General features: G+C 51.7%; 7 protein-coding genes, 2 long non-coding RNA genes and 1 pseudogene across 24 annotated transcripts; 5 read left to right on the top strand and 5 right to left on the bottom strand.

Annotated features, from left to right (window-relative positions):
- Positions 1 to 2,957: 2,957 nt before the first annotated feature.
- LOC128801755 (zinc finger protein 239-like) lies at positions 2,958 to 13,503 on the bottom strand. The gene is made up of 2 exons (XM_053967863.1): positions 13,324 to 13,503; positions 2,958 to 4,238 (listed from the first exon to the last, which is right to left on the bottom strand). Exon 2 carries the CDS (start codon positions 4,225 to 4,227, stop codon positions 3,106 to 3,108), a length of 1,122 nt encoding a protein of 373 aa, XP_053823838.1. The 5' UTR covers positions 4,228 to 4,238; positions 13,324 to 13,503; the 3' UTR covers positions 2,958 to 3,105.
- A 3,328-nt stretch (positions 13,504 to 16,831) lies between these two features.
- On the bottom strand, positions 16,832 to 25,433 carry LOC128801750 (serine/threonine-protein kinase PAK 3-like). 15 transcript variants are annotated; one of them, XM_053967848.1, is made up of 10 exons: positions 25,107 to 25,433; positions 23,426 to 23,463; positions 22,117 to 22,180; positions 21,248 to 21,296; positions 20,131 to 20,240; positions 19,265 to 19,382; positions 18,776 to 18,875; positions 18,161 to 18,357; positions 17,539 to 17,676; positions 16,832 to 17,087 (listed from the first exon to the last, which is right to left on the bottom strand). In XM_053967848.1, the coding sequence occupies exons 1-10, from the start codon at positions 25,133 to 25,135 to the stop codon at positions 16,998 to 17,000; spliced, it is 933 nt and encodes a 310-aa protein (XP_053823823.1). In that variant the 5' UTR covers positions 25,136 to 25,433; the 3' UTR covers positions 16,832 to 16,997. The 15 variants fall into 15 exon arrangements, 13 of the variants coding, with proteins under 13 accessions (XP_053823823.1, XP_053823819.1, XP_053823824.1 ...); XM_053967844.1 differs by having other exon boundaries at positions 22,407 to 23,463; positions 25,107 to 25,134; XM_053967849.1 differs by lacking the exon at positions 25,107 to 25,433 and adding an exon at positions 23,916 to 24,132.
- LOC128801757 (zinc finger protein 239-like) lies at positions 24,142 to 32,580 on the top strand. The gene is made up of 3 exons (XM_053967864.1): positions 24,142 to 24,367; positions 28,623 to 28,721; positions 31,119 to 32,580. The coding sequence occupies exons 2-3, from the start codon at positions 28,641 to 28,643 to the stop codon at positions 32,145 to 32,147; spliced, it is 1,110 nt and encodes a 369-aa protein (XP_053823839.1). The 5' UTR covers positions 24,142 to 24,367; positions 28,623 to 28,640; the 3' UTR covers positions 32,148 to 32,580.
- A 467-nt stretch (positions 32,581 to 33,047) lies between these two features.
- On the bottom strand, positions 33,048 to 49,273 carry LOC128801807 (uncharacterized). 2 transcript variants are annotated; one of them, XR_008435255.1, is made up of 5 exons: positions 49,191 to 49,273; positions 38,528 to 38,617; positions 36,772 to 36,847; positions 35,971 to 36,044; positions 33,048 to 35,215 (listed from the first exon to the last, which is right to left on the bottom strand). It is a non-coding gene; the product is annotated as an uncharacterized LOC128801807 (long non-coding RNA). The 2 variants fall into 2 exon arrangements; XR_008435254.1 differs by having other exon boundaries at positions 36,772 to 38,617.
- Positions 49,274 to 49,816: 543 nt separating this feature from the next.
- LOC128801789 (zinc finger protein 774-like) lies at positions 49,817 to 61,534 on the top strand. Its single transcript, XM_053967918.1, has 2 exons — positions 49,817 to 49,881; positions 57,600 to 61,534. The coding sequence occupies exon 2, from the start codon at positions 57,627 to 57,629 to the stop codon at positions 58,356 to 58,358; it is 732 nt and encodes a 243-aa protein (XP_053823893.1). The 5' UTR covers positions 49,817 to 49,881; positions 57,600 to 57,626; the 3' UTR covers positions 58,359 to 61,534.
- An 11,234-nt stretch (positions 61,535 to 72,768) lies between these two features.
- LOC128801809 (uncharacterized) lies at positions 72,769 to 75,930 on the bottom strand. Its single transcript, XR_008435259.1, has 4 exons — positions 75,766 to 75,930; positions 75,533 to 75,663; positions 74,745 to 74,810; positions 72,769 to 73,201 (listed from the first exon to the last, which is right to left on the bottom strand). It is a non-coding gene; the product is annotated as an uncharacterized LOC128801809 (long non-coding RNA).
- Positions 75,931 to 76,194: 264 nt separating this feature from the next.
- Positions 76,195 to 78,660, top strand: LOC128801701 (zinc finger protein 239-like). The gene is made up of 2 exons (XM_053967739.1): positions 76,195 to 76,229; positions 76,633 to 78,660. Exons 1-2 carry the CDS (start codon positions 76,195 to 76,197, stop codon positions 77,672 to 77,674), a joined length of 1,077 nt encoding a protein of 358 aa, XP_053823714.1. The 3' UTR covers positions 77,675 to 78,660.
- A 6,456-nt stretch (positions 78,661 to 85,116) lies between these two features.
- On the bottom strand, positions 85,117 to 85,963 carry LOC128801792 (gastrula zinc finger protein XlCGF49.1-like). Its single transcript, XM_053967922.1, has one exon. The coding sequence runs from the start codon at positions 85,903 to 85,905 to the stop codon at positions 85,249 to 85,251; it is 657 nt and encodes a 218-aa protein (XP_053823897.1). The 5' UTR covers positions 85,906 to 85,963; the 3' UTR covers positions 85,117 to 85,248.
- A 19,755-nt stretch (positions 85,964 to 105,718) lies between these two features.
- On the top strand, positions 105,719 to 117,714 carry LOC128801734 (zinc finger protein 271-like; annotated as a pseudogene).
- Positions 117,715 to 119,236: 1,522 nt separating this feature from the next.
- On the top strand, positions 119,237 to 121,742 carry LOC128801798 (class II histocompatibility antigen, B-L beta chain-like). The gene is made up of 4 exons (XM_053967936.1): positions 119,237 to 119,330; positions 119,638 to 119,907; positions 120,502 to 120,777; positions 121,374 to 121,742. Exons 1-4 carry the CDS (start codon positions 119,246 to 119,248, stop codon positions 121,586 to 121,588), a joined length of 846 nt encoding a protein of 281 aa, XP_053823911.1. The 5' UTR covers positions 119,237 to 119,245; the 3' UTR covers positions 121,589 to 121,742.
- Positions 121,743 to 123,323: the final 1,581 nt, after the last annotated feature.

Below are 123,323 nucleotides of genomic sequence, written 5' to 3' on the forward strand. Positions count from 1 at the left end.
GGGAATCCAGTGAAGAGGCTGAGCTGCTGTCTCAAGAAATGCTGATTTTATGCAGGTAGGAATGCTTGGCTCCTCCCTCTGGCTGGAGGATCTTACAATGGGATGATGTAACTTTCTCAGTCATGCAGTGAGCCATTCAATGGCATATTAACAGAAGAGAGCTCCCTGGAGGGAGACATTGTTCTTGGAAGAGATAAAAAAACTACGCAACAGAAGATACCTGCCCCATCTCCGACAGATGGCAAATAGAATATATGCTTATCTTACAAGCCAGGACACTTGTATATACTAGTAAAGATTGTGCATGCTTGAGAACTCCTTGTGCTATTGCAATTGTGCCTAGTAGGTCAAATGTACATAGTAAAGCATTAAGGGACACTTATTAGCATAAGGATTTGCATTAAGTAAAAGAATTTACTTCTCATCTTATGGAAAGGGGGGAATGAGACAGAGTGAAAATTTAACAGGGTAGAAATCCATTTGGATTTAGGTGAAATGTGCTACTTTAAGCTTGCTAACATAAGGAAAATATGCTGTTTAGTCTGCTAACTGCAGCACTAGCAAAACTGCCCCAGCTGAGGAGAAAGAATGTGAATTTCCAAGCTAAAGAGATAAGATATAAGAAAGACTCCTCAGACCTTGAAACAGACAGGGCAGAGTGACCCAGGAGTTCTTTCTGTACTTTCTGACAAAAAAATAGGTACAAGTGTAGTTATCTGTATGTGTAACATGAAATCAGCAGAATGAATACATGAACCTTTTGTGAAATTCTAGGAATATATAAATCAGTAAGGGGTAATGATCAAGGATTGGGAGTCCTCAGGGGCATGCATGTCCTTTGAAGTGAAACAATCCCTACGTGTGCTCAGCGCTGTAATAAACAGACCGTCCCTACAAATCTTTATTGGAATTGTGGGTTCTTGATTTTCCACTGCAATTCAGTGGGGACCTTGATCTTTCACCTCCAGGACACCCTGCGCCACTACCGTGTCCCCTCCCTGGGCCAACACCCTGACCCCTCCTTTGGCTGGACCCTGGCCAACCTCGGGGACACACCAGGGACCACCTGGGCCTGTGTGAGAGCCCTGGCCAGCGCCTGGTGGCGTGTGCTGGACAGGCTCATGGACAGCTGGGCCCGGGTGGCCAAGGAAGCCACCAAGCTCCATGATGCCTGCAGGGATGCAGCCACCAGGAGGGGACAGCTGGCGGATGGGGCCATCAGGAGGGAGCAGTGGCTGGAGCTGTACCTGGGGCTGCTGGGGGACTTGGTGGCCGTGTGTGATGAAGCCACTGCGTTCCCCCAGGAGCTGCAGCACCGCCTCGGAGACATCAAGTTAGCCCTGGAAGGGACAACGGAGGTGTCCCCTGATTTCCGTGTGGCCTTGGTGGTCACGGTGGCCGTGGCCAAGCAGCTGTGGGAGCCCAGTGCCCCCTTGGCCACACGTCACCTGCTGGGGACACTTGGGGACATCAACACCGTCTTCTTCTGTCCCTCACCTGGCCACAATGGCCACACGGTGGCCGAGCAGTGCCAAACAGCCATTGAGGACATCCAGAGGTTGCTGTGGACAGAGCAACATCACCACTGGGCTGTGATTGGGCCGGTGTCACCTCTGCAGAGACTCGGGGACATTCTGAGGACACTTTGGGAAGGCGTGTGGCAACGCTGGTGGGGGCAGGGGGGTGAACGAGCCTCCCCTCAGTGCCTTGCAGGAGACCTGGCTGTGATTTGGGGACTGGGGGGGTCCCCAGGCAGCCCCCGCTGCTGAGCACTGATCCTGCCCCAGGGTCACCCCCTTCAGTGCCCCCGACCCCACCTCGAGCACTGACCACCCTCACCGGGCACTGGGACGAGTGGAGACCCCCCCCTCTCGGTTTTCTGGTGGTCGAGATGACCCCGAGATTGTGAAAAGTCCTTTTCTCCCAGCCCATGCAGCCAAAGAAGCAGTCGAGATGCACAGCTTTGCTTCTCAAGGTCGTTTATTTTCTCTTATCAATAACATGCTTTGTCTGCTCTGCTGAGCTCTGTCCAGCAGGTCGGTCTGTGGCAGTCTCCCTGCCCTCAGGGCGGTATTTACCTTTTACACTAAAAACTACCTGTACTATGTTTACAATAACATGCCAATATCTATCATTTACGTGGGACAGTGTGACTCTACCTTCAACCAATAGAAAAGTGTCACCATCACAGCAACACATGGAGGGCAAGAAGAAGGAGAAGAAGGTCAGGACACGCCCAAATCCCTCCATCTTGTCCCCTTGAACCCCTTATTTTAAAACCCTGAAATTCTAATTTTTCACCCTGTGTTTATTCACCTACCACACTACTCAAACCCCTGTGGCTTCTAATTCCTCATACAAAGCTGGCCATTTTCTTCAGGGGCTAAAACCAAATCCACAGGTGTTCTTGACACTGTGCCAAGGTCTCCAAGCCTTCTGCCAGGGGCTGGAGCCATCCAGGGCAGCCAGAGGGATGTGCTGGATTCTGACACCCCCCAGTCACCGAGCACCAGGACCCCCACCATGCACTGCCCCCCCCTTCACCAAGCACTGGAACAGGGACTGGATGCCCCCTCGTGCACTGACCCCCCCAAGCACCAGCCTGGACCCCCCTTTGTGCCCGCCCAACCATCACGGGGGTTCCGCCCCCTCCCCTTTGAGCCCCCAGAGCTGAAGACCCCTGGGAACAGTGCTGGGACCAGGGAGGGACCGGGGGGGCCCCCAAGCGCTGGGGGGGCACAGGGGGGTCACCAGCACTGGGGTGTTCTCTTGGGGCTCCTGTCCCCCCCATGTTATCAGCCAGGACCCCACATTATCACCAGGGTCCCCCCACATTCACTGCCTCCCCCCCTGCACCAACCCCCCCAAAGCACTGGGATCTGCCTGAGCCATGAGCCCCCCCCAGTGTGCCAGGACCCCAGTCAGCGCCCCTCCCCCATCCAGGGGAACCCCCCCAAATCACAGCAGCACAAGAAGCCAACACCTTCCCCCCACCCAACGGGGATCACCAGGACAACGGATCACCAGGGCTCTGCCCAGCAGGGGTCACTGGGGATCATCCAGCCCGGAGCCTCCCATGGGGGATGGTGCGCTGGAGCTCTTCCCTCACTCCAAGCTCTTCCCTCGCTTGGGGCACTCACAGGGCTTCCCTTGGTGGTGCCTCTGTTGGTGTTGGGTCAAGTTTGAGCTCTGTGAGAAGCTCTTCCCACACTCTCCACACTCGTAGGGCCTCTCCCCACTGTGGATGCGCTGGTGGATGGTGAGGCTGGAGTTTCGCTTGAAGCCCTTCCCGCAGCTGGGGCAGCGGAAGGGCCTCTCATCTGTGTGAATCCGCTCATGTAGGAGGAGACTGGAGCTGGTCTGAAACCTCTTCCCACACTGGGGACACTCGTAGGGCCTCTCCCCAGTGTGGATGCGCTGGTGGGTTCTGAGGTCTGAGCTCCGCCCAAAGCTCTTCCCACATTCCAAGCAGGTGTAGGGCCGTTCCCCAGTGTGGATCACCTGGTGCCGGATCAGTTCAGAGCTGTTTCTGAAGCTTTTCCCACACTCCCCACACTCATAGGGCCGTTCCCCAGAGTGGATGCGCTGGTGCCGGATCAGGTGGGAGCTCCGGCTGAAACCCTGCCCACATTCCAAGCACTCGTAGGGCCGTTCCCCAGTGTGGATCCTCTGGTGCTGGATCAGGCTAGAGCGGTCTCTGAAGCTCTTCCCACACTCCTCACACTCATAGGGCCGTTCCCTAGAGTGGATCCCCTGGTGCCGGATCAGGTTGGAGAGATGGCTGAAACCCTGCCCACATTCAGAGCACTGGTATGGCCGTTCCCCAGTGTGGATCACCTGGTGCTGGATCAGGCTGGAGCTCTGGCTGAAACCCTTCCCACATTCCAAGCACTCGTAGGGCCGTTCCCCAGTGTGGATCCTCTGGTGCCGGATCAGGTTGGAGCTCTGGCTGAACCCCTTCCCACATTCCAAGCACTCGTAGGGCCGTTCCCCAGTGTGGATCCTCTGGTGCTGGATCAGGTGGGAGCTCTGGCTGAAGCCCTGCCCACATTCCAAGCACTTGTGGGGCTTCTCCCTGCCATGAGCCTTCTCCACCAGCTCTGAGCCCCGGCTGGATCTCCAGCAGCCTTCCTGGCTCAGGGGGGCTCTTTCCTCCCCACAGCTCCCTGGGCTGGGTTTGCAGCCCCTCCTCCTGCAGGATCTCCGGGGCTTTTCCTCCTCCTCCATCCAGCCACGCCCTGGAAATGAAAAATCCTGGTTTGGGGGAAAAAACAAGAGGAGAGCACCCTGGACTGGGAGCTCCTCCTTGTGCAAGCTCATCTAAGGAAGTCATTGGGAATCCTGTGTCTGTAAGAACCTCCAAAACACCAAGATTCAGCCCAAAAAACCTCCAAACTTCAAGACACAGATCAAAAACTCCCCAACCATCACAACTCAGCAAAAACCTCCTCCAAAAGATAAAGATTCATCTGCCACATAAAACCAAAGTACCAACATTTAGCCCTAGAAAGCTCAGAAACTCCAAGATTCACCCCCGTGAAAATCGTGGATCCCCCTCCAGTCACCTGCTGCATGTGGAGGGAGCAGCGCTCCTGGGGCTGGGGGGAGGCTACAGATACAGGGAGGGGTGGATCCTGGTGGTGCTTCCTGTTTCTGCTCCTCCTCCTCCTCCTGTGTCTCTACTCTTCCTCACACTCCTCTTCTTCCTGCTATTCCTCCTTCTCTTGCACAATCCCACATTCTCCTGCCACGTGCATCGTTTGACCATTTTGTTCCTCAACCCTGCTTCTCCTTCCCTTCTCCTCCTGCCCCAGGCCCAGCACCCACTGCCGGCTCCCTCTTCCCCCCAAACCCACAGCATCCCAGAGCGGGGGCAGGGATTGAGCCAGGGCAGGTCGGGCTGGGACAGTGCTGGGCTCTTGGCCGCCTCCGCCCGCACTCAGTCCCCACTGCAGCCGCTCCCACCAGGACAGCGCGGGGGGGCCCGGCCTTGGCGCTGCCCCACTCCCACCTCCCCAAATTCCTCTCGCGGGGGGCGCTGGGGCCGAGGGGGGGGCGCAGGTGGGGTCCAGGTGGGGAAGGCTGGGAGCTGCGAGTCTGCCTGGCAACTGGTGAAACATCAGCGCTGCGTGCTCTGATTGGCTGAGCTCTGCCTGAGGGCTGGGGCTGCAGCAAAGAGGGGACACCCTGCTCCAGGGGGGATCTCCCGCAAACGGGGGACCTCCATGAAAGGAACAAAAGGAAAGTGTCTTTACAAACAGATGTTGTGCATCTGCTCAGAGATAGGGCCAGGAACTTGAGACATAAGGAAGTGAAAGGAGAAGCCATCAGTTTCAGAAAATGTTATCAATTGATGACACAGACTGCTGCTCAGCCAAGGTCCTGCTCAATTCATGAACTTCAAGAGGAAGAACAACAAAGACTTAACAGAGCCATGAATAAAATCTGCTATATAAAAGTGGGGAGCATATTCAGGGGGTATGTAGTAGGTGGATTTGGATTCTATACATCTCAAATACTTCAGCCAATGGGGAACGGGAGAGGGAGATGCGGCTGGGAAATTAGGATGAAAAGGAGGCTGTGTCCTCCAACAATGGGAGAGATCCCATGGGGAATGTCCCATGGCCTCACCCATTTTTAGCAATGAAATTACTTTTACAGGACTCCTCTGTCTTCCTTGTGGACAGAAACCTCTGCTGATGTCAATTTTTCCGCACACCCTGGGGCTCATCCGGAATTCCTTCCACCGTCCGGGGCGGCGGGCAGGGAGTGCAGCTGAAGGTGCCTCACCCACTTTGGGCGATCAGCTCCCTTGGCTGGCGGCGGCACCGGGGATTGACTGGGGACCCGGCAGTGACCAGGAGACAGACGAGTGACACATCAGGGGAGTCTGTGAAGAGTCAGCAGGGAGAGAGCACTGAAAATCTCATCCGTGAGTGCACTGGGATCTTCAGGGAGTGAACATGGCAGGACACTCATGGAGGGGAGAAAAGGAAAAGCCAGAGAGGGGTCCTGGCCAAAGAATGATGATCCTAAAATATCTCTAAAGGGTCCCTGGGGAGAATGTTGAGGTCGTTTGCACATTCTCCCAGAGGTAATTGAGGACATGGACACCCGGGGGGCAATAAGGGAAGTGGAGAAGGGATTTGGACAACAGGGATGGTGTTGGTGTGCTGGGAAGGGATTGGGTGGAGTGTGCAGCAATATGGGGAAGGCAAGAAGCACCAGGAGGAATCTATGTGGTAAGAAAAGGAAGAGGAAGAGAAAAATACAGAGGATTGGGATGTCTTTCAGCAGGGTCTTATCCTCAGAATTTGCCAGCTGATACTTTGAATTCCCAGTTTCCAGGACAGGAAAAGAAGGAGGTCAGGATTTCAGGGTGTTTCTCTGTGGTGGGCAGCGGCAGCACTGGGCGCAGAGGTGCAGGACCGGAAGCACGGGCTGGGGGCCTGTGGGGAGCTGCGGGGCCGGGCCGGGGCTGTGGGGCAGCCGGGGCTCAGCGCCGGGCGCTGCCTGACCCCACCAGCCCTGGGCAGGGCCAGCACTGGCCCCCAGCCCCCAGGAGGCTGCGGGACGCCCCAGCCGCTGCCCGGCCCCGCCCGCCGGGGGGGCCGCCTTTGGACACTGCGGCAGGACAGGGACCGGCTCTGGGATACAGGCTGTGGATGGGAGGCTGAGCACAAGATGGAGAACAAGGGAATATCAGGGAAATGGGGATTATAAGGGAAGGATCGAGATGCTGATTGGGTCACTGGAAAACGAATGAATTTGCAAAAAGCTCAGCAGCTGTCAGAGGATGAGCACACACAGGCACTGAGCGGGGCTGCAGGAGTGGCAGAAGGCGGCCCTGGAGCACTTGGGCACAAAGGCACAGCAGCTGAATGCAAGAAGGGTGAGCAAAAGGCCAAGCTGAAGGCAAAGGCCATGACACAGTTCCTACAGCCCCTCAGGGATCAACCCCAGGGCCCAAGGGGGCCCCAGCACCCAGGGGACGGGGTCGGCCACAAGCACCTGGCAGAGACTTTGCCCTCCTGGGCAGGGGACAGCCCACCCAAACAGCCCCTGGCAAGGACTCAGGGCTCCAGATGCAGGGCACAGGGACACTGGAAACAGAGACAGCAGCACCCTCAGGAGGAGCAAGTTCACCCCAGGATGGACATGGATTGTCAGGGGTGTCACACGTCCCATCCCACCAGGGCACCACACTGGAGCCCTTGAGAACATTCAGGGTGGTTCTGCATCGAGAGGAGGCCTCTCCTGATGGACACAGGAGCCTCTCCATCCACTCTGAATCTTAGACATAAGGGGGGAAAATGCTAAAAATGTCTTGGATTTTTCAGGGGAGAAGGAGGAAAGAGGAGTGGCTTGATTCAACCACTCTTAGCAGATATGGGGAAGGGATTGATATGCAAGAATTTTTATTTGTTCCTAATGGTCATTATAATTTACTGGGAAGGGATTTGATCGCTAAACTGGGAATGCAAATTAATATTGTAAACAGCGATACAGAGGCTAGTTCTGTTGTATCTTTGTGTCAAATGTCTGGCAAGGCCTATGCTGAAGTGAACCCAGAAGTGTGGGTAGCCTCAGGGAAATGGGGAATATTAGATATGGAGCCTCCTCAAAGTACTTTGAAGCAACCAGGACAAGTGGTGTCTAGAAGCAACACCCTAATCCAAGGGAGGGAAGTATGAAAAATGCGTATTATATGATTGGCTCCTTGCAAATATTAAAATGAATACTATATGTGTTATGTTGGAAAGTTATGCTGTAGTAATCTCTTTTAAGTAGTGCTCTATTAATCACTTTTAAGTAGTGTGCTACATACAGTTTTTAGCCTAGAGCATAATATTAAAATAGAAACTATGTGATGTAAGATACTTTTTGTAACTAGCTCAAGGAATGGAAAAGATAATCAAGAAATTCTTCGCATTACACTCTCTGGATAGAGATCACAGCAACAGACACCAAGATCCCCAGAGAAGAATTATTGTCTCCTTTTCAGAAAAGTTCAGACTCCGAGGAACAAAGATGATTTGCAGTTCGAGGAACAAAGAAGATCTGTTTGATTTGCAATGTGGGGGGAGTCAAAATTAAGCAGAAACACCCTGGTTTGAAAGGAATGTTTGAATCATGTATGAGCTATATGAATATGCAATAAGCTATTGCTTTAAGGGGTAATCCTTTGTTAGCAAGGTGTGCTATTTGGCAGAGTGCCAGGCACCCGGACTCCATAATTGTTTACTTTTATTGTCTCTTATTCTCCTAATTGTTATGACTATTTTCATTTCTATTAAACATCTGAAATTTTAACAAAGGTGAATGGCGATTTTCACAGGAAGGAAGGGGAATTAGACCCAACGCAGGACAAACTGGTGGAGCTGTGTGTGCTTTTAAGAGCCTGGCACTGAAATGCCCTGAGCAGGAAGGCTTCAATACCTTGTGGTGACACCATGTCAGCTAAAAGGGGGGCAAAATCAATTCTGACTTCATAAGCAATCACTAGATCACTTATTAAGGTATTTCTAAAAGAAATAATTCCAATAAAAGGGATTGTGGAAGCAACAGACTCAGACAGCAGAACACATTTTACAGGAAAGATCCTCCAGGGGGTTATGGCAGCTTTAGGAATACAATGGGACCTCCATAACCCCTGGCACCCCAGAGCTCAGGTTGGGTAGAAAGAACGAATGGGGAAAGAAAGAAACACCTTTGGAAGCTGGGGAGAGAAACCAAGATGCCATGGGTACAGCTTTTGCCGTTGGCTTTGGCAAGAGTAAGAACCAGACCCAGGGCAGATATTCAATTATCTCCCTCTGGAATTCATGTCTGGAATTCCTTACCCTGGTAATTCTCCACCTAGTGCAGGCTGGACATAAGGGATGTACAGTTAAAGCAGTCTGTGGCCAGAATCCTGTCTCTTGTGAAATCTCTGCCACAGGAAGCTGGGCTGCCACAGAGCCTGCCTTGGCACTTTGTTGTTCCCAACATCCAAGCAGGACATCGGGCCCTGCCTAAGGACTGCAAAGCAGCACCACTGGTGGCCAAGTGGCGTGGCCCGTGCCAAGTGGCCCTGAGGCCAGAAACAGCCACCAGCACAGCTGAACACGGGGGACCCCTCAGCCTCGGCTCCAGGGCTCTGAAGCCCCGGAGATTTGCACTTCCCACTTGCAGCAGGAGGATGGGAGGCCCTCACTGAGCCTGCGCTGAAGGCAGCGCAGCAGCAGCCAGGGCTCCACAGCGGGGCAAGGCCCTGGGCCTGCCCACACATCCTCTGCTCAAATCCTCCACCTGGCCACCCTCCTTTGGCATCTCTAGACACCGGGGCCAACCCTTGCTGCCACTGCTGCCGCTTCAGCGCTTTCTGTGCCTGCACTGCCGCAGCTGCTGGGGAAGACAATGGCACAATTCCACTCTGGGTCTCAGTTACACACACACTGCACTGCCTGGGATTAGAGTCCACCATGAGAATGTTTTTTCTTAATAATCCTACTTTTATATTGTCAGTAAGGTTTGGGCCAGGAGTGTGAGACTCAATTTTTATTATTAGCAGAGAAGTAAGAAAATCTTTATGTCTTTGGATTCCTTACATGCACGTGTTTGTGTGGCCATTGGAGATTGCAAAATTTTGGCATGGGTTTTTTGGTGTTCACCTATAGGTTGCAATTTGAAAACCTAGAAGAGCTTTAAAGGTGACCTTTTAACTGATAAACAGTTAATAGAACACTGGTCAGAAAAACCCCAAAAAAAAAAAAAAAATCCAAACCCTGGCTTTTGCAGTGTGAGTCACCTGATGGCTGCCCTGGAAGAGAAGCTGCATTCCAGGCAGCCAGCTGAGGAGCTTTCGAAATGCAAATTAACACTGCTGGGGCAAAGTGGGGACAATGTACCTGGCTCTTCTTGCCTGGGGCAGGAATTGGGCTGATTCCCTCTGCCCCTCACCCCAAGCTCTGCCTGCTTGCACAGATGCAATTTGTACAGCTGAAGGCAGAGCCCATGGTGAGGATCTCTGACTCTGCAACAGAAACTGGTGAAGCTGCAAAGGAAAACAGCAAATGGAGAATGTTGTGAAAACTTCACTAAAATAAGGGGGGCATCATCCCTGTGCCCACCCCAACATGTGCTGTCACTCTCTATGCTATACAGGGTGTATCAGAGCACTGGGGTTTTTGCTCTAACAAGTTCAGGGAAATCAGTTGGAATTCAAGTATTTGATGATGTAATTAGAAAAAAGTGCCCAATTGATGCAGCCCCGGCTTGAGGGAGCACCCAAAAATGGGGAAAAGATGAAGGGCCACCAGAACAAATCCTACAACACCATGGACCAGCCCCTGGGAACCCAAACCAATTCATACCAGGAGACAGAGAACCCATTTATCATTTCAATGGCATCATTCGATTATAAGCTGTCCTCGAAATGAGAACCAGACAGCTCCAGCTCCTGACCACCCAGATGATGACAAAAGTGGTGAAAAAGATAACAAAGGAAATAGGAGAACAGTTTATCAATCAGTCCAAGCATCGAAAGGATGGGAATGGGACACGGTTTCATGGCTCCCCGGCAGACCATGGGTTAAACGAATGCTGTTTCTCCTCTTATGTGCTGCAGCAACTCTCATCTTTTTACCATGCTCCACACCTTGGGAGTGCAGCTCATCCAGCAGGTAAGCGAGGGGATGCAGGACGCAGCCTGGCCTCCTGATCCAGAAACGGCTACAAAAGGACAGGGAATGAGATCACTGAGAATAATCCCAAAACCAAAGAGGACCCGGGAAGAAAAAGGAGAGTCAACGAGTGAATCTGCTTGGAGATAGGGCCAGGAACTTGTAGATAAGGAAGTGTCCGAGGTTAACTGTATGATACTTTTGTCCCCAATCGTCTGTTCTGTTTATGCTAAATAATAAGTTTTGCACCTTTAAGACTTGTTCCAGGAGTGAAGGGAGGGAGAAGAAGCACGGAGTTTGTTTTCAGAAACTGCACTCACTCCTCCACATTTCTGCTCCTAGACTGTGTTCTCTGTGGACGGACAGACAGCAAGACAGAGCTCTCCTTTGCTTTTTAGTTAGTTTTAGCTAGCTGAAGCAAAGAAGTTCCCTAGACTGTAGTTTTTCCTTTTCTTTAAACCTCCTCAAACCTACTCTAAACTAAACATCAAAAAGAGCACCAGCAGCTCACACCTGTAGCCCAGTGGGCCGGGCCTAAGCCGCAGCATTTCCAGCACCAGAAATACTGATCAAAGACTGAGTGAGCCGAGCTGCAGCCCGGGCGGGGGGGGGTTTTCTGAGTTTGTCTCTCTTTTAAAGCAGCAAGAAGTTTCATTGTTCAATATTGTTTAGATTTCCTTATTTAATAAACAGTTTTTTACACTTTTCTCCAGAGCAATATTTTTCTCCGAACCGGTTGGGAGGAGGAGCCCATTAAATGTGCCTTCTAAAAGAACCCCTTTAGAAATCCTCTCCCAAATTTACCCTGAACCAGGACAAATACATTTATTGGCACCCAAGGTGGGGCTCGAAAAAGTAGAAAAAAACTTTATTGATTGAATTTTTGTTGTGTTTGCTTTGTAGTAGGTTACAGCAGTCAGTAGCCATGTTGCTTGAACTCGTAATATCTCTTGGGGTGGAAGCCTTCATGTGTCTCTGGTCTCTAAGGTTTTTAAGGTTTTAATACCTTTTTAGTCACTAAGAGTATTGTCCCTTACACGCAGTTTTTACAGTAGCAGAGCACAGATTAAAATAGCTATTGTGCTGGCCTTGGTGATAGTGGTTTATAAAGCATTTACAAAGATACTGGAGTCTGTTCAAGATATGTATAGTTTATAGTTTCTTCGTCCTACCCTGCGTACTAGTTCCAGTAGTATGGGGTTCATTAGTAATTGCACCCAGTTTGTTAGAGGAGGAGCAGGGGATGAGGTTTTCCAGCCTCTCCTTTCCTTCTTCTCCTTTGAATCTGTTATGTCACTTTTTGAGAATGTTCAGTTTTCCCTAAATGTTAAAGAGACCATCTTTCTAGTATCTTTCCCAGTAAACATCCTTTATACAGTCCACAACTTCTCTAAAGTAAAGGCTAAAATGTCCAGAAAAACTAATAAGACCCCGGACCCAGGTGTGGAAACTCCTAAGTAGTGTAAAGAATAAGAAAATATAAGCCAAATCTTAAAAGAATTTTCTGACCCTATAAAGTAAAATTCTCCACATAAACAGATTCAGAACCTAAATAAAGTAGAAAAATACCTGAAAAAGAAGTGCCATAATGACTCTAAAAAGAAAAAAAAAATCATTATAATAAGCTAAGCCCTAACCTATACTTATCACACCCTGCTAAATACTGTAAAGCAACATATAAAGACAGGGGGGCAGGGAGATAAATCAGCAGCTACCCCAGTCACCCAGGCTGCAACCAACACCCCAGCTACTGAAGTTGAAGTTCTAGCTAAACCAGACAGTAACCCTAAGCCACTGGCAGTCGCTACAACAAAAAAAGCACATAAGCAAAACAAATCAACCAGTGACCGACAATGATGATCCTAAAAAAAGAATGTGGAGAAGTGAGTGTAGTTTTTGAAAACAAATTTTGTGTAGGGTAAAGAATGAGAAAAGATAAGGCAAATCTTAAAAAGATTTTTCTGACCCTATAAAGTAAATTTTTCCACATAAACAAATTCAGAACCCAAATAAGGAAGCAACGGAGAAACCATCAGTTCCAATAAATGTTACAAATAGACCCAGACAGTTGCTCAAAGTCCCGCTAAATTCCTGAACTTCGAGAAGAACTAAGACTTAACAGAGCCATGAATATCGGATGTTATACACAAGGAGAGGTGCACGTTAACGAGGACAGGCAGCAGGCGCATCGGGAAGTCGGAACCTCCCGAGTCCCTCAGCCAGTGGGCAAAGGCAGAGGGAGATGCGGCCGGGAAAAGGAGCATAAAAAGGAGGCTGCGTACTACAACAATGGGAGAGACCGCATGGCAAATGCCCCACGGCCTCTCCCTCTGCTCAGCAATAAAGTCACTTTTACAGGACTCCTCGGTCTCCTCTGGGCACAGAAACCTCCGGCGACGTGAATTTCCCCGCACGCTCCCGGCGACGGGGCAGCCACCTCTGTCCTACCCACAGCAAGCGGGACGAGGCAGCGCTGCTCCGGCAGCGGCTCCTGCCCAGGCAGCGGCGGGAAGGAGAGCGCGGGCAGCCGCTCCCGCAGCGCCCTCGGCCCAGGGCCACCACGGGCCGGACACGGCACAAGCAAGCCGCCGCAGCCCCCTGCCGCCCCCTCCGCCCGCAGCGAGCCCCGAGCCCCCGCAGAACCCAGCGCGGCTCCCACCTGCGCCGGGGCCGCCTCCCAGCTCCGCCAATGCCGCCTCCCCGGCCTCCGGCCGCTGCCGCCGCTCCCGGGCCCGCACAGACGCTCCGCCAATGGCGCCGCTGCCCAGCCAGGGCCGCCCTCAGGCCGCCAGCGGGGCCGTGCTTCGCCCCGCTCTCACCAATCAGCGCGCCACAACCACGACTGACGGCACAGCCGGCCAATCGTAGCGAGGGGCGGGCTCTGCGCACGGCACCGCCTCGCCCCGCGCTCTCAGGGCCCCCCGGGCTGGGCGAGGGCAAAGCCGCAGCTGAGGAACAGCCCTGGAACGGGCCCGGGCCCGGGCCGGCATCCAGCGCAAACACAAACAAACTTCTCCGCACCTCCCGACACGGCTTTCCCGGCCCTGCGCCTTCGCTGCCTCCGCCTCTGCGGCAAGCCCACGAGCCCCACTTCTCCTGCCCCTAATTAGCAGCATCAGTGCAGCGCTTTGATTTGCACCCTAAAAACGGAAAACTGCCCCACACCCCTGTGGATGAGTGGGGGAGGGGAGAGATTTCTGGCAGAAAACTCCAAAACCTCCGAGCAGGATAATGAGAAGTCAAGGAAGAGCCTTGGATCCAGCTTTCCCCCAGGCCTCCCTCCTTCCAGCTGCACCTCCTCCCCCGGCAGGGCAGGAGACAGGGAATGGGGCCATGCTCAGTTCATCCCCCGTGCCTTCTCCCTCTGCTCAGGGACAGGAGTCGTTCCCCTGCTGCACCCTGTGCTCTCTCCCACCAGAGACTTCTCCAGGAACTTCTCCGAGCGGAGTCCATCCCCTGGGGCACAGCCCCCCTCCAAGTGCTGCAGCGTGGGTCACTGTGCCACGGGCTCAGTCCTTCCAGGACAGGCTGCTCCAGCGGGGGCCCCTCCGTCCACGGGGTCACAGCCTTCTCTCAGGCATCCCCGTGCTCCAGCCTGGCTCCTCCAGGGGCTGCAGGGGGATCTCTGCATCCCCATGGATCTGCAGGGGGATCTCTGCATCCCCTTGGATCTGCAGGGGGATCTCTGCATCCAGCACTGCCGTCTCTTTGGAGGCACCAGGAATAGGCTGAGCTCTGCCTGAAGCTCTTCTCACATTCCCCACACCCTTCCCAGCACAGAGGAGTGTTTTACCTCCTCACAGCTCCCCGGGCTTGGTTTGCAGCCCCTCCTCGTGTGGGATCTCTGGGGCTTTTCCTCCCCATTGGATTCCTGCGCCCTGGAGCCGTTCCAAATGGCCTCTTCCACGAAGTTCTGTGGCAGGGATTTGTTCTCCCTGGTCTCTGTCTGCAGCTCAGTGCCTGGGGGAGGAAGGACAAGAGAGGAAGAGTCAGCGAGAAGGGAAAAGGAAAAGGCAGAAGGAGAGGAAGGAACAAGGGAGGAAGGAGATGGGAAAGGAACGTGGGTGGACGAAGAACAGAATGAGGAGAGGAAGGAGGGCAGAGGACAAGATGGGATTCACCTCCATGCCAGAGGGAAGGGGAAGGAGATCCCCCCAGTCCATGCTTGTCAGGACGGTGTCAGCAGCGAGGTTGTCCTGCAGACAGGGGCGATGCTGGGCTGGGAGATGGAACAGGAGAGAGGGGGAAAGGGACAGTGACTTCCTCCTCACCTGCCTGGCTGTCCCAGTCTGTAGCGTCCTGGTGCTACCAAGGCCCTTGGAGCATCCGGCACTGATGAGCCCAAAGCTCACGGCTACTTTATAAAGCTGACAAAGTAGGCAGGATCGTATGATGTAGTCTTTGTATGATCTCCAGCAAACTGGGTTTATTGGTACAGGAACAGGGCACAGAGCTGAAAAGGGTCCAGGGACAAAGACAGGCTGCAAGCTGAGGGCACAGGGTTTTTTATATGGGGTAGTGAGAGTGGAGTGAGGGTCAGCGTCCAATGAGTATGGGGGAAAATGGTGCAAAGCACGGGTTAAGGGTCGGGTCAGCTAATAGGGAAACAGGGGCGGGTAAATGCAGTAAACTTGGGCCAATGGAGGGACAGAGAGAGGAGAACATTCTAGGGACTAACCAAAGATGGGCTATAGGGGTTGAACTAGGGAAATTAGGCCAACGGGCCAATGTGGTAAGATAACTTTACATAAATCAGCATATGCCTGCAAAGATCTGTGGGTGAAGCAAGGTTCTCACCATAACCTAGAAATCTATTCTTCTTATCTGGGACCAGTCCTCCACAGCTGGGGGATTGAGGCTCTGATGGTAGGCCCCTGGGTCTCCACACCAGTTCATCTTCCTTTTCCTTGTTTTCATTGCAGTCTCATTCTCCTCCGTCCAGATGAAGCTGTGGATTGATGATGGCTTGCAAGAAAATAAGGAATGAGCACCTTGGGTTTTGTGAGAAATAAGCCTTCCTCTTCAGAATTTTTTTAAGTTCCATAAGGGATAATTAGAGACAAATCAATAACAGCGGTGGGTGCTTGGCGATGACCAGAGGCATGCTGGTTAACCATAGCAACTCCTCTTACCTGCTTTTTCCATTGCATTGGTCAAATACATATGTATAAAGATTATACACATTCAAACATTTCTTTGAATTTGTTTACATGTTCCATGAATTCTTTAGATTGGTTCGACCCCTGACCTGCCTTTTTAGAGTACATGCAGGAATCGTGGATTGTTGTTTTGAGGGTTGTGTGTCACTTCCTCACAACAGCCCCCTGATCCCTGGTTTCAGCAGGCAACAGTTATTGACAGTCGAAGGATCACTGGCAGGGTCCTCATCACATCCGTTCCTTCAATGTTATCTGACCATGCAGACGGTTTTAGCTACTTCCACAAGTACTTTAAATCAACATTAGCTACAAATATCTCTGAGTTATTACTGTCTGTTAATTACAAAAATAAAAGCATTAGTTATTATTTCACAACTACAGCTACTTCTGCAAAAGTTAACATTATAATGCACAACACATAGCACCCACTTAAATATTTTGCAAAAGCCAAAACTATAACGTATGTTTTTCACACTGTCCACAAACTAAAATATCATCCATGAATTATGTTCTGAGGATATGAGCTACACAGGGGCCAGGGCATTGGCCACAAAAACCTGACAAATTATACTACAGCAAAAGCAGTTACAAGTGATTACAAACTGCGCTATATCAAAATCATTGTGATTAAGAATAATTTGAAGAAGTCAAGACATAATAGCAAAAGCCAACTACTACATAGTTATAACAAACTTTATTTTATTTATAACAAACCCAGGGCAGGTTTTTCCCTTGCATGGAGCACTTGGGCCTTCCCCAGTCCCCTTCTGCCCTCTGGCAGAGCCGGTGGCATTTTCCACCACACAGAGTTTGTAACCAAGAGTTGGGTGCAGCCGAGAAGGCTCCAAGCGCCTCCTTCCAGGCTGACTCTGCAGATGCCGAGGCTGCTCTGGGCTCTGCCAGGGCTCTGCTGGGGCTCAGCTCTGGGCGAGGCTGGGCCCACTCTCCCCTCACATTGCTCCGGGCAGCTGAGTCACAGAGGGAGAAGGAAGGGACACCTCAAGGGAGTTGAGTTTTAAGAGAGTTTTTATTCAAAAAAACTGCCATACCAAACAGGCTGTCATAAGAGCCATAACAAACAGGCTGTCCTAACTACCATAACCATAACTAGCACTACCATAACTAACTAGTTGTCCTAACTAATTCCTGTAACTAAAAGCTGTCCTCCACTGCTTCATCTCCTCCGCTGCTCCCTCAGTTGCTTTGCTGCGGTGATCAGAGGGGTCAGGCTGGAGAGAGGCTTGGCTGATGATAAAAATGGGTGCTGCCCAAGGGATAAAAAAGAAAGAAATGAACCGTCACTTTCCAGAGTAAATTTTCTCACAAGCTCCATGGCAACAGGACAAAGGGAAATGGTCTGAAACTCAGGAGAGGGAAGCGGGCTCAGATTAGCTCTAAGGCAGAATTTTTTAACCAGGAGAGTGGGGAAGCACTGACAGAAGGTGCCCAGAGATGTGGGAGGTGCCTCCTCCCTGGAAACATCCAAGCTCAGGTCAGGCAGGGCTCTGAGCCACCTGACCTGCTTGAAGATGGCCCTGCTTGTTGTGGGGCACCAGGTGAAGATGACCTCAAAAGGACCCTGCCAAGACAAAGCAGGCGAGGATTCTGCTTGCTTTGCGTGTGGAATGCAGCGAGACTGGAGACTCTCAGATGGGGCCCCACAAGAAGACCCCTCCCTGGTGCTGCTGCTTCCCCTGCAGCCACTTGGCATTCACCTGCAGCAGCTCCTGGGCAGACCAGCGCCGCTCCTCGTCCGGCTCCAGACTGCACTCGAGGAAGTCCCACAGCAGAGCCAACAGGCGCCTGGGCTCCTGCAGCTGCGGGGTCCCGTTCTGCTGGATCAGAGCACGGGCCTGCAGGAAAAAGCAAACTCAGCGCTCTGCCAGCTTCCTTCGCACCCACAAGCGCTAACATCGAGCCTGCAGGAAAAAGCAAACTCAGCGCTCTGCCAGCTTCCTTCGCACCCACAAGCGCTCACATCGAGCCCGGGTTCGCAGCCCCAGCTCCAGGGGCACTCTCCTCCCTGGCAGAGATGCTGCTCAGAGCTCATTTTTCTATGCCAACCAAAAAACCCAAACCCTGGTGCTGCCACAGCCATTGTAAAGAGCTGGTGCACTTGCTTCACATTTTCAGGTCATCCTCATGGCCAGAAGAGCTGCAACAACATAAATCCCAAAGCAAATTGTTGCTGGAGACTGCAGAATATTTGTTGGTGTTGAGGCTCGAGTCCTCTGGGAATTCCCTTCCCCATGGGCAGAAGCCTCCAGCTGCTGCTCCCAGTGCAGGGTCACCCTGTGCTCACAGGCCTCTGCAACCACTGCAGAATTTGCCTCTTACCATGGCCCTCGTTTCCTTGAAGTAAGGAGGTTCTCCTTCCACCATCTCGATGGTCACAATGCCAAAGGACCAGATGTCCACCTTGGGGCCATAAGGAGAACTGGTGACAACTTCTGGGGCCATCCAGTGAGCAGTGCCCACCATGGACCTGCGCTGGTCCTGCTCAGGGCTGAGCTGAGCGTAGAGGCCAAAATCAGCTGAGGACAGAAACAAACACTGTCAAAGGCAGCTGGAATGAGGAAACCGAGCACAAAGACTCCCCACTCTCAGTCTGAGAATGCAGTAGTGAAGTCAGCTGGAAAAGTCCTCAGGGCTGTAGCCAAGGACAGATGGAACTGGACCCTTAAAGAAACCCTCAGTTTTCGTGCAGCAGCTTTTACTGATTCCCTTGAAGCTTTAGATTCCAACTCCTGCCCCTCTGGAAGGGCCATACCCAGAGCAAAGGCACTCCTGACAGCCTGCTCCTCTCCTGAGCTCTCTGCAGGGGCAGCCGCTCTCAGCTGGCAGCAGGGGCCGGGCAGTGCCCCCAGCAGCCCTTGTGGGGCTCTGGCCGTCACTGGGAAGCAGCCCCACAGCCGCAGCCCGGGAGCGCCGTGCCTGGCCAGGAACACCCACCCAGCTTGACAGAGCCATCCATTCCCAGAAGGATGTTGGAGCTCTTCAGATCTCTGTGGATCACCGGGTTCCCATGGAGGAAATCCAGGCCCTGCAGACACTGAGAGAGAACAAGAAAGACGAGGGTAAAAACCAATGGCCGGAATATATCACACAAGAAAGGACAGTTTTGAATTCTGCCAGCAGCAACTTTGCTGTGACAGGCCAGGAGTGCACTGCAGACAAGCTCCAGGCAAACGGTTCAAGGCAAAGCTGAGAACAGCACATCAAATCCAAAACAGAGAGGACCACAACAGCAGGAAAGAGAACAAGAACAGAGTAGAAGTGCAGTGCTGCTGGCAGGCTGTTCACTGCAGAGGCTCTTTCTTCTCCAGCTCATAAAAACAACAGAGAAACAAAGCCCTGAGCATGGAGCCACTCCTGTTCTCACGCCCTGTTGGGAAGGACAATCGTGTCCAAGGCATGGCAGTCACAAGCAGGATCCCTCACCTCCTGATTGACAGCTACCATCTCTCCTTCAGCCATGTGTGTCTGTCTGAGAACGTCCTGCAAAGTTCCTCCATCCATGTATTCCATAACCAGCCAGAGATCTCCATCAACAAGGAAGCTGGAAGAGGAAAACAATGGCATGGAGACCAATGTGCAGTGCTCAATTCCCACATGGAAAAGCCTGGAGTTTTGTTTCCAGGTCGCTTGTCAGTGAGGACAGAATCAGATTGAAAGCCATTCCTGCCAGGCTGCACAGCCCTTGGAATCTGCACAGTCTAAAGGAGGAGACACCTGTGAGAAAGGAGAGGCCTTAGATGGCAAGCGGGTGAAAAATGCAGTTTAGCAACAGCCCAGATCAATGTGGAACCACAACACTGGCCCCCAGCTGGTTCAGCTTCTGAACTCATCAGTTCCACCATTCCCTCCAGAACAAGGCAACACAACTCCCAGGGTTATCCAGGGGAGGAGGCCGTGCAGCACTTGGGACAAAAAGGGTCAGGAAACCTTTCAGAAAGTCCCTTCAGAAACAGGCAAGGCCAGTGAAAATTGGCAAATGAGGCATTTCTGGAAACAAGAACCTGGTCTTCCTGGCATCCTGCAGCAATGGAAAAGGGCTGGGAAGAAGAAGGCAAGGGAAATCATTTCTGCTGTGGGTTATCAGCACTTGTTGTAAGACACAGAAAACAGGGTCAACTTGAAGGAAAACCAAACCAAAGCAACAAAAGCACATGGACAGAGTGAACTGCCAGGCTGTTGCTTTGGGAAGATATGGCTGGGTCAGGCATTTTCAAAACAGGCTACAGACTCCGGATGCCAGGAAAGGTTAAGGCAGGGCCCAGGCACGGGATAAGGCCTGAAGCACTCACCTGTCCAAAGAGTTGACAATGTTGGGGTTCTTCTTGTCCTTCAGGAGCAGGAGCTCATTCACAGCTCGTTCCCTGTTCTGCCCTCTGAGACTCATTTTCTTTATGGCCGCCTGAAGGGACATTGCAGACCTTTAACTGGAGGAGTCTGTGGCAGGAGGCTGCAGCAAACACGGAGCGAGTCTTTTTGGAGCGACGGAGCCGGGCTGTGCCGAACTGCCTTGGGATGGGACACCAGAGCTCAGCAAGTGCCATTCCCACAGCCCATTGCTCTGCTAGCTGGGGGCTGCTGACAGGACACATGGCCAGAGACATTTGGCCTTGCAAGCTCTGCAGAAATGGCCCCTCAGCTGTCAGCCTCCAAGCTCTAACAACATTCTCTTCACCTACAGTCTTCTCAAATGGCCTCAATACTCTTATTATTATTCAAACACATTTTGCAAGCAGGAGGTAATTCTGGTTCTGTGAAAACAGAGAAAAACAGCTGGGAACCCTTTAGCAATTCTATGAGATTTGGTCATGATTTCAGATGCAACTGCTCTGGTTGGGATTGCACAACAAAGCAAACACACACATCCATTGCTCAGGTGATCCCTGTCACAGGCTGTCACTGACCCCAGAACCAAATACAACTGCAGGGTTTAGGAGAGAGCTTTGCTCTGGACATCCATCTCCTCATTTCTCTCCCTCTCTCTCTGTGAACAGCTGCAGTGGAACTAAAACCCCAAATTGAGCCCGAGCAGAATCTCTCCCTAATTAGGCCTTGAGGTACCCTATGAGGATGAAAGGCAGGATAAAAAACCTGCTAAATAGTGTTCCTGTCTGAGGCTGGGGTGAAGATAAATTGGGCCTCAGTCTCCAGCACCTGATGCATTCACACATGAAGACCAAGCCAGCGTGTCCTGCTCTGACAGACACCGCTGCCCTCCTTGCATTCCTTTGGGCACTTCAGAAGGACCAAGTCTGTCCCAGCTGTGCTCTGCAGGCTGACACTGCTCTGCCTTCAGAGGAGCAGCCTGTGCAGAGAAGCTCTGCTGGCCCCCAAAGCTGCAGCCACAGCTCCCAGCAGAGGGGAAAGCCCTGGAGAGCTGCCAGACGTGCTGGGCGCGTTGACACCGACCTCTCCTCCTGTGGCCCTGTTGAGTCCTTTAGAAACGGTTCCGAAAGCCCTGGAGACAAAACAGCAGAGAAGAAAGAGGCAGCGCTTTAGGCCCTGGCAGTGAAAGCCAGCCCAGACAGGAGATCTCTGCTGCCTGCAGCGTTCACAAACACCTGGGTGCATCGACCCTTCCAACAACAGCGCAGCAGCCACCAGCCCTCTGCCATGCAAGGTGTGCAAGAGAAAACTGAGACCCAACACAAAGGAATTGGGCTGGAGCAAATCCCAAATGTCCACGCTGAACTGCTTTAGTTCAAAGCCTAGGGTGAGCAATGGGTGTCTAAAGAACAGGAAATGAATGCATTTCATTCTTTTCCATTTCCTGCCTAAGACCTGCAGGATCCACAGGGGCCCTGCCATCAGGCAGGTGATGCATTTTCCCCCAGAGTGCATCAGCTCTGTGTCTGTTACTGAATGTAAGTGCTCTACTATGCATGCTAGAATAGAGCACTTATTAGTTCATCTCTGGTTTCTGTTTCTAAACCATTAGGTTGTTAATCCTTACAGGAGGATATTTTTTAAAACAAAATATTTGAAAGAAATCTTCTTGAGAACGGGTATCTCACAGTCACCAGATGGTGAGTTGCTCTTTTAGGCAATCCAATACCAGGGATAGAAGATCTTCCAGGTCCTGCTCCTTGCTGCAGGCAGGGCACTTCCAGCCTTGAGGGCTTTGATGGTGCCTTCTGAGCACAGTTATCAATTCTGATCAGGACTGAGAGACAGCAGGATGGTACCCCAGTGTCTGGAGCTCTCCTGACTTCTCACTTGATCCTGCACCAGCACAACACCTGGGCCTGCCTGTGCAGAAGTAACTGCCGTGCACTTACCCTTGGCCAATCTGCTCCACTTCCAGGTATTTCTCGGCAGGCTCCGCCAGGCTCATGCTGTTCCCTGAAAGAAACCACGTGGAAGACGCTCCCTCCCAGAGTGAGACCCCGCCTTGCAGCAGAGCCAGAATGCAGCCCCCCTCCCTGGGGCCGTCAGCCCCTTGGTCTCAGCTGGGGAAGGACAATCAATGGCCCTGGGACATTCAGCTGCAGAGCAACACTGGGTGCAGCTGATGCCGAGACACACACACAGCAGCCTGCTCTGGCACACAGGAACAGAGCAGACGTACTCAGCTGCATCAGGCACCACTCCCCTCTCCCCTCTGGCTGCAGGGCTGTGCTGCTGTCAGCAAGTTCAGCCCAGGATCCCACAGCAGAGGGAGGTTCAGTGTCCTCTTCCCAAGCCCAGGGAGGTTCCTCATCCTCTTCCCAAAACACTGCAGGTTCTCCGTCCTCTTCCCAAAACGCTGCAGGTTCGCCATCATCTTTCCAAGCCAGGGGACATTCACTGTCCACTTCCCATGCTGGGAGATGTCCATCCTCCTCTTCCCAAGCCACAGGATGTCCTCTGTCCTCATCCCACACCGGGAGATGTCCATCATCCTCATCCAACATGATGGGAGCTTGGCCATCCTCGTCCCACACCAGGGGACATTAACTGTCCTCGTCCCACGCCAGGAGATGTCCACTGTCCTTGTCCCCCACCATGGGAGCCTCGCCGTTGTATTCCCACACCACGGGATGTTCGCCCTCGTCTCCCAGAACAGCGGGAAGTTCACCCTCATCTCCCGGCACTGAGGGAAGTTCACCATCGTCCCCCAGAACAGCAGGAAGCTCACTGCTGTGTTCCTCCTCTTTGGCCTCCTCTTTGGAAGCAGAAGGAGCCAGAGGAGGTGCTGGTGCTGCTTTTGTGCCCTGTGGACAGATGGCAGCGTGAGGGATGGGAAGTTCTGTCTCAGTTATCACCTTCTTTATCCTCAGCTGCACATCCTGCTGCACTAAGCAGAAATTGGGTTCAGAGCTGTTCAAATTAACAATGGGCTAAAGTCAACATTGCCACTTATTGTTGGGAATTCGATATTCCACCATGGCTAAAGCCAGCGAGCAATCCTCTGCCTGCAAAACCAGACGTGCAGCTCTTCAAAAGCTCTTCAGCAGAAAAGGAGAAAACTGCCAGGGATCCCTTTGCTGCTGCAAGGACACTGACAGGAACTTCACTTCCAACTCCCAGGCTGGCACTTGGCTGCCACATGCTGAGCTCACAACTTGCTGCACAATTCCAAACACCAAAGGTTCCTTTCCCACTCACTGAAGGAGGAGCTGCTCGGGATCCACACATGAGGTGCCCTGCAAGGGAAGAGGGAACATGAACCAGATGCTGTCAGGAAAAAAACTGCCTGTGGTGGGAAATGCCACGGAGCAAGGCAACCCCGAGAGAGCATTTTGCTTTCACAGCATCCCTCCAGGAGCTACAGTCCCTTCATACAGCAAGAGAACAGCACAAAATACTGGGCTGGGTCAGTTCTTGGCTGCACCAGCAAACAGAGGGAGTTCCAGGCTCTGCTGCCACAGACTCCCCGCTTGAGGGAACAGAACCCCCCAGGGCTCATTGCAAATGCTGTGCACGCCCCGCTGGCTGCAGACACCCGCTTTTTCAGCTGCAGCTACTGGCAGGAGCTCTCCCAAACCAATGGTGTCTTCATGGCAATTTGGTTACAAAGTCAACTCAGTTCCAGAAGAGAAACAGAAAGCACACAGCAAGCCCAAAGCCACAGCACTGAGGGAAAACCTCGACTTACATGCTAAGTGGGTTAAAAAATACCCCAAATACGCCACAGAGTACAGCGTGCAAACTGCAGCAACCACGTGCTGGATCATTTTGGCTGCGCTGCACACGTCTGCTGACTGTAGCCCTGCAAGCACAGAAGGAGACCCGTCAGAGGTGGGCTGGCTGCTGAGAATGCCTCGGGCAGGAGGATCCTCCGGCAACGAGCAGTGCCCACAGCCACTCTGGACACTGAGGCCTCCGTGTCCCACAGCAACAGGAACACCACGGGGACGTGGCAGTGTTCCTGTGACATCACAGCAGCAGCTCACGCAGAAACCGCCTGGGAGGTTCTCCTGTGTCACAAAGGAGCACAAGGAACCCTCCCTGGGCACAGCCTATGGCCCAAAGGATCCAAAAGGAACTCTGAAAATGCAGCAAACAAGGACACCCGATAGCCCAGCCTGAACACTGAGGAGGAACAAGGTCGGGACCAAAGCAAAGGAAACATGACCTTTAGGCACTGATAGTTCTGACTAAAACCAGCAAGCCGTGTTCCATCTGGGATCTTGTTCTCATTCTAAAAACAAGCAAGGTTCTCCACTCTAAATACACAGAAGGCAGGAACTGGGGAGGTGATGGGATTAGGAAGGAGGAGGAGGAGGGAGAGAGGAAAAGGAGGAGCAGGAAGAGCAGGAGCAGCAGCAGGAAAAGAAGGAGAAACAGTGACGGTGTTTGATAAGGGATCTTTCCTGGTCCTTAGCTCAATTTCTGAACCCTGGTTAAATTTTATCTGCTCTGTCCAGGCTTGGAGGGCAGTGAGAGAGCAGCTTTGGTGGGTGCCTGGCATCGGGCCAGCGTCACCCCACTACAATGGGACATGCCTCATGTGGCCTCGTGTTGCTGTTGCTTTTGCCTTTCCTAGGATTTTCTCTTTTGCATTAAATGTTTGTGAAGTGCCCCCGGTGTCCCTCGTGTTCCCTTGGCGCCGGCAGCCCCGTCCCTTCCCCTGCTCGCCCTGCCACGTTCCATCCTGGCTGGAGGAGCCTTGGAGCTGCCGTGGGGGCCGTGGGGCTGCCCCGAGGGCTGTGCCGCGAGCCGGGGCCCCTTCCCAGAGCTCCCAGTGTGCCCATGGAGCCTGGAGCAGCCAGCGAGGGCTTCAGCTGGGGCGGCAGAGAGGCGCTGCTGGGGGGTGCCACCACAGTTCGTTTTGGTTGGTTCTTACCAGCCCGGGGAAAAAAACATTTTTGTCATTTTCTGCCAGAAATCTCTCCACTCCTGCACTCAGCCGAAGGGGTTTGGGCCGTTTTTCCCTTTTTAGGGGAAATCCAAGCGATGCACTGATGCTCCTAATTAGGGGTAGGAGAAGTGAGGCTCGTGGGCTTGCCGCAGAGGCGGAGGCAGCGAAGGCGCAGGGCCGGGAAAGCCGTGTCGGGAGGTGCGGAGAAGTTTGTTTGTGTTTGCGCTGGATGCCGGCCCGGGCCCGGGCCCGTTCCAGGGCTGTTCCTCAGCTGTGGCTTTGCCCTCGCACAGCCCGGGGGGCCCTGAGAGCGCGGGGCGAGGCGGTGCCGTGCGCAGAGCCCGCCCCTCGCTGCGATTGGCCGGCTGTGCCGTCAGTCGTGGTTGTGGCGCGCTGATTGGTGAGAGCGGGGCGAAGCACGGCCCCGCTGGCGGCCTGAGGGCGGCCCTGGCTGGGCAGCGGCGCCATTGGCGGAGCGTCTGTGCGGGCCCGGGAGCGGCGGCAGCGGCCGGAGGCCGGGGAGGCGGCATTGGCGGAGCTGGGAGGCGGCCCCGGCGCAGGTGGGAGCCGCGCTGGGTTCTGCGGGGGCTCGGGGCTCGCTGCGGGCGGAGGGGGCGGCAGGGGGCTGCGGCGGCTTGCTTGTGCCGTGTCCGGCCCGTGGTGGCCCTGGGCCGAGGGCGCTGCGGGAGCGGCTGTCCGCGCTCTCCTTCCCGCCGCTGCCTGGGCAGGAGCCGCTGCCGGAGCAGCGCTGCCTCGTCCCGCTTGCTGTGGGTAGGACAGAGGTGGCTGCCCCGTCGCCGGGAGAGTGCGAGGAAATTCACGTCGCCGGAGGTTTCTGTGCCCAGAGGAGACCGAGGAGTCCTGTAAAAGTGACTTTATTGCTGAGCAGAGGGAGAGGCCGTGGGGCATTTGCCGTGCGGTCTCTCCCATTGTTGTAGTACTCAGCTTCCTTTTTATGCTCCTTTTCCCGGCCGCATCTCCCTCTGCATTTGCCCACTGGCTGAGGGACTTGGAAGCTTCAGACTTCCCGATGCGCCTGCTGCCTGTCCTCGTTAATATGCACCCCTCCTTGTGTATAACATCCATGGCTCTGTTAAGTCCTTGTTCTTCTCGAAGTTCAGGGATTTAGCGGACTTTGTCTGAGCAGCTGTCTGGGTCAATTAGTAACATTTACTGAAACTGATGGTTTTTCCCATTACTTCCTTCTCTACAAGTTCCTGGCCCTATCTCCAAGCAGATTCACTCGTTGACTCATTTTTTTCTTCCTGGGTCGTCTTTGGTTTTGGGATTATTCTCAGTGATCTCATTCCCTGTCCTTTTGCAGCCGTTTCTGGATCAGGAGGCCTGGCTGCCACCTGCATCCCCTCGCTTACCTGCTGAATGAGCTGCACTCTTGACGTGTCGAGCATGGTAAAAAGATGAGAGTTGCTGTAGCAAGTAAGAGGAGAAAACAGCATTCATTTAACCGATGGTGTGCCAGGGAACCACAAAACCCTGGGGTTTGCCCTGCTGTGGAGCCCTGGCTGCTGCTGCGCTGCCTTCAGTGCAGGCTCAGTGGGGGCCTCCCATCCTCCTGCTGCAAGTGGGAAGTGCAAATCTCCGGGGCTTCAGAGCCCTGGAGCCGAGGCTGAGGGGTCCCCCGTGTTCAGCTGTGCTGGCGGCTGTTTCTGGCCTCAGGGCCACTTGGCATGGGCCATGCCACTTGGCCACCAGTGGTGCTGCTTTGCAGTCCTTAGGCAGGGCCCGATGTCCTGCTTGGATGTTGGGAACAGCAAAGTGCCAAGGCAGGCTCTGTGCCAGCCCAGCTTCCTGTGGCAGAGATTTCACAAGAGACAGGATTCTGGCCACAGACTGCTTTAACTGTACATCCCTTATGTCCAGCCTGCACTAGGTGGAGAATTACCAGGGTAAAGAATTCCCAAGGTGAATTCTAAAGGGAGATAATTGAATATCTGCCCTGGGTCTGGTTCTTACTCTTGCCAAAGCCAACGGCAAAAGCTTGTATCCATGGCATCTTGGTTTCTCTCCCCAGCTTCCAGTGGTGTTTCTTTATTTCCCCATTCGTTCTTTCTACCAACCTGAGCTCTGGGGGTGCTGGGGTTATGTAGGTCCGTTTGTATTCCTAAAGCTGCCATAACCCCCTGGAGGATCTTTCCTGTAAAATGTGTTCTGCTGTCTGAGTCTGTTGCTTCCACAATCCCTTCTCTTGGAATTATTTCTTTTAGAAATACCTTAATGAGTGATCCAGTGGTTGCTGAGCAATCAGAATTGCTTTTGCCACCCTGTTGGGTGACATGGTGTCACCAGAAGATATTGAAGCCTTCCTGCTCAGGGCATTTCAGTGCCAGGCTCTTACAAGCACACACAGCTGCGCTGGTTGAGCTGACCATGGGGCGGTAACCTGCACTTTGTCTGATTCCCTTTCCTTGCTAATTGCATGCCCTGTAACTCTTTTCTCTTCAGCTGCCCTTGAAGAGCCATCCACAAACACATTTTCTCCCTCAGGTCAGGAAATGTCTCATGAATCTCTCCCAGTCTGGCTCTGGAGCTCTGTCACTTGAATGCAGTCCTGGATTTCTTCCCAGCCCTTCTCCCGGCTGTTCAAACAGGAGGCTGGGTTAAACCCTTCCCCTGCTCTCAGTTCAGAATCCTCCTGTGCCACTGAACAAGTTTCATAGTGTAATAACCGAGCACTGCTCATCCATTTAGAGGCTCTTTTGGTTATCAAAGCTTTAACTTGATGCCAGACTTGAACAATAAGAGATGCTCCTGCCTGTCAATTTTCAGGCCTTAGTTTCCATGAAAGCTGTGTCCGCACAATTCTGCAGACAATGAGGCCACTCTGGCCACTGGGTTAAACATTTTAGCCCAAGAATTCCTTTGGCTTCGCCCTGTTTAACATCCAACTATAATTCAAATTCTTTTTCCCCGTCTAGGAGGGCCAGGGCAGGAGCCTCAGTTTATCTGCTTTTTAACACTTGAAAATTCTGTGTTTCCTCCTTGTGTCCATCGATCCAGTTTCTTGACTGGCAGGATAGGAGTGTTGCAGGGAGACGTCCCTGGGTCCAAAAGCCCTGCCTTTAACAGGGACTCAGTAATAGGCTGTAACCCCTTCGTTCTATCCCCTGGAACAGGGTTTTGCTTTTAGACACCACTTGTCCTTGTTGCTTAAAAGTAATTTGGAGAGGCTCCATATCAAATTTTCATAATTCCCTGGGGCTGCCCACACTTCAGGGTTCACTCCAGCATAGGCCTTGCCAGACATTTGACACAGAGGTACAGCAGAAATAGCCTCTGTATCACCCTTTACAATATTAAAATCCAGCCATCAAATTCCTTCCTAAATTGTATATTAGAATCACAGTGAGAAGAAAATGAAATTAATTTATTTCAAACCTATCCTGCACAGCTCCTAATAGTGGTTGATCAAATCATACCAGCTTGGCTTTCCCATTTATTCCCTTAATAATTAAAGTATTCCTTTACTATTTTTCCTTTTAGGTCTAAGATTGAGAGTGAATGGAGAGGCCCCTGTGTCCATCAGGAGAGGCCTCCTCTCGATGCAGAACCACCCTGAATGTTCTCCAGGGCTCCAGTGTGGTGCCCTGGTGGGATGGGAGCTGTGACACCCCTGACAATCCATGTCCATCCAGGGGTGGACTTGCTCCTCCTGAGGGTGCTGCTGTCTCTGTTTCCAGTGTCCCTGTGCCCTGCAGCTGGGGCCCTGATTCCTTGCCAGGGGCTGTTTGGGTGGGTTCTCCCCTGCCCAGGAGGGCAATGCCTCTGCCAGGTGCTTGTGGCTGACCCCGTCCCCTGGGTGCTGGTGCCCCCTTGGGCCCTGGGGTTGATCCCTGAGGGGCTGTAGGAACTGTGCCATGGCCTTTGCCTTCAGCTTGGCCTTTGGCTCATCCCTTCTTGCATTCAGCTGCTGTGCCTTTGTGCCCAAGTGCTCCAGGGCCTCCTTCTGCCACTCCTGCAGCCTCGTTCACTGCCTGTGTGTGCTCATCCTCTGACAGCTGCTGAGCTTTTTGCAAAATCTCCCGTGGCCCAATCTTTGACTGGGCCACCAGTGACACAAACCAAATCCTTAAAAGAAAATCCTGATAGTTCCACCTATAATCCACATTTCCCAGATGTTCCTTTGTCCTCCTCTGCCGCGTCCCGTCCCAACTTCGCAAGAGCAGATCTCTTGCTAGCCCCGGCTAGCTCTTTCTGGGGCGAGAAGGGCAGCGAGAGGCACTCCCTTCTGAACCCAGCTGGGCTTTAGAGAGTGTATATTAGAGAGTGCCTTCGTGGGTCTGAGGACACTGCTGATCCCACCAGCAAGGAAGGAGGCAACACTCTTCTGGGGGTAGGTCCAAAATTTATTGTGACTCCGAGGAGAGCGCCAGAGCCCAACAGCACTCAAAGAGGTCCCAGAAGATAGTGAGCTCTGAGGCTCGAACAGGCCCTGATATAGGGTGGGTGGGGAAACCCGATCAACCAATGGGAGAAGACATGGGCGTGGCCCTCTGAGGGAAGGACAGCCGAGGTATCCATTTAGCAGGGAGGAGGGGAGGGACCCCAGGCCATTGTCCAGTCACCCAGCGACCCTGGCAGAAGCTTCCAGACAGAGGGGGAGGATGGACAAGTCACCTGGGCGGGGTCAGGGGCATGAGTCAGGGTTTTGGGGATTGATGGATGTAATTTTATTCATAAAAAATCTGAGTGGCCTTGGGGCATTGTCCCTGGGGTTCTCCAGTTGTTGAAAGAGAGAGCCTCCTTATTATCCTGATTTTCACAGCCACATCTCCCTTTCCCCATTGGCTGAAGTACTTGAGTGGTAAAGTCTTCCCAATCCTCCTACTACACACCCCCTTAATATGCTCCTCACTATATAGCAGATTTTATTCATGGCTCTGTTAAGTCTTTGTTGTTCTTCTCAAAGTTCATGAATTGCGCAGGACCTTGGCTGAGCAGCAGTCTGTGTCATCAATTAATAACATTTTCCGAAACTGATGGCTTCTCCTGACATTTCCTTATGTACAGGTCCCTGGCCCTATCTCCAGTCAGATTCACAACATCTGTTTGTAAAGACACTTTCCTCTTGTTCCTTTCATGGGGGTCCCCCGTTTGCGGGAGATCCCCCCTGGAGCAGGGTGTCCCCTCTTTGCTGCAGCCCCAGCCCTCAGGCAGAGCTCAGCCAATCAGAGCACATGGCGCTGATGACTCACCAGTTGCCAGGCAGAGTCGCAGGTCCCAGTGTTCCCCCCTGCGACCCCCCTCAGTTCCATTGTCCCCTGCTAGGGGAATCTGGGGAGGTGGGAGTGGGGCAGCACCAAGGCCGGGCCCCCCCGCGCTGTCCTAGCGGGAGCAGCTGCAGTGGGGACCAAGTGTGGGCGGAAGTGGCCCAGCTCTGTCCCAGCCTGACCTGCCCCAGCCCCATCCCTGCCCCTGCGCTGGGTGCTGAGCTTGGGGGCAGGACAAGAAGGGAAGGAGAAGCAGGCTTGAAGAACAAAATGGTCAAACGATGGACATTGGAAGAGAAGGAGGAATAGCAGGAGGAAGAGGAGTGTGAGGAAGAGCAGAGACACAGGAGGAGGAGGAGGAGCAGAAACAGGAAGCAGCACATGGTTCCACCCCTCCCTGTATCTGCAGCCTCCCCCCAGCCATAGGAGCGCTGCTCCCCCCACGTGCAGCAGGTGACTGTGGAGGCGGATCCACGATTTTCACGGGGGTGAATCTTGGTGTTTCTGAGCTTTCTTGGGCTAAATGTTGGCGTTTTGTTTTTTTTAATGGGATTTGAATCTTTACCTTTTGGAGGGGGTTTTTGCTGAGTTGTGATGTTTGGGGAGTTTTTGATCTGTGTCTTGAAGTTTGGAGGATTTTTTGGGCTGAATCTTGGTGTTTTGGAGGTTCTTACAGACACAGGATTCCCAATGACTTCCTTAGATGAACTTGGGCAAGGAGGAAGTCCCAGTCCAACACGCTCTCCTCTTGTTTTTTCCCCCAAACCAGGATTTTTCATTTCCAGGGTGTGGCCAGATGGAGGAGGATGAGGAGGAGGAAAAGCCCCGGAGATCGTGCACAGAGAGTGGCTGCAAACCCAGCCCAGGGAGTTGCAGGGAGGAAAGAGGCCCCCTGAGCCAGGAAGGTGGCCAGAGATCCAGCCAGAGCTCAGAGCTGGTGGAGAAGCCTCATGGCGGGGAGAAGCCCCACAAGTGCTTGGAATGTGGGCAGGGTTTCAGCCGGAGCTCCCACCTGATCCAGCACCAGGTGATCCACACTGGAGAACGGCCCTATGAGTGTGGGGAATGTGGGAAGCGTTTCAGCTGGAGCTCCAGCCTGATCCGGCACCAGAGGATCCACACTGGGAAACGGCCCTACGAGTGTGGAGAGTGTGGGAAGAGCTTCAGAGACAGCTCTGACCTGAACCGGCACCAGAGGATCCACACTGGGGAAAAGCTCTATGGGTGTGTGGAGTGTGGGAAGAGCTTCACAGTCAGCTCTGGACTGATCCAGCACCAAAGGATCCACACTGGGGAACGGCCCTATGAGTGTGGGGAGTGTGGGCAGGGTTTCAGCCGGAACTCCCACCTGATCCAGCACCAGAGGATCCACACTGGGGAACGGCCCTACGAGTGTGGGAAATGTGGGAAAAGCTTCAGGCAGTACTCTAGCCTGATCCAGCACCAGGTGATCCACACTGGGGAACGGCCCTACACCTGCTTTGAATGTGGGAAGAGCTTTGGTTGGAGCTCTGAACTGAGAACCCACCAGCGCATCCACACTGGGGAGAGGCCCTATGAGTGTCCCCAGTGTGGGAAAAGGTTTCAAAGGAGCTCCGATCTCCTCCTACATGAACGGATTCACACAGAGGAGAGGCCCTTCCGCTGCCCTGACTGTGGGAAGGGCTTCAAGCACAACTCTAGCCTCACCATCCACCAGCGCATCCACAGTGGGGAGAGGCCCTACGAGTGTGGGGAGTGTGGGAAGAGCTTCTCCATGAGCTCAACCTTAACCCAACACCAACGGAGGCACCACTAAGGGAAGCCCTGTGAGTGCCCCAAGTGCGGGAAGAGCTTTGTACGCTCCTCCCAACTCCATCTTTAATGGGAGGATCTGTGTTGGATGATCCCTAGTGACCACCATTGGGCAGAGCCCTGTTGCCCCCTCATTGGGAATAAAACAGAGAGTAAAACAATGGAGCTGGTAAAGGGACCTGATATCTGAGGCCTGACTGAGCAGAAACTATGGGAGACACAGACACAGTTTAAATCTCCCTGGGCAAGAAGTGACCAGTCAACCTGTTGTGAGACTTTGTGATAAGATAATGTTCCCAGGTGATGTGATGTCATGAAGAATGTGTAACCAATGGGAAATTGTTACCAAAACTAGAGCCCTATATAAGCACCATACAAGTAAAACCCTATATAAACACCTGGTACACTCAATAAAATTTACTTCTGATCTAAACTCAGATATCCCTGTCTCTCCATCATCAATAACCCCTGTTCTGGGTGATCCCTGTTGGGTGTGGGGAACGTGCTGGAGAGATTTCTTTCCCTTCTCCTTGTGCTGCTGTGATTTGGTTGGTAATAAATTCCCTCCCTGTGCCCAGGCTGGGTCTGTTGTCCCCCTGTCGGTGCTCGGGATGGGATTGCTCCTGTTCCTTTTCTCAACTCCCAGGCCTCTTCTCAGCTAATCCGAGAATGAGATGAACAAGAATCAGCCAATCCGAGAGAGCGGGGCTGATGACTCACCAGTTGCCGGGCCGACCCGCAGCACCCAGTGTTCCCCACCTGGACCCCACCCTCCCTGCCCAATCTCGGCCCACCCGCGGGGTCCCCCCAAGTCCCTCCCCACTGCCCCCCATAAACTGGACTGGGTTTAACTGGGAAGTGTTATGAATGGGGTTCCATATATCAAATTTTCTAAATCACAAGATTGAAATTTAGCAGCAATTTTTAATTGGGGAATAAAATAATAATAATACAATAAAATATAATGAAGTGGTTACAAAGAGTTATTTGGCAATGGTTCAGATAAAGCAGAAGCAAAACCGATCGGGGTACGGGGAGGGGTTCTCACATTGCCATCTGTACAAAGGGCAAAAGAATCCAAGCACAATTTTTATACTGTACGCTAATACATATTCATCAATAATTCCCATAAATCTGCTCCCATTTTTGATTCTTGAAATCTGTGTCACTCTACTGCATGGCGCATGCTCCCATTGTTGCTAGGGAGTCTTCTTGTCTCTTCGGGGGTCTTCTTGGAGGAAGGCCAAAGGTCTTCCTTGCTGTCCGCTGAATGACCTGGCAGATTGTGCATGCACATTGAGCTTGATGCATTATGTTTCAATTGAGCCTTATTATTTCATAGATAAGACCACTATTTTAGGTTCCCTATCTGGAATGCTGCCAGTTTTATTCATATTCAAGGTCGATCCTGCTCTGGGAGTTGTCTTCTAACTTCAGTTGATGCCAGTTTTGGTTTGGGAGTCAGTTCCTGACTTCCTCCATTCCCAAGGCTGAATCCAACTTCTGCATCCTACTTTCCACATGTATTCTTGAAGAAACCCATCTGCTTCATAACACTAATCACATATACTTTTCCAATTATTTTTCCAAATGTCCCAGATTGAAAAGCAAGATGTATTCTATTTGCCATCTGTATGGCAGTTGTCTTGTGTTAAGTGGGCAATTTTCCTTATCTCTTCCACAATCAATCCTCCCTCTGGGGAGACATCTACTAATAATGGGCCATTGAGTGTCACTGCATGGCTAATAAAAACTATAATATCCCATTGTGAGATGCTCCGCCCAGAGGGAGGAGCCAAGCATTCCTACCTTCATGTATAGTCTTGAGATTCTGGCCCATCAGCACAGGTTTTTTCTGCACTGGGTTTTCCCAAAGGAACAGCTGCCTCTTCCACTACCTCTTCAAAAGAAGACTACACCCTTTTCTACAGAGTCCCTACTCCAACAGAACCACACCTGACACTCCAGAAAAACCGCAGCCATAATTCCAATTTAACTGCTGCCAACACCCTGACCAATAGCGTGTCAGCTTGTATTCTGGCTCTGTCAGTGTTGTTTTAGTTCACTGCATTGTATATTTTATTTTTTTATTTTCTTCCCTAATAAAGAACTGTTATTCCTATTCCCATATTTTTACCTGAAAACCCCCCTTATTTTCAAATTTATAACAATTCAGAAGGAAGAAGTTTACGTTTTTCTATTTCAAGAGACTCCTGCCTTCCTTAGCAGACCTGTCTTTCCAAACCAAGACAGATTTTGGCGCTCAATGTGGGGCTCGAGGGCATAGAAACAAAAAAGGGAATAACAGTTCTTGAGTAATCTAATTTTTGTGTGCTGCTATAGAAACCTCGTTAAGCGACACCATGTGGTCCAGCCTACCCTGGTTTGGCGTGTAATTGTGGCTTTATTTCTCCCATTTGCAGGCCCTTATCTAAACATGGGTCCTATAACCAAGGCTACTGTGGCTGTTATCCGGTTTGTTTTATGGGTGAATAAGATGAGGAATTAATGAATTTTTAACTTCCTCTGGAAAGCAGGCACATGGATTCACAGCTACCACACACTAACTATATGTTTTTGGGGTTACTTTAATAATGACACCTACTGTAAGGAAATTATACCAGGGGAAATTTTCTCCCAACCCTTTAAGCATCTCTTTGGGTCTGCCCCACCAGTTTTTGAAGGGTTCAGATCCACTCTAAATACTAATGCTATCATACAGTGGCTGGTGATGCTGTTAGGCCTGTTCTATTTAGCATTTAGAGATAAGGGAAGAACCACCCTGACACCTAACCCAGAACCTGACAAGGCACCCAAGACTAGAGATGCTGCTGCCCCAGAACCTGACCCTGCCCCACAGTCCACCCCAGATATGAACTACCCAGAGTGGGTGGGGTTTCTAGTAAAGGAGATAGGCCAGATGCTGAAGGAGTACATTTCCCCAGCTGATGAGAAGCCCTTCCCCTGCCTCGAAGAGGGAGAGTCTGATGGTGCAGCAGTAGAACCCACAGATGTTACAACTGTCCAGGTTCCAGCTGAACTGCAAAGACAGTCACAGCCAGCAGCAGTTGCCTGTGTAGAAACAAGGAGATTAAGATGAAATCAGAGCACCCAGATAGGGGAGGACACCCACAACCCACCGGGGAGCCAGAGGTTGCAATTATCACCGAGTCCCTGATGTACAAAAGTCTCTGTAATCTGCACAAAGACATTGTACGATGGGGATGTGAGGCATATACAACCTGGCTACTTCGGGTCTGGGACCTTATGGGTACAGGCATCCAGCTGGATGGTGGAGAGGCAAGGAACTTGGGACCTTTGACCCAGGACTCACATGTGAATCAGGTTTTTGTAAGGGACCCAGGGTCCCTTTCTCTCTGGGAGCGGCTTTTAATGAATGTCAGAGAGAGGTTTGTCCACAGGGAGCACCATCATAGAATACACTGAAAGACCCTCAAGGAAAGGATCCAACTGTTGAGAGAAGTGGCAGTATTGGAGGTACTCTTTGGGAGGGATAGACACCATGGTAATGACCCCAACAAAGTCAGGTGCGCAGGGCAAATATTGTGGAGCCTGGCAAATCTAGGGCCATCTCAATACACCACTTTCATTGCAACGATTAATGCTGATACCAACCGAGAGACGTGCAACCTGGAGACCTCCAGGGGCTCTCGAGCCCCTATAAATCCTTCAGTCTCATGCATCCCACCAGCCATGGGGTCCTCACTTTCCTCTTCTATGCGTCCCACCTGCAGCTTCTCTGCCCCTCTTCCACATGTGTCTCACTGGCCAAGGGGTCCCCACTTTCCTCCCCCACCACAACTCACCGTTCTTTGTCTTCTGACCGTCCAATATCTTAAGGCTTCAACAGACCAGGATGTGTCCCATGTATTGTCTGAAACTGATTTTTATACATTGGTATTGGAATACCAGGCTCTTTCTTGCTCCAGGGTCAGGGCAAATAAAATTCAGGAGAACTTGTTTTTGAAGTCTCATTCTGAGGTTTATTATCCTTACCTATTTCAAACTCACAAGATGTGAGCTCTCTCTAACAAGTCGAGAAAGTGAGCTAAAATGGTGTTTATTCAAGGCTTTTTAAGTCCCAATTATCCAATAAACAGTTGACATCTATATTATTTATGCTTCTAACCCAATTATGATCACTCGAAACCCGCAATGTGGACATCTTTCACCCAATTAAGAGAAAACCACCCAGATTTGTGAAGAAGAAGGAAGAAGAAGGTGCAAAAAAGACATCTAACCCAGACCCAAAATTCTCCATCTTGGCTCCCATATATCACCATATACTAAAATTCCAAATCTAAGTTTCTCACCCTGTGAGATCACACAATATTATCCAAACTACACACACACTGCTTCTGTGCTATCACTTAGTTTTTGAAGCCTTTTCCAAGGTCTCAGGTCAAACAAGGTGTTTACTTGAGGGTTGGCACCCTTAAATTCAGAAAGCTTGAAGTTTTCCGCTGTCAGAGTTCCAACACATTGGGACTACAATTGGGAATTTACAATCTGGCCAAAAATAGTTATGAGGATCTTCTAAGTCTCATACCCATTACCTTACTCCCACTTCAAGCATACTCTCAGCTCTTACATGCACTAATACTCACAATCGTCTAGATCTGCAGTTTTCTTCCCCCTCTTCTTTTTCGTTATTTAGTCCTCTGCTGTCCCCAGAGTCTGTACCTGCAATCACCAATGGTCATTTGACTGAGCTGCCAAACTTGGCAGGGTGTGCTTCTCTTTCAAAATCTCCTACAGCCACAGAGACAAGGTTTTATCCTGGACGAGTCCCCATTGTGAGAAACAACTGCTCACTTTTAGAATTTTTAAAGGTTTATTAAACCTTAACAAAAAAGAACCAAAAAGACTAAATAAGGAAAAATTACAGTGCTGGGAGCACCACCCCCCCATGACTATCAGCCATGTGCTCATCTACAACATGAATGCTCTGCCTTTTATATCCTTAGCTGCTCCCGAAGTTTTGTCAGTCAACTCCTTCTCTGCCATCCATTAGTGATTACCTCCTTACATCTTGATTGGAGATCAGGTGTTGTTACACTGTGCATCTTGGTAATAAGATGGCTTTCTCTACATGCCCTGACTACTGAGGCCATTGCATTGCAAGGGGGAAGGAAAGAGGACTATGGGGGACATACTACCATGACATTACTATATATCCACATAATATTTATCTCTTAATTGTTAGAGTCAACTATTATATTGCTCATCTATAACAGTGTGACTAGAATTAAACATAGACAATAGAATAAAATACAAGAAAAAAGTCACACCAAGGGTTCCCCGCTGCCCGTGTCACAGAGGAGTTGCACCAAGAGCAGCGAGAAACAGCAGCGGTAGAGAATAGAATAAAAAATAACAAAAACCTGCATCAGCAGTGGCCATTGCCCAACACTAAAAGAGCAGCACCAAGGCCTCATCAGGGTAGCACTGGGGGTCTTGGCCACTTCTTGTCACTAAAAGAGCTGAAGCCAGAGGGAGCTTCAGCCATCCTGAAGGTATGGATGTTCTTTTTTTAAAAAAGAGGCATTTATTACTCTGCAAGGTGATGTGAAAGCCATGAACTAAATGTTTCCGAAGAGACCGCTTTAAACTTACCCTTTTAGGAGGGGGTTGGACAACATATAATTGCTCCAGCCTCTAATGGTAAGGACACAGCCATCAGAGCTATAAAACCTTGGACAATTGTTATGGACTTGCGAAAACAGCTCGAATATGAGAGGCAAAGAGGGAAGGGCAACAGTGCACCTGTTTCTTTGTGCAACCCCACGCAGGAGCCGGCACTGCCCAGGGAGTCGGTGGGCCCCGGCTGCTGTGAGAACTGCTGCGGCGTGACCATAAGGAGCGGCACAGGCCCAGGGACTGGGAGAATCCCAGCAAATGGAGACAATCCCAGCAAACGGAGATCTGCAAGCTGCCCACGCCGCGAATGCTGGCACTGCCCAGGGAGCCGGCAGGACAGATTGCGCCATCCAGCCACACGGAGAGATGGCGGCCGCTGAAGCCCCGGCAGCTCTGACATGCCCCATGTCCACTCTGGACTGCTGTAATCACTATGCAGCCACCTTGGGCCGCTATATTGCCGATCCAGGCAGGTACGCCATGCCGTCCTGTTCTGTGGGACCAGACCACGTGGTGGCTTATCCCAGGATAAAGGCGAATTCTGCAGCCATTACACCATGCCATGCAACTGCTGAGACCGCCCCCCCCCACCATTTGCAATGGTACCACTGGCACCTCCCATCACCATGCAAATGCCAAGAGTGCCCCCTCAGGAGACCTGCACACCTCCGTGGAGCCTGGCCGCACCTACATCAGGGGATGTGCCTACAGCCCCAATCCCACCTGCATCAGAGGGCAGGGTCCCACACTCAAGCCAGCCTTCATGGAACACAGCCGTGCCTCCGGATCTGGGAACGTCACCACCAGGAGCTCCTGCAAAAAAAAAAAAACCTGGAAGCAGAGCGTGGGAAAAGCCCATGTGAGGAGCCTGCCCGGCAAAAAGCAGTGGAAAGAAGCATTCAAAGGTTAGGTGCCACGGGAGAAGAAACATTCAAGTCTGTCCGAAGAGATGGGGCTAGATACATGGCATAACTGTTTCACAGCGCCTGAAATCAATACACCCTCTCACCCAGTCCAGTGAGAAGCCAGCTTTTCCCTGCAAATGGACAATGAGAAGGCAATCAAACACTGAGTTTCCACCTCTCAAGAGCCTCAAAACCACTTTACCTCCTGATATATCAAGGTTTTTGTGGGAGGGGTTCCTGCTCTCCCTTGGGAGGCAGCAACAGTTTAGAAAAAGGTTGCCAATCAGCTGCTGCTCTCCACCCCAGAAGAGCTGTCCATCAATGTTTAGCATACTCCCCAGTTCCAGAAAGTTCAGTTATTCTGTTGTCCCCACTGGCTCCTGTTAGAATACCACTCCTCCTCTGTACCCCGATTAGTTCTCTGTATGTCACCCCACTCTGTCTTCCCCCTTTACCCATTGCCCGTTGGCTGTTTTGTACCCTAACCACTCCCACTTCTTTGCCCTTAATACCCAGCCCCGCCTTTCCTTGGGGCTCCCGGAGTTCGCTCCCTTCTGGAGAGTTTGTGTTCCTCGTTTCACCCTCCTGTTCCTGCGACGCTCCTGAAATAAAGCCTCTAGGAATAAAGCCACTTCGGAGCCCTCTTGTCCTTACGGTGGAGCTATCCGGGTCCCGCCACATCCTCCCCGCGGACCGGTCCTCTGAGGGTTTTCCCCTGGACAGGCTGGGCACCCGGGTGAAGCCCGGAGGACTTGTATTTTAATACAAGTGGCGTCCCAAACACGGCGACCACTGCCCTGGTCACCGAGGAGCGTCTCCCGTGAGCGTCCGGATCCGCGACCCCGCGCTCCAGGATTTCAAGCGCCGTTCGCCGCCTCTTCCATCCAGGGGCAGCTCTACTTCTATTGTTTGAAGGCTTCTGCCTCCTGGCGCTGCTGATAACTCGTGGAGATCCAACCCTGCAGCTTTGGGGGAAGCGCCGGATTTCACGAGACCAGCAGCACTCCACCGCCCCGCCACAGCTTTCTTCTTTTCGCCGCGTCCTGGTGCTGGTGAGTTTCGCTGCTCGAGGCAAGCAGCCGACGCAGGCTTTTTTTTTTTCTTTTCTCCTTTTGCTTTGGCTGGGGATCTCTCTTGCAGCGGGAAAAATGGGCAACCGCCTTTGCCCTGCACGATGGGAGTTTTATATCCAAGTTAAGTCCGCCCTTGTGTTGGGGAATGTTTCCTTTAAAAAAGGGGTTTTAAAATCTTTTGTTAAATTTATTTTTGAACACTTTCCTGACGTCTCCATGGACGATGTCTTTTCTGTTTCATTTTGGGGGAAAGTTGGACGTTACATTTATGATGTTCAAGTTACGGGGAATTTTAAAGTGGGGAGATTTTTTCCAATTTATGATTCCATTTTTAATTTAGTTAAATCGAAAGGGGAAAGTTTGGGTCCCAGTTCTCCTACCCCTCATTCCGCCCCCCACGCTCCTAACCCCACTTCCCCTAAGGATGGATCGGGAGACAGATCCTGCCAGAATGAGGCACAGGGTTGCTGCCGTCTCCCTGCTGCCTCCCGTGCCACCCTGTCCTCTCCTTGTGTTGGGACTGGCCACCCCAGCACGAGCCCTACCCACTCCCTCGTTCCACGAGTCCCTGACCCCAGTTCTATCCCCAGTAGTCATGGCTGTTCCAATGCTGTTTTAATACCTCAAAATGGTGACGGCCTCGTGGCCGGTCGCCACACAGCACAAAAGGGCGCCTCCTCCTCACCCCCTCGGGTTCCCGCCATTGTAACAGCTCTGCCCCCTCCGTCGGTTGCCGCCCCCGCGTCGGGTCCCGCCCCCCATCACGCGTCGATTTCGGTGACGTCGGGACCCTCCCATCCTGCCTCCTTGACCACGCCCCTGGGTGGGCCCCTGGTGGGTGGGACAGGCCTGCCAGAAGGCCACGCCCCAGTGGGTGGGTCAAGCCATGCCCCGGTGGGTGGGTGGGTCAGGCCACGCCCCCTCTCCTGCCGCTCCCAGTTCCCACACTACCGGAACCGAAAGTAGGCCCAGCCGGAAGCAGGCCATCTTGGCCTGCAGGGTCTCCCGGCACCGGGACCCACCGGCAAGGGAGAGGCTCCGCGCCCTAGCCCGCCCTGCCTCATCATCGGAAGAGGATGAGGACAGTGACAACCCCCGGCCCACAACCAAGCCGGGGGAGGGCTGGGCCCAGATCCGGGCCGAGGCCATTAAGGATGGGGACCTAGATCTCGCAAGGGATCTAGGTCCATTTGTGGCACCAATTGTGCATAAGAGGGGAAAAGAGCCGAGGTGGGAACAGTTACCATACACTGAAGTAAAGGAGTTGAGGAGAGCCGCAAAAGATTATGGGAGAAATTCTCCCTTCTTTAAAAACGTTTTAGATCTGACCTTTTCTGGACATTCCCTTATACAACACGACCTTCGCTATATAGCGAAGATCCTGCTGTCCCCCACAGAATTCCTTCTGTGGGAGATACATTGGAAAAAATTGATTAAGCCTCTCCTAACAAAGTATGATCTCAGGGAGGTGTTAGGAGATGGCAAGCAGGGCCTTGAAGCTTTGGCAGGGGAGGGGAGTTTAGCAGACCTGAGGACCAAATCCTCCTTCCCGAGAATTTGTTAAGTGACATAAGGGACGCTGGGAAGGAGGCACTGCTGAAAATCCCCGATGGTACCACCCTCCTCCAAAACTTTTCATCAGTTCTTCAAGGCCCTGATGAAACTTTTATCAAGTTCGTGGACAGGTTAAAGGAGGCCATCGACAGGCAGATTGAGAACGTCGAGGCCCGAGAAGAACTTCTGTGAAAGATGGCCCTGACCAATGCCAACCCAGAGACCAAGAAGATCCTGAGAGCTCTTCCCCAGGATCCGGAGCCTACCATCGCTAAGATGGTAGAGGCGTGCACCAAGGCGACTTCGATGGAGCAAACAGTGGCATTTGCGGTGAGCAAAGGGGTGGGGGAGGCGATGGTAGACCTGATGAACACTCGCTGTTTTGGCTGTGGCCAGTTGGGCCACATCCAAGTGAACTGCCCACACTGGCCGCCAGATAGGTCTTACCACCCTTACAACCCCTCCCCGAGACCAACGTACAGGAATCCCCGCTTCCATCGGCCGGGAAACGGAAGGCGGAGCGCGGTGATGGGCCGCGCCATGACACCAAATGGCCCGTCCCAGCGCCCGGGGCTGCCACCTCTCCTGGAGAACCACTGCCCCAGCGGTACGCTTCTCCGGACGTCCGCAGCCAGGAGGACGGGCTCCGGCTCCTCAGAAGAACCAGGCAACTGAACTGCGCCCGTCGCCAAGTCCTCCGGACCAGCCTTCATGTCATGTTTCCAGATGAGGACTTGGTTCGCGTCCCGGTGGGATTCCTGCCACCGCCCTACTGTGACTACCCCACCACTGTCTTGCTGTTAGGAGACACCGCCAACACGCCGGATGACCTCACCATCATCCCAGAGGTCGTCTACTTCGAGCCGGGGACAGAGCTCACCGTCTCCGTGGTGTGTTACCAGCCTCCGTTCTCATTGCCTAAGGGGTCTCCTTTAGCCCTCTGTTACATCCTACATGTCCACACAGAAGACACCGGCATGGACCTTTCAACAGACTTTTCTTCGGATTTGGACTCTTCAGCCTTTCTTGTACAAAACGTAAGCAGACAGAGACCTATTATTAAGACTTCTTTTGTTTTACAGGGAAAGTCCATCTCACTCGACCTGATGGCAGACACCGGCGTGGATGTCACCATCATTCCCCAGGCAGAGTGGCCTCGCGACTGGGAGCTGGTGTCCCCTTGTGGCACAATCTCCGGCGTGGGAGGTGCTGTCAATTCCCACCGGCGCAAACATCTGGTATGTGTGGAGGGGCCGGAGGGTCAAGTTGCCACGATTAGGCCTTTTGTGGTAGCTTCCAACATCAAATTGTTAGGTAGGGACGTTTTGTCCCAGTGGGGTGCCCGACTTGACATCCCTAGTCCTGCGTGGGATTTTTAGTCTGGGCCACTGCAGAGCGCACCTCCCCACCGCTCAATTGGAAAACAGACACACCGGTGTGGGTGGACCAGTGGCCCTTACCATCTGAAAAATTAAAGGCGCTCAATGAACTTGTGGAGGAGCAGGTGCGCCTGGGGCATTTAATACCTTCCACCAGCCCCTGGAACACACCTGTCTTTGTGATTAAAAAACCCGGCAAAGACAGGTGGCGCCTGCTCCAAGACCTGCACAGGGTTAATGAGGTCATCGAAAATATGGGCCCTTTGCAACCAGGCCTTCCCTCTCCCTCCATGCTGCCCCGGGATTGGCAGCTTGCAATCCTTGATATCAAGGATTGCTTCTTTAATATCCAATTGTATCCCGGAGATGCTCCCAGATTCGCCTTCTCGGTTCCCTCCATCAACTGAGGAGAGCCACATAAGCGCTATCAATGGACCACTCTGCCCCAGGGATTGAAAAATTCCCCTGTGCTCTGCCAAACTTTTGTGGCTCAGGTCCTTTCCCCGGTCCGTCGCCTCTTTCCCGAGGCAATTTTTTTGCACTACATGGACGACATTTTAATTTGCGCTGCTGATGCGAAATACCTGCGAGCAGCCTTGGAAAAGACAATAAAGACCATCAAGGACTCAGGATTTCAAATTGCGGAGGAGAAGATCCAGCTGTCATTCCCTGGAAATATTTGGGCTTCCTAATCACAGGAAGGACCGTCGCGCCCCAGTCCCTCACCATCAAGGACAACCCTCAAACCCTGCGGGACTTGTAGCAGCTCTGCGGCACCATCACGTGGATCCGACTGCTCCTAGGACTCACCACAGAGGAGCTGTCGCCGCTGTTCCAACTGCTGAAAGGCAACGGCGACCTGGCATCCCCACGCCATCTCACCCCGGATGCCCATGAGGCCCTGGAGAGAGTCGCAGCTGCCATCAAGTCCCGCCAGGCACATCAGGTCGTGCGGTCCCTCCCCATCAACCTCGCCATCTTAGGTAAGTCCCCGAACTTACATGCCCTCTTATTCCAGTGGGACAACAGCCAGAGGGACTCACTCCTGATCATCGAGTGGTTGTTCCTCCCACACCAGCCCGCAAAACAGTGACACCTTTTCCGGAATTGATGGCAAAACTTATTATTAAGGCCCGCCAGCGCCTCCGGACCCTCGCAGGGTGTGACCCAGCATGCATCTACTTACCATTAAATTTGGACCAATTGGATTTCCTCTTACAAACAAATGAAAATTTACAGATTTCGGTAGACAGCTATCCTGGTCAAATTTTAATACATTATCCCAAACACAAACTTTTTAAAGACACCTTGTATTTGGCCCCAAAATCCTACAAAAGTAAAACTCCATTGAAAGGTGCTCTCACGGTGTTCACCGATGGGTCAGGTAGATCCCACAAGTCGGTGATCACCTGGAAGGACCCGGACAGTCAGAAGTGGGAGTCTGACGTCCAAATAGTTCAGGGTTCCCCCCAGATCGCTGAGCTTGCAGCAGTCGTGAGAGCCTTCAAAAAATTTCAACAACCTTTCAATCTTGTCACTGATTCAGCTTATGTGGCCGGGATAGCAGAAAGGGCTGAACATGCCCTGCTCAAAGAAATTCACAACAAAGCATTGTACAGCTTGCTCTCAAAACTCATTTGGCTCATCTCACACGGGAAGCAACCGTATCACATTCTGCATGTTAGGTCACACACAGACCTGCCAAGTGACATCACTGAGGGAAACCGGAGAGCAGATGCCCTGGCGATGCTGGCCACCTCCACCTCTGTAAACCCTACAGTTCTAAGACCCACCTTGCCAGATGTCCACATGCAGGCTAAGATGAGCCACGCCTTTTTCCACCAGAATGCTCCGGCACTTTGCCGTCAGTTTAAAATCTCCAAGGAGCAGGCGCGGGCCATCTTAGCCACCTGCCCCAATTGCCAATCCCACGCCTTACCATCCTTAGCGACGGGGGTTAACCCTCGGGGATTGGGGCATTGGAAACCTGGCAGATGGACATAACACACTTTCCCTCCTTTGGGCGGCTGAAGTACATCCATGTGTCTGTAGACACGTTCTCGGAGGCAGTGTTTGCCTCCACCCACACGGGGGAAAAAACAAAGGATATCATCAAACACTTACACATGGCTTTCTCCACCTTGGGTGTCCCTAAAACGATCAAAACAGACAATGGACCAGGGTTTGTGTCCAAACAATTCATGGAATTAGTGCAACAATGGGGCATTGACCATATTACAGGTATCCCACACAACCCTACAGGACAATCAATTGTGGAGAGAAAACAACAGGAAATCAAAAAATTATTAGAGCAGCAGAATGATTCGGCCCTCACCACAAGTCCTGTAGAGAGGTTGTGCAAAGCCCTATATGTTCTCAATTTCATGAACTGTTTGGACCGCGAGCCAAACCCCCCGATACTACGCCACTTTCACAATAACACCGGGGTGCAGTTGAAAGAAAGACCACCAGTGCTTGTTAAAGACCTTGAGTCCAGGATCATCAAAGGTCCATACCCTCTGATAACGTGGGGGAGAGGGTATGGCTGTGTCTCCACAGAACAGGGCCCCAGGTGGATCCCAGGCAAGTTTATAAAACCATACCGGGAAGACATCGTGAAGGAAAGCCACCCCCCGGACCACTCCCCCGAGACGACAGCTCCAGCGGAGACCACCGTCGCCTGGAGTCAGAGGAAAAGGAAGGGAAGCAGACCCATCGACGCCACCACAAGGACTTTGATAACTAATCGATACTTCCCACCGGCTTGGACAGTTCACCCCCTGACCCCATCCCAAACCATTCCTTACCCTTTCCCGTCCTACCACTTTCCTCGCCCCCCTTACCCTCACACCTGACCCCACATTTTTCTGTTTCAATGTTAATTTAAACGGGGGAGGATGGGGATTTGAAGGGACCTTGGTCTTATTCTCTTTTTGTATGTCCGAGTTACTAGATTACCGACCACCCAGATGGCAATTACATCAGTCAGAACACCCCGCAGCGACTGGCTTCCTGCAGCTGCCTTCCTCACCATCTTATGGCTCCACCTGGCAGGAAGCTGGCTCGTGCCACAGCCCAAGGAAAACGTCTGGGTCACACTGGCAAAGTCTATAGGACAAGAACAGCTTTGCATGGCCATGGGCAGTGTAGACAATCCGTTGTCTACATGCCTGGTGGGAGTCCCCCTGTCTGAAAATGATTTTCCGTTCACAGGGATGAAACTCAACCCGGCAGACTCCTGGATGAGTTGGATGAGGACACTACCACAGGCACCACAGGAACCCCAGGAATTGGACCTACTGGGGTCCACAAGGGTCCACTTTCGTATTCGGTTTTATACTAAGGCCCCACAAACAAAACCAGGGCAAAACATCAAAGACGTAACACCAGCAAATAGAAAATACATCAATGAGTGGTGCAATTACACAGGCCTTGTGTTGTCCAAGTCCTTCCCATTCCCTAAGGAGCTCCCTCGGGGTGTGTTTCTCATCTGTGGGGACAGGGTGTGGGCTGGGATCCCCTCCAATATCAAAGGGGGCCCCTGTAGCCTTGGCAAGCTTACGACGCTAACCCCCAATAAAACCCAAATTCTGGATTGGAAGAAGAAAAGTCAATTGGCACACAAAAAGCGATCGTATGGTGAATTTGACCCAAATTGCGATTCCGAAATTTATGATTGGAGTGAGGGAAAGAGGGTCGCCGCTTCTATTTTTCTACCATGGTACGCGGCAGCAAAAGCACTCGGTGAGATTTCTCACCTGGGGTGTTGGATGAGTAAGCAGGCCAACGCTACGTCTGCCGCATTATCAGACCTCTTGGCAGAAGAAGAGACCACCAGGCACGCCACCTTACAGAACAGAGCAGCCATCGATTTTCTGCTGCTCGCCCACGGCCATAGCTGCGAGGACTTTGAAGGGATGTGCTACTTCAATCTGACATCGAAGAGCACATCCATCCAAGCCAACATCCAGCGGATCCAGGCGTTAGTCAAAGACTTAAAGACTGAAACCAGGCCTGTGGACGCGGTGAACAAGACCTTCTCCCAGTGGGGTGTTCCTGGGTGGCCCGTGCCAATCGTTAAAGGTTTAATTTGGATTTTGATTATTATCTTAATTTCTGTAGCCTTAACTATCTTTAAGAAAATGTTAACGAGGAACTTGGGGAATGTTTTTTTAATAAATCAGAAAGGGGGAGTTGTAGGAGGGGTTCCTGCTCTCCCTTGGGAGGCAGCAACAGTTTAGAAAAAGGTTGCCAATCAGCTGCTGCTCTCCACCCCAGAAGAGCTGTCCATCAATGTTTAGCATACTCCCCAGTTCCAGAAAGTTCAGTTATTCTGTTGTCCCCACTGGCTCCTGTTAGAATACCACTCCTCCTCTGTACCCCGATTAGTTCTCTGTATGTCACCTCACTCTGTCTTCCCCCTTTACCCGTTGCCTGTTGGCTGTTTTGTACCCTAACCACTCCCACTTCTTTGCCCTTAATACCCAGCCCCACCTTTCCTCGGGGCTCCTGGAGTTCGCTCCCTTCTGGAGAGTTTGTGTTCCTCGTTTCACCCTCCTGTTCCTGCGACGCTCCTGAAATAAAGCCTCTAGGAATAAAGCCACTTCGGAGCCCTCTCGTCCTTACGGTGGAGCTATCTGGGTCCCGCCACATCCTCCCCGCGGACCGGTCCTCTGAGGGTTTTCCCCCGGACAGGCTGGGCACCCGGGTGAAGCCCGGAGGACTTGTATTTTAATACAGGTTTTCATATTCCAAACACTCTAATAAACTAATAACATATGCCAAGAGTAAAAATATTGAAGGGTTATCACACAAGAGTTACAAAAATGTACAACTGTTTGCAAAATCTGCCTTAGAGTTCATAGTAAAATATTTATTATTGTTGTTTGCATTTGCTAAAACCAAAATTGATAAGCCTGTGATCGCTAGTTCTGCTAAAGTTATTTGGAAAATATTACATTTCTGTCTCAGGCAGGTACTACTGTGTTTTAAAGAAACCCTATTTTATATATTAACATGTCGTTTCTTAGTACCCCTAGTAATTATTCTTGCATTGCTTCAGGATAAATGAGTGAGATTCAAAGAATATCTATGTACACATAGAACATCAATTTATCATAAGCAAATTTCAGTTGCAAAGTTTTTTAACTGAAATTTTGCCACTTATCATAATTTTAAAAGTAATCTATTAAAGTCAATAGCAAAATTTCTAACTTCTAACAAAGGGAAAAAAGTATATTGTTTGCACTGTTATATATGTTAAAAATTCTTCTTGCACTAGATATTATTAAAAACTTGTTTTTAAAATATAAATACAGAAAACCTCTCCCAACTAAGGTTATTGCCTTGATCAAGCCATGTACCTGGCTGGTAAAGAAAAATGTATTAGTAAACCTAGATCCCAGCGTTCCCCTCCACCGCTCTCCCGGGTGGGCCCCAAGACTGATGTCGCCTTCCCACCCCGGCACTGGGCGATCGCCACGTGGAACCCCCAAAATATTCCTCAAAGGGGCATTTGCGGCTCAGCTCTGAGGTCCCGTAAGATCCAAACATCCCCCCTCCACAAAATGAAACCCTCACAGAGATCCTTAACGACATTTGGGGACTCGATTCTGGAAGCTGCGAGTTCCAAACGCCCCCCAAGGAAAAACCCGGTCGGGGATCCCCCGAGAGGTTTGGGGCGAGCTCCCCCTCCCCGCTCACCTGCGGGATGCGAGGCGGGGCCGACGCTCCCGGGGCCGCGGCGGACAAGGCGAGCAGCGGCCCCGCGCTTCCCCTGCCGCTCCTCTTTTTCCTTCTCCTCCTCATTCTCTTTCCCTCCTCTTCCTCCCGCTCCTCCTACCCCGTCTCCTCTTCCATCGCTCCTGCCGCTTTCCCTCCTTCCCAATCCTGCCTCCCTTTCCTCTTTTCTCCGGCCCTTCTCCCGCTGCTTCCTCTGCACTCCTCCTCCATCCCTTCCCCCAATCCCCCCGGGCCTAGCGCGCACCCTTGGCCCCTCCTTTCCCCAAGGCCGTCCATTCCCGCGGGAGGAGCCGGGACGGAGCCGGGGCAGGTCGGGCTGGGGCAGTGCTGGGCTCCGGGCCCGGCCTGGGCGCCCCCACGCGCCCCCTCCCCAGACAGCCCTGGCGGGGGGGGGGCAGGTCGGGTCCGGGTGGGGAGCGCAGGGCGCTGAGGGGTCAGCCTGGCAACTGGGGAGTCATGAACTCTCCGCGCTCTCATTGGCTGGAAATTGTATAGCGCCATCTCTTATTGGCTCATTTTCACGGGTCTATTTACAGTAGAATTTTTTTGTGCGATTTGGGGTTCCTGGGGGTTTTGGGGCAGCATAGAGGGGTCCCGGCGCCTTTTGAGGTTCGCTGGGTGCCGTGTTGGGGTTCAGGCTCTCCCAAGGAGTCACCAGAACGGAGTGACACGGGGGGAGTGGGACACACGGGTGTCCCCAGCCCCTATAAATCCCCGAGCCGGGATCCCTTACCTGTGTTCCCAGTCTGCCCATGGAGCCTGGAGCAGCCAGCGAGGGCTTCAGCTGGGGCGGCAGAGAGGCGCTGCTGTGCTGTGCCACCACAGTTCGGTTTGGTTGGTTCTTACCAGCCCGGGGAAAAAAACCATTTTTGTCGTTTTCTGCCAGAAATCTCTCCACTCCCGCACTCAGCCGAAGGGGTTTGGGCCGTTTTTCCCTTTTTTAGGGGAAATCAAAGCGATGCACTGATGCTCCTAATTAGGGGGTAGGAGAAGAGAGGCTCGTGGGCTTGCCGCAGAGGCGGAGGCAGCGAAGGCGCAGGGCCGGGAAAGCCGTGTCGGGAGGTGCGGAGAAGTTTGTTTGTGTTTGCGCTGGATGCCGGCCCGGGCCCGGGCCCGTTCCAGGGCTGTTCCTCAGCTGCGGCTTTGCCCTCGCACAGCCCGGGGGGCCCTGAGAGCGCGGGGCGAGGCGGTGCCGTGTGCAGAGCCCGCCCCTCGCTGCGATTGGCCGGCTGTGCCGTCAGTCGTGGTTGTGGCGCGCTGATTGGTGAGAGCGGGGCGAAGCACGGCCCCGCTGGCGGCCTGAGGGCGGCCCTGGCTGGGCAGCGGCGCCATTGGCGGAGCGTCTGTGCGGGCCCGGGAGCGGCGGCAGCGGCCGGAGGCCGGGGAGGCGGCATTGGCGGAGCTGGGAGGCGGCCCCGGCGCAGGTGGGAGCCGCGCTGGGTTCTGCGGGGTCTCGGGGCTCGCTGCGGGCGGAGGGGGCGGCAGGGGGCTGCGGCGGCTTGCTTGTGCCGTGTCCGACCCGTGGTGGCCCTGGGCCGAGGGCGCTGCGGGAGCGGCTGCCCGCGCTCTCCTTCCCGCCGCTGCCCGGGCAGGAGCCGCTGCCGGAGCAGCGCTGCCTCGTCCCGCTTGCTGTGGGTAGGACAGAGGTGGCTGCCCCGTCGCCGGGAGAGTGCGGGGAAATTCACGTCGCCGGAGGTTTCTGTGCCCAGAGGAGACCGAGGAGTCCTGTAAAAGTGACTTTATTGCTGAGCAGAGGGAGAGGCCGTGGGGCATTTGCCATGCGGTCTCTGCCGTTGTTGTAGTACGCAGCCTCCTTTTTATGCTCATTTTCCCGGCCGCATCTCCCTCTGCCTTTGCCCGCTGGCTGAGGTACTTGGAAGGTTTAGACTTCCTGATCCGCCTGCCGCATGTCACCCTTAAGATGCAAACTTCCACCCCCCTTATATAACATCCGATATTCATGGTTTTGTTAAGTTTTTGTTCTTCTCGAAGTTCAGGAATTTAGCGGGACTTAGTCTAGGAAGCAGTCCGTGTTAATTAGTAACATTTTCTGAAACTGACGGTTTCTCCCATTACTTCCTTATCTACAATTCCCGGGCCCTCTCTCCAGGCCGATTCACACATTGACTCTGTTTTTTCTTCCTGGGTCGTCTTTGGTTTTGGGATTATTCTCAATTACCTCAGTCCCTGTCCTTTCGTAGCCGTTTCTGGATCAGGAGGCCTGGCTACCCTGCATCCCTGTGGGAAACGACCTCTCCCTTTAAAGCTTTAAAGGTTTATTAAACTAAAACAAACACAACTAAGGACTGCCTAAGGTAAAAGGGACAGCGCTGCCAGAGCGGCCACCTGCCAGATGCTCATCCACAAAATGGCTGCTCTGCCTATTCTACGCTGGTGTTTTATCAGCCAACCTTGGCACCTGTCAAAGTGTGCCAGTCAACTCTTGCTTGCCCTCATTGGTGGAGACCTTCATGCCACTCGATTGGAGGTGAGGTGTTCCCCATTCCTACCTGCCCCAGGCAAGGGGCACTTGTGCCCGCCCTCCCTCCACATGACCCTGACAACCCTGACAACCGAGGTTGTCCGCTGGCAACAGTACAGGAGGGGATAGGGGACAATGGGGAGAACAGAGGATGTCCAAATAACAAACTACAATAGCAACCATACATCAACAAAAGTTCTCTTAACATACACAAAATATTCGTCCCTTAATTGCGAGAGCCAATCAGCATATTACTCATCTATAACAATCCTCTTGCTCACCTTCTGAATGAGCTGCACGCTCAAGGTGTCTTGCATGGTAAAAAATGAGAGTTGCTGTAGTACATAAGCGGAGAAAGTGTTCGTTTAACCCATGGTGTGCGAGGGAACCACGAAACCGTGTCCCATTCCCATCCTTTCCACATTTGGACCGGAACATGAGCTACTTTCTTGTTTCCTTTGTTATCTGTTTCCCTACTTCTCCATTGTTATCTATTTACAAGCAGCAGTTTGTGTCATTTAATTTTCCACAAACTCCTCCTTTTTCTGCCAAATGATAATCTGATCCCATCCCCTGGTGAAATGTTGTGTTCCTCATTTCAGTGGATTGGTCGGCAGGAAGGTCAGGAGCTGGAGGTGTCTGCTTGGTTCTTATTTCAAGGACAGCTTGTAATCGAATGACGCTATTGAAATGATAAATGGGTTCTCTGTCTCCTGATATGAATTGGTTCAGGTTCCCAGGGGCTGGTCTGTGGTGTTGTAGGATTTGTTCTGGTGGCCGTTCATCTTTTCCCCATTTTTGGGTGCTGTCTCCAGCCAGGGCTGCATCAATTGACCGATTTTCTCTCATTAAATCATCCCTTTCTTGAGCTTGTTACAAAATATCTTGCCTCACATAGTTTTAATTATAACATTATATTATAATCTAAAACTATATCTACCACACTACTTAAGAAGGATTAATACTGTACTAAAAATAACTTTCCAGCATAACACATATAATGTTCAATTTAATATTTATGAAGCGGCAATCATTTAATATGTATTTTTCACAGTTCCCAGGGGCTGGTCCATGGTGTTGTAGGATTTTTTCTGGTGGCTCTTCATCTTTTCCCCATTTTTGGGTGCTCCCTCCAGCCAGGGCTGCATTAATTGACCGCTTTTTTATAATTAAATCGTCAAATACTTGGATTCCAACTGATTTCCCTGAATTTTTGATAGCAAACCTCCCCCCCCGCCCCGTGCTGTAATACACCCTATATAGCATAGACAGTGACAGCACATGTTGGAGTGGGCAGAGGCATGATTCCCCCCTTATTTTAGTGATGTTCTCAATACATTATTTGCTGTTTCCCTTTGCACTTTAACCCATTTCTGTTGCAGAGTCAGAGATCCTCACCATGGGCTCTGCCTTCAGCTGTGCAGATTGCATCTGTGCAAGCAGGCAGAGCTTGGGGTGAGGGGCAGAGGGAATCAGCCCAATTCCTGCCCTAGGCAAGAAGAGCCAGGAACTTTGCCCACACTTTGCCCCAGCAGTGTTAATTTGCATTTCTAAAGTTCCTCTTCTGGCTGCCTGGAACTGAACCTTGTGTTCAAGTGCAGCAGTCTGGTAACTCAAGTGTTCTCTCCCCTCCACCTCTTTTTCTGCCTTTTTTAAAACAATATTCTATTAACTGTTTACAAGTTAAAGGGTCACCTTTGAAGCTCTTCTAGTTTTTTAAAATGAAGCCTGAAGTTAACATAGAACAACCCAGACCAAAATTTTGCCATCACAACAGCTACGCACACATATACACAAAAACCTCAAAGGAAGAAAAATTTCTGCTACTTCTCTTAAGAATAAAAATTGATTCTCATACTCCTGGCCCAAACCTAACTGACAATATAAAAGTAGCATTGTTAAGAAAAAAACATTCTCTTGGTGTGCTCTTATCTGCGAGAAGACCCAAAACTCTCCAACAACATTTCTTGTGTTAGAAAATCAAGGCATGACTTAATTCTGGCCAGGATGTGCAACAGAAATAATTTCATCCACTTATAGCCCGGCTGTGCAGAGAAAAATCATTCCATGACACTTGAGTTTTACTAGCTTTTTCCTAAACTTTCTACATTCTGAACTAATGTAAATCCATTGGTTTAATGTGCATCGATTCCAACTTGTGTAGTTCTTAGTGTATGGTTTCCAACTGGACCCGGATTTCTTTGCCTTTGATGTTAATTAGGTCCCCACTCCTGGATTTCCTTTCCAGACCAGGTGTCTCCAACTCTGCCGGGGGCAGTGTCTGGGGTAGATATTGGTTGCTGTTTGCTGCTGGGCGTTGATGTTTCGTTACCTTTGTGGGTATTTTTTGGGCTATTCTCAGTCTGTTGAGCTGTTAAACTCATCTCAGTTGAGTGGTGTAACATCCAGTAAAAAAATTAAACTTGAAATTATTCGTTTATAAAATACCTTAATAACTGATTCAGTAATTGCTGAAGCACTCAGAATTGCTTTTGCCACCCTGTTGGGTGACATGGTGTCACCAGAAGATATTGAAGCCTTCCTGCTCAGGGCATTTCAGTGCCAGGCTCTTACAAGCACACACAACTGCACCGGTTGAGCTGACCATGGGGCGGTAACCTGCACTTTGTCTGATTCCCTTTCCTTGCTAATTGCATGCCCTGTAACTCTTTTCAGCTGCCCTTGAAGAGCCATCCACAAACACATTTTCTCCCCCAGGCCAGGGAATGTCTCATGAATCTCTCCCAGTCTGGCTCTGGAACTCTGTCACTTGAATGCAGTCCTGGGTTTCTTCCCAGCCCTTCTCCAGGCTGTTCAAACAGGAGGCTGGGTTAAACCCTTCCCCTGCCCTCAGTTCAGAATCCTCCTGTGCCACTGAACAAGTTTAATACTGTAATAACCGAGCACTGCTCATCCATTTAGAGGCTCTTCTGGTTGTCAAAGCTTTAACTTGATGCCAGACTTGAACAATAAGAGATGCTCCGGCTGTCAATTTTCAGGCCTCAGTTCCCGTGAAAGCTGTGGGTGTACAATTCTGCAGACAATGAGGCCACTCTTGCCACTGGGTTAAACATTTTAGCAGAAGAATTCCTTTGGCTTGGCCCTGTTTAACATTCACTTACAATTCTTTTTCCCTGTCCCTGTCTAGGAGGGCCAGGGCAGGAGCCTCAGTTTATCTGCTTTTTGACACTTGAAAATTCTGCTTTTCTTCTGCTGTCTATCCTTCTGATTTCTTGACTGTCAAGATAGAAGTGTTGTAGGGAGACGTCCCTGGCTCCAAAAGCCCTGCCTTCAGCAGGGACTCAATAAAAGGCTGTAAGCCCTTCCTTCCCTCCAAATAGGGAATTGTTAAAGTAATTAAATACGTTTTGCAATATTAATTTGCATTCACACATTCACCATAAAATCCCTTCCCAGAAATTATAATCACAATTAAGAGCAAGCAAAAATTAATGCTTTTCAAACCTGTGAAAAACACCAATCACATGTTTAAAATTTTTAAAAGTTTAATAGTAATAAAATAGTTATAAAAACAGTAATAAAAATTTGAGCAATAAGGATTTGGACAATAAGAGTTAGGACAATAAAAAGCAAAGAATTACAGATGTCCAGTTGCTTTCTGGGCATTAAGCCTCCAAAAAGCCTACCTTGCAAACAAAGGATTAACCCTTTAAAACCATAACCTGTTGCATATTCATATATCTCATACATGATGCTAAATACTCCTTTCAAACTAGGAATTTTTCTGTTTATTGTCAACTTCCCCCATCATCTTCTAAATCAATCCTTTTGGCTCCGGGGTGTCTGGAAGAAGTCTGTATGGTCAGATAAAGAGGCAATAAATCTTGTCTTGGGATTTTTGGGTGTCTTGTTGGTGTTATCTCTATGTGAAGAATTTCTTGGTTATCTTATCCATTCCTTGTGCTGGTCACAAAAAGGAATCTTACATCACATAGCTTCTATTTTAATATTATGCTATAGCCTAAAACTATATTTACCATATTACTTAAAAAAGATTAATACAACATTACTAAAAAAGGATTAATATAACATCGCTTTCAAACATAATACATATAGTATTCATTTTAAAAACCCCATACCCCATGTATACTAATAGTGGTTGAAGAAAATACACCATCTCACTTTTCCCACTTACCCCCTGAATAATCAAATAACTTCCTGACAGTTCCCCCCCCCCACCCTTAGGTCTAAGATTGAGAGTGGATGGAGAGGCCCCTGTGTCCATCAGGAGAGGCCTCCTCTCGATGCACACCCAGCCTGAATGTTCTCCAGCCCTCCAGTGTGGTGCGTCCCTGGTGTAATGGGAGCTCTGACACCCCTGACAATCCATGTCCATCAAGGGATGGACTTGCTCCTCCTGAGGGTGCTGCTGTCTCTGCTTCCAGTGTCCTTGTGCCCTGCAGCTGGAGCCCTGACTCCTTGCCAGGGGCTGTTTGGGTGGGCTCTCCCCTGCCCAGGCGGGCAATGCCTTTGCCAGGTGCTTGTGGCCGACCCCGTCCCCTGGGTGCTGGTGCCCCCTTGGGCCCTGGGGTTGATCCCTGAGGGGCTGTAGGAACTGTGTCATGATCTTTGCCTTCAGCTTGGCCTTTTGCTCATCCCTTCTTGCATTCAGCTGCTGTGCCTTTGTGCCCAAGTGCTCCAGGGCCTTCTTCTGCCACTCCTGCAGCCCTGCTCACTGCCTGTGTGTGCTCATCCTCTGACAGCTGCTGAGCTTTCTGCAAAATTATTTGTTTCTCCAGTGACCCAAACCAAATCCTTAAAAGAAAATCCTGATAGTTCCACCTATAATCCACATTTCCCAGATGTTCCTTTGTCCTCCTGCTTATGCTCAGGGTCCCCTCCAGAGCCCGTATGGCAGAGCCGGTCCCTGTCCTGCCGCAGTGTCCAAATGCAGCCCCCCCGGCGGGCAGGGCCGGCAGCTCCCCGGGGCCGGGCAGCGGCCGGGGCGTCCCGCAGCCTCCTGGGGGCTGGGGGCCACTGCCGGCCCTGCCCGGGGCTGGTGGGGTCAGGCAGCGCCCAGCGCTGAGCCCCGGCTGCCCCACAGCCCCGGCCCGGCCCCGCAACTCCCCACAGGCCCCCAGCCTGTGCTCCTGGTCCCGCAGCTCTGCGTCCGGTGCTGCTGCTGCCCACCGCGGAGAAACCCCCTGACATCCTGACCTCCTTGGTTTTTTGTCCTGGAAACTGGGCATAGAAAGGACTTGCATCAGCTGGCAAACTTTGAGGATAAGACCATGCTGAAAAACATCCCAATTCTTCTCTTTTCCATCTTCCATTTTCTTCTCACATAGATTCCTCCTGCTGCTTCTTGCCTTCACACTCCCCTTCACCCAGTCCCTTCCCAGCACACCAACACCAGCCATCCCTTGTTGTCCAAATCCCTTCTAGACTTCCCTTATTGCCCCCCTGCGTGTCCATGTCCTTAATTACCTCTAAGAGGATGTGTAAACTACCTCAATATTATCCCCTTTTTTATCACATATGATAATAATGGCTCTTTTAAGTCTTGGTTCTTTTTCTCAAAGGTCAGGAATTTAGCAGGACCTTGGCTGAGCAGCAGTCCATGTCCAATAATAATATTTTCTGAAACTGATGGTTTCTCCTGTTACTTCCTTATCTACAAGTCCCTTGCCCTATCTCATAGGAGATTCACACCATTTTTTTGTACAGACACTTTCATCTCATTCTTTTCAACACGATGGGAAAGTGGGGGGAGAGGCCATAAAAGGACATTTAGGACACCAAAACTGTTTGAGAGATGGGAGGATCAGCCCTAAACTGAGCTGGAGGGGAGATGGGATTTAGAGGGGATGATGGAAATGGGATGGGAGAAGTGGATAATGGGAGGAGGGACAGCAGGAAAGAGGTTCTCATGGTGGTCCCCATCACTTGATCCCTGGAGCAATTCTCCGGTGCTGTGGGAGGGGATGGATCTGCAGTGGAGTGTTCCCCAAACCCCTTGTCCAGCCTTGGGATGCTCCTTGGGGTTGTTCCCCTCATCCAGCAGATGGTGATGTTTAGCTGTGGGGCAGAGAGGGGTGGGAAAGTGGGATCCGGGGTGGTCATGGAGGAGGAGGGGAGGGAGAGAGGAGAAGGAGGAGCAGGAAGAGGAGCAGAAGGAGAAGCACAAGTTTCCATCCTGCTGGTATATCATGGAGCCTTCCAGAGGGGTTCTTCTAGGGGAATTGTTTGGAGTTTGCAGATTCCAGAATTGAGACCCAAATATCTTTGTGGTCCCTGGTGAGAGTGGAGAGGGGCAATTCCAGAGCTGTTGGACCCAGGGCATCCTGAAGGGTGGAGGAGAAGAGCCTGGAGTTGGGGGACCCCTGGGAGCCATGGAATCCTGTAATAGAGAGTCAGGGGAGCCGGGATCACTGGGACCCTCAAATACCCTGGGTCATCTGTAAGCAAGAGTCGAGAATAGAGGAGCCACTGGAGCCCCATCAGCCAAGGGAAGGGAAAACCCCAAAACCCAGAGTGGAGAAATGAGGTGGATCTCCTGTGAGGATTTTTTTGGGGGCTGAACCTTCACATTTTGGAGATTTTTATGGACACAAAATATCTGGTCACTTCCTGAGAGGAACTTAGGCAGAAGGAACCCCAGCCTAAGGTGCTCACCTATTGTTTCTCCCCCCAAACCAGGATTCGTCATTCCTAAGCCTTGGGCCAATGGAGGAGAAGGAAAAGCCTCAGAGATACCACAGGAGGAGGGGCTGTAAACCCAGCCCAGGGAGCTGCAAGAAGGAAAGAACCCCTCTGTGCCAGGAAGGTGGCCCAAGGTCCAGCCGGGGCTCGGAGCTGGTGGAGAAGCCCCACAAGTGCTTGGAATGTGGGAAGGGCTTCAGCCAGAGCTCCCACCTTGTCCGGCACCAGATGGTCCACACTGGGGAACAGGTGGACCTACCCTACAAGTGTGGGGAATGTGAGAAGAGCTTCAGAGACAGCTCCAACCTGATCCGGCACCTGAGGATCCACACTGGGGAACAGCCCTATGAGTGTTTTGAGTGTAAGAAGAGCTTCAGACAGAGCTGCAGCCTGATGGAACACCGGAGGTTCCACACTGGGGAAAAACCCTACGAGTGTTTGGAGTGTGGGAAGAGCTTCGGGTGGAACTCCGACCTGATCCGGCACCAGAGGACCCACACTGGCGAGAGGCCCTACGAGTGTCCTGAGTGTGGGAAGAGGTTTCGGAGCAGCTCACATCTCCTCCTGCATCAGCGGACTCACACAGACGAGAAGCCCTTCCGCTGCCCCGACTGCGGGAAGGGCTTCAACCGTAACTCCCACCTGACCCTGCACCGGCGCATCCACACCGGGGAGAGGCCCTATAAGTGTCCTGAGTGTGGGAAGAGCTTCTCCTCCAGCTCTGGCTTGACCCAGCACCAACGGAGGCACCAGTAAGGTGAACGGTTAAAACCAAAACTCAAGGACAAAGCCTCTCTTACTAGCCAAATTTAGAAAGCGGTATGTTTATGACGCTGGCGGTACTGTGGGGCTCATCCCCGAAATGCGTGACTGCACTGCACAAGGTTCTTTGCCTTGTATTTATTTCCCAAAATAATACATATGCACAACCCCAGCACCTCCCATCTTCACTCTGTGTTAAAATGAGGTTATTAGTCTTTCATATGTGCGCAATTCTTCTCTTGAATTGGGTCGGTGGTCTCAAACTGGGTCAGTGGTCCCAGGGATGAAGTCAGGAAAGTCTTCGTCAGGTCTCTGTGACCCTCTGGCACAATCCAAGGCCCCCTGCTTCGTGATGGATTAACATAGAGTCCAGGTGCTGGGCATTGTTCTACTGGTTTCAATATGTTCCTCTAATGGTTCACTTGCTCCACTTCTTTCTACAAATGAGCTCATAATATAACAATTAGCTTTACCTTAAGCATCTAATAATCATTAACCTATTGTTGGTGTATCTAACTTCAATATGAATTGGTTCTAACCCTCAGCTAAAATCTTAACCCTTTAAAATCAATTCAAAGGGAAGCCCTGTGAGTGGCCCAAGTGCAGGAAGAGCTTCATGCGCTGCTTCAACTCCATCCCCTGTGGAGACTCGGGGGCCTGCCAATGGGGCTGTAACGCCTCACCTCTGGTGGGGCAGAAACAAGCAGGGAGAAGCACCCCTCTTAGGTTAGGGTTAGAGGAGCCCTCCCTCCCACAGGCCTCTGCAGGCACATGTAATGTGTTAAATTTCATTGGTTTACTCAGTTGACATTACCCCTGTTCAGCCCCTTTTTACCATATTCGTATCCCCCTAGAATGTTCTTCCATCTCCTGATCCCCATTGGCCCCAGTTTGCTGCAGCGTTCTGCTCCTGTTATACCACTGGTTCCCCTAGTTCGCTGCCCTTCCTGTTCGCATTGATCCTTGACCTTCAGATCCACCCGTTTTTCCGTATTTGACCCTGTGTCCTCAATCCTGCTGGGTCTTTGTCCCTGGGTCCTCTTCGTGGCAATAAAGGGCTTTCAGATCTCCAAAGAAAGACCTGTCCCTTGCCTTCTTCACCAGCTCCTTTAGCAAGCGTGCTCCAGGCCTTGAAGGTGCAGGTCGCTCACTGGGACTCGTTGAGGTGCGCTGCTTCAGTCTCCCCTTGGAGGATCTGCTCTGGATGATCCCAGGTGCCCCCCCGTTGGGAAGAGCTCTGGTGACCCCCATTTTGCATGATCTCTATTTGGTGGGGGGAAGGTGTTGGACAGATTTCTTTCCCTTCTCCTTGTCTTGCTGTGATTTGGTTGGTAATAAATTCACTCCCTGTACCCAGGCTGGGTCTGTTTTGCCCATGCTGGTGCCTGGGGCAGAATTTCTCCCAGTTTTCTCTTCACTTCTGGGCTTTTCCTTGTATTTCCTTTCCCTGTGCAGTTGCAGAGGGCAAGGATGGAGCAGTTTTGGTGGCTCCCAGCATTCTGGCAGGACCAGACCTGCGCAGCCCCAAGGTTCCAAGGGGCTTCTGGGGGTCCCCCATTTGTGGGTGTCTTGGTTTGGAAAGACAGATGTCTGCTAAGGAAGGCAGAAGTCTCCCCTGAACTGGAAACTGTAAGCCCCCTCCCTCCCTCCCAATTGTTATAAATTTGAAATTAAGGGGGACACTCAGGCAAAGATATGGGAGCAGGAATAACAGTTCTTTATTAGGGAAGAAAATAAAGAATAGAATAAACAATGCAGTGAACCAAAACAACACTGACAGAGTCAGAATACGACCTGACACCCTATTGGTCAGGGTCTTGGTAGCAGTCCAATCAGAATAGTGGCTGCAGTCCTCCTGGAGTGGCAATTGTGGTTCTGTTGGAGCAGTGATCCTGTAGAAGTGTGTAGTCTTCCTCTCAAGATCCAGTGGAAAAGGCAGCTGTTCCTCTGGGAATCCAGTGTAAAGGCTGTTCTGGTGTCCCAAAAGCTCAGATTATATCCAGTTAGGAATGCTTGGCTCCTCTCTCTGGGCGGAGCACCTTACTATGGGATGCTGTAATTTTTATAAGTCATGCAGTGACATTCAATAGCCCAGCAGATGCCTCCCCGGAGGGAGGATTGGTTTGTGGAAGAGGTAAAGAAAACTGCCCAATTAACAGAAGATAACTGCCCAACCTCTAACAGATGGCAAATAGAATACACATTGCCTTGCAGTCTAGGACAGTGGGACATCCCTGCTGGAGGAGAGTGTCCCCCCTTGGTGCAGCCCCAGCCCTTGGGCAGTGTTCAGCCAAGCAGAGAACACTCTCAGCTGGGGCCTCATTTCTGGGCACACTTGAGCCCCTGGACATCTCAGTACCCATCTTGGAGTTCACCTGAGTTTCTGAATATCTGGAACCCCATTTTTAGAGCTGTTTTGTGTTTGCACAGCCTGTTTTTTTGTAGCAGGGGTGGGTTCTGAGAGAAGCTACTGGAAGCTTCTTCCATGTCTGGCAGAGAAATTCCCTGGTGGTTCCAAAGATGGAGGTGCTGGATGCAGAGATCCCCCCACAGCCCCTGGAGATCCACAGGGATGCAGAGATCCTCACACTCCCAGTGCTTCTCACTTCATTCCCTGCCCCTCTGAGTGCCCTCCATCCATCCACCCTCTAGTCCCTTCCAGTTCTCATCCAGGCCATCCAAGTCCCAGTCTATTCTGCTCAGTTCAGTCCCAGTCCCTTCCTGTTCAAGCCCAGTCCCTGGGATTCCCTCCATCACTCCCGGTCCATTTCCAGTCCCTTTCCAGTTCATTCTCATTCCTTCTCAGTCCACTTAGATCTGCCCCTGCCCTCTCAGTGCTCCCCAACCTGCTCCACTCTCTCTTAGTGCCACCCCATTCCATTCCCCATCCCTCTCAGTGCCACAACAGCCCTACACCCTCTTTCTCCCCATACCCCGCCACTATCTCCCTGCTCTCTCCCACTGCCCCCTAGTGTGTCCATCTCACTGGTGCCGTGGAGCTCCCAGGCCAGCCCCAGCTGCCTACTCTGCTCTATGATGAATTTTCACCCTGCATAGGTGCAGCTGAGGTGGCTCCAGGGCCAGCAGGAGCTCTTGGGTCACATGCTGGCCACTAATGTGGTCCCCAGTGGGGACTGGACCTACCAGCTCCTGGTTCTGCTGGAAACCTCCCCTGGTGCAGGGTCACCCGTAGCTGCCAGGTGAAGCAGGTCAGCCTGGAGCACCCCCTGAGCCAGCACTGGGGCACGGCCCGGCCCCCACAGCGCCTGGGACAGCGGAGGAGGCACTGGGGGGGCTGGGAGGGGGATTGAGGTGTGCTGGGAGTGACTGGGAGGGAGTTTGAGGTAGCCTGGAGGGCCGGAGGAGTTTGGGGATGGAAAACAGAGGGAAGAAAATGAGGTTTGGTGTACTTGAATCAATTAGGATGGTGTTGGTGAGGCCTGGTGGGACTGATGATGACTACATACTGTAGGTCAAAGTTACAAGGTGCTTATATAAGGTGCTTGAGTTATATCAATATGTGAGAAACAGCCACTCACTTTTTAAAATTTTAACGGTTTTGTCGTGGTTTGACACAGAAGTGAATTTTTTCAGGAAGTTGGGTCAAACCAATGAGTGGTCAGGTTTGGATGTTGGCACCTGGAGTGACCACTGAAGGCATGGACACGTCTCTGAGAACACAGGGGCTTAAAAGCAAGAACTCCCAGGGGAACTGTCTCTTTGGTTCTGGTCAGCAGAAGAGTGCAGACTCTCCCCTGCCCAGACTCAGGCTGGGCGGCGGAGAGGAAGCCATGCGGCCTGGTCGAGGTAGGCCAGGGGCTGAAGGACTGGAACCAGGCTAGCTCCTGCGGACAGAAGGGTGGAGAGAAACGGAGATGCCTTTGTTCCCCCCCCAACAAAAGGAAAGAGACAGAGAGCCTGATGGCATCTGGAAATTTGCCGGCAGAGGAGAAAGAGAAGGGGGGGAAAGTGTGGGAGTTGAGAGTTCTGGGCAGAGATTTCAGCCGTCTGGGGAGTCTGAACTTTTAACCCTTTCCTGGGAAATGAAGACTTTGTAAAATATTACTCCTCCTCGATTTGAAGTAGAAGAGAGACAGTTCGGGACCTGAGATGTTAGAAGACGAAATTTTTAGGTGGGAGGAGATGATGGAGTAGCTTTTGGCTGGACTTCTCTTGTTAGCCATAGACTGAACCAAATTCTGCAACAGAGACTGCATTTTTTAGCAGGATGCAATAGTGAACCAAAGAGACCTGCTTCAACAACTACCAGCACAGGCAATGGAGAGAACAGAGAAAAGCTGGGGAGGGTGTGGTGATGCCCTCTGTCTTCAGGAAGAAGATGATCTCTGTTCTTGGGCCCTCGGCCCCAGGGGACAATGGAGGGGACTGTAGTCCCAAGATGAGAAGCTGAACTGTTGTATCTTTGGGTCTGTGGCAAAGCACCCTTAAAGGAGCCCTATAGGCAGTCTGTCCATGCACGGTGGTGAGAGCACTGTGACATGGAAAGGAGAGTGTCACACTGGCAGATTTTCTCCGGGTGGCTGCCATGTGTGACATGGGAACACAGGAGGTGACAACTGTGTTTCCTGGGGGGTCTATGGTGCAAGAGAGACTCCTCTCTCCCTTGATGGACTGAGTATTGATTATCTGAAGGGTAGCAACTTAATCAGGAATCTCGGGTGATGTTTCATAGTAGTTGTTTTAGAAATTGGGTGGGAGGAGGAGTGTTTTAGAAGGTCTTCATCCCAGATTTAGTGTGTGTGTCTTTTACAGTAGTAGTAGTTTAATAAAGTTATTTTTCTTTGTTATTAAACTTAAGCCTGCTCTACTCTGTTTCTAATAACATCTCACAGCATTTATGTTAGGAAGGTGTATTTTCATGGGGGTGCTGACATTAACGCCAGTGTCAAACCATGACAGGTTTATTAAACCTTAACAAAAAATAAAACAAAAGGACTAAATAAGGAAAAAATACAGTACTGGGACCCCCCCTCCCCCATGGCTGCTGGCCACATGGCTCATCTTCAGAATGAATGCACTGCCTTTTATATCTCTAGCTCTCCTAGAGCCTTGTCAGTCAACTCCTTCCTTGCCATCCAGTGGTGGAGGTCACTTTCTTATGTTCTGATTGGAGGTCAGGCGTTACCAGAGTAACAAGCCAACCTTCCCAAATGCCTGAATTACCAAGACCATCCCATGATAACAATGCTAGGGGGGGAACACATTGCAGTAACATAACTCTTCATTTATAAAACTTCTCTTAACATACCTATAATGTTCACCCCTTAATTGTGAGAGCCAAGCATTTCATTACTCATCGATAACAAATATAAGCTGATATATCTATATAACCTGATATCAATATAACCTAAATCATGACTTTTTATATCTCTGTATAACCTGAATCATAGCTTTTTTATACCTATAGAACCTGAATCATAACTTCTGATATAAAGAACTTCTTATACAATGTAATGGCTAGTGTACACTTAACTAATGAAAAATTGGCAAATGTAAAGCCACTTAGCCAGAAAACAAATAATTTAGACTGGTTGGGACCAGACAGACCAAGGAACACTGTAACTGTGCATGATCCGAAGACAAAGTTGAAAAGTTCAGATGCGAAGAAGACCTTGGAAGCCTTATCAAAGACCCCAAATGACCCCCGAATTGAGGAGGTGCAAGCGCAGTGCAGAACAACTATCTAACAACCATGAGATCATACTATGTAAATTAGTTCCCTCGCATATATGAGGATGTTATAGTAACATAGTAACACTAAGCAATGCTTACTGTATAAATATACCACAGCACTTGACAAAGGTAGATAAGTTAGGTGGAGATATCCCCTGCAGATACCTTGTTTATTGCAGATAATCCTCTGCAATAAACAAATACCTGCTCTATAGACATTGGTCTGTGGATATTTAATTCCAGCCTATCTTTCGGGCATCATGGGGGCAGGACAGCCACCTCTGTCCTACCCACAGCAACCGGGACGAGGCAGCGCTGCTCCAGCAGCGGCTCCTGCCCAGGCAGCGGCGGGAAGGAGAGCGCGGGCAGCCGCTCCCGCAGCGCCCTCGGCCCAGGGCCACCACGGGTCGGACACGGCACAAGCAAGCCGCCGCAGCCCCCTGCCGCCCCCTCCGCCCGCAGCGAGCCCCGAGCCCCCGCAGAACCCAGCGCGGCTCCCACCTGCGCCGGGGCCGCCTCCCAGCTCCGCCAATGCCGCCTCCCCGGCCTCCGGCCGCTGCCGCCGCTCCCGGGCCCGCAAAGACCTTTTGGAATATTTAACAGGCAGGTTCTTTCTGCCCCTGTGTCTACTACAAATTCTATTTTTTTCTTCTTGGGGACTCATTTTTAAAGTTATCATAGGTTCCAGATGGTATTTGTCTCTAAAAAAAATAGAGCCTATGACCTCCCTATTCCTCCTCTGTGCCCATCTCTCAGAAGATTTTCAGATCTTTTATTTGATTAGGGTAATTTCTTCTATAATGTCCTTCGACCCCACATTAAAACCAGATATTTCTAGAATGCTCCTTAGATTTGTGTTTGACTGGTGTTCTGTTCTTTTCCTCTCCGTTGTCTCTACGACTTTTATGTCTAGGAGTGGTGCCTGGGGGTTTTAGGTTTTTCTGAAAATTACTTTCTCATATAGCGGTTACTCTAATTTTTACTTTCACTTTATCTTTTTCTTCATCTCTCTGGACATAAATCTTTTGAGCCTCCTTTAATAAATAATCTAACGATCTATTATGCCAATTCTCAATCTTTTTCTATTTTTTTTTTTTTTTAATATCTGGCCTGGCATTTGTGACAAAATTAATTCTTATTAGAGCTTGTCCCACAATAGTCTCAGGGTCTATTCTGAAATATTGTTTCATATTTTTCCTAACTCTGTCTAATTATTCAGTTGGAGTTTCTTCTTTCCCGTGCTGTATCTCAAAAGCCTTTTTAGCATTTTGCCCTCAGGGTGCCATCTCTTTTATTCCCTTGATTATCAAATTACCATAACCATTTACGTGTTTCTTCCCCTCCTCATCATTTTGACCTCAATTAGGAGGTGCTATTCGCATTTTCTGATCTCCTGGGAGCGAGGAGGCCCTGCTGGTTTTCTCTTTCCCAAATTTTTATTTCAGCAGCCCTGATCAATTGCCTTTCTTGAGAAAAACATCAGAAGCTGCTGTTACTAAGGAAACGGGACCCAGGGCAGGGACTGATGGAGGAAGGGGAGTGGGGGAAGGAATCGGGTAGTGCAGATGTGAGCGACGAGACCAGAGCCGTGGACGGGAGCTGGGGAGGAGTGGTGCAGCCACGAACGGTGGGGAAGTAAGCAGGAATGGAGGAGGTAATACTTGTAAAGGATTTTTTTTTTCCTCTTGTTCCCAGCCCTTTTCTTTCCTCTATTTTCTTTTCTTGCTTTGTCTCAGGGGTTTCTGATATTTTAAAGATTTTTATTCTCCTACGATCTCCCATCCAGCATGCGGCATACTCTCTTTCTTCTGGATTAAATGGTTCTTTCGAATTTATAAATAAATTTAGATCTTGACAAATCTAAACTTCAAAAAAAAACCCCATATCTAGGTCAATAAACGCGGTCAGATCTTATTTCTTTCTTTGCCCATTCAGACAAATTTGGATCATCTTTACTTTTTCCTTTCACTTTGTACAAGGATTTTTATCCTAGTTAGCTAACGTAATTCCCAGAGGGCTATCTTGGGGTATCTCTGCTGGTACCCTTTTATTCCCTTTTTTTTTTCTTGTACTCAACTTACTGGTTTTCTGTCTTATTTTTCAAGATCTTATCTATTTGTCTCCTGTTTCTGTTCCCCACTTTCTCTAACAATTTAAATACCACTTTCTTCCCACTACAAAAAAAACCCTCTTTTTCTCACAATACAATTCAATACGATACACCTCCCTGCAAGGAGATAAAGTGAGGGTTAAAATAAACAATCTATATTACATATATTTTCATCTACATTTACTCACTTTTATTTCTCACTCATTCTCACACACATTCATTCACACCCTCAGGCTTGTTCATTCATACTTCTCGACTCCTGCTTAGCCGAGTTTTTGTTTTTTTTGGTGCCTCGCCTGAAGCGATACGTGGAATAAATAAATAGACTCCATAACCTGGGGTAGTTATGAAGTGGGTATGTATGTCAGCGCCCAGCACAAGTGAGATAGCTCTCCAAAACTTGTGCCCCAAGCCTCAGTCTGACCCACACTTTTATTTCCAAAGATGTTCCATATGCAATACATTACACAATTTTTTCATGCATATTCAACCCCTGGCCCCGCCTGTCTTCGCCTCTCATGCTAAATAAGTCCACTCCCTTCTGGGCACGCGTGGTTTGCTGTGGTGGTCGTGCGGGGGTCTCTCGGTGGTCCTGAGGCTGAAGATTGTGGTCTTCCTCATGATTGAACTTTTGAACTTTTCCTCTCTGCGCGTGCGCTTTCGGTCCTTTGGTGCTTATCTGAGTACGTCTGTCAGTCTTGATTGGCTTGGAGACAGAGGAGCTTCTTTATCTGGGTTCTTTGCCTCTTCTGGTATTGTTCTTTATTCAAGAAGCTTCAGAAATTTTCATTTTCCTATGCCCTTTGTACTAGGCAGAGGTTTCTTAAGTAAAAGGTTAAAATTCAATACATAACTCTACAAGCTAAATTATAAATGCTTAATTTATTTTGTTAACTTAACTCCAAAAATCTCTGTTTCACGCCGACCTGGACTATGTAAGGTACTTGTTTTTGACACCCCAGAACCTTAAGTAGTGACACCTTCAAGTTTCCCCACTGACTTAGGTTCAGTACTCCGTACATTTCTCTTTATTTTATTGGACAGAGGAAGGAAACATTAGCAAACCTCTTACACTTACATGAAGCAGATCCCTGTTTCCAGAGAATCACTGGTCTGTGTAGGCCTCCACCCTGACCCCTTCCACCTCCCCCAAGGTTTGGCTATCCCTCTTCCCTAGAGATGGCCTCAGAGTCAGGGGTTCAGATTTCCACACCTTGCTTGAGCTGGACTTCTCACCCTCTGTACCTTGAGGAATGGGCCACACGACCACCCCTCACAGCCGCAGCACTAAAAAGTCCTATGATACTGTAGCACCCTTTGGTTTGGGGTCAGCCTCTGGGCTTCAATACTGCCGGGCCTCTGGGAAGGGCCCTGAATCTGGTCACCTCTGTGAGGCTGTCTGTGTGTCACTCACTCTCTCCCCACAGTCCGCACATGCCCAGAGAACAATGGCTTGTTTGTGGGTCACATACAACTTTTGCCACAGCCCTCCACTGCCCGGGAAGCTGAAGCTAATTTTGCGTGTGACTCACTCTCACACACAACAAGACAACAATAAGGTACCTTTTACTTTGAAATTACTTGTGGCCAGCCCCGGATGCCCTTGGGTATTGCTCAATCCAGCTGTGTTGTCCAGCTCTGGATGTTTTTGGGCATATCCTCAATCTGGCAGAATTTTGCTTAACCCTGGATGCTCTTGGGCATATTAATCTCTCAACCCAGCAGGTTTAGTCCTGGATGCTCTTGGGCATTCTTCTCCCTCAACCTAGTAGAATTTTTAGGGGCCCCTTCCACTTTTTTTTTTAATCCCATTTTCCCAGTGCATTGTGCTAGGAAAACCCTCGTCTCCCTCTCTCTAAGGGGTCCCACCCCTTCCCTGAGATCCAGTCCCAGTTTCCCCGGGGAGGGTTCTTGCAGAGGATCAGAAATGGGACATCACACCATGATCAATATGATCAAGTGAAGCTGATTTATTGCAAGAAATAAGCTATATTCGTACTGTGTTCTATTTTTCACGCACCTCAATCTAATACATAATTGGTTCGGCCTAACTGTTCACACGCCTCAAGCTAATACATGATTGGTTAGATCCTTCTGTGCATGCATTTTAAGCTTTTAGTTAATTTAGTTTTTTTTCTTCTTCATGCATCCCGCTGAGGTTTTCCTGTCTGCCTTTACATCCTAAACTGTCTGGAGTTGAGCGTGTTCTTCTCCTTTCGTGTCCTTCAAGGGCATTGCGACATTCTACTCAATCTTTATGAAGGCTGGATTGTGCATATGTTGCATATGTCCATTGTCCTGCAAAAAACTCTCTACAGGTTCTCTCACTCCTTTTATTACTTGCTTCATCTCTTTACTGGCCATTTTTCTTGCAAAAAGAGATGGAAACACAGCGTGGGAGACCATAGGATATCCCTTTTTTGCCCCCTCTGATCATGGGGTGGGAATCCTACATGGACACAGATAAAAGATGAAAGGTGCTCTTTTCCTTAGGACTAAATCGTTTTTATTATCAGGAGCCACTTCAGGGGGTAACAGAGGCCGAGGTGTTTGATGGCGTCCAAGAGAGAGAGAGAGAGAGAGAGAGAGAGTGTTCTCCTGGGGTGTTTTGAGCCCAGGGAAAAACCGAGGGGCCACATCCAATGGGACACAGGTGAGGAGAAGGGGAGGGGGGAGCAGGTCAGGGAGAGCCCGTCACACCTGAGGCTTAGGGGTGGGGGGAGAAAGGTGTGTGGAATAGACCAATGTGACAGAGTGCAATATACAACCAAGTGCAAATTCCCAATCACCCAGTGCAAAACAACAACTAAATAACTATTTAGAGCATCACAAACAGGACACTCCTCACTCACATAGCAGGTCTGGGATAACCAGCCGCCTCTCAGACACACACACATATCCCCACCCTGTATCCGTCCCCCCAAAAAGTTACTTACAATCCTTTTTCCTTTCTGGGTCTTCGTGTACACTTAGTCTTAGGCTAATTACCACTGTAAAAAAATGCATATTTTATGATTGGCTTTTCGCAAATGTTACAATGAATATTATATGTGTAATGTTGGAAAGTTATGCTGTATTAACATTTTAATAATAGAGTAAAGGTAGTTTTGTAATTAAAATTAAGCTTTAGTAGTTAAACTAGAAACTATGTGTGTGAGATAAGATAATCAAGGAATTCTTCGCACAGAGATAACAATTACAGAAACCCCTAAATTTTCCAGAGGAGAGGAATTTATGGCTTTCCTTATCAACAGAAACGAACTTCCTCAAGCCTGACTTAGACTCGAAGGCGCTTGGGGATTAACAGAAACTTTTTGACAAGTACCAGATTAATTTCTTGTTTTAAATAAAATATATGCATAATCATGAAGTGTTTTGTATATGCAACAGGTTACCTCTCTTAAGGGGTAAATTCTCTTTTAACGGGGTCCTTTTTCCTGGCTCATTTTGTCCAGAAAGAGGTACCCAGCCCGGGCTGTAACTCTTGGCTGTTATTGTCTCATTAATTGTCTTAACTGTAATTGTCTAACCTTTATTACTATACTTGTATTATTATTTTTATAACCATTTTATTTTTATTAAACTTTTATAAATTTTTAAAACAAGTGATTGGCGTTTATTACACCACAATTTTAGAGAGCCTTTTCCCTTTTCTTTGTTTTATTGTCTCTTTTTGTCCACCGATTGGAACATGTGTCTGCCAGTCATGCCAGAAGAAACAGAAGAAGGCTACTAAATTTGACAAGGCGCGCCTCCCTCACTCAGAATCTTCTGAGGTTTCGGCAGCAAGGCACTTCATCCAAGTCACAGCACCAAATTGCGAAAAACGCCAATCACTTGTGTTAAAATATTAGAAGTTTAATAATAGTAAAATAGTAATAAAATTAGGACAATAAGAATTGAGACAATGAAAGTTAGGACAATATAAGACAAAGAGCAAAGAATTATAGACGGCCGGGCGTTCTGCTCTGCCACAGAACACCCTTTGCTAACAAAGGATTAACTTTTAAAAACAATAGCCTGTTGCATATTCATATATCTCATACATGATGCAAACATTCTTTTCAAACTAAGGATTTTTCTGTTTATTGTCAAATTCCCCCCCTCATCTTATAAATCAATTGCCTTGGTCCCTCAAAATCTGGCTTTTCACAATAAGGAAGCAATAATTATTCTCTTAGAATCTTAGTGTCTTGTTGCTGTTATTTCTATGTGAAGAATTTCTTGATTCTCTTATCCATTCCTTGAGTTAGTTAGAAAAAGTATCTTACATCATATAGTTTCTATTTCAATATTATGTTATAACTTAAAACTATATCTACCACACTACTTAAAAGGATTAATACAGCACTACAAAAAATTAATACATCATAACTTTCCAACATAATGCATATAATATTCATTTTAATATTTGTGAAGAGCCAATCATATAATATGCATTTTTCACAGATAAATAATGTAATAGTAGGATCTCACAATTAAGAGATAGATATTTTATAGATGTATAGTAATGTTATTATAATATGTCATTCCACAGTCCTCTTTCCTTCCCCCCTTGTAATAGACGTAGTAGTCAAGACATTAGAAGAGGCTGACTTGTTACCAGGAGCTGCAGCAAAACAACACCTGGCCTGGAGTCAAGATGTAAAAAGTAATCTCCACCAATGGACGGCAGAGAAAGAGGTGACTGAGAGAACTTTAGGAGGCGCTAAGGTTATAAAAGGCAGAGCATCCATTTTGTAGAGGAGTCACATGGCTGGTAGTTACGAGGGGACTCCCACTGCTGTAATTTTTCCTTATTTAGTTGTCGCTTTTCGTTCTTTTCTTCTCTCTCCGACTTCCTTGTTTTCGCCCGGGAACTCTCTCCCAGAGCGCTGGCCAGGCGCCTCCGGGAGCCGCCGGAGAGAGAGAGAAGCGACAAACACCTTTGCAGGTTCATTTGATACGGACACAGCTGTTTAGAGAGAGCGAGCAAGACCGAGATAAAGAGACTTAAGAGAGTGGACACTTGTTGTGCAGTCCAAAGTAGGTTGTATTTGCCCGATCGCCGCACGTACAAGTGACCCCGTTCTGGGGTCCAGACAAAGGTTTTATAGGGTAAAATAAGAGATAAGGTGAGACCAATAGAACAATGCCCAATGGGAATAACTTCAGGGGGAAGGATGAATACACGTAAAAATACAGAATAAAAACTCCAGCTTTAGGTTTAGGAAATAGAAACTCCCATCTCAAATTCACAAAGCCTTTTTGCTCCGTTTGCGTAGCTGCACACTGCAACATCTAGTCTTTTGCTGTAGTGTTTATTAAAGTTTAATAACATTTTAAAAAGTGAGCAATCGTTTCTCACACCCCTAATTCGGGGCATCAGTGCACTGCTTTGATTTCCCCCAAAAAAGGAAAACCTACCCAAACCTCTGTGGTTGAGTAGGGGAAGGGGAGAGATTTCTGGCAAAAAAAACTCCAAAAACTCAGAGCCAGATAATGAGAAGTAAGTGAAGGCCCTTAAATCCAGCTTTCCCCCAGGCCTCCCTCCTTCCAGCTGCACCTCCTCCCCCGGCAGGGCAGCAGACAGGGAATGGGGCCATGCTCAGTTCATCCCCCGTGGCTTCTCCCTCTGCTCAGGGACAGGAGTCGTTCCCCTGCTGCACCCTGCTCTCTCTCCCACCGGAGACTTCTCCATGAACTTCTCCAAGCAGAGTCCATCCCCTGGGGCACAGCCCCCCTCCAAGTGCTGCAGCGTGGGTCACTGTGCCACGGGGTCAGTCCTTCAAAGACAGGCTGCTCCACTGGGGCCCCTCTGCCCACGGCGTCACAGCCTGTCTTGGTTTGAAAGGACAGGTTTCTGCTGAGGAAGGCAGGAGACTTCCTTAAAATGGAAAATGTAAACTCCCTCTCAATTATTCTAATTTTGATATTAAGGGGCTCTCAGGCAAAGATATGGGAATAGGAATAACAGATTTTTACTAGGAAAATTAAAAATACAAATGTAATAGTACAAAAAAAAAAAAAAAGAAAATAAAAACCAAACTATTGACAGAGTCAGAATACGGCCTGACACTGTGTGGGCCAGGGTGGTGGTAGCAGTCCCATTAAATGGTAGCTGCAGTCCTCCTGCAGTGACAGGTGTGGTTCTGCTGAAGCAGTAATCCTGTAGAAGGGTGGAGTTTTCCTCTGAAGGTCCAGTGCTGGTGTAGATGGGCCTGATCTTCCTCTGGGAATCCAGTGGAGAAGACAGCTGCTCCTCTGGGAATGCAGTGGGAAAAGGCTGCTCTGGTGTTCCAAATCTCAGATTATATCCAGTTAGGAATACTTGGCTCCTCCCTCTGGGTGGAGCTTCTCACAATGAGATGATGTCATTTTTATCAGTCATGCAGTGCGACTCAGTGGCCCATTAACAGAAGATATCTCGCCAGAGGAAGGACTGGTTGTGGAAGAGATAAAGAAAACTGCCCAATTAACACAAGATAACTGCCCACCTCTGACAGATGGCAAATAGAATACACACACTTATCTTACAATCCAGGACAGTGAAGGTGCCTCATTTTGGTTTTGAGTCTGTAGGCAAAAATTCCTTTATGTTTATGTTACAAATCATAGCTTATTTTTAACAACAACAAGCTGCTTAACTCTTAAAACTGTTAAATAAAGTCTAACTACTAAAATAAACAATCTATAAATAGAAAACTAGAAAAATTTTTTAAGCAGAAAAAGTTTGTAAATATGAAAAGCAGTTTGTAAACAAAGTTGTAAGTTATATCTTAACTCTAAACTGAAATTAAAAAACTTTGAAACATTCAACTTTAAGAAAACTTCATTCAACTTTAAGAAAAAATAATGCAATTTGTAGACAAATAGAGTCTTTATATCAACTGTTATTTCAATAGTCCCAGTTTTCTATGAGGTAGTCACCAATTGTTTGGATTACATGGCTCTGTGATGTCTGTTGAAGGGACATAAGGATGCTGTCTGTAATTCTGAGCAGGATGCAGAGCAGACCAGACACATCTGGCAGGTGTCCAGTATGTTCCACAGTCTGTTGAAAACACATTTATCATAGCATTATTGTACTGTTGTTGATTGATTGAAATACATTATATTGCTTTAGACTTAGAAAGAGGGTGTACATTCACCCCAACCTTTTTCTCCCTTTCTTCTTTGTATCAATGATTAAAATTAGGAACAAAACACGGTTATTGAATGTCGCTGTCGAGCAGGACGGGAACAGAGAACTCCAGATCAGAAGGCAAAGAAAATGAGCTCTGATTTATTTCAAATATACTGCTCTACATATAGAGAACATCAAGAAGATTAATTTCATTGGTCTTAGAGTAAAAACGTGTCACACCATTGGTGTGCAGTGAATGACGCACAGTGGCAGAGCATATCTATAAACAATGTGAATAACAAGATAGATTAGAGAATTATTTACATTCTTTCCCAACTGTTTCCCAGGCTCTTGCCTGGTTAGAAAACCTTTCTCTTTCTCTCTGACTGAGCTGAGAATATCCACAATTGAACAGAATTAATAAAGTACTATTACTTAAAGGGCTACTGAGAGGTCTCTTTTTCACTATGAGGATTTAAAATAACCCCTTCTAGATGAGGCTTTTTTGTTTATCTCAAGGGAAAGAAGGTTTAGTTTTTATAAAGTTTGTATACTAATATTTTTTCTTTAGAGTTTTTCTGTAGTTTATACTAAAAAAAAAAACCAAGCTTGCATAAATATCTAGTGCAAAACAAAAATTTTAACAGGAACAACTTATGATTAATTAAAGAAATATAGGTAATTAAATATTCTAGTTTATATGGTAACAGTATAAGCAATATACTTTTCTTGGAGGTTGGAAATTTGTTCTTGACTTTAACAGGCAACTTCTAGATTTTTAAAATGATGATATGTGGCAAGTTCTTGGTTAAAGACTTTGCAGCTGAAATTTGCGTATGGTGTTAGTAATGTGCTATGTATGCTTTAGTGGATCTAGAATGTTAGGATGATTATATTCTTTGAATCTTCCAGTTCAATCTAGCAATAGTGCAAGCAGAAATATCAGGAGTACCAAAAGAAGACTTGTTAATACACATCCTAGGATTTCTTTGATGCACAGTAGCCTATACCTGAGACAGAAAAAAAATACTTTCTTAATAACTTCAGCTGAAGCAGATATCACATGCTTATCAATTTTTGTTCTAGCAAATGCAAACAACATTAATAAATATTGTACTATGAGTTCTAGGACATATTTAGTAAGCTGTTGTGTTATTTTGTAGCTCTTCTGCCACATCTCGTCCCAACTTCGCAAGAGCAGATCCCTTGCTAGCCCCGGCTAGCTCTTTTCGGGGTGATAAGGGCAGCGAGAGGCACTCCCTGCTGAACCCGCGCTCTGCCGGTAGCAGCCACCTGCACCCCTCCCCATCCCCCAAGAAAAAAACCCAAGCCGTCGTGCCTCCCCATTATCCACCAAGGGCCATTTGCAGTTTAGCTTTGGAGTCCTCCAAGGTCTAAATACCCACAACCCCCAGAAAACCCGCCAGGAACCCCCCGATATATTTGGGGCGAGCTTCCCCAACCCGCTCACCTGTGGCATGTGGAGGGAGTGGGGGAGCTGCTCCAGGGGCCGAAGCTGCTGCGGACGCAGAGGGCACTGGAACCGAGAATCTTCCTCTCTCCCTCTTCTTCCTCCCGCTCTTCCCTCAACTCCTCCTCCACCGCTCCTCCCGTTTCCCCTCCTTCCTAATCCTGCCTCCTTCTCTTATCTCCAGCCCTCCTCCTCCATCCCTTCCCCCGATCCCCCCGCGCCTAGCGCGCACCCTCGGCCCCTCCTTTCCCCAAGGCCGTCCATTCCCGCGGGAGGAGCCGGGGCAGGTCGGGCTGGGGCAGCGCTGGGCTCTGGGCCCGGTCTGGGCGCCCCCACGCGCCCCCTCCCCAAATTCCCCTGGCGGGGGGCGCTGGGGGCGGGGTAAGGTGCAGCTGGGGTCCCGCTGGGCCTGGCTGGCAACTGGGGAGTCATCAACGCCGAGCGCTCTGTTTTAATAAAAAATGCTCAACGCCTTTTCTGATTGGCTTCTTTCCGCAGACCTTTTTGGGTGGAATTTTTCTATGGGGTTTGGGGGTCTTTGGGGCCTGCGGGGCGACTTAGGAGGGTCCCAGCGCCTTTTGGTGTTCGCTGGGTGCCGCGCTGGTGTTCTTGCCAAGGCCCCCCCAGAGCGGGGTGACACGGGGGGAGCACACGGGGGTCCCCATTCCCGATCCATCCCAGGGTCTGTTCTGCCCCCCCCCCCCGTACGGACCCCCCTGCGGCGTCCCCCCAAGTCCCTCCCCACTGCCCCCCGATAAACGGGACCGGGGCCAACTGGGAAGCTTTACTGGGAACATTGGGAGCAGCAGGGCTGGGGGGACACACGACCCCCCCCAAAATCAGCGCGGGGACGGAGCGAGGGGTCCCTGCCGGGCCCGAGGCCACGGGAGCGGCTGCGGCCGCCGGCGGCTCAGGAGCTCTGTGGGCAGAGTAAAGGGGGTGACACCGGGCTGGGGGGCCCCGGGGGGAGCACACACGCTCCTGGGGACGGGGGACACTCCCCCGGGACCCCCCCCTCCACCTTCTTGCGCAGGTAGAAGCCGAGAAGTGAACAAACCGTGGGCGCTGGGCCCGGGGGGAACAGGAGAAGGGATGGAGGAGGAGGAGAAGAGAAAGGAGCGGGAGAAGAGCCGGGATTAGAGGAAGAGAAGGAGGCAGGATTAGCAAAAGGAGGACGAGCGGGAGAAGAGATGAAAGAGGAGCGGGAGGAAGAGGAGGGAGAGAGGAAGAGGAGGAGCAGGAAGAGGAGGAGAAAGAGGAGGAAAAGTTCGAGCTGGACTCCCTGCTGAGTCTGCAGCGCTCCTGGCCCCTTGGGGCTCTCCTTTCCCTCCCCCCTTTCATCCCGCAGGTGAGCTGGGAGGAGGAACTCGCCACAAATATATCGGGGGGTCCCTGGCGGACTTTTTTGGGGGGTGGATATTTAGAGGACTACTCCAAAATTAAACCGCAAATGCCCGTTGGATGGATAATGGGGGTCCAAGACTGGTTGGGGATTTTGGGGGGAAGGGCGTGCAGGTGGTTGCTACCGGCAGAGCGCGGGCGGTGGACGGGGGCTGTGGGATCGCCAGATTGTCCCTAAGCGGGATCCTAGAGAGGAGGGGCAGCAGGAACCATGGGACCCCCATCAGCCCAGGGAAGGAGGACCCGTGAAACACAAAGTGTGGAGATGCGAAAGGGGGAACTCCTGGGAGGGTTTTTTGGGCTGAATCTTGATAGTTTGAAGAGTTCTAGGGACACAACATGCCCAGTAACTTCCTGAGATGGACTTTGGTCAGAAGGAACCCCCATCCCAAGGCACTCACCCCTTGTTTCTCCCCCTAAACCAGAATTTCTCATTTCCAAGCCTTGGCCAGATGGACAAAGAGGAAAAGCCCTGGAGATCCTGAAGGAGGAGGGTCTGCAAACCCAACCCAGGGAGCTGCGGGGAGGAAAGAGCCCCCCTGAGCCAGGAAGGCGGCCAGAGATCCAGCCGGAGCTCAGAGCTGGTGGAGAAGCCTCATGGCAGGGAGAAGCCCCACAAGTGCTTGGAATGTGGGAAGAGCTTCAGCTACAACTCCCGTCTGAAGGAACACGAGGTGATCCACACTGGGGAACGGCCCTACAAGTGTGGGGACTATGGGAAGAGCTTCAGTTGGAGCTCCAGCCTGTTCCAGCACCAGGTGATCCACAGTGGGGAAAAGCCTTATGAGTGCTTGGAGTGTGGGCAGAGCTTCAGCTGGAGCTCCAGTCTGACCAAGCACCAGAAGATCCATAGCAGGGAATGCCCCTATGAGTGCTTGGAGTGTGGGAAGAGCTTCAGTGAGAGGTCCTCCCTGATGCACCACCAGAGAATTCACACTGGAGAATGGCCTTATGAGTGCTTGGAATGTGGGAAGAGCTTCAGCCACAGATCCAGCCTGCACAGCCACCAGAAGGTCCATACTGGGGAATGGCCCTATAAATGCTTGAAATGCGAGAAGAGCTTCAGCAATAGCTTTTGTCTGATTCGCCACCAGATAATTCACACAGGGGAACCGCTCTACACATGTAGAAAATGTCTGAAGAGCTTCAGTGACTACTCCAACCTCATCAGCCACCAGCGCCTGCACTCTGAGGAATGGCCCTACAAGTGTGAGCACTGTGGGAAGAGGTTCAAGCTCACATCCTACCTCAGCCGCCACCAGAAGGTGCACTCCGGGGAGAAGCCCTATGAGTGTCCCAAGTGTAGGAAGAGGTTTCGGATCCATGCCCATCTCCTCCAACATCAGCCAACACATACAGAGGAGAGGCCCTTCCACTGCCCCAGCTGCGGGAAGGGCTTCAAACGCAACTCCCACCTCACCACCTACCAGCGCCTCCACACCAGGGAGAAGCCCTATGAATGTCCTGAGTGTGGGAAGAGCTTCTCCAGGAGCTCTCACTTGACCCAACACCAACGGAGGCACCAGTAATGGAAGCCCCAGAAATGCCCTGAGTGTGGGAAGAGCTTAGTGCGCTGCTCCAGGTCCATCCCCCATGGGAGGATCCGTGCTGGATGATCTCCAGTGACCCCTGTTGGGAAGAGCCCTGGTGATCCTTGGTCCTGGTGAGACACCTGGCTGGGGGTGCTCCACCTCTTCCTGCTTCCTCATGGTCACCTGGATGAATGCAGGGGCAGAAACATCCATTGGGACACAGACTGAGAGTGGAAATTGCAGACTGATGTCCCCTTGAGATCCATGGGGATGAAGAAATCCCCCAGGAACCCGTAGAACAGTCCCCTGGAGAAGGGGGATGCCTGAGAGGAGGCTGTAATCCCGTGGAAGACCCATGGGCAGACAGGTCCCCAGTGGAGCAGCCTGTCTTTGAAGGACTGACCCCGTGGCACAGTGACCCACACCTCAGCAGTTTTAGGAGGGCTGGTGCCCATGGGATAGACTCAGGGTGGAGAAGTTCCTGGAGAACTTTCCCGTGTGAGGGACTCCAGTATGCAGCAGGGGAATGATTCCTTTCCCTGAGCAGAGGGAGAAACCACGGGGGATGAACTGAGCATGGCCCCATTCCCTGTCTCCCTACACTGACGGAGTAGGAGGTAGAGCTGGAAGGAGAGAGGGATGGGGGAAGGTGTTTTGAAGGGTTTTCTTTTACTTCTTATTATCCTGCTCTGAGTTTGGTAGCAATAAATTCAATTCATATCTCCAATTTTGAGCCTGTTTTGCCCATGACAGTGTTTGATGAGGGATCTCTCCTGGTCCTTATTTCAACTCCTGAACCCCTGGTTAAATTTTATCTCCTCTGTCCGGCCTTGGAGGGCAGTGGGAGAGTGGCTTTGGTGGGTGCCTGGCATCAGGCCAGCGTCACCCCACTACAATGGGACATGCCTCGTGTGGCCTTGTGTTGCTGTTGCTTTTGGCTTCTTTATGATTTTATCTTTTGCATTAAATGTTTGTGAAGTGCCCCCGGTGTCCCTTGTGTTCCCTTGGCGCCGGCAGCCCCATCCCTTCCCCTGCTCGGCCTGCCACGTTGCATCCCAGCCGGAGGAGCCTTGGAGCTGCCGTGGGGGCCGTGAGGCTGCCCTGGGGGCTGCCGCCCCGAGCCGGGGCCCCTTCCCAGAGCTCCCAGTGTGCCCATGCCGTTGCCCAGTGTGGATCTTGCGGTGCTTGTTGAGGTACATGGGAGAAATTGCCCCAGCCCTCGCAGTGTGCTGCTTTCCCAGATGCTGAGATTTGCACACCCTGGAATGTCCTGATCTGGGCAGGAGGCTGAGGAACCACTACTGCCCTGAACCGCTGGGAGCTTGGGGTCACCTGGAGCTGGAGGCGCTGGGAGCTGCAGCTGAGGCTGTAATGGAGCAGGGACCCACTTGCAGCCCTGGCAGGAGCCCAGGCTGGAGCAGGGAATGCCTGAGAGAGGCCCTGAGCCCATGGGAAGCCCCTGCAGAGCCATGGAAGTGGCTCCTGGCAGGACCTGTGGACGTGCAAGGAATCCCTGTGGAAGCAGCCTGTTCCTGAGGGACTGTGTCCCGTGGGAAGGACCCCAGGCTGGAGCAGGACAAGGATTCCTGTCCCTGAGGGGGAGGCTGTGACATGAGCTGACTGTGACCCCCATCCCCTGTGCCTCTGGGTGGAGAGGAGGGCAGGAATCTGGGAGAAACCGAAGCCTGGGAAGCAGGCAGAGGTGAGGGGAAAGTGTTTTTGGTAGGATTTGTTTTACTTTTCATTCTCCTGCTGTGATTTGTTTGGCAATTGTCCTAGTCTGCCAAGGAAGGCTGCAACCTTCCTGGAACGGAAAAGATGACCCCCCCCCCCCCCCAAATATTATATCTTTGAAATTACGGGGCTTTCAGGCATAGATATGGGAAATGAAATAATAGTTCTTTACTAGAATAAAAAAAATAAAATTAAAAAAAAATATATAAATAACAACACGGACAAACAAGACCAGCAACAGCACCACAGACCAATAAATCCTAATCCCAGCCCTTTCCCCCCATTGAGCCCAGATTTCCCCTTTGATGCAGTTACAATCATGACCAGACAGGGACACTGCTCTTTTGGGGACCCCCAGGACAGTGACCTGATCAGCACCGACACCCCCGGCAGCGGGCAGCAAACAGCGAAGGCAGGCGGATCCCACTGGGCAGCGCGGGCCCTTGGTACCAGCCCCGACAGCCGCAGGAATGGTGACAAGAGGGCAGAGCCGGGCAGCAAGGCGACAGCATAGCCTCCTCCTGGGAAACGGGCGCCCGCTCTGCGCACCACGCGTGACCATTTGCTCTCACTGCGATCCCCAGCCACACGAAGACACCGGAGATCAGCTCCCCATCCCCCAGAGTCTCGGAGTCCGCTGCAATACATCTCAAGGTATTTCTACAATTCCCGAGAAAAATTTTCCCCCAGACAGCGAAGTCACTCCCCAGCCAAGACTTCCAAACTCTCCATTCTCTGGCTGAGCCATTCCGGTGGTATGTGAGATTGCATAGCCATTTCATTTGTTTGCCTCTATTTGTCTCCCCTCTCTCCTCCTCACTGGTTTTTCTTTCAAGTAGAAGATGGGATAAAAAATTGCCTGACCGAAAAACCTCAGACATACAAACAATAACAACACCACCACCACCACCACCACCTTATCCCCAACAATAATAAATTCAATTAATTTCCCCAAGTCAGATGTGTTGTGCCCATGAATGACCTCTCCCTGTCCTTACCCTGACCCTGGAGCCTCTCCTTGTGTTCTGTTCCCTGCCCAGCCTCAGTGACAGAACGGTTTTGGTGGCATCGGGCACCCGGCCAGACCCAGCCAATCCCAATAGTTGCTGCAATAATTCACTCCACCATTAACCAGCCCCACAGCGGGTCTGGCTACAAGGGCAGGCAGCGACAGGAATACAAACTGGGAAAAATGGGACACAATGAGAGGAGGGATGTGGTGCCAGTGGGCAAAATCTCCTCCCCCCGAACTGTCAGAGGGAGGAGGAGGGAGAATCTGGTGCAAAGTAAAGGGGAGAGGAGAAAGCATATGGCTGGAGCTGTGGAAGGCAGATGGGGATGGCCATGGGCAGCCATGGATTTTTCTTTCCAGCTCTGTGGAGTGAAAGGGAGCAGTGTAAAATCCGTCAAGAAAAAAAGAGGAGAAAGAGCAGGTGGTGGAAACTGCTGACAATTTGGATTCAATTTACCTGTCTGAAGTACAAACGCCAACAGTCTCTGAGCAGTGACAGACGCCCACCTGCGATGTGTGTGCTCTGCTGCTCCCCTGGCTGAAGCCCGTCTGTTAAAACCCCCATAAGCATCTTCCCAGGGGCTGCTTTGCTTTTTGGGGCCATTTGTGGCAATTACGCAGGGTTTTTTAAACTTTGTTCTGTTTTTTTGGGATAGGAGAGGCTCCCTCGTGGGGACACCCCTGGGTCAGGTGCCTCCAGGCTGTTTTGACGCAGGGGGAGCCCATTGTAGCAGTGCGAAAAAAAATGGGGAGCGGGATTTATAAAGGGGCGCGGTGGGAGCTCTGCGGGCTGGACCTGATTGGGCCCTCTGAGCAAATGAGAATATATTGACCCTCACGGCGTCAGTGACGAGTTTGAAGAGTCTGAGTGTGGAAGGGGCTCACAGCTGCTCTTTGAGACAAAAAGAGTTGAAGAAGAGAAGCTGGTAAGAGTCGCCTTTGCCCCTGCAAGGAGTTCTACCAAGGTCATTGTCGTGGAAACAAAGGAGAAGAAAAGATAAAGGGGGGGCAACCTTGTGGGAGTTGGACGTTGGTGGAAAACAGTTGTGGAGACCACCCTGCACCAATGAACACGATGTTAATTTATTGTATACAATTAATATGTATAAACTTTGTGAGAAGGTATAAAGGACAGCCTGCTGCTAAAATAAACGGAAGAAGCCTTCTCAAATGCATGGTGTTCTTCTGTGTTACCACCGTCTCAACAGCAACTTTTGAGTGACTCGGGCAAATCAATTGGAGCCTGTGCCTTCCTGACGTCAAGAGACGTAAATGTTGATCCTCCTCCGCTCGGGATCCGGCCCCTAACAACTGACAGGATCCGCAGGCAGAGCTGGGTGGTGATCTTAGGTCGCGCTTCCCTGCCCCGCTCCGATCTGCTCCGGGAGACCCCAAACCCTCTGCTCTGCCCCACATTGGCCCCAGCGGTTCCTCCGCTGCTGCAATACCTGGCCGGTGGCGTTGAGGTGCTGCTGCTCGCCGGGAGCGTCACGGCACAAAATCTTTCTGAAAAGGGTTTTCAGTGCATGGGAGCGATTTCCCGGGGTTCCGGGGCTTCACAGGTTCCGCGGCTCCTTCAGTCATACGGGGCGGCCGAGAGCGCTCGGTGCAGATTTGCATTTTTAAATTTTATTTTATTCTTTACCTTTTCTTGCACTCGCACCTCGCCCGTGCCTCGCTGCGACTCCTTCAGAGACCCAGGGGACGGCACAAACCCCTGGGGGCGGCTCCGGCACGAACCGGCGCTGCCGCTGACGGGGCTCCCTCGTTACTGCCCCGCCCCTCAGGGCCGAGCCGAGGAGTGACCGCACGGGTGGAGAGGGACCCCCGATGGACAGGGCAGGGACCGACCCCATGTGGGGCTGAGCTGTCATCTTGAAACAGGGAGTCCAACGTGGGCGCTGGGACTTCCGTAATCTCAAGGTGTTACTTGATACTCGACACTTTAGTTTTGGCAATACGAGGCCCTTCCGCAGCAATGTCTCTCCCAGCCACTGGTTTCTGCTCAGAACCAGCTTGAAACGTGGACAAGAAATCCAAAGTCCCAGCAGAAAAAGCTCTGCCATTACTTTTTATTTTTCACAGTTTATTATTTTATTTTATTTTATTTTATTTTATTTTATTTTATTTTATTTTATTTTATTTGCCAGATATATTTAACTTTTTTTTTTCCCTGTAATCCCGTGTTTATTCTCTATTTATCCCCTCACCCGTGGCCACTCCAGTGCTGTCAGGCCCCGGCTCAAAGGAAAACCACAAAACCCTCTGGAAATAAAGCTGGTCTGGGGGAAAACCCCGCAGGGGGGATTGAATCCCATGGACAGCGCTGGCTGAGAGTTGATTACAAACCCGGCTCCAAGGGGCCGGAGGGAACTGCGCTGGGGCCTCGGGGCCTCCCTGGGGGCACCTCTGAGACTCCCGAGCCGATCGACCCCTCCTATCCCCCAAAATCTGCAGGTTTGGGTCAGCTGAGGAAAAGAGCTGGAAAAAGGGACTGGAAAGGGGGTGGAGATCGAGAGGACCCCTCAGCTATTGCCCGGAAAGGAAGGGCTTTCTGCAGGAAAGCCACAGGAAAATCCTCCAGAAGTCAAAAAAATAATGATGAGTTTTCTAACTCTTTCCACTCCTGTTTCCAGAAGGTCCTGGCCGGGTCCTGCTGGGAGGAGCTGGGGGTGGGGAGGGGGCTCAGACCCTAATTGGGGAGAAAAGTTTAATTGGGGAAAGGAAACTTTTATTGGTATTTGAATGGGAGGGGATGATTAGAACTGGGGAGAGAAAATGAAGCGGGGGGAGGAGCCCCCCAGCCCTCGGCTGTGTCCCGAAGGTGCTGCCAGCGGTTCCCCTGCTCCCACCCAAGCGAACCCCAAAAGGCACCGGGACTCTCACATAAACCGCCAGGGCTGTTTGGGGAGGGGGCACGTGGGGGCGCCCAGGCTGGGCCCAGAGCTCAGCGCTGTCCCAGCCCGACCTGCCCCGGCTCCGTCTCGGCTCCTGCGGGAATGGACGGCTCCCTGCTTGAGTTCAGGTACCTCTCAAGGCCCCCCCAGAGTGGGGGGACACACGGGGGCCCCCATTCCGCATCCATCCCGGGGCTGGCTACCCACTGTACCCCAGTCTCGATGCCCCCGCAGGGTCCCCCCAAGTCCCTCCCCACTGCCCCCCATAAACTGGACCAGGTTTAACTGGGAAGCTTTATTGGGAACACTGGGAGCAGGCGGGCAGGGGCAGAGTGACAGCAGGGCTGGGGACACACACGACCCCCCCAAAATCATCGTGGGGACGGAGTGGGGGGTCCCAGCCAGGCCCAAGACCACGGGGAGCGGCTGCGGCCACCAGCAGCTCAGGAGCTGTGTGGGCAGAGAAAAGGGGGTGACACAGGGCTGGGGGCCCCGGGGGTAGCACACACGCTCCAGGGGAGGGGGTACACGACCCCTGGGACACCCCCTCAACTTCTTGCACAGGTAGAAGCCGAGCCCCAGCACCAGGAAGACAAAGCCAAACAGGGAGCCCCTGATCCCCGTCAGCATCTTGCTGCAGGTGGTGTCCGGCAGCATCTCTGTGGTGTCCACAGGGCTCAGGACCCCCAAAACCTCTCACAGACACCAGAAGCCCCTCCAAGCCCCCTTCCAGTTGCCCCCCTCCACCCCAAGACCCCCAAACCCTCTCCCAGTCCCTTCCCAGCCCCACCAGGACTCACCAAGACCCCTCCCAGTCCCTTCCCAGCATAAATACCCTCATTCCAACCCCCACTTTTGCATCCCATATCTCATTCCAGCCCCTCCAGGCTCACTCAAATCCCTCCCAGTTACACCCAGCATCCCCAAACTCCCTCCCAATTCCCACCAGGACCCCCAAAACACCATCCCACCCTCCCCAACATCCTTCAAACTCCTTCTCAGCCCTTCCACACCCCCAAGCCCCTCTCCCAGTTTAAACCAGGCTATCTCAAGTATCTCAGTTACTACCAGCACAACCCAATCCCCCTCCTGGCACCCCCTAGTGCCTCCCCCTCTATCCCCAGTGCTGTGGGGGCCAGGCTGTGCCCCAGTGCTGGCTCAGGGGGTGCTCCAGGCTGATGTGCTCCACCTGGCAGCTGCAGGTGACCCCATGCTGGGGGGTGGGTTTCCAGCAACACCAGGAGCTGGTGGGTCCAGTCTCCATTGGGGACCACATCGGTGTCCACTACAGAGAGCTCCTGCTGGCCCTGGAACCAACTTAGCTGGGTGTGGGCAGGGTGGAAATCCATCATGGAGCAGAGCAGGCGGCTGGGGCCAGGCTGGAGCTCGAGGGTTCCAGCGAGATGGACACACTGGGGGGCACTGGGAGAGAGCAGGGACACACTGGGATCAGCGGGGGAGGGCACTGGGAGAGACAGGAAAGGGCTGGTGTGGCATTAAGAGGGACTGGGAGTGAGGACTGCGGGAGCTCTGAGAGCAAGGGGAGTGGAATGGGGGGCACTGGGAGAGAGGATGGAGGTCTCAGAATGAAATGAGAAGGACCAGTCCAGGGAATGGACTGGTAGTGTACTGGGAGTGAGATGAGAAGGACTGGGAGGGAGTTTGTGGACACTGGGAGGGACTGTGGTGGCACTGCTATGGTCTGGGATGGCACTGGGAGGAATTGGGAATGAAATGTGCAGCACTGGGAGGCCGAATCCAGAACGGGGCACTCGGCGCTGCGGGTCTGCCTGGGCACAGGGAGTGAATTTATTACCAACCAAATCACAGCAGGACAAGGAGAAGGGAAAGAAATCTCTCCAACACCTTCCACACATCCAACTGGGATCACCCAGAACAGGGATCACCAGGGCTCTGCCCAACAGGGGTCACTGGGGATCATCAAACGTGGATCGTCCTTGGGGGGTGGAGCTGGGGCAGCGCACTAAGCTCTTCCTGCATTCGGAGCACTCGAAAGGCCTCTCCCCAGTGTGGAGGTGCCCCAGAAGGAGGCTGGAGTTGTTCTGGAAGCCCTTCCCGCAGTCAGGGCAGCAGAAGGGCCTCTCCTGTGTGTGAATGCGCTGATGCAGGAGGAGACGGGATGACCTCAGAAAGCGCTTCCCACACTCGGTACACTGGAAGGGCCTCTCCCCGGTGTGTAGCATCTGGTGTTCCCTCAGACTGGAGTTCCGCCTGAAGCTCTTCCCACATTCCAAGCAGGTGTGGGGCCGTTCCCCAGTGTGGATCTTCCTGTGGCTGATGAGGTTGGAGCTCTTGCTGAAGCCCTTCCCACATTCCCCACACTTGTAGGGCTTTTCCCCCATGTGGATCACCTGGTGCTCCCTCAGATGGGAGCTGTACCTGAAGCCCTTCCCACATTCCAAGCACTTGTGGGGCTTCTCCCCGGCCTGAGGCTTCTTCTCCACCAGCTCTGATCTCCAGCTGGAGCCGCCTTCCTGGCTCAGGGGGGCTCTTTCCTCCCCACAGCTCCCTGGGCTGGGTTTGCAGCCCATCCTTGTGAGGAATCTCTGGGGCTTTTCCTCCATCCACCCAAGGCTTGGGAATGACAAATCCTGGTTTGGGGAAAAAACAAGGGGTGAGCGCCTTGGGCTGGGGGTTCCTCCTGCAGAAGTCCATCACTGGAAGTCTTCAGGGGTCTTGAGTCCAAAAAAAAACGTGTGAAGCACCAAGATTCAGCTCCCAAAATAACCCTTATAGGAGATCCTCCTCTGTGTCTCTCCAATCTGGGGTTTGGTGGTTTCCCTTCCTTGAGCTGATAGGGGCCCCGTGGCTCCTGGGGTTCCCCCTCTCTGGGGTCTTGCTTACAGATGACCATGGGGATTTTGAGGGTCCCAGTGGTCCCTGACTCTCTGCTCCAGGATTCCAAGGGTCCCCACACTCCAGGCTCTTCCTTCCCCTCTTCAGGCTGCCAGGTCTCACTCAACTCTGGAATCATCCCTCTGACCTTTTCCCATTCCAGGGGTCTTGCGGTTCCACTCCACTGCTCTTCTGGGGGAGTCCCCAAGACTGATGTCCTCCCCCCACCCATACCTGGTGATTGCCATGAGGACCCCCAAATGTCCCCCAAAGGGTGATTTGAGACTCAGCTTTGGGGTCCCGAAAGATCCAAATATGCCCCCAAAAACCAAACCGTCCCAAGGACCACAAAGATATTTGGGTCTCCATTCTGGAATCTGAAAAGTCCAAACACTCTCCCTAGAAGAACCCCTCTGGAAGAGTCCCTGCTACACCAGCAGGATGGAAACTTGTGTTTCTCCTTCTGCTCCTCTTCCTCCTCCTTGACCACCCCAGATGCCCCTTTCCCACCCCCTTCTGCCCCATGGCTGCCACAGCACCAGCTGCTGGGTGGGGGAACAGCCCCAGGAGCCCCCCACAAGGTTATTTGGGGATACCCCCAGTGCGGATCCATCCCTTCCCACAGCCCTGGGGAATTGCTCCAGGGATTGAATGATGGGGACACGAAGGGACCACCAAAAGAACCTCTTTCCTGCTGTTCCCCCTCCTGTTCTCCACCTCTCCCATCCCTTTTCCATCATCCCCTCTAAATCCGAGCTCCCCTCCAGCTCAGTTTAGGGGTGACCCAGGCCCCCCTCTCACTCCATCTAGGCGTCCTAAATGCCCTTTTATGGCTTCTCCCCACCTTTCCTGTCATGTTGAAAGGAGTAAGATAAAAGTGTCTGTACAAAAAGATGGTGTGAATATCCTCTGAGACAGGGCAAGGAACTTTTAGATAAGGAAGTGACAGGAGAAACCATCAGTTTCAGAAAATGTTATTAAGCAACAGGAACTGCTGCTCAGCTGAAGTCCAGCTAAATTCCTGAACTTTGTGAAGAAGAATAAAGATTTAACAAGCCACGAATATCGTATTTCATACAAAACGGGAGAATGTTGAGGTAGTTTGCACATTCTCCCAGAAGCAATTAAGGACATGGACACCTGGGGGGCAATAAGGGAAGTGGAGAAGGGATTTGGACAACAGGGGATGGATGGTGTTGGTGTGCTGGGAAGGGATTGGGTGAAGGGGACTGCGCAGGAATATGATTAAGGCAAGAAGCAGCAGGAGGAATCTATGTGAGAAGAAAAAGGAGGATGGAAAAGAGGAGGAAGAGAAAAATACTGAGGATTGGGATTTTTTACAGCACCTTCCTCCATCTTATACTCAAAATAGGCCAGCTGCCGATCCTTTCTATGCCCAGTTTCCCAGACAGGAAAAGAAGGTCAGAACTTCAGGGGGTTTCTCTGTGGTGGGCAGCGGCAGCACTGGGCGCAGAGCTGCGGGACCGGGAGCACGGGCTGGGGGCCTGTGGGGAGCTGTGGGACCGGGCTGGGGCTGTGGGGCAGCCGGGGCTCAGCGCCGGGCGCTGCCTGACCCCACCAGCCCCGGGCAGGGCCGGCACTGGCCCCCGGCCCCCAGGAGGCTGCGGGACGCCCCGGCCGCTGCCCGGCCCCGGGGAGCTGCCGGCCCTGCCCGCCGGGGGGGCCGCCTTTGGACACTGCGGCAGGACAGGGACCGGCTCTGCCATACGGGCTCTGGAGGGGACCCTGAGCACAAGGAGGAAAACAAGGGAACATCTGGGAAATGCAGATTGTACATGGAAGGATCAGGATTTTCTTTATGGATTTTAATTTGGTGACTGCAAAACGAATGATTTTGCAGAAAGCTCAGCAGCTCTCAGAGGATGAGCACCCACAGGAAGCGAGCGGGGCTGCAGGAGTGGCAGAAGGCGGCCCTGGAGCACTTGGGCACAAAGGCACAGCAGCTGAATGCAAGAAGGGATGAGCAAAAGGCCAAGCTGAAGGCAAAGGCCATGGCACAGTTCCTACAGCCCCTCAGGGATCAACCCCAGGGCCCAAGGGGGCCCCAGCACCCAGGGGACAGGGTTGGCCACAAGCACCTGCAGAGGCATTGCCCTCCTGGACAGGGGACAGCCCACCCAAACAGCCCCTGGGAAGGAGTCAGGGCTCCAGCTGCAGGGCACAGGAACACTGGAAACAGAGACAGCAGCACCCTCAAGAGGAGCAAGTCCACCCCTGCATGGACATGGATTGTCAGGGGTGTCACAGCTCCCATCACACCAAGGACCCACCACAACGGAGCCCTGGAGAACATTCAGGGTGGGTCTGAATCGAGAGGAGGCCTCTCCTGATGGACACAGGGACCTCTTGATCTACTTTGAATCTCAGTTGTAAGGGGGGAAAATTGTCAAGAAGTTGTTTGATCATTCATGGGATAAGTGGGAAAAATGAGCAGATGTGTATTCTTCAACCACTATTAGTAGATGTGGGAGATAGATTTGAAATGCATGAATTTCTACTTCCTCCTAATTGTGATTATCATTTACCTGGGAAAGGATTCCATGGCTAATGTGGAAATAGAGATTTATATTCTAAAAGCTAAAACAGAGGCTAATGCTGTACCTTTGAGTCAGATAAATGGCAAGGCCTGTGCTGAAGTGAACCCAGAAGTGTGGGCAGCCCCAAGCAAAGAGGGAAAAATTGATATGGAGCCTCTTCAAAGTACTTTGAAGCAACCAGGACAAGTGGTGTCTAAAAGCAACACGCTATTCCAAGGGAGGGAAGGAAGGGCTCACAGCCTGGTATTGAGTCCCTGCTAAAGGCAGGGCTTTTGGAGCCAGGGATGTCTTCCTACAACACTCCTAACCTGCCAGTCAAGAAACTGGATGGATGGACACGAGGAGGAAAACAGAATTTTCAAGTGTTAAAATGAAGATTAACTGAGGCTGCTGCCCTGGCCCTTCTAGACAGGAAAAAAGAATTTGAATTGTATGTGGAGATTAAACAGGGCCATGCCAAAGGAATTCTTCTGCTAAAATGTTTAACCCAGTGGCCAGAGTGGCCTCGTTGTCTGCAGAATTGTACACCCACAGCTTTCACGGGAACTGAGGCCTGAAAACTGACAGCAGGAGCATCTCTTACTGTTCAAGTCTGGCATCAAGTTAAAGCTTTGGCAACCAGAAGAGCCTCTAAATGGATGAGCAGTGCTCGGTTATTACACTATGAAACTTGTTCAGTGGCACAGGAGGATTCTGAACTGAGGGCAGGGGAAGGGTTTAACCCAGCCTCCTGTTTGAACAGCCTGGAGAAGGGCTGGGAAGAAATCCAGGACTGCATTCAAGTGACAGAGCTCCAGAGCCAGACTGGGAGAGGTTTATGAGACACATCCACCTTGGCACTTTGCTGTTCCCAACATCCAAGCAGGACATCGGGCCCTGCCTAAGGACTGCAAAGCAGCACCACTGGTGGCCAAGTGGCGTGGCCCGTGCCAAGTGGCCCTGAGGCCAGAAACAGCCGCCAGCACAGCTGAACACGGGGGGACCCCTCAGCCTCGGCTCCAGGGCTCTGAAGCCCCGGAGATTTGCACTTCCCGCCTGCAGCAGGAGGATGGGAGGCCCCCACTGAACCTGCACTGAAGGCAGCGCAGCAGCAGCCAGGGCTCCACAGCGGGGCAAGCCCCTGGGCCTGCCCACACATCCTCTGCTCAAATCCTCCGCCTGAGCACCCTCCTTTGGCATCTCCAGACACCGGGGCCAATCCTTGCTGCCACTGCTGCAGCTTCAGCGCTTTCTGTGGCTGCACTGCCGCAGCTGCTGGGAAGACAACGGCACAATTCCACTCTGGGTCTCAGTTACACACTGTGCTGCCTGCGATTGGATTGCTGGAAAATATACTAAGTTTTAATTTTTAAATAATCTTATTTCTCTACTCAGTCTTGGTTTGCCTTTGCCTTGGGGAAAGAAATTTTAAAGGTTTCCTTTAAGGGATGTTCCACCACTCAATGGAGATGAGTTTAACATCTCAACACATTGGGAATGGCCCAAAAGATATCCACAAAGATAACGACCAGCAGCAAAACATCAACGCCCAGCAGCAAACAGCAACCAACACCTACCCCAGACACTGCCCCCGGCAGAGCTGGAGACACCCGGTCTGGAAAAGGCTGGGAAGGAAATCCAGGAGTGGGGACCCAATTAACATCAGAGGTGAAGAAATCTGGGTCCAATAGGAAACCAAATACTAAATAAAAACTCGGCAACTTGGAAGCAATGAACAATAAAGAATTTCAACGTATTTTGGACTGAAAAAAGTTGAGGATAAATCTAGTAAAACTTACATGTCATGGAATGATTTTCTCTACACAGCCGTGCTATGTGTGGATGAATTACTTCTGTTGCAGATCTTGGCCAGATTCAAGTAATGCCTTGACTCTTTAACACTAGAAATGTTGTTGAAGAATTTTGGTTCTTGCAGTTTTGGTGACAAGATTACACAATTATAATGTTTTTTCTTGATAATCCCACTTTCATAGTGCCAGTTAGACTAGGGGTGTTGGGCTAGCGGTGCGCGAGTCAGTTTTTAGATGTAGGAGAAGTAGTAGTAAAAAATCTTTATTGCTTTGGACTTTTTAGTATATGTGTGTGTGTAGCTGTTGTGATGGCAAAATTTTGGTATGGGATCTTCGATATTCACATTTAGGCTTCATTTTTTAAATCTAGAAGAGCTTTAAAGGTGACCCTTAAACTGGCAAAAAGTTAATATTGTATTGTTAAAAAAAAAAACTCGCTTTTGGCCACACGTGAATCACAGAATGGCTTCCCTGGAAGAGAAGATTCCTTCCAGGCAGCCAGGAGAGAAGCTTTAGAAATGCTAATTAACACTGCTGGGGCAAAGAGTGGACAATATACCTTGGTGTCTTGCCTGGGGCAGGAATTGGGCTGATTCCCTCTGCCCCTCACCCCAAGCTCTGCCTGCTTGCACAGATGCAATCTGCACAGCTGAAGGCAGAGCCCATGGTGAGGATCTCTGACTCTGCAACAGAAATGGGTTAAAGTGCAAAGGGAAACAGCAAATAATGTATTGAGAACATCACTAAAATAAGGGGGGAATCGTCCCTCTGCCCACTCCAACTTGTGCTGTCACTGTCTATGTTATATAGGATGTATTACAGCACTGGAGTTTTTTGCTACCAAAAGTTCAGAGAAATCAGTTGGAATCCAAGTATGTGATGATTTAATGAGAGAAAATTGGTCAATTGTTGCAGCCCTGGTTGGAGACAGTGCCCAAAAATGGGGAAAAGATGAACGGCCACCAGAACAAATCCTACAACACCACGGACCAGCCCCTGGGAACCCAAACCAATTCATATCAGGAGACAGAGAAACCATTTATCATGTCAATGGCATCATTCGATTACAAGCTGTCCTTGAAATAAGAACCAAGCAGACACCTCCAGCTCCTGACCTTCCTGCCGACCAATCCACTGAAATGAGGAACACAACATTTCACCAGGGGATGGGATGAGATTATCATCTAGCAAAAAAAGGAGGAATTTGTGGAAAATTAAATTACTCAAACTGTTGCTTGCAAAGAGATGACAAAGGAAAAGTGGTGAAACAGATAAAAAAGGAAATAAGAAAGTAGCTCATGTATTGGTCCAAACTTGGAAAGGATGGGAATGGGACACGGTTTCGTGATTCCCTGGCAGACCATGGGTTAAACGAACACTGTTTCTCCTCTTATCTTCTACAGCAATTCTCGTCTTTTTACCATGGGACAAAGGCATAGATGGAGATGTGGAGACAATGATAGTGATGGAAACATGGTGGGGAGACAGCCATGGGTGAGGAGATGGTCGGGCATGGCCAGTGACATGTGGGGACATGGCCATGGCCGGTGCCATGGGGGGAACTGGCAGGCGATGTGGGGGATGCTGGGTTTGACGGAGTTGGGGGTTCCTGGAAGGGACTTGGGCCTTGCTGAGGCCTTTGGGGAGCCCAGGCCAAGTGGCTCTGGCTGCGCTGGGAGACCCTGGCAGAGGTTCTGGGGCAGCTGCTCAAGGACCCCTGACCTGGAGCCCCAGCCGGGCATTGGGCTCCTGGAAGGGGATGAATGTCCTTGTCCCCAGGGGGGAAATCCCAGCATCCCCAGGGTGTCAGGGGCAGCTGAGAGGCCACAACAGGGAGGGGAAAGCCAGAGAGAGCTGTCCCCCTCCAAAACTGCGCCCCAAAGATCCCAAAACTCAGGGATTCCTCCCAGGAAAAAGCTTCCAGGAGGGGTCTGAATTGAGAGAAAGGCGGGAGGGGGGGGTGGTGTGACTGAGCAGGAGGGGCCTGGAACCCCCAAACCGAAACACGGAGGAGGGGGTTGGGGATTGGCGGGATGGTTGGGAAGGGGCAAGAGAATGGGGGAAAAGAGGGGGCTGGGATCTCCAAAGAGTGGGGCAGGGGGGTGGCAAATCCAAATTGTGTTGGAAGGGGTCTGTAGATTTGGAGAACAAGAAAGGGGAGAAGGGGAGAGGGGAGGGAAAGGTGGGGTTGGGATGGAAGAAGGGTGGTTCCCTGTCTAGCAGCATTGGTTCCCTGGAGTAATCTCCTGCGGCTTGGCGGGGCGGGGGGGGGGGGGGGGGTGGTGGGGGTGGTGTCGTCGCAGATTCTCACTGGGGGGAGTCCCCAAGCCCTCTGCCCATCCCAGCAAGTGCATATCGCTGGGCCTTCGAGCTCCCAGCTCAGCCCTGGCCGCCTGTTCTGCTCCGTGATGGATTTCCACCCTGCCCACACCCAGCTGAGTTGGTTCCAGGGCCAGCAGGAGCTCTCTGTGGTGGCCACCGACATGGTCCCCAATGGGGACTGGACCCACCAGCTCCTGGTGCTGCTGGAAACCTCCCCCAGCATGGGATCACCTGCAGCTGCCAGGTGGAGCAGGTCAGCCTGGAGCACCCCCTGAGCAGGCACTGGGGCACGGCACGGCCCCCACAGCACCGGGAGGGGAACTGGGGGTTCTGAGGTTAACTGGGAGCCCCTCACTGAGAAACCCTTCGCGCTGTCCCACCTCCCCCTATCCCCCTCTCCCACCCCTTTCCACCGGGTCCCGTCCAAGCTCCGCTCACCCGAGAGCTCCTCGCCTGCAGCCGAAGGATGGAGGAGGAGGAGGAGCGGGAGGAAGAGGAGGGGTAGAGGAGGAGCAGGAACAGGAAGAGGAGCAGCCAGAGGAGGCACCACGTGCGTCCATCGCTCTCTGGATCTGCAGCGCCTTCGCGCCGGGAGCATCGCCCTCCCGCATCCCGCAGGTAACCGGGGAGGGGGAGCTCACACCGAATATCTTGGGCGGTCCCGGCAGGGTTTTTTTCTAAGGAGGGAGGGATATTTGGAGCTCACCCGAAGTATCTTTAGGGGTTTCTGTTTCTTTTTGTCGGGACGGGGCGGGCGGAGCGATGTTTGGATCTTGCAGGAGTCCAAAGCTGACACTAAATCCCCTTTGGGTGGATACTGCGGGGATCCTGGGAGGTGATTTTTTTTTTTGGGGAAGTCGTGGTGCGGCTGCCGGGTGGGTGGGGGATGGAGGTCCCCGGAGCCACGTGGCGATGGCTCGGTACCGGCAGCGGGAAGGGCAGTGGAGCAGCTTTGAGAGGGGGAAAGTGAAAACGGGGGAGCCCCGGGAGTCCCTGACCCTGAAATGGGGGCCTGAAGAGGGGGGACCCCGACAGCCGGGAGTGAGGGGAGCCTGGAGAAGGAGCAGCCCAGAGAAGGGATGAGCCTGGAGTGGGGGACACCTTGGGACACCAAAGTGGGAACCCCAGAGAGAGGGAACCCCCGGCACCCCGGAGCAGCAGAGAGGAGAGAGGGACCCCTGGGACCCCAAAACCCTCGGCATCCCTTAGTGCAACCCCAGAGAGCGGGGACCCATGGGACCCTCAGCAGCCCAAAGGGGGACTCCCAGAGCCCCAGCGTGGGGGGGACCCTGGGATTCCTGGGAAACCTGGAGCAGGGAAAGATTCTGCAGAGGAGGGACCTTCTCTGGTATATAGCAGGAACCGCAGCATCCACAAGGGGAAACCCCAGGGAGGGATTTTTTTCCTCTGAGTCTTGATGTTTTGGAGGTTTTCATGGACACAAGATGTCTGGTGACTTCTAGAGATGGACTCGGGCAAGAGGATCCCCAGGCCAATGTGCTCACCCCTTAGTTTCCCTCAAAACCAGACTTCTTATTCCCAAGGCTTGGCCAAATGGAGGAGGAGGAGGCAGTGAGGAAGATGCTCCGGGACACCCAGACAGGTGAGGAGGAAGTCATTGCCCCTTTCCCCCTCTATCCTGCTCCATCTCCCAGCCAAGCATGGCCCCCAGCTGCAGGACAACCCCTCTGCCAATGCCGTTCTGCCAGGGATGGACTGGGGAGGATCTCCTTCCCCTTCCCTCTGGCATGGAGGCAAATCCCATCTTCTCCTTGTCCTTACTCTCCTTGTTCCTTTTTCTTTTCTCCTTCCTTCCTGCCTTCCTGCCTTCCTGCCTTCCTTGCCTTCCTTCCTTGCCTTCCTTGCCTTCCTTTCCTTGCCTTCCTTTCCTTCCTGCCTTCCTTCCTCTCTCTTTCTCCCTTTTTTCTTCTTGTTCCTTCCTCTCCTGCCTTTTCCTCCTTCCTTCCTCACCTTGTCCTTCTTCCCTCAGGCACTGAGCTGCAGACAGAGACCAGAGTGAACAAATCTCCACAGCAGAACCTTGTGGAAGGGGCCATTTTGAGCGGCTCCAAGGGGCAGGAATCCAACAGTGGAGGAAATGCCAAAGGGATGCCCCACAAGGAGGGGCTCCAAACCCAGCCCAGGGTGCTCTAAGGAGCAAAGAACTCCCCACTGCTTCATCCAGAAATCCACTCTGGTGGTCCATGAGCAGCTTCATGCCGGGGAGAAGCCCTACATGTGCTTGGAATGTGGGAAGAGCTTCAGCCACACCTCCCACCTCTTCATCCACCACCAAGTACACACGGGGGAATGGCCGTGTGGGGGAATGTGGAAAGAGCTTCAACTGCAGCTCCCAGCTCATCCCCCACATGTGCCAGCACATGGGGGAATGAATGGCCCTATGAGTGTGGGGAATGTGGGAAGAGCTTCAGCCTGAGCTCAGTCCTAGTCCAGCACCAGAAGATACACTTGGGGGAACGGCCCTGCAAGTGCTTCAAGTGTGGGAAGAGCTTCTGCCATAGATCCAGCCTGATCAGCCACCAGAAGACCCACAGTGAGGAACAGCCCTATGAGTGTCCCAAGTGTGGGAAGGGGTTTCAGACCAGGTCAAATCTCCTTGTGCATCAGTAAACACACATGGAGTAGAGGCCCTTCCACTGCCCCAGCTGCAGGAATGGCTTCAAGCACAATTCCACCCTCACTGTCCACCGGTGCACCCACACCAGGGAGAGGCCCTACGAGTGTGGGGAGTGTGGGAAGGGTTTCTATCAGAGCTCTGCCTTGACTTCACACAAATGGACCCACCTGTAAGGGAAGCCCTGCAAGTGCTGCAAGTGAAGGAAGAGCTTTGTGCGCTGCTCCAACTCCATTTCCCATAGGAGGATTTGCGTTGGATGATCCCCAGTGATCCCTGTTGGACAGAACCCTGGTGACCCCTATTCTGGGTGAACTCTTTTGAGAAGACACATGTCTGGTGGTCTCCACATCCTCCTGATTCCCTCTGGGCACCTGGGTGAAGGCAGGGGCAGAAACATCCATCAGGACTCAGAATGACATTAGGAATTCATTGGGAAGAGTGGATTTGTTGACTTTCAACCCTAAAAGTCTCAGCTCTTCCCTCCAATCCTTTTTTTCCTGTGGCATCAAGCAACATTGGATGGTCAAGTGCCGCATCCAGTTATAAACAGCTCCAGGGACAGTGACTCTACCACCTCCCTGGGCAGCCCATCCCAATTTCCAATCACACTTTCTATGAAGAACTTCCTGATGTCCAGCCTAAACGTCCCCAGTGCAACTCCAGGTGGTGTCCTCCTGTCCTGTCACTGTTCCCTGGGAGCACAGCCCAACACCAACCGGCTGCCCCCTCCTGTCAGGGACTTGCAGATAGTGATGAGGTCTCCACTGAGCCTCCTCTTCTCCAGGATAAACAGCCCCAGCTGCCTCAGCTGCTCCTCACAGCGCTTGTGTTCCAGACCCTTCAACAGCCTTGCTGCCCTTCTCTGGACAAGTTCCAGCATCTCAAGATCCTTCCTAAATTGGGGGCCCAGGACTGGACACAGCACTTAAGGTGTGGCCTCACCAGTGCCAAGTGCAGGGGAAGAATCACTGCCCTGTTCCTGCTGGCCACACCATTCCTGATCCAGGCCAGGAGCCATTGGCCTTATTGGCCACCTGGGCACACTGCTGGCTCATGTCCAGCCTGCTGTCCATCAGTGCCCCCAAGTTCCTTTCTGCCTGGCCACTGTCCAGCCTCTCTGTCCCCAGCCTGTAGTGCTGCAGTGGTTGCTGTGGCCAAAGTGCAGGACCCAGCACTTGGACTTGGACCCACCTGTAAGGGAAGCCTGTCCAGGTCCCTCTGCGGAGCCTTCCTACCCTCCAACGGATCCACACTCACACCCAGCTTGGTGTCATCTCCATTTTCTGCTGCTCAGAAGAAGCAATTAAGTTGGTCAATAAGTTCTGGTTTTTTCCTTCTCCTGTGTGGGAGGGGTCCCTGCACTCCCCTGGGAGGCGACATCAGTTTAGAAGGACTTGTCAATCACTTGTTGTTACCCGCCTCAGTTACTTGTCAATCAAAGTTCAGCATACTCCCCAGTTCTAGAAAGTTCGTTGCTTCTGTTACCCCCATTGGTCCCTGTTGGAAAACCACTCCTCCTCTGTACCCCCATTGGTTTGTTGTATACCACCCCATCCTATCTCCTCCCCTTTGCCTGCTACCCATTGGTTGATTCATACCCTGACCACGCCTACTCCCTTGTCCTTATATACCCAGTCCTGCCTACCCTCGGGGCTCTTGAAGTCTACTCCCTCCTCGAGTGCTTGTTTCCCTGTCTCCTCTACCTGTTCCTTCGTCTTCCCCACAATAAAGCCTCGTGGATTACAGCTGCCCAGGAGACCTCTCGTCTTTCTTGGTGGAGTTATCCGGGTACCATCGACCCCTTCCCACGGACCAGTCAGCTGAGGATCTCTTCCCAGGCTGACTGGGCACCCGGGCAGCCCTGGGGACATTTATATTATTACACTCCTGGTGGATTTTTTCATTTTATTTGAGACCTCAGAGGCAATTTCTGTGATGGCCTCTGTAAATTGATTCTATTTCAACAGCACCAGCAACAGGGTTGTGAATGTGAACGCTGTGAATGTGGCCTGTGTGGCTTTAACTGTCCTCAGCTTAGTTCTCAGGCACTTGTGAGCATTTAAAAATCTGCTAATCATGAGTCCTGTTACAAAAATACTGAGTTCCCCATCATGAAAGCACCGTGATTGAAAGAGGCAATTGCAGTTGTACTGATAAAATTCAGGTGGTGGCCAGAAGAAGGGCAACAGCAGCCATGATCTACAATTCACAAGGCAAAGACAACAAAACCCTCCCACTGTCACCTCACCAGGAGTGAAACAGTGCTGAGAACACGCTGGAACACAATCTTTTCTTTCTCTGAAGGTTGGGTCAGGGCAGCACAGTCAGGCCCTGAGCAGTCAGAGAGGTTTGTGGGTGATTGTTGCTCTAATCAAGGAATTCAGTGGAAAAGAAAATGTATGGTGCAATTGGAGTCTTAGCTTCAGTGTGTGGTGTTGCTGTCCTGGAGGGCAGGAGAGCTCTGCAGGGGGATCTGAACAGTCTGGAGAGGTGGGCCAAGGCCAAGTGGAGGAGGTTCCCCAGGGCCCAGTGTCAGATCCTGTGCTGGGGTCACAACAGCCCCTGCAGAGCCCAGGGCATGGGGCAGAGGGGCTGGAAAGGGCCCTGGGGGTGCTGGGCGAGAGCAGCGGAGCAGGATCCAGCAGGGCACAACTCCCTGAAAGGGGCCTGGAGCAAGGGGGGAATCGGTCTCTTCCTCCACAGAACAAGCAATGGGATGAGAGGAAATGGCCACAAGTTGCACCAGAGAAAGTTTAGATTTCTTCTCTGAAAGGGTGGTCAAGCACTGGAAGAGGCTGGCAGGGCAGAGAGTGAGTCACATCCCTGAAGGCATTTCAAGTACCTGTAGATGTGGTACTTGGGGACATGGTTGTGGTGGCCTTGGCAGTGCTGGGTTGACAGTTGAACTTGATGAGCTCACAGCTCTTTTCCAACCTGGACAATTCTGTTCTTCTTAGAAAACTTTGTTTCTCTTGTGAGGTCCCATTTTTCTCTATCAGCTCAAGCTCAGTGTGGAGCTCAGTGTGGGAGAGACTTTCCTGCAAGAGAGGACTTTGGGCTGGAAATGAACTGCCCTCAATGTGGAAAGCATTCACCAGTATGAAACATGTTTGTATTCCTGCAAGAAGGGAAAAAACAAGGGACAGTTTCTGTTTCCAGGATAGCTTTGATTTGGTCCTATCCATAATGGAAAAGACAGCTGTCCTTTCAAAGGAAAGCACTTTGGAATGACACAGGCTTGCTGGACATACAGTCTCAATCCTTCTGTTGACAAACCACACAATTTGATTAGGGGAAGGGGGAAATTTCCTATTTATTTTCTTTACCTAGAAGTATTTCAGCATCCCTGCTTTAAAAAAAAACCCAAACTCCACTAGCACAACTTTTCAGAAGACAACAGCTATGAAAAACAGAGAAATCAAAAGGTAGATTTTCAATCAATACAGAATATTGTTGGCTTTGACTTTTTAAAGACAACCGTTGTCCCAAGAGGCCTCACTTTTTATTTTATTCAATACTACCTTTCTTTGCGTCAGCAAATCAAGAGTTTTTTCTTTTCAAAACAGTTCCTGAGAGGCAGACAAGATTAATCAGAAATCGTCTCTGCTAGTGGCTGTTCTCAGCACGAGCTGTTCTTGCCCAGCTGAGGCTGTGACGGGCAGGGAAATGTCCCTCCAGTGTCCCTGTGGCTCTGTGCCTGGCACAATCTCTGGTACTAAATTCTCACACCCCAGACACTGAAAGACTGGAGCTCTATTTACATCCTCCCAACCTGGAGAGTAAATGGAGAAAAGACATCAATATTTTAAAAATCCCAACAATACACACCCAAAAAATCCAGTCCTGAGGGTGCCAAGCCTTGTCCATTATTTACAGGCTCATAGAGTACATGAGGACAATATTTAATCAATGGAGAAGTGTCTGCATGTGCAGAGGGGAGAGCAAGGAGTCAGTGGATCCAAGTTTTCTCCAGAGAAGAAGCCAATGGAGGCTGTGGGAAGGAAAGGGTTAAACACTGGGGGATGGTGAGGAGGGGCTGCATTCCCTCAAGGGACCTGGCAACCGGGAATGCCAAGGGCTGGACAATGCCAGTGGGGGAAACTCCCACAGTTCTGCCTATTGCTCTGTATCCTCCTCTGTTCTGGGAAGCAGAATCTCTCCCTCATCCCACCAGTCCCAATCCCCCTTCCACCCCTTCTGTGAGTTTTGGGGATTCTGTGGTATCCTGTATTTTGGGGTGGGATTGAGGATTTTGAGGTGGGATCAAGCAATTTTGAGCCTATGCCAACTCTCCAGCAAGGGACCCCAGGAGCACCAGGGGGCTCCAGCCAAACCCTCTCTCCCCCAGCAAGGGACTCACACAACCCCTCATCCTGCTCCCAGAATCCCTGGGGATCCCCCATCCATCTCTGCATTCCCCCATTTCAAGTTCTCCAGTGTTGCTTTTCGTTCTTTTCTTCTCTCTCCAACTTCCTTGTTTTCGCCCGGCGACTATTTCCCGGGGCGCTGGCCAGGCGCTTCCGGGAGCAGCCGGAGAGAGAAAGGCAACAAACACCTTTGTGGGTTCGTTTGATACGGACAGAGCTGTTTAGAGAGCGCAATCAAGACCGGGATAAAGAGACTCAAGAGATTGGACACTTGTTGTGCAACCCAAAGTAGGTTGTATTTGCCCGATCGCCGCACGTACAAATGACCCTCATCTGGGGTCCGGACAAAGGTTTTATAGGGGAAAATAAGAGATAAGGTGAAACCAATAGAACAATGCCCAGTGTGAATACATTATAGGTAAAATCCAATGGGAATAACTCCAGGGGGAAGGATGAATACACGTAAAAATACAGAATAGAAACTCCAGCTTTAGGTTTAGGAAATAGAAACTCCCATCTCAAATTCACAAAGCCCTTTTGCTCCGTTTGCGTAGCTGCACACTGCAACACTCCAGACCAAAGGATTGGAAGCCCCCACCCAGGGTGACCACAACACCCAAATTTTTATCTCCACCCATCACTTTGTGATAAGTTAGAGAAGACTCTTTGTTCATCAAGACAGAAAGGAGAAGCCTTGTGTAGATAATAGAAAATCAAAGGAGAAGCCTTGTGTAAGATAACAGAAAACCAAAGGAGAAGCCTTGTGTAGATAACAGAAAACCGCCAGACAGAAACTAGCTAGTATGTTGATTACTTAAGCTAGTTGTGTAATTAGAACTTAGGCACATATAACATATAACCTTATATGGAAAAGACCATTACAGGGCCGTGGACTTTCACCGAGGAAGAAGAGAGGAGCCTTCCTCAAACGACCACCAGAGAGTGGAAGAAGACCCCCTAGCAACAGAGGGCGCAAGCGCAGAGTACACCCAGAGATACCACAGACGTGGAAGAAAGAGAGTATAAAAAGACTGCGGGAAGGGGGAAACAGTGTGAGTCGTTTGCGGAGCAGGGACTCCCCGGCTGCACCCAGCGCTGTTTGCTTGCCATCGCTTGCTGTAGTCAATAAATTTCTGATTGACTCTTGAAAGGCTGAACAAATTATTCGCCTCAATTTATAACAACTTTTCCCTCCTTTCCCCTTCCCGCTTCGCCCACAGCAGGTGGGAGCAGCCAAGAGCCCAGCGCTGCCCCAGCCTGACCGGCCTCGGCTCCATCCCTGCTTCTCCCGGGGATGCGACGGGTTTGGGTGGAGGGGGGCCAAAGGTGAGCGCTGGTCGTCGGGGGGAGGAGGAGCCAGGATGGAGGAGGAGGGATAAAGGAAGAGCGGATGGAAGTAGGAGAACGAGGAAGTGGAGGAGGAGCGGCAGGGATAGAGGAGGAGGAGGAGGAGGAGGAGGAGGAGGAGGAGGAGGAGGAGGAGGAGGAGGAGGAGGAGGAGGAGAGGAGGAGGAGGAAGAGGAGGAGGAGGAGGAAGAGGAGGAGGAGGAGGAAGGAGGAGGAGGAAGAGGAAGAGGAAGAGGAAGAGGAAGAGGAAGAGGAAGAGGAAGAGGAAGAGGAAGAGGAAGAGGAAGAGGAAGAGGAAGAGGAGGCACCACATGCATCCATTGCTCTCTGTATCTGCAGCCTCCCTGCCCCGGGAGCATTTCCCCCACCCCACATCCCGCAGGTGACTGGGGAGGGGGAGCTCACCCCGAATATCTTGGGTGGTCCCTGGGAGGGTTTTCTACGGGGGTTCCCACTGGCGGCTCCTGGCAGAGCCCTGGCCGTGGGCAGGGGGATGCGGGGTCTCCCCCCGCCTGTGGGTTCGTCTCCCTGGGTCAGGCTTGGGATCCACGTGGCGATCGCCAGGAGCCGGCGGGGTCTGAGGGGGACACCAGTTTTGTGGAACCCTTGGCAGAGCTGGGTATGGGGGAAGCATGGGAGCCACGGAGTGTGGAGAGTGGAAAGGGGTGATCCCGGAGATGAGGAACCCCCGGCAGCCTGAAGAGAGGGGGAGGATGGAGAGTGGGGGAACCAGGGACCCTTTGGACCCTGAAATGGGGAGCCTGGAAAGGGGGGACCTCTGGGATTCCCGGGACCCCCAACAACCCAAAGAATGCGGGAACCCTGGATACGGGGACCCCAAAACATGCAGGACCCCCAGAAGCCGAGAGACAAGGAATGACTCGGAGCCCAACGTGGAAAAAACTGAGAGGGGGAACTCCTGAAAAGGTTTGGTTTTTTTTTTTTCTTTTTTTTGCTGAATCTTGGAGCTTTTGGCTTGAATGTGGATCTCTTGGACTGAATCTTTATTTTTTGGGGCAAGGGAGAGGTGAATCTTGTTCTTTCTGAAATTTGTTGAGCTAAATGTTGGTGGTTTGGTTTTTGCAGGGAGACAAATCTTAATATTTTGGAGGAGTCTTTGCCTCAGTATTGAAGTTTTGGGTGTTTTAGGGCTGTGTCTTGGTATTTGAGGGGTATTTTTTGCCTGAATCTTAATATCTTGGAGGTTTTCATGGACACAAGATACCTGATGGCTTCTGGAGAAGGAGTTGGGCAGAAGGAACCCCCAACCCAACATGCTTACCCCTTGTTTTCTCCCCAAACCAGGATTTGTCAATCCCAAGCCTTGGCTAAATGGAGGAGGAGGCTTCCAGGAAGAGGAAGAACCTTGTAGAAGAGGCCATTTTGAGTGGCTCCAGGGCTCAGGAATCCAATAGGGAGGAGGGAAAGCACCCAAGATCCTGCATGAGGAGGGGCTGCAAACCCAGCCCAGGGAGCTGTGGGGAGGAAAGATCCTCCCTGTGCCGGGAAGGTGGCTGGAGATCCAGCCGGAGCTCAGAGCTGGTGGAGAAGCCTCATGGCGGGGAGAATTCCAGAAGTGCTTGGAAGCTGAAGCTTCCACCTGAGGGAACGCCAGAGGATTCACACCGAGGAGAGACCATTCGAGTGTGGGGAATGTGGAAAGGGTTTTGGGTGGAGCCCAGACCTCATCAATCACTGCAAGAGCCACACTGGGTAGAAGCCCTGTGAGTGTGGGGAGTGTGGGAAGAGGTTCAGGAAGATCTCTATCCTGATAGGCCACCATGGGATCCACACAGGGGCAAAGCCCTATGAGTGCTTGGAATGTGGGAAGAGCTTCAGTCGCAACTCCCACCTGATCCAGCACCAGAACATCCACACAGGACAATGCCCCTACGAGTGTGGGGAGTGTGCAAAGGGCTGTAGCCAGAGCTCCCACCTGAGGGCACACCAGCACATCCACACGGGGGGAGGTGCCCTGCGAGTGTCCTGAGTGCGGAAGAGCTTCTCACAGATCTCAACCTTGACCTGACACCCATGGAAGTACCTGTTAAGGGAAGCCCTGCGAGTGCCCCAAGTGCGGGAAGAGCTTCAGTGCACTGCTCCAGCTCCATTTCCCATGGGAAGATCAGCACCGGATGATCCCCAGTGACCCCCGTTGGGCAGAGCCCTGGTAATCCATGGTCCTGGTGATCCATGCTGGGAAGAGACCTGGCTGGGGGTGCTCCACATCTTCGTGCCTCCCTGTGAACACCTTGATGAATGTAGGGGCAGGAACATCCATTGGGACACAGATCGATGGTTGGAACTGCAGACTGATGACCTTTGGAGATTCACGGGGATGCAGAGATCCACCTCCAGCCCTGGGAGGAGCCTATGCCGGGGCACAGGGATGCCTGAGAGGAAGCTGTGACTCCATGGAAGACTCGTGGACAGAGGGGCCCCTGCTGGAGACATCTGTCCTTGAAGGACTGACTCTGTGACAGTGTGACCCAGGATGCAGGAGTTGGAGGGGGGCTGGTGCCTGTGGGATGGACTCAGGTTGGAGAAGTTCCTGGGCAACTTTCCCATGGGAGGGACCCCAGAGTGCAGCAGGGGAATGATTGCTGTCCCTGAGCAGAGATTCATATCTCCTGTTTTGCTCATGGTGTTTGATGAGGGAACTCTCCCGGTCCTTAGCTCATGAACCCCTGGTTAAATTTTGTCTTCTCTGTCTGGCTGTGGAGGGCAGTGAGAAAGTGGCTTTGGTGGGTGCCTGGCATCGGGCCAGCATCACCCCACTACAATGGGACATGCCTCGTGTGGCCCTGTGCTATGGTGATACTGTTGCTGTTGCTTTTGGCTTCTTTATGATTTTATCTTTTGCATTAAATGTTTGTGAAGTGCCCCCGGTGTCCCTCGTGTTCCCTTGGCGCCGGCAGCCCCGTCCCTTCCCCTGCTCGCCCTGCCACGTTCCATCCTGGCTGGAGGAGCCTTGGAGCTGCCGTGGGGGCCGTGGGGCTGCCCCGGGGGCTGCCCCCCGAGCCGGGGCCCCTTCCCAGAGCTCCCAGTGTGCCCATGGAGCCTGGAGCAGCCAGCGAGGGCTTCAGCTGGGGCGGCAGAGAGGCGCTGCTGGGGGGTGCCACCACAGTTCGGTTTGGTTGGTTCTTCCCAGCCCGGGGAAAAAAACATTTTTGTCGTTTTCTGCCAGAAATCTCTCCACTCCCGCACTCAGCCGAAGGCGTTTGGGCCGGTTTTCCCTTTTTAGGGGAAATCAAAGCGATGCACTGATGCTCCTAATTAGGGGGTAGGAGAAGTGAGGCTCGTGGGCTTGCCGCAGAGGCGGAGGCAGCGAAGGTGCAGGGCCGGGAAAGCCGTGTGTCACGATCCGCTTATTGCGGGGTGTGGTGATGGTTCTTTTCACCGATCCCAAAAGTGCAAAAAAGGCAAACAACAAGGGACTATCAGTTAATCACAACAAATGCACCTTTATTAGGGGCCAAAACAGTAAATGCGATAGTGGGGATCGGAAAGGAGATAAAAGGATAGAGAGAGAGAAGAGGGATATGGGAATAGCTACCAACACAGGCGAGATCCTCAGTGGTCCGGACGATGGGGATCCGTTTGTCGTGTCGGGGAAGTCTTCGAAGTTCTGGTCAACTCGGGGGTCCAGTTATAGTCCACAGAGGAAAGAGGGGGGAACAAGTGTAACAATGAAAGTCCATTGTAATCGCCACGCGGGAACAGGTGAGTCCATAGAAACCACCAAAGCAAGACGAACACAATGAAGAATAAGTCCATTAAAATTACTGAAGGGAAACAGGTCATGTCATTAGTGGTCAGACCACCAATTTCCCCTCCTCCCTGTAGTAGGGGTCTCAGTCTCAGTCCTTGGGAGGAGGGTTCTCATTCTTTGTTTGTCACAGTGGTAATGAGGCAGATGAGGGGTCTTCAATGAAGGACCCCGGGAGTCACCCCAAAAGTTCATTCGGCTTAAGAACGGAGATTAGAAGCAGGCCGCGCATCAGGCTGTCCCGTGCTGGGTCCATGTCAGGTCTTTGCCAAGTCCTTGCCAAGTCCTTGCCAAGTTCTTGCCAGGCCTTGTTCGGAACAGCTAGCATGACGGTTCAGTGGTTCCACCTGCGCTGTGTCCTGTTCTAAGCCGGAACTGCAGTGGAGGAAGGGATTCTTTCTCGTGGCAATCGGAAGGCAAAATGGAAAATGTGGGGCTTCAGACGGACTCTTACACCGTGTCGGGAGGTGCGGAGAAGTTTGTTTGTGTTTCCGCTGGATGCCGGCCCGGGCCCGGGCCCGTTCCAGGGCTGTTCCTCAGCTGCGGCTTTGCCCTCGCACAGCCCGGGGGGCCCTGAGAGCGCGGGGCGAGGCGGTGCCGTGTGCAGAGCCCGCCCCTCGCTGCGATTGGCCGGCTGTGCCGTCAGTCGTGGTTGTGGCGCGCTGATTGGTGAGAGCGGGGCGAAGCACGGCCCCGCTGGCGGCCTGAGGGCGGCCCTGGCTGGGCAGCGGCGACATTGGCGGAGCGTCTGTGCGGGCCCGGGAGCGGCGGCAGCGGCCGGAGGCCGGGGAGGCGGCATTGGCGGAGCTGGGAGGCGGCCCCGGCGCAGGTGGGAGCCGCGCTGGGTTCTGCGGGGGCTCGGGGCTCGCTGCGGGCGGAGGGGGCGGCAGGGGGCTGCGGCGGCTTGCTTGTGCCGTGTCCGGCCCGTGGTGGCCCTGGGCCGAGGGCGCTGCGGGAGCGGCTGCCCGCGCTCTCCTTCCCGCCGCTGCCTGGGCAGGAGCCGCTGCCGGAGCAGCGCTGCCTCGTCCCGCTTGCTGTGGGTGGGACAGAGGTGGCTGTCCCGTCGCCGGGAGCGTGCGGGGAAATTCAGGTCGCCGGAGGTTTCTGTGCCCAGAGGAGACCGAGGAGTCCTGTAAAAGTGACTTTATTGCTGAGCAGAGGGAGAGACCGTGGGGCATTTGCCATGCGGTCTCTCCCATTGTTGTAGTACGCAGCCTCCTTTTTATGCTCATTTTCCCGGCCGCATCTCCCTCTGCCTTTGCTCACTTGGCTGAGGGACTTGGAAGGTTCAGATTTCCCGATGCGCCTGCTGCATGTCCTCGTTAATGTGCACCCCTCCTTGTGTATAATATCCGATATTCGTGGCTCTGTTAAGTCTTTGTTCTTCTGGAAGTTCAGGAATTTAGCGGGACTTTGAGCAGCTGTCCGTGTCAGTTAGTAACATTTCCTGAAATTGGTTGTTTCCCCCCTTACTTCCCTGTTTACAAGTCCTTGGCCCCATCTCCAAGCAGATTCACTCATTGACTCTGTTTTTTCTTCCTGGGTCCTCTTTGGTTTTGGGATTATTCTCGGTGACCTCATTACCTGTCCTTTTGTAGCCGTTTCTGATCAGGAGGCCTGGATGCCACCTGCATCCCCTCGCTCATCTGCTGAATGAGCTGTGCTCCCAAGGAGTATGGTAAAAAGATGAGAGTTGCTGCAGCAGGTAAGGGGAGAAACAGCATTCGTTTAACCCATGGTCTGCCAGGGAGCCACAAAACCGTGTCCCATTCCCATCCTTTCCAAGTTTGGACCAATACATGAGCTACTTTCTTATTTCCTTTTTTATCTGTTTCACCACTTTTCCTTTGTCATCTCTTTGCAAGCAACAGTTTGAGTCATTTAATTTTCTACAAATTCCTCCTTTTTCTGCTAGATGATAATCTGATCCCATCCTCTGGTGAAATGTTGTGTACCTCATTTCAGTGGATTGGTCGGCAGGAAGGTCAGGAGCTGGAGGTGTCTGCTTGGTTCTTATTTCAAGGACAGCTTGTAATCGAATGATGCCATTGACATGATAAATGGTTTCTCTGTCTCCTGATATGAATTGGTTTGGGTTCCCAGGGGCTGGTCCGTGGTGTTGTAGGATTTGTTCTGGTGGCCGTTCATCTTTTCCCCATTTTTGGGCACTGTCTCCAACCAGGGCTGCAACAATTGACCAATTTTCTCTCATTAAATCATCACATACTTGGATTCCAACTGATTTCTCTGAACTTTTGGTAGCAAAAAACTCCAGTGCTGTAATACATCCTATATAACATAGACAGTGACAGCACAAGTTGGAGTGGGCAGAGGGACGATTCCCCCCTTATTTTAGTGATGTTCTCAATACATTATTTGCTGTTTCCCTTTGCACTTTAACCCATTTCTGTTGCAGAGTCAGAGATCCTCACCATGGGCTCTGCCTTCAGCTGTGCAGATTGCATCTGTGCAAGCAGGCAGAGCTTGGGGTGAGGGGCAGAGGGAATCAGCCCAATTCCTGCCCCAGGCAAGACACCAAGGTATATTGTCCACTCTTTGCCCCAGCAGTGTTAATTAGCATTTCTAAAGCTTCTCTCCTGGCTGCCTGGAAGGAATCTTCTCTTCCAGGGAAGCCATTCTGTTACTCACATGTGGCCTACCAAAAAAAAACAAGGTGTTTTTTTTAAACAGCATTCTATTAACTGTTTATGCATTAAAGGGTCACCTTTAAAGCTCTTCTAGTTTTGCAATTGCAACCAATAGGTAAACATCACCAAACCCATACCAAAATTTTTCCATCACTAACAGCCACTTAAACACATGCACAAAAACAATCCAAAGACATAAAGATTTTTTTCAACTTCTTCTGCTAAGAATAAGAATTTAATCTCACATCCCTGGTCTAAGTCTAAGTGAGAATATAAAAGTAGGATTATTAAGAAAAAACATTCTCATGGCGGACTCTAATCCCAGGCAGCGCAGTGTGTGAGTGTAACTGAGACCCAGAGTGGAATTGTGCCGTTGTCTTCCCCAGCAGCTGCGGCAGTGCAGCCACAGAAAGCGCTGAAGCTGCAGCAGTGGCAGCAAGGATTGGCCCCGGTGTCTGGAGATGCCAAAGGAGGATTGCCAGGCGGAGGATTTGAGCAGAGGATGTGTGGGCAGGCCCAGGGGCTTGCCCCGCTATGGAGCCCTGGCTGCTGCTGCGCTGCCTTCAGTGCAGGCTCAGTAGGGGCCTCCCATCCTCCTGCTGCAGGCGGGAAGTGCAAATCTCCGGGGCTTCAGAGCCCTGGAGCTGAGGCTGAGGGGTCCCCCGTGTTCAGCTGTGCTGGTGGCTGTTTCTGGCCTCAGGGCCACTTGGCATGGGCCATGCCACTTGGCCACCAGTGGTGCTGCTTTGCAGTCCTTAGGCAGGGCCCGATGTCCTGCTTGGATGTTGGGAACAGCAAAGTGCCAAGGTGGATGTGTCTCATAAACCTCTCCCAGTCTGGCTCTGGAGCTCTGTCACTTGAATGCAGTCCTGGATTTCTTCCCAGCCCTTCTCCAGGCTGTTCAAACAGGAGGCTGGGTTAAATCCTTCCCCTGCCCTCAGTTCAGAATCCTCCTGTGCCACTGAACAAGTTTCATAGTGTAATAACCGAGCACTGCTCATCCATTTAGAGGCTCTTCTGGTTGCCAAAGCTTTAACTTGATGCCAGACTTGAACAGTAAGAGATGCTCCTGCTGTCAGTTTTCAGGCCTCAGTTCCCGTGAAAGCTGTGGGTGTACAATTCTGCAGACAACGAGGCCACTCTGGCCACTGGGTTAAACATTTTAGCAGAAGAATTCCTTTGGCATGGCCCTGTTTAATCTCCACATACAATTCAAATTCTTTTTTCCTGTCTAGAAGGGCCAGGGCAGCAGCCTCAGTTAATCTTCATTTTAACACTTGAAAATTCTGTTTTCCTCCTCGTGTCCATCCATCCAGTTTCTTGACTGGCAGGTTAGGAGTGTTGTAGGAAGACATCCCTGGCTCCAAAAGCCCTGCCTTTAGCAGGGACTCAATACCAGGCTGTGAGCCCTTCCTTCCCTCCCTTGGAATAGCGTGTTGCTTTTAGACACCACTTGTCCTGGTTGCTTCAAAGTACTTTGAAGAGGCTCCATATCAATTTTTCCCTCTTTGCTTGGGGCTGCCCACACTTCTGGGTTCACTTCAGCACAGGCCTTGCCATTTATCTGACTCAAAGGTACAGCATTAGCCTCTGTTTTAGCTTTTAGAATATAAATCTCTATTTCCACATTAGCCATGGAATCCTTTCCCAGGTAAATGATAATCACAATTAGGAGGAAGTAGAAATTCATGCATTTCAAATCTATCTCCCACATCTACTAATAGTGGTTGAAGAATACACATCTGCTCATTTTTCCCACTTATCCCATGAATGATCAAACAACTTCTTGACAATTTTCCCCCCTTACAACTGAGATTCAAAGTAGATCAAGAGGTCCCTGTGTCCATCAGGAGAGGCCTCCTCTCGATTCAGACCCACCCTGAATGTTCTCCAGGGCTCCATTGTGGTGGGTCCTTGGTGTGATGGGAGCTGTGACACCCCTGACAATCCATGTCCATGCAGGGGTGGACTTGCTCCTCCTGAGAGTGCTGCTGTCTCTGCTTCCAGTGTCCTTGTGCCCTGCAGCTGGAGCCCTGACTCCTTGCCAGGGGCTGTTTGGGTGGGCTGTCCCCTGCCCAGGAGGGCAAAGTCTCTGCCAGGTGCTTGTGGCCGACCCCGTCCCCTGGGTGCTGGGGCCCCCTTGGGCCCTGGGGTTGATCCCTGAGGGGCTGTAGGAACTGTGCCATGGCCTTTGCCTTCAGCTTGGCCTTTGGCTCATCCCTTCTTGCATTCAGCTGCTGTGCCTTTGTGCCCAAGTGCTCCAGGGCCTTCTTCTGCCACTCCTGCAGCCCCGCTCACTTCCTGTGGGTGCTCATCCTCTGACATGTTGAGCTTTCTGCAAAATCATTCGTTTTACAGTCACTAAATTAAAATCCATAAAGAAAATCCTGATCCTTGCATGTACACTCTGCATTTCCCAGATGTTCCTTTGTTTTCCTCCTTGTGCTCAGGGTCCCCTCCAGAGCCCGTATGGCAGAGCCGGTCCCTGTCCTACGGCGTTGTTCCCCCTGGGGTATCCACATCCTTAATTAGCTTTGGGAGACTGTGCAAACTTCCTGAACTTTCTCTCCTTTTTTTTTACACATTATATTAATGGCTCTATTAAATCTTTGTTTTTCTTCTTGAAGTTCAGGGATGTAGCTGGACTTTAGCTGAGCCACATGTCTATGTGAATTAATAACTTTTTTCTGAAACTGATGATTTCTATTGTCAGTTCCTCATCTACAAGTTCCTGGCCCTTTCTCCAAGCCGATTCATACCATCTGTTTGTAAAGACTTATTCATTTATTCCTTTCAACATGATGGGAAAGGGGGAGAGGAGTCATAAAAGGACATTTAGGACACCTAGAGTGAGTGCAGGAAGGGGGTGGATCACCCCCAAACTCAGCTAGGCAGAGCTGGGATTAGGACAGATGATGGAAAGGGATAGGAGAGGGGGATTAGGGGAGGGGGCACAGCAGGAGATTGCAGGGGGTCTCTTTATGTCCCCATCACATCATCCCTGGAGCGATTCTCCAGGACTCTAGGAGGGGATGGATCTGCACTGGGGGGGGTCCCCGACCCTCTTGTCCATCCCTGGGGGATTTTTGGGGGGTGTTCCCCCCATCCACCAGCTGGTGCTGTGGCAGATGTTGGGCAGAGGGGAGGATGAAAGAGAGGTCTGGGGTTGGCAGGGAGGAGGCATGGGAGGAAGAGAAGGGAGACAGGAGAAGTACGAGGTTCCATCCTGCAGGTGGCCAGGGAGGGGAAGGTCACCCCAGATATATCAGAGAGTCCTCAAGGGAGTTTTTTTAATGGAGACTGTTTGGAGTTTGCTGATTGCTGACTCAAGACCCAAATAACTTTGTGGGTCACTGTGAGGGCTTGGTTTTTGGGGAGAATTTTGGATCTTGCAGGACCCCAAAGCTGAGTTGCAGTTCCCCCTTTGGGGGATATTTGGGATCCAGGTACTGGTAAGGGGAGGACATGGGTCTTTATGATGCTCCAGGAGAGCGGTGGAGGGAAACCCCAAGACCCTTGGGGTGGGGTGGGAAGAGAGGAGAACTCACTCAGAGCTGGAGGACCCCTGGCAACCTGAAGGGCAGAGCAGAAGGGCCTGGAGTGGGGGGACCCTTGGGATCTGTGAAACCCTGAAGCAGAGAGTCAGGGGAAAAGGGATCACTGTACCCTCAAAACCCCTGGATCATCCCTAAGCAAGACCCTTGAACGGGCCATGCTAGAAGCCATAGGACCCCCATCAGCCTAGGGAAGGGAAACCCTCAGAACCCAAAAATGGAGAGACAAGAGAGAACCCTCCTACAAGAGGTTTTTTGTGGGCTGAATCTTGGTGCTTTGGAGATTTTTATGGACACAAAACATCTGGTGACTTCCTGAGATGGATTTGTTCAGGAGGAACCCCACCCCAAGGCACTCACCTCCTTGTTTTTTGCCCCACACCAGGATTTGCCATTCTCAAGCCTTGGCCAGATGGAGGAAGAGGAAAAGCCCTGGAGATCCCCTGCAAGCAGCAGCTGCATATCCAGCCCAGAGAGCTGCAAGGAAGAAACACCTTCCCCGTGCTGGGAAGGCCAGAGATCCAGACAGAGTTCGGAGCTGGTGGAGAAGCCTGAAGCTTGGGAGAAGCTCCACAAGTGCTTGGAATGTGGGAAGGGCTTCAGCCAGAGCTCCGACCTGATCCAGCACCAGATATTCCACACTGGGGAACGGCCCTATGAGTGTGGGGAGTGTGGGAAGAGCTTAAGCCGGAGCTCCTAGCTGATCCATCACCAGATGATCCACATTGGGGAACGTCCGTATAAGTGTGGGGAATGTGAGAAGAGCTTCAGCCGGAGCTCTGACCTGATCCAGCACCAGAGGATCCACACTGGGGAACGACCCTATGAGTGTGGGCAATGTAGGAAGAGCTTTAGCCGGAGCTCCCACCTGCACAGCCACCAGAAGATCCACTCTGGAGAACGGCCCTACAAATGCTTGGAATGTGGGAAGAATTTCAGCTGGAGCTCCAATCTCACTAAGCACTGCCAGATCCACACTAGGGAATTGCACTACATGTGCTTAGAATGTGGAAAGAGCTTCATCCAGAACTCCAACCTCATCAAGCACCAGAAGATCCACACTGGCGAATTGCCCTTCAAGTGCTTGGAATGTGGGAAAAGCTTCATCCGGAACTCTGATCTCATCAAGCACCGCAAGATCCACACTGGGGAATCACCCTACAAGTGCTTGGAATGTGGTAAGTGCTTCATCCGGAGCTCCACCCTCATGAAGCACTGTAAGATCCACACCAGGAAATGGGAACAGCCCTATGAGTGCTTGGAATGTGGGAAGAATTTCTTATGGAGCTCCCAGCTCATCATCCACCAGCGCATCCACACTGGGGAGAGGCCCTATGAGTGTCCCCGGTGTGGGAAGAGGTTTCGGAGCAGCGCCCATCTCCTCAAACATCAGCCAATACACACAGAGGAGAGGCCCTTCCGCTGTCATGACTGTGGGAAGCGCTTCAAGCACAGCTCCACCCTCTCCAGCCACCAGCGCATCCACACCGGGGAGAGGCCCTACGAGTGTCCCCAGTGTGGGAAGAGGTTTCGGACCAGCTCACAGCTTTTCCTACATCAGCCAGTACACACAGGGGAGAGGCCCTTCTGCTGCCCTGACTGTGGGAAGGGCTTCAAGCAAAACTCATACCTCGTCATCCACCGGCGCATCCATACCGGGGAGAGGCCCTACGAGTGTGGAGAGTGTAGGAAGAGGTTTTATACCAGCTCCCATCTCCTTCTACATCAGCCAATACACACAGGGGAGAGGCCCTTCTGCTGTCCTGACTGCGGGAAGGGCTTCAAGCAAAGCTCCCATCTCGTCACCCACCGTCGTATCCGCACCGGGGAGAGGCCCTACGAGTGTGGAGAGTGTGGGAAGAGCTTCTCTAGGAGCTCTCACTTGACCCAACATCAACGGAGCCACCAGTAGGGGATGCCCTGCGAGTGCCCTGAGAGAGGGAAGAGCTTCATGCCCTGCTCCAGCTCCATTCCCCATGGGAGAATCCTTTTTGGATGATCCCCGGTGACCCCTGATGGGCAGAGACTTGGTGATTTATGGTCCTGGTTAGCAGTGCCGGAGAGACACCTGGCTGGTGGGTTCTACATCTTCTTGGCTCCCCACAGGTACCTGGATGAACATGGGCAGGAAAATCCATTGGATTGAAGATTGACTTCAGCAGCTCATTGGGGAGAGCAGACTGACTTTCAGCCCCATAAAATCTCACCTTTGGTTTTCAATTATCTCACCTTTGGTTTTCAATTATTTCTTCTAGTGGCATCAGGGAATACTGGTAGGTCTTGGACATCTTTTCTAACCTAAATGATTCCGTGATTCTAATTCTCTCTGGCCCACAGGCATTGTCTTGGGGATGTTTTTTTATCCCATATAATTTTTGGGGTTTTTTTGTTTCTGTGGTGGTTGCTGGTCCCCCCTTACCTCCCCTGGTTCTGGAAGTATTGGGATGGGTGAGAGCCAGCCCAGGATTTCCTGTCAGAGTGGGCAATCTGCTCAATGGTTATGCTGCGCAATGCATCTGACCAGAGATACTGTTGCCTTGTGGGTTTTGCCTGTTTCTTTTTGTTCTCTTCCTTTGGCACTGTGGCTGCGCTTACTGGCTTCCTTCTTTGGTTCTCTGCTGCTTGGGAGCCCAAAGGCAGTGCATGCCATGTCAGGACCTGGCACACGGAGTCCCCTGGTCCCCTGCCAGGGTCCGTCCCCTCTGTGCAGCCTGACCCAGGGAGCAGCCATCTCAGATGAGCTACCCAGGGGAGCAATTCCCCGCTCAGCCCCACTCTTCTCTGCCCTGCTTCAGGGCTTCTTGGTACACTGTAACCCAACATCCAGACACCCCACGGCTTTGGGCATGGCCGCAGAGTTTCTGCTGTCTTTTTTTCCCCACTCCCAGGTGTGCTGGCATCTGCCCTTCCAGCTGTTCTTCCAAGGTTCCTGCTACAGCCCATTTTGCCACCTGGAGGGGCACTGGGATCAGCTGCCCAGTGATGTAAAGGAAGCCCTTTTTCCATCTCTCCTGCCAGCATGCCCACCATTGCTACGTGCAGAGAGGCACCAAAACTCTTGCTGCAGCGCCCCCTGCAGCTGCGGGGGAATCATCGCACCTGCCCTGCCCAGCGGGAGCCACCAGCGCCCCTGCGGGCTGTAACCGGAACTGCACCGAAGGGGGAGGTGCCTGCGGCTGAGAGAAGGCTGGGACTGGGTTTGGGGTTTTGTTTGTTGTTGCTGCCGTTGTTGTTGTTTGTTTGCCTTGTTATACACATACATACTGGTAGAGAACAGTTATTTATTTTTTCATATCTTTGCCTGAAAGCCTCTTAATTTCAAATTTATAATAATTCAGAGGGGAGGTGGTCATATTTTCCATTCCAAGAGTGGTTCCCGCCTTCCTTTATAGGCACTTGTCTTTCAAACCAAGACAGATGTTGATGCCCTATGTGGGCCCTGAGGGCATTGAGAGGAAAGAGTGAAAAAGGAGTAACAGTTCCTGGGTAACCTACTTTTTTGTGTGCTGGATATAGAAACCTTGTTAGACTGCAGCCCAGGCTGTTCGGGGCAGGAGGAATTGGCTGGCTGGATGTGCCGAGGCCTTGTGGGCAGTGGCTCCGTGTCCCGCAGGAGGCTGGGGCCGAGGGGTGTCCCTCAGGGCTGTGCCTGGGCACCGGGGCTCGTCACTGCCTCGGACAGTGGCACCCAGGGACACCAAGCGCAGCCTCGGCACCTTTGCAGGGCACAGGGAGCTGAGCGGGCAGGGCCACCACGGAAACACCGAGTGCCTGCCTGGGGCAGAGCCGGGCGAAAGCCAGGCTGGAAAGCCAGGAGAGGCTGCTCAGAGCTGGCCTTGGGACTTGGGCACCTGGGAGACAGAGCCTGGCTGACATTGAGCTAAACACCTGAGAAATGACAGCATGTTTTTCTAGACAACTTCATTATTCTTAATTATTCATTATTTTCTTAATGTGGGTTTTTATGAGGGAACATTTTTAATATTCATTTTACATTTTTTACCTTTTAAAAGGCAAATCGCTTTTTGTTATGTGTGAGGAGGGATGGGCTGGGAAATATTGTGGGCATTTTCTATTCAATATATATTCAGATCTGATATGTGACAAGTCCAGATTCTGACTCCATCAGCAGTGTTTGGTGCCAGACTGCTCTGCTTTTCACAGTGAGATCTCCGTTCTTTCAAATCCAGCAGTCAAAACCCTTGAAACACAGAAAAGCTGGGAATCAGGTTAAAGCATCTGGAGGGTTTGCTCCATCTGTGCATTCCACATCTCCCCTAGTCAGAGTTCAGCCTCTTCACTCCTGTCCTAGCTGCGCATTGCTGTATCCAGAGTTCAGTATATGCTTTTATAGAGAGATAGATACCTGTGATTATTGTATATACAATTGTCTTGGAATGAATTATTGTGATGGTACATTCCATGGTCCTCTGCTTTGTGCCCAAAGAATGATTATTGTATTTTTAAGCCCTGGGAGCCTGGGACCGGGTAGGGAGAGGCTCCTTTTTTGCTGCTGTCTTGGTTTACAAGACAGGTGTCTGCTAGGGAAGGCAGAAAAAGCTTCTCTTGGAATGGAGAACGTAAATCCTCTCCCTCTGAATTATTATAATTTTGAAAATAAGGGGCTCTCAGGCAAAGATATGGGAATAGGAAGAACAGTTCTTTACTAGTGTGTATAATAAAGCAAACAAACAACAACAACTACGGCACTAACAGCAAACAGAACGGGAACCCAGTCCCAGCCTTTTGCCTGCGGCACTTTCCCCTTTGGTGCAGTTCCGGGCACAGCCTGCAGGGGCGCTGCTGGCTCCCAGCGGGCAGGGCAGGTGCGGTGAACCCCACGCGGCTGCAGGGGGCGCTCTGTCGCGGGCTCAGGGAGCACACGGCCATGGTGGCTTTGACCGAAGGCAGAAGGGATTGAGGAGAGGCTTTGCTTCACAAAGCCCTGGGGCAGCCAAACCCTGTGCCCCTAGCAAGACTCTCGGGAAACAGCAGGCTGGAACGGCAGAGATGAGCAAAAAATCCCAGAGTGGTGGGCGAGATGTATAAGAAACTCTACGGCAATAGCTGGAACCTGTGGGATGTCCTGGCAGGGCAGGGAGATGCGGGGCCCAGCAGCAGAAGAAAGGTTCCCAGCTGGGTTATGGTGGTGGCTGTTATAAATAAATTTGTTTTAACAGGTGGAATTATAAATTGTTAGTGATGTAATGTTGTTATGAATTGTTAATAAATGTAATGAATTGTTATGCCTAATTAATGCAATAAGTTATGAAGTTAAATGTACTGTAGTATGAGCGTGTGCCCACTAGAGGAGGGTGGTAAAAATTTTCCAGAAGGTTACCTTATGGCCTGATGCTAGCAGCCCGGACTGTAATTGGACAACGAGCCAGCCAGTGAAATCGAAGCATCCCAGAATGATTGGTCGGGAATGCGCCGCCAACTGGGACCAACCAGGGACCGGAAAAAGGGCCAATCACCAAGGGGATGAAGAGTGCACCAATCCGGCAGCTTTAAGAGCCTTTAAAAACCCCCAGGTGCCGAGCACCCAGGTCTTTCCATGGAACTGGTATCCTAGGAAACACTCTGTGTAGTGCATAGTTCCATGTAACTCTGACTTGCTGCTGAGGTCCTGGGCTTATCCTGGGGCCTCGTCTTCAGTTGTTTTTGTTTTTAATAAACAGGCCCAAGCCTTTTAAACTATCTCGGCTCCAATTTGCCTGCTTTTAACAGTGGCAGCGAATTCCATTCTCCAAGCAGCAGGTCTGACTGTCCTTCTCCGAAGCCCAGCAGATAGAGCGTCCCCAACTGCACAGTCCTCGTCTTTTTTCCTGCCTCTATTCTTGTTGTACCTCTGTCCTGTCCTGCCCACCCCCCATGAGAAACTCCCGAAAAAAGTAGAGGAGTTCCTCCTCCCTACTATCTTAAGCACACAGCCATTAGTGCTTCTTGGAAACTCAATGGGAAAAAATTCCACAAGTAACAAGGAAAGAAAATTAAAAAACTCAACCCCCAATAACTGCACTGGCGTCTAGCTGATTGGGTTTTCCTCGGCTCTCTCTGTGCACCATGGTTCTCTGTTTGGCTGAAAAGCTTTTTTGGGCCAGCTGTTAAAAATAGGTTAGAAATGGTTGTAAAATAGTTGATAATTGTTAAGCATGCACTGTTAGTTTGGTTATGGTTAAACGGGTAGTTATAAGAAATACAGTATGCTATGTACCATAATACACCTAAGGAAAGTGCACCACCCCCCAAGCGAAACGAGCCAGCCTGGACAGAACTGTAATGGGCCAATCAAGCGCCTTAAACCTTCATGCAAATGAAGGATCCAAAAAGAAACCAATCCAAAGGGACAAAAAACAGGATAAAAAGGGGCATCTGACCCACTGAACCCATGCCGCTCCACCTGGAATGTCGGGGACATTGCTGCTCAAGAAGAGCCAGTGCCGGCACTGCAGCCTCCTTGATGGGAATGCTCCTGCTTGGCCCGTGGCCCCCCTTGCTTTAGGCCTTTCTTTTTGTTATAATAAATGCTGAAATAACTTTTAGTACCGGGAGTGTGGTTCTGTTTATAACACCAGGCAAACAAAGGATTCTTTCCCTTTCCTTGGTTCGGAGAGGCTGCAGTGGCGAGCCTTGGAGTGCCTGGAGGCGAACTGAGCAGCTGCTTTGTCGGAGCCCGGGGGCTCTGCGTGGGCAGGAGCAGAGCGGCACCACTGCAGCCCAAAGTCGCTGCGAGCCGGGCCGAGCCGGGAGAGAAAACACCCCGAGGCTTCAGCCCTGCTGTTTCATGTGCTGGGACCGTGCCTGCGGAGCCCAGCTGGGGAGTTCAACACTGGGTGAGCCCCGGGCTTCCATCTCCTTCAGGATAGCCCCTGGTTGGTTTTTCCCCTGGGGGAGAAGCCGGTGCTGTCGTGTGCTGCCTGTTGTGAGTGGGGATTTCTCTGGCATTTTGGGTCTTTTGTCTCACGGCGTGCGTGGGGGATAAGGTCTGACAATTTAATATCTAGCATTTATTTACCTTTTTTTTTTTTTTTCCCCTTGCCCTGTGGTCATTCTGTTTGTTAATAAACTGTTGGAGTTTTTTTTCACTTTCATCTATTTAAATTTTCATTTCCTGTTGGTGGAAAGAGATTGTTGGAACCCTGTAGAGGGGACAACACTCACTCCAGAGTGTCCTCTTTTAAATCATCTCTCAAACTGAGACAGCCTAGAAGTGCTTGGAATGTGGCATGAGCTCCAACCAGAGCTCCTACCTGATCCGGCACCAGGAGATCCAAACTAAGGAACATCCCTGCTGGTGCTTGGAATGTGGGAAGAGCTTCATATGGAAGTCTGACCTGGTCACCCATCATAGGATCCACCTCAGGGAACAGCCCTGCAAGTTCTTGAAATGTGGGCAGAGCTTCAGCTAGAACTCCCACCGCATTAAGAACCACAAGATCCAAACCAGCACATGGCCCTGCGAGTGTGGGGAGTGTGGGGAGTGTGGGAAGAACTTCAGCTGGAGCTCCAAGCTCGTCACCTGCCAGTGCATCCACACTTGCGAGAGGCCCTACGAATGTCCCGAGTGCGGGAAGAGCTTTGTGCGCTGCTCCAGCTCCATCCCCCATGGGAGGATCCGGGCTGGATGATCCCCAGTGACCCCCGTTGGGCAGAGCCCTGGTGATCCGTGGTCCTGGTGATCCCCGTTGGGTGGGGGGAAAGTGTTGGAGAGATTTCTTTCCCTTCTTGTGCTGCTGTGATTTGATTGGTAATAAATTCACTCCCTGTACCCATGGGTCTGTTGCGCCTGTGCCGGTGCTCGGGGCGGGATCTCTCCCGTTTCTTCTTCCTCCTCCCGGGCCTCTCCTCAGCCACTCAGAGAGGTACAAACAATATTGATCCAATCAGAGTGCGCGGCGCTGCTGCCGCCCCAGTTGCCAGGCGGTCCCGCAGCGCCCAGAGCTCCTCACCTGGACTCCACCCGCGCCCCGCCCTTGCCCCCATAGGGGAGGGGAATTTGGAGAGGGGGGAGGTGTCAGACCGCGAGGGGAATTTGGAGAGGGGGGAGGTGTCAGACCCTGCCCGGCACTGGTCATGGGGCGAGTGGCGGCAGCTGGGGCCCTGCTGGTGGCACTGTTGGTGCTGGGAGCCTCCTCAGGTGCAGACGCGGAGCTCTCGGGTGAGCAGGAGGGGCGGGAAGGGAAGTGTTGGGAGGGTGGGAACGGTGGGGCGTGGAGGGACAAGGGGGAGGTGGGACCCTCAAATTGATGTGGGGGGGTGGTGCTGGTGACTGAGGAGTTATGGGAAAGAGGGAGAAAAATACGGAGAAGGGTGGAAAAGAGGAAGAAAGAGCCTACGAGGGGTGGCACGTGGGACACAATGGGTACAGAGTGGGGGTCCAGGGTGGGCCTCTGAGCTCTTGGTTTGCTGTGGGGTGCTGGGGGCTGCTGGGGGGGCACCCTCTGACTTGTGTCCTGCACACACAGGAGTGTTCCAGGAGATGGTTAAGTCCGAGTGTCACTTCATTAACGGCACCCAGCGGGTGAGGTTCGTGAAGAGGTTCATCTACAACCGGGAGCAGTACGTGCACTTCGACAGCGACGTGGGGCACTTTGTAGGGGACACCCCGTATGGGGAGAAGGTTGCCAGGTACTGGAACAGCAACCCGGAATGGATGGAGCACAGACGGGCTGCGGTGGACAGGCACTGCCGGCACAACTACGAGTTGTCCACTTCGTTCCTCGTGGAGCGCAGAGGTGAGCGTGGGGCAGAGCGTGTCCCCTTGGGCCCTGCCCTGGCAATGACCCTGGACCTCCTCAAAACCTCCCTGGGAATAACCCCAGACATGTCAGCCCTTCCTGTGCCCATCCCCGTGGCCTCTTGCCCACCCCGCAGTGTTCCGGAGCTCTCCCTATCTCTCCCAATCCATCCCAGTCTCTCCTAGTGCCCCCCGCGTGTCCATCTCGACGTTGCGTAGGGCTGAAGCCCCTCAGCCAATCAGAGTGCGTTTCTTTGATGACTCATCAGTTGCCAGGCAGATCCGCAGCGCCGAGTGCCCCGCGCTGGACTCTGCCTCCCAGTGCCGCACTTCATTCCCAGTTCCTCCCAGTGCCACTGAAATCCCTCCCAATGCCAGGAACTTCCTTCCCAGTCCCTCTCCGTTCATTCCCATTCCATTCACAGTCCTTCTAAGTCCACTCCCAGACTTCCATCCTCTCTCCCAGTGCCCTCCCAGCATTCTTCATCCCCCTCCCAGTCCCTCCCCAGTCCCTCTCAATGTTACCCGAGCCCCCCGCCCCGTGTCTCCCATTTTACCTGCATCTTATCCCAGTGTCCCTGGTCTCTCCCAGTGCCCCCCAGTGTGTCCATCTCGCTGGTGCCCTCAAGCTCCCAGCCCGGCCCTGGCCACCTGCTCTGCTCTGTGATGGATTTCTACCCTGCTCACATCCAAGTGAGGTGGTTCCAGGGCCAGCAGGAGCTCTCTGTAGTGGCCACCGATGTGGTCCCCAATGGGGACTGGACCCACCAGCTCCTGGTGCTGCTGGAAACCACCCCCCGGCGTGGGCTCACCTACACCTGCCAGGTGGAGCACATCAGCCTGGAGCACCCCCTGAGCCGGCACTGGGGTACGGCCTGGCCCCCACAGCACTGGGGAACGGGAATGGGACTGGGGGGACTGAGAGGGGAGTTGGTAGTAGCTGGGAGTAACTGGGGGGAAGTTTGAGGGAGGCAGGGGTTAACTGGGAGAAGGGTTTGGATGGCCTGGGAGGACAGAGCAGAGGTTTGGAGGATACTGGGAAGAGTGTGATGAAGTTAGCGGTTTCCTGGTGGCTGATGGCACTCCTGGTGGTGCTGGATGTAACTGGAAGGGAGTCAGATGGAGCCGGAGGGGCTGGAAGCAGGTTGGGGATGTAAAAGCGGGACTGGGATGGGAGTTGTGTGTACTTCAGTCTGCTGGCAATGATGTTGGTGAGTCCTGGTGGGACTGGGAAGGGACTGGGAAAGGTTTGAGGGATCACTGGGAGATGGATGTCAACTGGGAGGGGGTTTAGGGTCCTGGAGGGATGGGGAGGCGACTTGGGTGGTATTAGGGTGGTTGGATGGGAATAGGAAAGAGGTCTCATGGGGACTTGGGTGAGCTGGAGGGGTGTGAGGGTGCTTGGAGGGGCTTGGGGTGTCTGTGAGGGATTTTGGGGAGTCCTGACCCCTGCGGACCCCCCAGAGATGCCACTGGACACCACCCGCAGCAAGATGCTGACAGGGATTGGGGGCTTCGTGTTGGGCTTTGTCATCCTGGTGCTGGGGCTCGGCTTCTACCTGCGCAAGAAGGTCAGGGGGGTCCTGGGGATCATGTCCCCTGTCCCCAGGAGCGTGTGTGCTCCCCCTGGGGCCCCTAGCCCGCTGTCACCCCCTTTTCTCTGCCCACACAGCTCCTGAGCCACCGGCAGCCGCAGCCACTCCCTGTGGTCTCGGGCCCGGCCGGGACCCCCCGCTCCATCCCCGTGCTGATTTTGGGGGGGTCGTGTGTCCCCCCAGCCCTGCTGTCACTCTGCCCTGCCCGCCTGCTTTCAGTGTTCCCAATAAAGTTTCCCAGTTCACGCCGATCCCATTTACTAGGGAGCTGTGTGGAGACATTCTGGGGGAACCCGCAGGGATACTGTGATGGGAAGGGGCAGAATCGGCCCCAGGGTGGATCAGGAATGGGGAACCCTGTGGGTCCCCTGTGTGTCACTCCACTCTGGGTGCTGGGAGCCCACCCTGGCTGTGGGTGCGGAACTCATGGGTGAGAGGGAGAGCAGCACAGCGGAGATGGGAAAGGTGATTGAGAGGGGGGTAAGGGGAGGGGGGACAGTGGCAAAGGGGTTCCCCTGGGAGTCCCTTTGTGTCCCCATCACTGTATCTCTTGAGCTGTTCCCTGGGGTTCTGGGGGGGGGGGATGGGGGGTGTAGGCAGAACCTTACTGGGGGGTCCCCAACCCCCCCGTCCCTCCCTGGGGGGCTCACAGTAGGGGTGACCCCACCCAGCAACCAGTGCTGTGGTGGTCGTGGGGCAGAGGGGGGTGGGAATGGGGTATCCAGGGTGGTCCCTTGAGCCCCCAGCCTACTGTGGGGTGCTGGTGTCTGTTGGGGGGTGAGGTGAGGCAGCCCCTCACCTGTCTCCTTTCCCACACAGGTGTGTTCCATTTTTGGGGAAAAGCCCACTGTCACTTCCTCGATGGCAACAACTGGGTGAAATTTGTTGACGAGGAACATCCACAACTGGGAGTAATTTGGGATCAGGAGATACCCCAAAATTTTGAGGTGGGATTGACTTGTTTTGAGGTGGAGTTGAGCCATTTTCAGTGGGATGGACTTGTTTTGAGGTATCATCCATCCCTCTCGGCTTTTGGGGAGCAGAGCTGTTGGGGACTGAAATGTCCCGGGTTAATGGCTCAAACCATTGGCAAAAGCAGCGGGGGTTTTGCTGGCTGTTATATGTAACAGGTATAATTCGCGCCATTTTTTTTGCATGATATATATATATAATATTAAATAGTTGTTAGAATGTACTCTTTGGCATTAGAAGCCCCCCTTCTCAGGCAAAACCAGGTGTGTGTTGAAACCCGATTTACAAGCAAAAGGATGTGGCTCGCCAGGACATGGGCCTTATCTGAGGCAATATGGAGACACCTAGGTGCTGATCATCGCGTGAACGACCCAAGACTGACATCAGGAACATCCCCTGGGCCGATACATGTGAATACCGTGTTCCCGTAAATTTCATCAAGAGTTTCAACGACACTGGACTTCGAATTGTTCTGCCTTGTCACCGAGAAGGAAATCTCATCAACTTATGGGACTTTGAATGAAACAAAGGACTGAATGCCGAAATCCTGGCTTCAGGCAAAATTTTCCCTATAAAAATCGCTTGTACCAGTATGATGGTGTGGGAGCATAGAGTGAAACCTCTGCTGAGGCTGATCTCTGTGTCTTGCACCCAGCGCCGATCCCAGGCTCGGCACTGTCCTTTTCCTTGTGGCTGGCTAAGTTAGATCTCTATTGCTAAAATAAATTCTTTTTATTTTTTTAATTTGGCTGGATCATTTTTCATTTATAACACTGGCCACGGGCACAGGAAGTGCCCAGGGGCAGAGGGGGTGAACACCCAGCCCCGGAGGGGAGGGGACTAGCCG

The sequence above is a fragment of the Vidua chalybeata genome, chromosome 31 (assembly GCF_026979565.1).
Source record: "Vidua chalybeata isolate OUT-0048 chromosome 31, bVidCha1 merged haplotype, whole genome shotgun sequence".
Classification (NCBI taxonomy): Eukaryota; Metazoa; Chordata; class Aves; order Passeriformes; family Viduidae; genus Vidua; species Vidua chalybeata.

Bases quoted from the DNA above. Each gene is read 5' to 3' on its own strand.
- LOC128801750 (XM_053967844.1), bottom strand. From the start codon at position 22,731: ATGTTGGATGAGGATGATGGACATCTCCCGGTGTGGGATGAGGACAGA. The intron at 22,181-22,406 runs GTACGTCTGCTC...GGTTTCTTTCAG, and splicing joins GTGGTGCCTGATGCAGCTGA to GGAACAGCATGAGCCTGGCG. The intron at 18,358-18,775 runs GTGGGTGTTCCT...TTCTGTCCTCAG, and splicing joins GGATGGCTCTGTCAAGCTGG to CTGATTTTGGCCTCTACGCT.
- LOC128801789 (XM_053967918.1), top strand. From the start codon at position 57,627: ATGGAGGAGAAGGAAAAGCCTCAGAGATACCACAGGAGGAGGGGCTGT.
- LOC128801792 (XM_053967922.1), bottom strand. From the start codon at position 85,905: ATGGAGGAAAAGCCCCAGAGATTCCTCACAAGGATGGGCTGCAAACCC.
- LOC128801757 (XM_053967864.1), top strand. From the start codon at position 28,641: ATGGAGAGGCCCCTGTGTCCATCAGGAGAGGCCTCCTCTCGATGCAGA. The intron at 28,722-31,118 runs GTGCCCTGGTGG...CCCCCAAACCAG, and splicing joins TTCTCCAGGGCTCCAGTGTG to GATTTTTCATTTCCAGGGTG.
- LOC128801755 (XM_053967863.1), bottom strand. From the start codon at position 4,227: ATGGAGGAGGAGGAAAAGCCCCGGAGATCCTGCAGGAGGAGGGGCTGC.
- LOC128801798 (XM_053967936.1), top strand. From the start codon at position 119,246: ATGGGGCGAGTGGCGGCAGCTGGGGCCCTGCTGGTGGCACTGTTGGTG. The intron at 119,908-120,501 runs GTGAGCGTGGGG...GGTCTCTCCCAG, and splicing joins GTTCCTCGTGGAGCGCAGAG to TGCCCCCCAGTGTGTCCATC. The intron at 120,778-121,373 runs GTACGGCCTGGC...CGGACCCCCCAG, and splicing joins CCCCCTGAGCCGGCACTGGG to AGATGCCACTGGACACCACC.
- LOC128801701 (XM_053967739.1), top strand. From the start codon at position 76,195: ATGCCCGTTGGATGGATAATGGGGGTCCAAGACTG. The intron at 76,230-76,632 runs GTTGGGGATTTT...GAGATCCTGAAG, and splicing joins ATAATGGGGGTCCAAGACTG to GAGGAGGGTCTGCAAACCCA.